The sequence below is a fragment of the Seriola aureovittata genome, chromosome 11 (genome assembly GCF_021018895.1).
Source record: "Seriola aureovittata isolate HTS-2021-v1 ecotype China chromosome 11, ASM2101889v1, whole genome shotgun sequence".
In the NCBI taxonomy this organism is placed as follows: domain Eukaryota; kingdom Metazoa; phylum Chordata; class Actinopteri; order Carangiformes; family Carangidae; genus Seriola; species Seriola aureovittata.
The window spans coordinates 21,234,913-21,348,162 of NC_079374.1; the positions used below are offsets into that span (position 1 = coordinate 21,234,913).

Consider the following 113,250-nt stretch of genomic DNA (forward strand, 5'->3'; position numbering starts at 1 on the left):
TTTCATTGCAATCAAGTTTATTTATTTAATAAAAATTATTTCTCTTTAGTTTTTTTGTTTTGTTCCAAGCAGAGCAAGTTGAAAACTTTGCCAACAATAAATCGTCAAATCTGACTTTTTATGGGTATCAAGTTGATACCCATAAAGACATATCTAAATATCTGTTTATACACAGTATAACAGGCAGACAGTATTTTATACACTGGGAAGAACTGCCTTAAATACTTAGCTCATACCCAGCTGTACTTCACATCTGTGAAAAGACACATTTAAGGAGACCTCCTTGACTTATTGTAGGCCTACACCACTTGAAAATGAGCTGTCTATAAGCACATTTGAAATGTGACATTTAAATCTTCCTGTGTGTGCTGTACCAGTGTGGTTTGAGTATTTGGTTCTTATTAGTACAGAAACTACAATAGATGCAATCTTTTTTCTGCTTTGATGCTTTAATGTGCAGTAATAGCACCCTTTGTGGCCTCTGGCTCAATAATACTGTTATAAAAAAGACGGTTAGATCCAAAGTATCTTCTATCAAATCATTATCATAAATCTTTAAGGATGGTTTGTATGCAACACCGAGGGGAAGCTGTTTATTCAGCGGTTTGTTTCCATAGAAAAACTTTTTTTCCCCCACATACCTCAGAACCTTTGATTTCCTTTTCCTTTGGGATAGCTCTCCTAGCATCAGTGTGTTTGTTTTTTTCTTTGGAGCCTGGCATTACAGAGATTTAGCACTATGGCCACCTCATGTGACTAATGGCTTCACTCTACGGTAAAATCTCACAAATCAAAAATCTAGAAATTTAAAGTGATTTCTATCGAGGTCATGAGCTTTGGTATATCTCATCTGCTCGCTGTAACATTGCCCAACCTCACTTTAAAGTGTGGAAAAGCAAGGTGATCTGAAGCCACGTCTCCATGCTTTGACAGACAAGCTTTAATTGTTCACAATCAAGCTTATAAACATGTCCAAAGCACCGTAAAACCATGATACCAGAAAGAAACAAGCAACTGAGGACAAAGGTTTTTATGACACAGGTAGGAGTTAACCAAGGGTATAATACGGTAAAACATTTCTCATTATTTTGTGTTTCATTATATATACACTCGCTGTTATAGATTACTTTTCAAATAAAACAAAAATTTTGAAATAGCAGTCTTGAAATACACACCATTTGTGTCACATTTGAATCATCCAAAGGAAGAAGAAAAAAAATCAAAAATAAAATAAAAACAAAATCTTTCTGCTCACAAATGATTTTCCCTTTTATTTTAAAGATTTTTTTTCATATACAACATTGTATTTACATGGTCTAGTATTATTTACAAAAAATTAACAAGTGGCACTGTGTAGTTAGGAGTTCTTTTCTTTTTCTTGTTCCCTACAGGTGTCTTATTTTCAAACAAAATAAAAATGATAAATAAAAAAAAAAAGACTCAACTCATCACAACTCATTTTAACAATGCTTTATGTCTCCGACTTTTTTTTTTTTCTTTCAGTAGCACTACCTGCCACTAAGCCTTCTACAAAGTGCTGTCCTTTCCCTAGCCAACTAGAACTGTTTTCATCTTTACAAAAATACAACTAACCCACGCCCTCTTTATGTCTGGTACCCTCCAAACTACCTTTGATCAGTACCCTGAACACACAGACAGTACCAATTATGTGTCAACATCAAAACACTTTGAACACAGACAGCTCATTGCTGGACATTTTGTGCAGATGGAAACTCTGGCAGCCCTGATTGATCAATTATTAACTTTTCACTGCAGCCAATGTTTTGTTTTCTCGTTAGAAATCGACAAGGTTTTTTGAACCTCAATTTAAGCGATAAACGATTTTGATTTGGTGGTATTTCGATTTGATTGGCCCTGTTGGCAAATACAAAAACTGATGGAAAAAAAGCCACTGGGGGTTTGAATAGTGTTGCTGTTCATTTGATTATAAGCTCATACATGTTGGGTCTTTGATGTATTAGTAACTGTCAATAAAAAATAAAAAGTTAAAAACCAGCTAATCAGTCAGTCATTCACTGGCTGGCCTCAGTTTGTCCTTCTGGGGAAAACAAGCTGTTTGAAACTGAGCTACTGTACCCATGGTAATCTGCTCAGATGTGTCATTCGCCTTGAGGCCATGCAGAGAGAGTGGGATCCATGTATAATGATGCAAAAGAGAGGCATCAGGGGAAAAACAATGAGAAGAATGGACTGTGGATGTTGCGTGGGCTCTACAGAAATGACTGATGTTGCCTGAGAGAAGGAGTTCTTTGGGAGAGGGACACAACACAGGAGAGGTTTTAAAAAATAGAGTGAAGAGGAAAAGCCGTTTCTAGGCTCTTCTTCCCACCTCTACATGTGGCAAAAGTATGATTCAGCTGTTTGAAAGGGATGTATGAGAACAGTTAAAATCTTTGTTTCACAGGCAAAGATTGAGCCTGACTTAAACAAACAAACAAAAAAAAGACTCTCCAAGAAGGCTCTCTTTGCATTTTTTTTTCAAAAATCTTGAGATCAGGTTAGATTAGGTTTATGGCTTTATGGCACAACCTTTCATTCCAGTTAACCAACAAGCAGGCTTTAGACCAGACAGCTAACAAACTATATTTCATAAATGACAGAGGGAGAGAGGGAGCGGTACAGAGAGAGATAAAGACAAATCTGAGTATACACACACACACACACACACACACACACGCACAGCAGTAGGTTTTTCCAGCAGAGTCCATTGTAGGAGCCAATGACAGCAGGTACTGAAGCAGCCGATAAGAAAAATATCTCAAATTATAAAGAGGCTTAAACTCCATTCCATACCGCTATGAGAAACACATCGACAGCCTGACCTGTACTTTGACAAAAAAAAAAAAGAAAAAAAAAAAGAAACTCAACGAGCAACTTGATGCTGGGTTTTGTGAATTAAAAATACAAGTCATCATTTAATCTCTTATCACTCATAACACATCATCTTGGCTTAAAAACAACATGTGCCTTAAAATGATGAAGTACCACTGGGAAAGATCAATAAAAAAGATTAAGTATTAGTTGAATTTTCTGTTTGTGCTGCCTCTTTGAACTGTCAACTGTTCCCTGGCAGACACACACACAGACTCAGATAAAATTAATCAACAATGGTTGGTTTTAAGCTACGTTCCAGTGACCTCTCGACTCCACTGGAACTTATTCCTAAACAAATAATTAGTCATACTGATCTTAGTTTTGGGTCACATGATTGCTCATATAAAGTAAAGCCACCAGTCTTCGTCACTGTGAAAGTGTAAGCAGGTACTTGGGTTTACTTCAGTTTACAGGTTACAAAAGTCTTGGCTTCTGGATGTGAAAAAAAAAAAATGTGGGGAGGCCAATGGAGGGAGCTAAAGTTCAGTTTTTACCCTTCACACAAAGGTGGAGATCAGTTCACCATCAACTCAGCAAGCAATCTTTTTGGTGAAACCTTGGGGAAAAACAAATACTGATTGCATAAAACTTCCAGCAGCTTTCAACCACTTGAGAACTAATTAACTGTTACTGGTGTCTGATCATAAGACCCCTATTTGTTTCTAGCATAATGACCAGTGCAAAGAAATATATAGGTTGCACAAAGTGGATCGACATTTACTAAAAGTCGTGCTGGTCAGGGGTAACCAATAAGAGAGAAGCCTTAGTGGGCCTTTGCTATCAGTGTCGGGCTCAAGGACACTTAAGCAAGGACTCTGCTGCCCACTCTGTCAGTCGCAAGTTTGATTTAAACGTTGAACTGACTGAATATGAATTTGAAGATAGAAATGAATTGCCCTCAGCCTTGTTTTCTCAGCTTTGTCAGCCATGACGACTGCAAAATTACTTCGATTGTAACTCAATGAGACCGTGTGTCTACCGGGGCCTTTCTCTGTGACACTGTTTCCTTGTGTTGAATTCATTTCAAATAATCAATCGATGTTCAAAGTTAACATTTTCTTTCACCATGTCTATCAGTGGGAAATGTACAGTCACAGTTCAACAGTAGCTGCTGTGACTAGTACAGAATTGAAAGGGAGGTGCCCAGTAAACACAAGCCCTGAGGATTGTAAACCAGTTATATTCCTCACCACACCAAACGACGGCCACTTCAGAGCATGTGTGTCTGTAAGCCCAAAAACACAGCACAAAGCAGGATGAAGTATCCAACTCACCACAGCATTGAACAAGAGGTGAGACACAAAGTGCTTTCAGCTGTCCATCTGTCAGTCTGTGCTGTCAGAAACTTAGACAAGAAAGCCGAGAAAGATAAAAACCAAGTACAATAAATTAAATCATTGTTCTTTTTTTTCCACAAAAAAGCAAAAAGAAATAAAGAAGTAGTTAGAAGAAGAGGAATCACACTACTTTACTACCTAAGATTTAATCAGGAAAGCATGAAGCTCTAGACTCATACAAACAAAACATACAACTTTTTTTTGTTCAGTGGACAGGGTTTGACACAAACTAAAACACAATAAATACTCTTTCTGAGGAACAAAAGATAAGGTATATCTCTTTATCAGCTAAAAGGACACTAAAAAAAAGGCAGGTCCGTCTGGCAGACTCACTCAGAAGGGGACAGGGCAACCCTTGGGGTAAAAAAAACCAAAAAAAACCCAAAAGAAATAAAACAAAGGGAGGGGGTGGGGTGGGGCGGGGCTTTCCATCCATGGGGGCAGCCCTTCCCCTTCGTACTTATGGCACTACAGCAATTCCCCATCCACATTTTATTCTCTTATACTTTAATCTTCTCATTCTTTGTATACTTTTTTTCTTTACCCTGAACATACAATATCCCCTAATGGTACCTAGTCAACACAGCTGGATTTCTTTTTTTAATTCTATCTTGTCCATGATTTTCACGTTTGTTTGTTTGTCTTTTTTTTCCGTTTTTGTCCGCGTAAAGTGCAACAGTGCTTTTGTTCTCTCCTCCGACCGCCTGGCCTCTTCCTGGTGACCCCTGATGACCCCCAGGGATCAAACGTCACAGGTTATTTGGATCAGGCTCAGGGTTCGCGCTGGTCTCGCTTGTCACGCTGGTGGCACTTGCGACGCTAGGTTCCTCCACTTCCTCCTCCTCTTCTTCTTCCTCCTCCTCCCCCTCTTCTGTCACTTCCCCCACGTCCAGCACCTCCACCTCCTCGTCATCGTCGTCCTCTTCATCCAGCCCTCCTTCCAGCAACTCCACCACGGCCGCCTCGCCTTCCTCTGTTGCTGCCGTCTCTTCCTTCTCTTCTGCTGCTTTCTGCTGCGCTTTCTTCTCTTCTTCCCTCTCATCATTCACCTTCTCTCTCTGCTGGTAGACAGCGGTATTGAGTGGTTTGACCAGACCCTCCTCATAGACTTTCAGGATGGCCTCACACACGAAGCGGTACTGGCTCTGTTAAAGAGAAGCAGAGAGATGTTTTAGTTGATGGTTTAGTGTGGCTGAGAGCAGCTGACAGACAAATGGATGTGTTTACATACAGGGGTTTGTATCATCATGGCCCTCTGATCTCTCATGGTCCTGACGATATCTAGAGGATACACTGGCTGACCACACTCCATTAGACACAATGCTGTCTCCATTGTGATCAGAACCCCTGTCCGACCAATTCCAGCACTGGAAAAAAGCAGCAGGGACAGAAATGGTTGTTCAGCTTCAAAATAAGTACAACGTCGACTGTGGTTGCTATAGGTTGACAAAATCAGTCAATCAACATCAAACAACAGGGTTCACCATTTCACACAGTTCACAGAATGACTTCACTGTACCTGCAGTGTACCACCATTGGCTGGTCCTGTCCAGCCCGTTTGGTCCGCACCAGAGCCACAAAGTCCAGGAAATCAGTGGAGTCATCAGGAACGCCGTGGTCTGGCCAAGCCAGGTACTGAATCTGAGTAAGCTCTCTCTGCTGCTCACTCTGAGTGAACACACACACACACACACACACACACAAAGACACACACAGGGAAAAGAAGAAACCCAATTACTTCATATTACATTTTCATTTACCGCTTTTCACAAAGACTATCTGAGGCCCTGGAAACAAACAGAGGGTATTCACTCTCATCTCAGTTAAGACCCAAGCTGAGTTAGGAATTAATTATTCTCAGATATCACTCACACTTGACCCAAAACAGATTATTGTATTTCATGTGGGCAACCTCCAAGCATGTTTCATTGAGCTCTGTGTCCTAGGGGGAGACTGCATGGTAACCCTTTTTATGTAATTATGGCCTTTAAACATGTTATGAACCAGGAAGTGTGAATAACAAACAGTGGTTTTATTCTTTCCACTCCACTGGACCACTTGGTGATTCACGCTGCTGTTTCCCATTTTATGAAACATACTGATGATACTGATGATATTGTCTGCGGTTTTACTACAAAATGCCCATTTTATATTTCTGGATCACACTATAAATAAACATGACACACTTCCTCTTTTGGTCATTCATAACTGGAAGAAAAATCTGACAAAGAGTAGTGTAGCGCAGAGTGATCAGAAAATAAGGGTCAGCGAGATTTCAACCCCACAGGGACACAGTGTGACAACGACTTACACAAGCACGCACACACACACGCACACAAACGCATGCACGCACGCACACGCGCACGCACACACACACACACACACACACCCTACAGCAGAAAGCAACTACTGACCACTGTTTCTTGTGTGACTCAGAGCCCCTGTGTTCCTCTCTAATATACTGCCTCGCTGCATTGCCATGGTAACACATCTATCTCCATAGCAACAATCACAGGCAGAGGAGAATGCTAATTGCCTCCTCCTACAGCCATATACTTTAAAGGTCATGATACAAGGGCAACACGCAGGGAAGTAATCAGGAAAACACAGACAGCAGGAAACGATGAGGAAACAGCAGGAAAATGTGATACTTCATTCGTCAAAAGTTCATTTCTAATTAGATGTCCTTATCAGATGACATGTTGCATACTGTATATTACAGCAACAACTCAGACACAAAGATAAATTTAACCGCACCATTTTTCACCCATTAGCAAAATAAAAGCCTTCAGTTTCGAGGGACACGAATAAAAGTTCACCATGACATGTTGAAGTCTGACTGGAAGCATCAAAGGCTCCAACATGACAATAAAACAAACTCACACTTCCCTTTTCTGTGTTTCAAACTATCATCCCACTCTCTGTTCCTCTGTTTAGTTTCTCATTCTCTCGCTCTCTTATTTCAGCAATGTGACTGACTGGGGTGGTTGGGTTGTCATGGTAACCAGATCCCAATACGTGGCCCGCATGCAGCAGCGGGAGCCAGAAAAAGAACAGCCCACACTGGTCACTATGGCAACACACCTCCTCCGGGGTCCTCACCGGCTCATCCTTCCCGAGACTCTGGTCCCTCTCTCTGATTGGACCCAGAGTCTTTCACCCTGCTCTCTAACCTGCTCTGGTTATCAGCACACGCCCTCTCACTCTCTCATCCTTCCAGCTTCACCTTTACCTCTATTATCTTCTGGTACTAGCTTTTCTCTCTGGTTTGTCCTTTTTTTCACCTTTAACATTATGTGCCTGTATGCGGGTTTGCGTGTGTGGTTACCTGTGTGTGCATGAGAGTCATCTCTCGGACCAGGAAGGCAGAGTTGCCCTCTTCGTTGTGGCACGTAACTGTGAAGTTTCCATAGGTGGTGGTGCTGTCTGGGTTGGGCCAGTACTGGTGACACTTTACCTATGAACACGAACAAAGTATTCAGTTAACAACTCAGGTCACTTCTTGTCACAGGACCCAATTTCTTTTGCATTTACAGCTAGTTTGACAATTAAGAGATCTTAGATGCATTGTTTTAACAGTGACATAACTGTTCCTCACTCTGTGTATTTAATGAATAATGAACAAATTAACAAAAGACAGTTGTCTGCAGGGTGTGTGTGTGTGTGTGTGTGTGTGTGTGTGTGTGTGTGTGTGTGTTTGTGTGTCTTAAGGAAGAAAGTGTAACAGGAGATAGATATGTATTTCATGGCACTAAACAGGCTCACTCAGTATCAGAACTTGGGATTTCTACAAATGGAAAACCTGGATTTTAAACTCAGAGACACAGTACTCTCTGTGTCACAGTGTCTCCACACAAAGTCTTTCAGCTGCGTTTTTCAGTTGTCCATCTCACGTGTGACTGACAGAACAGATATTCTCCTATTTTAATCAATCCAGCTGTCTACATAGGCTGCATAACAGCTTGCATATTACTTGCACCATAAGCCTGTAGGAGCCACCCAAAGCACATTTTTACACTCCAAGTCTATTTTCCTGCGTATTATGCACATAACTGCAGTGATTGTGTAATGGGCTCTGAGCCCTGCCAAAAACTAGGGTGACCTACAACTTCATACAGTGCCCGAACACATTGCGTGGAGCACCGGAGCTCCTGTTGCTAAAGTGCTGCTCACAGTATGCCTTCTGTGTACACACAATGTCAGACGTCACAGTGTAGCTGCGTCCAGCAATGCCATATGTACAGTAAAGGTTTTTGAAGATTTTCCAATGGATTTGTTCACATGCTGCAGTCCATGTATAGTTTCCAGTTGTGTCTTTGAAGAAAATGTCCACATACCCGCCCCCTCTCGACCTGCGTAGTCAGCATGACAACCATGGATGAGCCCTGTTCCCAGGTCATTTGCCAGAAGTCAGGGCAGGTGTTGGGCAGCGGGCCCTGGCATGCTATGTAGCGGTTTATCAGACTGGAGGCTGGAATCTCCATCTACAGACAAACAGACAAAGAGATTGAGATACAGATGTATTACATTGCAAGGCTCTCACTTTGCAGCCTCTTTTTCATATTCTTTTCAGATGATAAGATGTGCTTTGTGTGTTTTCAACAGTGCACAGAGCTAGACATTGTCACATTTTTCTAAAAGGTACAAAAAAATAAAAAAATCAAGTGCCTTTCAAACATTTAAATACTTTAACCTGCTGGTAAGTTAACAGCAGTTTGTCTCCTGTTTGAATCAACCTGAGTCACTTACAAGGTCTGACCTTGTAAGACTATCATAACACTCAAGTCTGAACTGAATGACACTATATAATGCAAACATCACAGCAAAATAAGGTTGAATAACATAGAGATTAATACGGTATTAATTTTGCATATTGTTCTAACTTTTTACGAGCGCTCATATAAATTTCCAAATATATTAAATGAAGTTAAATAATTAAATGAAATCTGCCAATTTTAGGTTGCCGAGACTCTTCTCATATCAGTCAGTTCTGACTTTTTACCTCGTGGTGGGGCACAAAAGAGGAAAACACCCCTAAGAAATCTGCTATAACCATCAGACCAATTAATATCCTGGAACTCTACATACAGCACACACACAACAAAAGGAAAATGAGAGACACTGCTGATTCATGGTTTTCTTTTTAACTATGTCTGGTCAATTTCAGATTGACAATAGATGGAAGAGTGTTTTCTATCTAATAGATGAAGACGCTCATGAGAAAATTTATTAGTGGATGTAAAGGACTCATTGAACGAGTAAGAAGCAAGGGCAAGTGTCCGTCACGCTCACCACTATCATTAATTAACCTACAGAGACAAACAATGAAGCTACTGCTAAATACATCTTCAAAATCCATCTTTGATGCAGCCTGTTAGAAAACTAACAGCAATTTACTTTCTTCATATCATTATTTTCCAGTTCACTGTTGTTTTCATTGTGTAGCTCTGCTTGTGAAGGCTCTTCTGTGTTGAGTGCAGCCATGATAGAGCAGAGACCAGACGCTGGTAATGTTAGAGACGTCTTAAATTCATAAAAAAAAATGAAAGGCGCCTTATTAACATCCACAAGTTTCCATTAGCTTAGAAAGACAAATGCCTGGCTCACTTAAAAACTTGCAAAACATTAACGCTCAATGTCACTCGCTTGAGAAAGTGGTTAATTCATTCACCATTGTGGCCACCATAGTGTTTTAACATGTGTTTGATGGTTAACAAAACAGACCACCCACCATGCCTCAAATGAGCAAAATGCAGAGATATTGATGTAAAGATGAAAGAGCAAAGTGAGGAGGACAAAACTCACATTGATGTAATTTGCATTGATGTAGTCATCTGTGCTTTTCAGAATGACCCGGGTGGCATCATCTGCCGGGAGAGAGACAGAGAAGAAGAGGGGGTAAAATTACAGATAAAGAATGATGAGAACAATTTCACAAGGGAAGAAAGAAAAAAAAGTTCAAGAGGATAACAGGTGGAGAGGAGAGAGAGAGCGTGACGGGAATAACAAAAGGTTAACGTCGGTACATATTTGAGCACACAAGCCAACAGAAATGATGAAACGGCCGTGTGCAGTCACTTACAAGGAGAGATGTCTCTGTAGCGATTTTTGGAAACGTTCTGAGGTAATTTGGCACACAGCATGGTCATCCCCGGCCTCTTCCTGTACAGTTGCTGTGATAAAAGCAGCACAAATTTATATTAAAGTACCATCAAGATCAATAAACACTAACCATTTATTTGTCCACTTTGTGTATGTAAATATGCACAGGCTTCTGAGAAGGTCTAGATCAGCTCTATTTGGAAAGTGCCTGAGATAACGTATGTTGTGAATTAGCGCTATACAAATAAAAACTGACTTGACTTGACTTCTAAGTGAGTTCAAATGTATGAAAAAAACCCTAGTTTTTTTTGTGTGCACATGAGCACTTGTATGCGTTGACCTGATGTGCATTTAGATGTGTGTGAGTGTGTGTTTCTACTTGACATTCCTCTTCACTAATAGCACAACACTCAAACAGGAAGCTGTTAAGTGATGATAAAGGACAGGAGGTTTGAATGTGGAGGAGGAAAGAAATTTGTGACAACTCCTTAAAGTAACAATTACTGACTCATCTTTGCATCTCTATGTGAGTTTATGTGACTATATTCCTGTGTCTTTCTCCTCACATCAAACTGTGCCAGTATGGCTCCACTGCTCAGGCCTTCTTTCAGTGCGACCATAGAGTCCCTCAAAGCATGCTGGTCTAGCTGGGCGGGGTCCTGAGGGGACTTCTCAGGGATGTACTGAAAATCTGGCTCCGAGTCCACCTTCTCCTCCACCACGTCATAGATGGCTGAATATGACAGGGAAGAAATAGGTCACAGGTTACATACACATGGATGTTTATGCAAGCTGAGGCCTCAGGGGGAGCTCATTTATCTTCAAGTATGCAAGGAAAAAAAAGAAAACAGCAACAATAAAGGAACACTAACAAACTGAACTACAGGAATACATAGTTCATGTATGTGCAAATATTCATTTACCTACATTTCCTATATTATATTTAAAATCGAATTTGAATTTACAGGCATTCAGTGCATTGATACAGTCCTATATATGCTTTGATGTAATACAGGATAGAATGCACAAATCCCTCTTTGACCCAGTTAAAATATCAAGAATTTCCATGTTTCATCATCTTTAAAAGCTCCCCTCCCCGCTTCGCTAATGCTGATTAAAGCAAATGCTTTGCCATCTTCCTACACAGAGGATGCATATAGATGAGATGTACAGAGAGTAAAATGTACAACTTCAGAGATCTCATTTGCCATTACAAAAGGAGACCAGAAACAGAATCCAGGTTTGTGACCACACGTGTAGCTGTTAATGTTCAGGAGCGGGTTCCACAGGCTCTGTATGATACACTTAGCCGTGTATCACTTATGTGTTTACAAAGAGGAAGTTCATGCATCACTAAATTAAAATGGGCCGAGCCACACAAAGTCTTTCTTACATAGAAACTAGTTGTTGCTAAATATTCACACACATTAACTGTTAGATGTAACTGTGATGAAGCTGGCTGAAACAACTGACAAAACTAGCAAGGTAATATATAATACTACTACTATTGACAAAGTTCCATAGTTTGGTCATGTGACGATAACCAAGAAAGTTCCCTCTGCTGAAGAAGACCATGAGATGTGGTTAAAAGCTCAGGAAGAAGCTTGTAAGTGGATCCTGAGTTTGCTTTTTTGGTCAAATATATGGCCCATTGTAGACTGAAGAGCAGAAAGGAAATAAGTGACACTAGATTGAAATGCTCTTTAATATTGGCCTAAACAATTTAAGTAAGATGTATATCCCTTGCATTTGTTAGTGTTAAAACATTTCACAGCAGATCTGACCAATGGGAACAACTCACCATTTGGTCTGACCAATAGAATGAGCTCCCCAGAATGGCTCTCACAGCTGGCCTTGATGAACATGACCACCTGGTCATGGGTGTGGTCAGAGATGTCCCGGCCGTTAATTAAGACCACCTGGTCGCCCTCGTTAAGGCGTGGCACACACAGGTCAGCCTGAAAGGGAGGAAAGAGGGAGACAACAGAGGAGGGAAGAGAAGAAAAGAGAAGGAAGAGTGGGACACAACTGGAGGTGAGATAAATGAAAGTGAGTCATTTTTGTTGAAACTTTTATAGTTTAGCAACAAGTGTTTAGCTCAATAAAATGTTTCCAGTGGGAGCAAATGTTTGCAGATATGAGAATACTAAAATTGAGGTTATTTGTGAAGCTGTGACTGAAAATAAGAGCAGGAGAGGGACTGGGTTTCCTCATTTACTGACGCACGACTCATATGAAGTAGCTGTTGACTTACTGATGTTCCTGGAGCTACTCTAGACACAATGATAGGCATCTTCTGGTCTGCTCCGCCCTGGAGACACAGAGAGACACATGTTAACGGCACAAAAGCTGGGACAAATGTCCTCCCTTTTTTAGGGGAGAGTTAACATTTCAGGCAAAGAGTGTGGATGATACAGATGATTTGTGCCAAGGAGCAAAGGTTTTGACAACTTGGCATACAAAACAGGAAAGATTCGAAAGATGGTCTGAGCAACCACAAAGATAGAAAGAGCCTAAACAGACTTTTTCAACCAAGTCCAAACTAGTATCAGCTCTCACCTTCACATTGAAGCCGAATCGTCCATGCTCATCAGGTCTCATCTTGATCAGGACCAAATTGTCATGAGGGACTACTCCGTTCAGCTGAGGAACACAGTTGGACACAGATACATCAAATTCATGTCCTACTTTCATCTATATCATCTTCCTATGGGGTGAAGCAAAACTGGTTACTGCAACTCCACCAGATATATAAGTTGTTTATAGAATTAAACATTTGCCTTATTTCACTTCTTGGTTCTGGCCAGCAGACAGATAGTAGTATACAGTGGGTTTATCAGTTTGTTTGCTGGAAAAGGCTGGCTATGGGAGGGGTGATGAAGCTACTGAGACTTAACAACACAGTCAATGTATGGGATTTAGAATCAAAACAATGAGCTCAAAGAGGTGAAGCAGCTCTTTACAGATGGAGAGTTCAGCATTATGTGAACCCCATTCACATCACACCAAGTGGTGTAATATCAAAAACACAAATTAATGTAGACATGAGAAACTTAAGCACCGTACATAAGGGACCCGCAGGAAAGGATTTCTCACATTCCAGCAGTAATACAGTAATGTTGCCATGTTTAGATTCAGATAAGTCAAATCTTTATTACATCACAAGTCTCACAGACAAAAAAGGAGACAAACTCAAACTGAGGGAGACATTAGATCTTAGATAAATTCCCCAAGAGAACTTCTTTAGTTGTGAGAAGTTTTCATATATTTTCAGCGAAGGTCTTACCTAATATGAATTTACGAAGGACAGTCTTTTTTCTTTTTTTTTTTTTTCACACAATGAAAATGGGACTCTGGAAAATTCCTTGAAAGATGAGTAAATGTTTGTGTACTGATGTAATGAGTATTTCTGTCTTCTGTTGGCACACTGACCGTGGTCTTATCAGCATTGACAGGAACATCATACATCTCGTTGATGTGGTTGTCCAGGAGGCTCTGTTGAGAGTGGGCCTGGATGATCTGGCTCAAGGTCTTCCTACTCAGCTGCTTGGGAGGCAGAGCTGGAGGCTGGCCATCTACCCCCTCGGGAGACCTGAGGGAGGCAAAGGAAGAGAGAGAGAGAGAGAGAGAGACAGTCAGGGACAGAGAAAAGGAAACAGAGATAAGAAAACGGAGGGAGAACAGTGATTCATTTAAATGATGACAGTTTAACTTTTTGCCAAACAATCTGATTAGAAAAAAACAGGTTCCAGATGTGCTGATGTTTCTTCCACATCACCATTTTACATGACTACACCTGTACCCTTTACAGAAGACAAAAATAGTACTTTACAATTATGAGTAATTACAAAATTCATCTCCAAACTTGCTGTTTAGCAGCTGCAACTGCTAATGGAAGAAGTAAAGATGATGAAACACTAAAGCCACAAACACACAGGTACAAAAAAAGACATGACTAGTGGTCTAGCTGGAGACCTTCCTGTTTGTTAAAGAGGTGGGCTTTGGAGGAGAAACAAATAGAGAAAAACAGATAAAAGAGGAGTAAGAGATTACAAGATACAGAGCGGCTTAATAGCACTGTGTTAGTCACAATGCATTAACCTCAATAAAAGGGCTGCAAAAGGAAAGAAAACAGTCCCCCCTCCATCATCCAGACAATAAAAGGCAGTCAGTGTGGATGGAGAAACACAGTCGGTCAGGTAAGGCTTTCAGTAGCATCGTGGCTCTCTCTCTGGAGGGTAAAAGCCAGTTGTTTCACTCTATGTCAGTATCCGTATCTGTCTCTGTGTGTGTGTGTGTGTGTGTGTGTGTGTGTGTGTGTGTGTGTGTGTGTGTAAAGGTACTCCTTAGGGGCGGGAGCACCAGTCAAAGAGCATTGCCTTTGTTTTGGCTGCTCTTACCGGTGCCACTTTGTGTCTTAAACACACACACGCAAACTAGCATTTATTATGGGTCAAAAGCAGGTCAGGCTTTCAGAAGGAGGGCAGTGCACAGCAGGCTTGAGCCAAGACTGCACATCCTCAATTTCCTCAACAAAACACACATGTGTGAAATGGCAATGCAAGTATATTCATAGCTTACTACAATTTAGCCAAGGCCCTGGGATAAGGAGATTTAAACCGGACATAACAAAGCCCTGCTCTTTGTTTTCCGTTTTGACTGTTACTAAATCCTAAATATCCTCTTTTGCTTTAAGAAAAATTTGAGAGCATGACAGAGGAACTACAAGTAGCAATAAAGTGCGGTGTTGCTTTCAAAACCATCAAAAGATAAATTTAAAAAGACTTCCAGTGCACACCCAAGAGTTTTTTCTTTAAAACTGAATGATTTTCTGAAGCTTTCTTTACTCTTTGAAGAAACATGTCTGATTATAGCAAACAAAGTAAATGTGTCATGACATATCATACAGCTGAATGCAATGTTACATTTCACTTTATTGTATAATTGTACCTTTTTGTTCCCTGACACTGTCAAGGAAATAAAGACACTGCGTTTCTCTGTAATGTGCCGTGGTTTGCTAAACAGATAATTTTCACTCTCACCAGCTAAAAACAGAACATTATAGAGAATGTGTCCAAGGGTTATGGCTTTGTCGTATTGTCTAAGTGTGGAACCGACACAGCGTATGACTGTGGCCCTGTGGGAGACAAAGCTGACTCTAATTTAGTTTTAATTGGAGGAAAATCTGGGGAGGAACACTGGGAAAATTCAGATTATGGGCCAGAGCAAAGTGATAGATCTGAAAATAAAAGGAGGTAGAAATTACACAATTTCTAAGGGATAAGTCCCACAAACCAAAATGTAATCTGGATTTAGACCAAATCTGGTTTTGGCAGAGAACGTAACTGCTAAGAGAGGATAAAAACATGAATTTGTTTCTTTTAACAATAACCTACTTTTAGAAATTACATCCAATAAACTATTTTCTGAACATTTGCAGGCCAGTAGTAATATCTGATCTTATCCTAGAGTTTCTCATGGCCCAGATAAAGGATAAACTAATCTTCTCTGGTGTAAAAATTAATCATGCAAGAAAATTAACAGATTATAAAATTGGGATGCTGAAAAAATTGGCAAAACCTTCATTTTCCCCAAGTTCCCTGAAACCCACTACAGAAAATTATGTAGTCAAGATAAACAGCAACTATTTGCTAACATTATGGCAAATAGTTTTTGTGCTACATGCTGAATGTAGTTCTGAGCTCAACAGGAGGAGATGATTGACTATGATAATAACATGCATATGAGGAGAATAATTGTCACAGCATATGAACAAACAAAAACTGACAGAAAAGTTGTTGAAAATGTTGACAACCAGCCAAATATACATTAGTAATTTTGCTTGAAGTTGAAAGTTCATTATTTGACATTGAAATAATGATATTGAAAATATGCATCATGGTTACCACGCTGAATTAACCAAATAAAGCCAATAAAATAACATGCCTGAATAATGTTAGTGTTCATCTTTTGGCTCAGTAACACAGTGATGATCTAACAACTTGGTGTGTTTGTAGCTTTGTAGGCAGCTGAACTACCACTGTAATGTTACTTAACCACTCTGATTTCCAACTGAGAAATGTTCCATGTCTATTCTCTCACACACACACACACACACACACACACACACACACACTCCTGCTGTGTCAACAGAGGATGCATGCCATACACAAGCACAAACCGGTCCAGGCCCATAGCACGTATGCATTTTAGATCCATGGCTTATTCTGAGCTCCTTACTTTTCCTTTACTGAACTCTAATTAAGATCCCATGATTGCAAAGAAGATTTTCTCCTTGAGATGAAGAATGCCAGATTTTTCAATGTAGAGTTAATACTCATTCAGAACTCACTTTACTTTTACACAGAGGCTTTCAGCATTTGAAACATCAGTGTGGAGCTTCACTAGTTAAAGGAATTCACCAGTTGTTTTATAGTGTGTGACACACACACATGCACTCCAAGTTCAGCCCTGCTGTACAGTACAACGTATCCACCCTGCTAATCGCTACAAACATATTTTACGAGCTGTTTTTCAAAGGGTTCATCTTTCCAGTGGGGCCAGCTAAGTGACACTGGGAGAGGGTGTAAACTGTTGGTAGAAGCCACAGACACAGACAGACATTTAAAAACCAGTCATCTCAGCAGTACACTCAGACAGAGTGGCACTAACACTGATGAGTAAAATCTAACTTCAAAATTAAAGGGCGGCTGTTTTTTGGGGGTTGTTTTATTTAATGAGGCAGTGAATTTAAAGAGAAATTGAGTCCTCTGCCACCAAGTGAGAGGCTGATTTTTTTCTCAAATTGAAACATGCATCACAAACAAGAATACAGAGGAAGAAAGGGGAAAAGGGAGAACAGATTGAAAGATGAGAATGATAGGGAACTGACTCGCCCCAGAAAACTGGAATTTCATGGAGCATCCAGCAGCTGTGAGACTTACGGTGTAGAGTCCAGACTGATGCTGTTGGCCTGCGTGGACGACGCTGACTTGTGATTGGAGGAGAAGACAGGAAGGCTGGGTGAAGCATGGATCACATGATCGACCAGGTGGCCAACGGATGACGGGCGTAGTCGCGTGCCCTCTTGTACAAACAGTGAGTTCCTGACAAACACACACATGTACAAGACACATACTGTTAGAGAGCTGGGAATACAAATTTAAATATGTAATGGAGATATGTTCGTTGCTTCGGGTATAAAACACTGAAGTACCTTAAAGGTGACGTACAATGCATGCTGCAAATACTTTGTTTGAACAGTTTTTGATTTAAATCACAATTTTACCAATTTTATATTGTATATTATTATTATTACTATTATTATTATTTATTATTTACAAAGTTTTTGTGTGGCTTAGTATTACCCTGGTATAACTGAAACGCTGACATCATTCCGGCACTAGTATCAAAAAATTTCAGATGATAACTGATTAAAGCAAAATCTACATCGTAAAGTGCAGGAATGGACCAGGAATAGACATGTATTGTTTTCTGGATTCTTTTGGGATAAATAAACACATAAAAACAAATATTTGCTAATTCAGTCCGGAATCGACTCCTTTAAAACATGGTCTGTTGTGAAGTTGTTGTGCTGCTCATTAACAGAAGAAATTAACCTTTACAGAACAGATTTCCTAATAGTAGCAAACAAACTACAGTCAATTACCCATGACATTTATTTGTTTTCTAGAAACATTACTAAAGCTATATCTGGCCTACTTTTTAACTGAAAGAATCAAACACTTAATCATTACAATTAATTTTCTGTCAAAACAGTAATTTAAGCAGACCTCAGTGTTGAATATGATAAGATTTAAATTTACACTTCCATAACAGTCTACAGTGAAGCTGAAGTGACCCTCAACCTGGTATGAACCCTGGAACTTGGACTCACTGATTGGGCGTCCCGGGCGGCGAGCGAGTGGGCAGGCTCTGGGTTTCCAGTCTCTCATCTGATAGGCTGTTCCTGCTGACGGACTCCCAGTCAGTTCCGCCCACCAACTTTCTAGCCAATGGCTTACTGGGAGACCTGCTTAGACCAAGACATTTATCCAGTTGTGGTCAGAATGAAAATGTTAGTAAATAAAAGTGATAATAAGTCTTGAGCATAAAAGTGATGTGATTACTTCTTTCAGTAATGAGTAGTGTAAGGGATTACTATTTGAAATTCATTCATTAAATTACATTTACTAAACGCTCCATGACTTGGATGGCCTGCTAATAGGCACCGGTACACATCCAGGAGTCGACTAGTTTTAGTTAGAGTTGGATGGTGTGTAACTGCGCTTCTGATGGTCAGTAAAGCCAGACTGTAGGGCTGCCTGCTTGTACAGCTCAATATCTTGTTATCTATTTCTACACATGTTAAATAGAGAAGATGTGATGTGTGGGTGTATAGGATTTGGAGTTTAAAGGCAGCTTTTGATGGAGATGACAGCTGATTAACAAAAGTAAAGTCACAAGTAATGTTATACATTACTTTAGCTGCTGAGTAATTTGAAACATACTAATTTTTCAATGAGTAATGTGTAATGAGTAATAGATTACAGTTTTAAAATGGCTTGTCCTACACTGGTAATAATACATTAATGTTCATCTACCCTTACAGTCTGTTACGGCTAGATTAAATTTAGAAAAAAAGACATTTCCATTACCTGGCAAACACTCTGTCCTTGATGCCTTTCTCCTTTCCATACTGCACAGACTGCACCTCCGTCCGCCCACTACAGACAGAAACAAAAACAGTCATTGGACTCTCCTGAAAGAAGAACCTTTAACTGAAGTGAAACAGGCTGAAAATCCAGTTTATTCTGCACTAATAAGAGCTACTTCAGTAGAATCAATCCCTCAAATATTCCTGAAAAATTCAGCCTTAAAATGAACAACCAGCACTGAAGACTTAAGCATAGAAACAGCATATTTAAAATGGATATTTTAATCACATGATACACTGTTAACAACATGTGAACAACACAAATTCACACTTCAAAAGTGTATCCTGGTTGAAAAGTCAGTCAATATTTTAAGGGTAAACACACACACACACACACACACACACACACACACACACACACACACACACACACACACACACACAGTCAGCCCAACATCATAGAAAGGCTCATTCACGTTGCATCACTGCTGCTGCTCAATAATGCATCACAAGAACACTCTCAGTTCATCTCTCACTCACATTTCATAGAAAAAGGAAATAGAAAATGCCATCAATGAGGTGAAACAAAGCTGTCACAAGGCAACAGAGCAAGGAGAAAAATGTTTATACAAATTATTTTATTTTACGTTCTCCTTCCACTGTCCAACTTGAAATCAGGGAAAACATATATCATCAATTCAAACAAGTGTTTTGTTTGAATAAGGAGTGACAGCAGTAGCAGTGTAGGTCTGTGAAGTGACTTGCACATGATGCTTGCACATGGACACAAAAGGTTCATGCAAAACTTAAAAGACTAGTCACTAGTCCAATCCCCAAACAAGTAAGCTTTTTTTCTTTCTTGAGCTAAAACCATGAATAATTAAGTTGTGCTTTTCTGAGGCATGTTAGCATGAGAGGCATCCACTAGCCTTGCAGTGTTTCAGCCTCTCAACTCTAATGAAATAAGGGCATCAGCTTTCAAACAAACATCTACTTCTGTTAGTGTTTACTTGAAATGCTGGGAGTCAGACAGAAGGAAAGACAGCCAAGTCTGGTCCATGTAAATGTGTGTGACTGGATGTCAAGGAGAGACATTTCAGCGGTTCTTTGGGTGCAGTGTCAATTATGTCCATGTTGCTCTGGGAGTGTAAATATGTGTCCTCTTGTTCTTACCAGTATCTGAACTTTGAGCCCAGGGTGAAGTAATGAGCGAAGAAGTTCTTCTGTGGTGGGATGGGCCGCTCCAGTCTGAAGAAGGTGTGGTGCTCCACGCAGGCCTTCCACAGGTTCTTACAGGCCCGATAGTTGACCATGTTGAAACCCAGCAGCGTCTCCCGAGTCTCAGTCTGTGTCCAGGGAGGAGAGGGCGACAGTTAGTGGGACATTAGTGAAAATTAAAGTAATACATAAAAATTGATTTTTGTGTTATGTATCCATTACTCTTAGCAATCTAATTCAGCTGTTTATCCACTACTTCTATATAACCGTTTCAGCAGTTTTTCATTCTATCCAATCCATTACTCTAAGCTGTTTCATCTGGTTAACTATGATTTTTAGCTATCTAGTTTTTTGACCAATTATCCATTACTTCAAGCTACTACTTTAAGTTAACGCTAACTATTTCAATTGTTTCTCCATTACTTTTAGCTATTTCTACACCTGGAGGTTAATCTAATGGTGATTACACATACCTAGCACATCTTACACATATCAGCATATCTATGGTGCCGTATATGTCAGTAAGTACAGAAAAACTAAAATATATACTCCATCTGTTCATAAACTAGATGCAATTGTGGGAGGCAGGTGGTGGTTAAAGAAGTGTGTGTTTTTCTATATTTGTGTGTGTGCGTGTGCACCTACCGACTCTCTTCTTAGCTGGACGAAGAACTGTTTGCACTTGAAGGAGATTTTCACTATTTTCAACCTGGAAGCAGGCAAAGGAAAAAAATTCCAAAGGGACATTAGTATCTGTCTCAATACAGGTAATGGGCTCACCGACTGTGAGCCCATTACCTGTATTGAGACACCGATGTTTAGTTTTTACACATCGTGCTATCAGTAATGAAGTATACACCAACACAAAACTGTGACAATTGTGAGAAAGTGAACACAGTCTAAATCTAATTTAATGTAATTTATGATGCTAAAGGGGAATAAAATTATTTATCACTTTAATTATCCGAAAGTTAGAACACAAAAAGTGACACTTTGTTCACTATAGAATAGAGGAAAAATGTGTTTTGGGTGTTTCAGGAACCATCTGAAAAAACTTGGTACAAGTTATTCACATAGCATTAATGTGAACAAAACATGCAGAAGAAAAGGAATTGTATGCTGGTGCAATGGAGTCAAGTACAAACATTGCTAATGTTCCACTGGTTTTTAATTTCATTAGATATACATAATAGTCTTGCAGATTTCTGTTCCTGCCCCTTGAAGGCTACTTATAGTCCATTAACATTGTGCAACTATGTACCACTAAATAAAGAAAAGCCTGTTTGATTCCTGTCACATGATCTGAGTAAGAAAGAAACCAAATACAAAAAAAGAAATTCAGCATTATTTTCAGCAGCCTCAGGATGCTTTTACTTTGCTTTGTCATTTGTCAACTCATCAACATGCAGTTATCACTTTCATTCACTAAGTAGCTTTCAATTTGGAAAACTATCTTATTCCTCTCTGCCTGACGTGAAAATATAAATATTCTTTATAGGCTTGTTCCAGTCCATCATCAAAGCTACGTGATGTGATGTATTTGACACTAAGTGAAATATTAAAAAATTATTTCATGCTTATGGCTGCGTCATAAAAACGTTTTTCAGAACAATCAAATAGATTTTAGAATTTAAGAGTTGCTATTTCTGGCTAACTCGCTATGCAGCTATGCAAGTAATTAGTCGACTGTTTCTCCAACATGCAGAAACAGAAGACAATGAGCACACCAACAGACTTCACTGAAAAAGGAAAATCACAGACCTGGGCAACTATTCAGAGCTTGGAATATTTTAGAAACTTTGGAATTTCTCGGATTTTGAGCAAATTATGGCTGCACAGCCTAAGTTTGTAATGACTGACCCTCTGGCACATCAGTGATATTTGAAAGGTTAAAATATAGTTGAAGTTTACCCATGCTCAGTACTGAAGTACATACATGCTCCAATCCACCATATTCTAAGCACCGTATAGTAGAGTTGATGCATTCATAACTGGCTATGTAGATAGAAGAACAAACAAAAGAAGAGCAAGAAGTGAGAATCACACTTCTTAATGAATCAACAGATCTTCAAGTAAGCTGACCCATGTGTCTCATCCCAACTGTTCACTTATCCTTTGACCTGTTCCTCTTTCCATCACTGGAGGGTATGAGTTATAACAGTGTTACAGCACTGAAGTCTCCCAGTGATTCACTGATACCTATATCTTCACATTAACCTGTGTATTATCTAGTCATGTGTCTAAAGAAGCAGAAACGGTATAAAGTAATGTTCAAATCAGGAGACTGCACACGCACGGCCACAGTAAGAGGTCTGCTGATGAGCAGCAGAGAAACATAATCCTTTCCTAGAGCTCTGTTGTTGCTGTGACTCATCGCTCCCTGCTAAATATATTTTACATACTTACTCACACACTTGCATGGACAAACACACACACACACTCACACACACATGCTTAAGCAGGGTGTGAGTCATGCTCCATCTAAGTGTGGCTCATTTGTCAGGCTACTGTGAACAGAAATAGGAAAGGGGCAAAAATCTAAATGTCTCTCTCTGTTTTTCAGACACTTTCTCACTCCATCTTTCTTGACTCATCCTTGTCTTACAGGTCAAATGCAAAATTGCAAGGAAGGAAGGAAGGAGAGAGAGAATGAGAAATGACATGCAGATATAGAAATAGAGAGGTTGAAGAAAGACACGATGAAGCAGAGAAAGAAGAAAATCAGTGAGTGCGAGGTTGAGAGGATATGATATGCCCCTCTCTTTCTCACACATGGTAGTGGACAGCTGTTGGGGACACCACTGTTGGTCTCTAAATTTAGCTCAGCTGACTGGACATGCACGCAAATACACACACACACGCACACACACCCACACACAAGCTTGCTTTAGCTGTTTTCTCCACTTAGGAAGACTTTGCATTGACGTGCGTTCATCTCATGGAGACTTATCCTAACCTAAAATGTCTCAGTGCCAAGGTTTAGGAATTTGGTCCCCACAAAGTCAGTCAGACAAAATCATTTATTCTTTAAACCCTATATGAACACACAAACACACACAAACTAATCCTACTGCAAATATCTTGCTGCTGTCAGACACACACTGATGTCCATACACATACATACACTCACGCACACCAGGTGCTTTGTGCATTTGGTCAGGCTGTGTGTGTTAAGCCTACACATGAGTGAATTTATCTTCCGGAGTTACAGGGGTTTGAGTAGTTACTCTCCCACCCCCGGCACCCATTAACATTTAGCCTCCCACAGTGCAGCAGCAAAGTATGGGAGATTTCCAAGAATCGATGTTTTGGAAAGAGAATGGGAGCAAGAGACATACAGAGTGATGAGAGAAAGTGAATTACACAGAGAGAAAAAGGAGGACAAAGACACAAGGAGAGCAAGCAGATTTGATGACCATAATATTTCCAGGAAACCTAGTTTAACACGAATCCCTCCTCTCCTCCCAGAAAAATCTGGTGGAATCAAATGCATAATTCTAGAAAAGATCAAATGAGGATTAAACATTAATATGCCATGTCAATAATCAATGTGTGAAAGGTTACCAAAACATTATGCAGCACAATTTTTTTCAACAAAAAGGGGAATCCTGGATGCCGTGGAGTGGAGCTGGCAGTAGACTGATTGACACAGAGGTGGGTTTCTGACAAGAACATCCCGAGTTTGATTCCCCACATCAGGGGGAAATCTGGTTGGGGGGGTGACAGAGAAGCGCGCTCTACTCTAGTCAACAATTACAGCTCAGTCCACAGAAAGCAAGGCAGCACAAGACTCCACTTTTCTCTGTGTAGCTGCTCAAAGTGACTGTTTTTGGTAGGAAAACATCAATGAAGAACACAGTTCTCATCCGCACAGATCATCTCATTCACACCTGATCGCTGCCAGGTTTTCTGTTGGCCACAGAGGAGCTTCAGTAAAGCAGCTGATTTTCAACAACCTTGCTTGTGGGCTCCCGGCAGGTGTACAAGAAACTGCTGAACTTTAGATCACACGTTTCTTTTGCATTTCTCACCAAGTCTCTGAAAGATTTTTGGTTTACAGGTACACATGCTTCTTCAAAAAAGCAAATATTTTAGTTCAGTTGTGATCTCTCTCTACTATTTCTACCTCCAACCCACATACACACACACACAATTTTCGAGCGAGGGAACTTTTGTCCCAAGGTGTCCCACAGGGTTTAGTACTTGGTCCTCTACTGTTCATCGTCCACATACTCTCCCTCGGTAATATAATCTGTCATCATGGTCTCCACTGCTACGGCGATAATTACACATTCATTAAATCCATCACCATCTCACTCTACCCTGACCAACTGCCTCACTGAAAGCCAACATCCTAAAACTGAATTGAGACAAATCTGATATGACCATTATCGGTCTCAGAGCTCTCATCAAAATCACCAGAACTTCTCTCTCACTGTCATCATTTCCCCACACATCTGCAACCTTGGAGTAATCTTTGACAGTAACATCTCTTAGAACAACACATAAATGGCAACACAAAAACAGCCTTTTTAAGCACTTTTTGGTTCTTACTCTATCATGGTTACCTACTAAATTGAAAATAGTGGTAGATAAATCTCTCAGACACACTCACATAGTTGACCTGGATACTAAATAACACATCCAATTATATGTTCTGGATGTGCGTGTCACTCACCATGGGAAGTAGTTGATCCGTACCCTGTTCTTGTAAACCACAATGCCAGCGGACATCACCCCGATGAGAATCTCTGTGTTACTCTGGTCCTGAAGAGAGGAGAACAGAGTGTGAAGAAGTATGTGTGTTAAGTGAGGGTGGCGACAGGGGAAAAGAGCCGAACAGGGGAGGAAGAGAGTACAACAACAAAAAAACAATCCAGGAAATTTTTGGATATGCTTCCTCACTACTAAAAAAAACATGTAGATGTTGCTAAAAGACCTGACTCAAACCAACAGCACAGGTTAAAGAGATGCTCTAAGAAACCCACACAGATGGAAATAAGAATTTGCGTAGGACAAGGATAGAGTGAGGATGGGTTTGAGCCAGGGTCCAATAAACATCTACAGTAAACTAGATGTTGTCCAGCATGTTTAGACTTCTGATTATCAAATTCAGAAATGTAATTCTAAACAGTATGCACCGGAGCTGAAACATGGTGCTCCTTTATGAAGACAATGAGAATGACTCTCTACGAGTTTTGATACATTTTGTCTAATAAATAATCATGAATAGCCTAAACTGTAAAACAGGCCTAAAGACTGTGATTTCTGCCTGATGAGAATATTTTTGGAGCAGCGTTTCTTTTCAGTGCTCACTTTCAAGTTTTGATGTTATATCAAGGTTCATGAACGTTTTACTTTTTTAGTTTTCTATTACGGTTTCAAAATAAAGCATTAAAGCAGGAGTAAAGATAACATAAAAACAAAAGCAAGCCCACTTCTCAGCAAATTGATGCAAGGAATGTATATTTTCATCCTCAAAATATTTAATATAAAAAATTTACCTCGTGACTTGCAAACATGTTATCTGTCAGTCTTTTCTCACACACTTTAAGTGTTTTTAAAGTGTATAAAGTTGAAGCCAAGTGTTAAACACTCTTTACACGTCACGCCATCATGTTTAATAAAACATTGTTCTAATTCCTCTAACAGCTGAAGAGCCAAACACTGGTGTCCACTGGTGACTGTTCAGCTTTCACCGTATCACAGTAGGCAGAGTAGTTTAGATGCAGTCATTTATCTTAATCGATCTTTTCTACACAGTGCTCCAAAATAAATATATTTTTAAAAAATGAATAAATAATTGATGATTATGCTGCTATGGTACAATCTGTTGCTGTTATGATGAGTGCTGAATGCTACACATTGGCATTTCTCGACATCAACATCAACTGTACACACTGCAGCTCCTCAAACCTGTTCCAGCACAGAGATGCTTGGCTCCTTCGTTACTGGCAGAATGAAAACAGTGTAGTATCAACCTTGTTGTTACAGTGGGGGAGGGAAAACCTTCCTCAGTTTGGGACTCTGTGATATCAATTTTGATCACAATTGTTGGAGGTGGATACGGACTAGATTATCGTCTTTTTGTGGGGGAGGGGGAGGAGAGATAAGGGCTACAGTGAAATCATAGATACACTACTTTGTCTGACAGGACACAAAAAACATAAACTGCAACACAGAAACACACATACACAAGCACAAACTATAAACACAACAGCTTTTAAGACACACACACACACACACACACACACAGACAAAAACACAAACACCAAAACAGGCAAGCAGACATGAAATAAAACCTGACTTACCCTTGCATAGTGCAGCTCTACCCCGTAGAGCTCCAGCGTACGTGCTGTGTTCAGATAATTAAACTCTGACTGGGCAGGAGATAGACCGCTGAGAGAGAGAGAGAGAGAAAGGAAGACAGGGAGAGAGAGAAAGAGAGAGGAGGGTACAAAGACAGGCAGGGATGGGAGGTTGTGTGTGGGAGCAAAGAGAGTGATGATGACAGGGTAGGTACAGACACAGTGTGTTAAAGAGACACATGAGGAAGGGAAAGAGAAGAAGAAAGAGAAAGGAAAAACAACAATAAAAAAATTGCCATCAGAAATAAAATGCAGTAAAATGTCAGATAAAATGTTTTTGTGTGTGTATGTGTAAGCTCACATTACACTATTTGAAGTTTTCTTTCATATTATGCCGTTATAAAACAAGTTTGCTGCTCGACAGTTGTAATTTAATGCAACAAATGGCGTCATTATAACTTGTCATGACAGGGGCTTTGCTGCTACATATATGGAAATTCAATAATCTTTTCGGGTCAAGTTCACTGTGTCAGTCCTTAATGTGTTTTGTACATGCATTAGAATATGTGTGAGATCACAGCAGTATGGTGTGTGTATGTCAGCGTACCTGTGCTGCTGGTGATGTTTGGCGACCTCTTTGTGGAAGTCTTGTGGAGGGTTGGGGATGAAGCAGAACTCGGACAGGTAGCCTTGACTATGCTCCGTTTCACTGTAGTCCCCTAACTCAGCTAGAGAGAGAAAGAGAGAGAGATTGATGTGATGTCAATGCATCACTTTGTCTTTTGCCTGGTAAACTGACAAATAATGAGACATCATCGGGAATGACAGAGAGGCCTACAGTCATTGTGTGCAGGTATGGTTTATAACTACCACTTTAGAAAATTTATTGTGGCTCATATTTATCTCAGATAAAGAAACCAGTCCAATCCATATGTAATAAAAAATATATACTTGTAGAACCAAAGAGTTAAAAAAAAATTCCATTAATGACCAAAACACAGTACAAGCAAATACTGGCCTTGTGAACCAATTTCCTAGAATTTAAACTGTTGATTACAACTTGCAGCTTGTTAGCAAAAGGTGCCATTTTGTCCTTGACATGAAAAAGTCTAGGACTAACTGTTTATTTGTGGCAGAAATGCCAAAATATGTTTCCAATGCCAAAATGGCCCATTGACAATGATGCTGACCGAAACCACCTTCACTGACAAACATCTTCAGGACGTGAACGATTGTGTGTTTTGGCTCATCATTAACTGAAATAGAACCAAACCACTGACATACAGAATCTTTTTTGTCATCATACTTAATTGAACTGGCACTTGATAACTGATACTTTTTCTCTCTCTAACACAGAAAGGTGCTGGAACAATGAATTTCCACACCTGAGCTGTAAATTTAGCCTCTGACATCCTTTTGTATTAAGCAAAGTGAACATCATCACAGGAAGCACCGCATGGAAAGACATCGAATGTGCACTTAGTATTGAAGCTTATAGACAACATTAGGAGATTAAAAGCAGAGTGCTCCTCATGTAATGCAGTAATACTGCATTATTCTTGAATATGATGTTGGGAAAGTGTGTCTGTATGTGTTACTAGATGTCCCTGCATATTTTCAGCAGAGCTACAAGGCAACACAAGATACTAAGATCCCTCATTTGTGTGAAAACTGGAAATATCTTAAAGAACAGGCGAAAATATAAATGGAAACTATAGATCATTTAGGATTACCATTCATGTTTTGGCCACTTTCTTATGAACAGAGTACTTCATATAGCAGATGGCCTGAGGCTTTAATATGTGACTCTAAATAGCAAAAGGGGGGATGAAGAGAAGAATGATGCGGATAAGAGGAAGAACCATAAAGAGAGAGAGAAGGAACACGGTGAATTCACAAAGCCATTAACTCACTAGCTAACAGTTGAAGCTCAAAAGCATCAATTCACTCAAATAGTCCCTGGTCTAACCTACTAGCCGGTAGCCTAAGCATATTGACCAATGAATCGATTCCAGTTCACCCACTTATTGATGTGCACACAGCTCCAGGGAGAAATATATGTACAGTCAATAGCTTATGTCTTAGAATACTAGGTTAACGCTGGCTTTATCCTATGCTGCAGTTATTACTTTAACAATGTTCAATGTTAAGGCCAATGAAGCACGTAGGCCAACTGACAACCTGATCTCTCTCTTTATATTCATCATTTGATGTGAAATCCATACTCTGCTATAGATTAGCTCAAAGTGGGAGAGGTTAGCTTGAGCTCAGGGTCATTGTAATGATGCTATTGACCAACAAAGCACAAACAAGATGTTCAACTCGCCATTTGTGATGATGGATTTACATTCACTGTGGGTAATTTAGTCCAATTGTGCATGCATTTGAGTGTGAGTGTGTGTGTGTGTGTGTGTGTGTGTGTGTGTGTGTGTTTGTGTGTGTGTGTGTGTGTGTGTGTACTTGTGCTTTTGCTTCAACACTGGACAGAAAAACCTGACTGTGTGTTTATTCCTCCAACATCCACTACTGTCAATATGAATAAATTAACAAATGCAACACTATGCAACTGTATGAAAACCAGCTTTAAAGACATACAACAGTTGGGTGATGTAACATTTTGTAGAAATGAAAAGCTGCATTAAAGTCCACATCCACTGCTTTAATGTGAACAAACAAAAAAAATGTGTTATTTCACGATTTTTTTTTTTTTTTTTGTCATTTTCCAGAATGCCTTCATTTCTGAGGACAGGGTTGCTATGGTTTCCAGACAGTATTTGGTCAATTTTAAACAAGAATTTAGGTCTACTGGGTGGGATTTGTGATGTTTTGAGAATGCAAAGCTTTAGTGTGGGATTTAGAGTGATCAGCGCTGGCACTTTGGGCCAAGCTAACTGAATTAGCAGCATAGCAGCTGCTTCAAGTTGTTTTTCCAAAAGCAAACATTTATCTTCATAATCTGGGCTGGCAGTGAGCGAAGTGACAACATGGACCTAGCTGCAGACTGTGTGTGTATGTGTGTTTGTGTGTCTGTGTGTGCGTGTGTGTGTAAAAGCAGTAGTGTCATGATGTTGGTAGTCTAGGCCAAATCTCTTCTCTGACCTATATACTGTAGCAGAGCAAATTCCACACAAAATACGCCAGAGAGGTGGAGGACAGAAAGAAAGAGGGAGGGAGGGAGAGAGAGAGAGGGAGGGCAGAGGGAAGCGGGTTAAGAGAGGGGGGTTTATGAGCGGGGATAAGCAGAAAGGGATGAGAAAGACTAAACAGAGATAAAAGAAGGAAACAGACAGAGGGCAATACACGCTGCGTGAAAACAGAGGGTAGCAGTAAAAGAGAAAGCGCGAGTGAGACACACCAGTGTGTCAGGAGTCATTATTCTGATGACAGAGGGGCCCAGTCAGCATTTAACCCAAACGCTAAATCACAACAGTAGATGAGATCAGCACTGGGGCTGAATGTCCACTGGTCTGTGGGTCTACAGAGAGGTTTTCTAACCGGTGGGTTAACATGAGACCATGGGGTGTTGGAACAGCATTGTAAGCAAGAGTACACCATTTTATTTGGTTGCCAACTGCATTAATGCAGCAATAGTTGTTTTTTTTTGTCATTAAAGTGCTGATACTGTTTATGGCAATTTCATCTACAGCTAGTAAACTCAATCAGACAGTACATCTAAAACATTCATGTGTTTGTTCTTTCAGCACTGAAGCTCAATAGACTCACTAATTCATGTAAATAATGTCAGATAATGTCAGTTAAATGTTCCTGTGACCTTAAACACCCACTGGACTGTTTGCACGCCATCACCCCAGCACCTTTCCATTTGCCTCTGCACAATATTTATTATTTTATTCATAAGGCTGATCCTGGACCAGTCCTAACTGCAAAAACACAAGCCACAACCTCATAGAATATTTATATCCCTGAAGTTAATAACAAATATCACCACACAGCTTAATTGAATCATAATGGCTTCAGAGCACCGACTGTTAATGTGCTGCAGCAACCACAGTCATTACATTTAACAGTGTGTGTAGCTAAAGAGAGGTCTAATGAATTGCGTTTCTATCGTTATGTAGAGTGGGTGTATCCTGGGAGCACTACTTACATTGAACAGCATAGGACGCCAGCAGTGCAGCTGTGTTGTGTGGACAGGGTAATCTGGAGCACACACACAAACACACACACACACACACACACACACACATAAAACAAACGCATACAGATGATTCAGCTTTGGATCAATATGAAAGACGTTATAGTTCTTTTCAAAGAGTCAAAATTAAACATCTTTGATCATAATAGTAATACAGAAATATGAAAAAAAACAGCATCAATAACATTATTACCTATTCTCTCAAGAACCAAGAGAGAAAAAGCAGCAGTACTTATTTTCACTGCAGAAACATCTAAGACACAGAGGGACAACATACTCACCTTCCAGTTAATATATCCTGCTTGATCTGAAGAAAATATTGGTACCTGAGGGAGGACCACATAGTGTATTATGATAAGAGACCAGTGAAGCATTACCTCTGTTTAAATGGAGTATAATATGATCTAAAGACAAGCAACCAATAGAGGCCTGCCGGTCTGATTATAGTGGTGACACTTCTAATGGAAGTGCCTGTTCTGTAAAATTAATGGACACCCTTTAGCAGAGCTCTTGTTGAATTAGTGGCACAATAAGCTTATTTGCCATAACAAGCATAAAGTAGATTTTCACATGACTCTATGGAGAGTCCTTTGATAACAGATGTGAGATGTGTGAGAAAGATTGTAAATAGTTTTACAGTTTTATTGAATTTAAAGATGAAAACTCCCCTTAATGCTCTTGACTGCGGTATTGTTAAACAAAGTGCTGCTGACACGAGCGATGTCAGAGACATAGTGTGACAAGGCTGTCAGGAGAGTTTTTGTTGTGACTTGGATGTACAATACACCAGATCGGTGTGTCAGATCCAAGGCTCACTATTCACTGTTACAAGCTGTATGCAAAGTGTTGATAAGGCTCGGGGAGCGAGGCCGTGGCTGAGAGGCTGTAACAAACACCAGGCAGAAAAGACGATATGGCGCTGTGACACCTCCTCTGCATGTTGTTTATGTAGAGGGTAGTGTTGCAGACCTTATGTTTGCAGAACTGTGGGTTGAACTATGGCCTTGATACAAAACATACCAGCTTCTCATTTTCTTTAATGAGCCTGTATCCAACGAGAGAATGAAGCTCTGGTCTTGGGAATCTGTTTTCAATAATTAGATCCCAAAAGTTATTTCAGAAAACCAATGTTTATGTTATTATCTGGTTTCCTGAAGATCTACAGAGAGGAAATATATTTACTCTTTATACAGTATACACACACTGTCCACTATGTCCCTTCTTACATGATGAGCTCTGGGAAATTATGTATCACATTTACACCTGCACACTCAATTAATTTCAATAAACAGGTTCAATTCAACTCAACAACTAGTGCATTTCTCTACCCTTGGTAATTGTAACTACATGGAGCAACATTTCAATACACCAATTTCTGCCTTTTTTCTTTTACCTTGTCCTACATTGAACTTTAATCACTGAGTGTTTCATTAGTAATACAGAGCTGTTCTTCTCAGATTCTCTTAATGACTGCCCTCTCACAGTAACACCCTACCAACAGATAATACTGAGCATTTATATGAGTGATAATCAGTACATAACAGGGAAATTAACACTTACCGTGTGTATTCTTCCTGAAGTTTACTGGGGTCAGTCACAAAGAATTTGACTCTGAAGCTCAAGTTATGGGGCGACCCTCCTACAACAAATAGTGATTGACAGTTAGAGGGATGGAACACAACTTAGCAGACCAGTAAATGATAGAAACTGTAACTTCAATGTAAACTAATATACTGCACAAGCCAACTGTATTTTGTCTTACGGTCCAACAGTGGCTGCTATTGAGATTACTCTGCTTTCAATGTTTTTGAACTTGCATCTAAAAATGTGTGAATTATTCATCTCTTATAATTCATACGATCGTATGAATGTAGCTGCTACACATAAATCTACATTTATACAAAACACATCAGCTTCTATTTTTGTACTGTGTGATATACGAAATCCTGTGGTTACTCCTCAATGAGTCAGTCAGTCAGCAGGAAAACAGAGTTGAAGCACAGTTCAATCATTGCTGGAGGAGCATTTGCAGATCTCACTTGGGCTACTTCTTAATTCTACATGCTACAAATTCCTTTACTCATTATCAAAAATAAGAGCAGAGTTGAGATGAAGTTTAATCATTGCTTACGGCAGATTCAGAATTTCAAATCACACTTGTTGTGGACCGGAGAGTTTTGCTCGAGGTGGGAGTGTGGATTTTTAACCATCACTGAGGCTAACCCTCAGACTACTGCTTCAACTACAGCCGGCAAATTTGAGAAATTCAAGCAATTCAGTTCGTCTTGACCGAAATTGCTTAAGATGGACTGGAACAGTTAGGTGAGGAGGTGTGTTGTGGATTTCACCTACTTTTTAACTGTTTCCTGATGGGTTTGTTGGGATCGAGCCAGCGCTGTAAAATATTGATTGAGAGACACTTAGAGACACCATAACGCTTCCACAGCATGACTACATGCGCTAAATTATTCACCAGTAGCCACACACACATACACACCTGTCAGAAATACTCAAACACTGTGCACATGGATACAAACACACACCAGTATATACTCACTGACACAGTCAATGTACAGTCTAGATAGTTATTATCACACAGATGGAATGCATCTGATTTTAGCAGAGACTGATTCAAATTCAGAGCATCTCTAGAGTCCCTCCTACAGGTTAACACATGTAGCGTCACACACGCACGCGCGCGCGCGCACACACACACACACACACACACACACACACACACACACACACACACACACACACACACACAAACACACACACACAACACACACACACACACACACACACACACACACACACACACACACACACACACACACACACACAAAAAGGCTAAAAGATGACCTTTTGTAATGTAAAGTCAAAGTCAATACACCCACACGATGGATTATAACAAAACTTTCAACTGTAACACCCTCAAACTTAACCTTGACTGAAAACATCACACTGACTGGTGCATCTGAGGAGTCGTCAGCCAAGTGCAGGCCAAAGTAGTCTCTCTCAGTCAGCTCCAGGTGCTTAAAGACAGCATCCAGCAACACCTGGCCATGATCCGACTTCTGTGGAAAAGGTAAGAAAACAGAGAATTCAGAATTAGTAACTATGCACAGCTCCCTTTCCTCTTCACTGCTTCCTGAACTCGTCAGTGAAAGGTCACAGAGGGAGCAGCGAGGGCACGTGAATGAGCGATGAACCGAATAAACCATATCGTGCGCCATGTTGCAGCGAAGGTCGGAGCATAGTGCTGGTGCTCCTCACATGCTGAAACTCCCTTTTCCCACCACAGATGCCTAAATTATTTAAACGCTCAGACTGCTCCAGAAACATTTCACCAAGTTAAGACTCATGTGTGATTCATCCATGTTGAGTCGTATTTAATATCTTTCCAAACTCACAGGGAAGAACATGTATAAGGAATTAAGATCATGCGTGCCTGTGGGCTAATGTCATATACAGTATTTATCTATTTTGCTACTTGGTTTGTTCAGTGACCGTGTAAAACCCTCTGACAAGTTTCTAATAACTGAGCAAAGTTAAACATAGGGATGGGAATCGAGAATTGGTTCCAGTTGAGAACCGGTTCAATCTGGTTCGATCCATCGACATCATTCGCCTTCATTCTTAATGATTCCCTTATCGATGTCTTCCACTTAGTTCCACATGCCTTGTAAAACAATGATGTCACGCTTTCGCAAGAGGCAGCACGAACAACAACGAAGGAAATGTGGCTTCATTTCAAAACAAAATGACGCTAAAAGTGCAACATGCAATTTCTATGGCACTAAGATTTCAAGAAAGGGTGGAAACTCCAGCAACATGCTGAAACAGAGAGCTGAGAGCCGTTTTTCTTTTTCTATTTTTGTAAATTTATACAAGGCAGATCTAAAGAGGCAGACAGCACCCCCTCATCGAGGGATTGAACTACTACAGAGCAGTAATCTATCTTGTTCAGTGTTCAAAGACTCATAATAAAATTTGTGTTGTTGACACTGAAAACCTGCAAAGGCTTACTTTTTTCCACAACAAAAATCCACAGGAATCGATAATAAATTTTTTAAGAATCAGATCGATAAGCAGAATCGATAATGGCATTGGTATCAGTAAAATCTTATCAATTCCCATCCATGGTTATACAGCCCTAAAAAAAAAAAAAAAAAAAAAACAAATTTAAACCTGTGGATCTAATATCTTCAGTCAGCATTTCTGAGAAGAATGAATGACTCCTGACTTAGAACAGATAAAGTACGTACTCTGTACAGCCACAGTGAATTTTAAAACCAATAACACATAGACGTAATTACATACCAGCTTGTGAATGTGAATCTTGGTTTGTCTTTCTGCATTCAGAAATCTAATGACTAGGCTTGTAGGCAAAGCATCTGATTGCACTATGTTACATTCATAAATGGAAATCCAAACTTTAAAAATGAGTGTAGTTCATTCATATATGGAATTTGTGGGGGAGCTGGATGAAAAACTTGCAATGAAGATTCATTCATAACATTACAACTTCTTTTACCTAAGTGGAAACTTCTCAGTAAAAACATGTGTGGGCAATTATATGATGACATAGAGAAGAGTCAGATGTTTCACACTGAGGAAAAACGACTCTGAGAAAAGCCAAAGCACTCCACTAAAAGACTGAAACCATCATCTGTCTGTGGTCAAGCTTGCATAAAGGAGAGACGTGGAAAGAGGAACACTTAGAAAAAGACACAGTCATTAATTACAAGTAAATCAATGACTGTGAACCTTAACATGATTTAACTTCTGCTTTCAGAAGTCTACTGCAAAGGTTTTGGTTGGAAAATGCGCAGCACTTCTACATGTTGTTCACTTGGTTTAGGATGGTTTATGCTATGCCAATCCTTCGCTATCATCAAACAGGCAGCAAAAAGCATATCTGCACGCTTTGAAGGAAAAACATCTTCCTTTTATTCTTCTTTACCTTAGTTGTTTTGCCCATCATCACCATCAGTGATTTTTTTCCTCACAAACACTAATGACACCTTAACAATTAAAAGCAAAACCTCATATGCAATCAGTAAACCAGTTGTAGCCTTTCAATGGAACCAGTGAATAAAATGATACAGAGTTAATAGAGAGCCACTGAGAAAGACGGGACAGAGAGGGGTTGGAGGAAAAAGGGGGATGAAAGGCTGTAAAAAAGGGGAAAAAAAGAGTGAGGAATAATTTATTAAGCAGATCATTAATATCACATTGATTCATGAGAGAGTAGTGAGGGCGAGAGGATAAACTGTTGGCCCACAAGTGGAGCAGAAATTCACACCTGATCCAGCTGCGACTTTGAGAGAGGGAGGGTGGGATAGAGTGTACAACTCCATCAGAGCTCCCATGGGAGAACAGTTAGACACACACACAGGTTAACACATGTAGCTTCACACACACACACACACACACACACACACACACACACACACACACACACACACACACACACACACACACACACACACACACACACACACACACACACACGGCTACTGCTCTCATCCAAGTCTCCCCTTTCCCTTGGTGACACACTTTTACAGTCTAGCATGTGTGAGTAAAATGTGCGTGTGTGTGTGTGTGTGTGTGTGTGTGTGTGTGTGTGTGTGTGTAGGGAACGAATGGAATGATAGTTGACAGTTTACATGTTGACATGGCAGCCCTCTAGGATCACCGGCAGTCTTTTAGTGCTGCGGTGTGTGTGTGTGTGTGTGTGTGTGTGTGTGTGTGTGTGTGTGTGTGTGTGTGTGTGTGTGAGATCTACTACTTTCAAAGCCTTATTAAGTGAGTCAACTCTGATACCCTCTGCTCCTTCCCCCCTTCTTGCTTTCTTCCCTACAGCTTCACTATCATGTCTGGATGATAACAAAAAACAAAACAAGAACCTGTTAAAATATTTATCTCCATATGAAAATCTCATACTATATTACTGTGGGAGAATTTGAAATTATGTGAACTGAAAGTGTCTTTACCCTTCGAAAACGTTGAGGTTGCATTGTGTTGAACTATGGTCAAGAAAAATAGACGTTCTCAGTTCACGAGAATCAGGCCATCTGACTGACCTGTGATCTATTGTTAAGAATTTGTACTTTGCTTTGAAAAAAGGAACTATGAGAAAATTCTCAGAAAATACCGGTGTGGACAGATAAACACTTCCAAACACACGGCCTGATTGGTTGATTTCATGACAGCGCAATAAACTAACTGATAACTGGTAACTTCATCTGAAAAGTCTGATGATTTAACCTACAGACAAAATGGAGAAGTGAAAAAACAAGTCTCTGGTATGATGCTTTGCCATGTAAGACTGTACCCACATGTCTGAGAGACTTTGTATGAGTCTGTGTGTGTGTGTGTGTGTGTGTGTGTGTGTGTGTGTGTCCACTACTTCCCCTTTGTATGAAGCCGCTTTTCAAGTTGGATGTGGGCGCCCTCTGTGCACTTTTTATACTGTGCTCCCAGGAAACCCATCGCCACTCTGTATATATGTATGTGTGTATGTGTGTGTTGGTGCTAGCCTCTTTTGGTATTCTAAAAGCATGCAAGTCAAATGTGTGATCGCTCTGCTGGAACAAACAGCTATACATTGTTAAAACTGAGCCAGGAACATACACACCGGCAAGCACACACACACAATTTCACACATTTTTTCTCTGTACTTTTACACAACAAACAACAGCAGCAACAACTCCATAGTGTGGACAGCTCATGGACTCAGTGATAGACAGAGTCATAAAGAGTGAGGACAGAAAAAGTAAAAGGGAGCGAGTGAAAACTAAAGTAAAGGGAAGACAGAGAGTCATAGAGAACATACAGAGAAGGGAAAAGGAGAAAAGGAGTGATTGACGATGCACTGAGTGTGTTGTGTGTATGTTTGTGTGTATGTGTGTGTGTGTGTGTGTGTGTTGTGTGTGTGTGTGGTGTGTGTGTGTGTGTGTGTGTGTGCGCGCACGCGAATGGGAGAGACAAACGCTCTTTGTGCAGTCCACCAGCACCATTGGCTGTAATAGTGTCTGTGTGCGTGAGAGCGAGGACAGAAGGGGAAGACTTGTTGATAGAGAGCAATCACAGCGCAAGAGACTGGCTGAGAAACTGTGAGAGGGAGATGCTCTGATAAGTTCCCCTCACCCTTAGGGTTTATCTACAGTGTAAGGGGGGAAAAAAACCCCAGACATCAATAACAGTGGGCAGACCTGAAATGCAAAGTGGCACTTGAGGGGAAAACCCCAGTATCTTTTTGTGGCAGGTTAACAATAAAATATGCAAAATGTGACACATTTATTTCCCTCCTTCCACAGGAAACACAGCTCAGTGTCTGTGTGTGTGTGTGTGTGCGTGTGTGTGTGCGTGTGTGTGTGTGTGTGTGTGTGTGTGTGTGTGTGTGTGTGTGTGTGTGTGTGTGTGTTAGTTAAAGAATGATGGAAATTCAGGGATGCATGAGGAAGCTTGTCCAGACAGGAAGAGAACTACGTGAAGGAGGAGTCATTCACATCTACCTCTGTCTCGGTGTGTTCAAAACACACATACACACACTCACTCACCAAATTCATAGAATTTGAAATGCTTTATTTGAATCCTCCACTTCAAAAGACATTCAAATAAACAGGATTCAGAAGTTGTAATAAACTGTATATCGATATTCTTTGATGATTATAGATAAAGAAACAGCTTGCGTCACAGTCAACCTGCTGTGATGGAGCCTGTTAGTCATAGTTCACTAATATCTTCAAGGCTGCTAAACATTATCAACACAAATCTATACTCACATTCTATTTAGCTAATGGATATTTTTAAAGGTCCTATATTGTATAAAGTGAGATTTCATGTGTTGTTTGATTACAAAGCAGGTCTAGGTTCCATATTAATATTGTGAAAGTATCAAAGTGTTCAGTCCACAGAGAAATGCACACAGCCTGTATTCAGAAACTGAGCCTTAAAACCAGCCGTCAGGACTTCTGTAACTTTGTGATGTCACATCAGAACAGTCACGCTCAGCCATGACCTAAGCCCCGCCTACCTGGACCCACCATCCAACCTTGCAGGATTTGGTTTCTCTGAGTGTTTACCTGCAATCTGCTATATTTTTTATTGGATCAATCAGAAAACTCAGTCAGAGGCTAAGAGCCTCTCTTCTGATTGGCTCACAACCTGTTGTTGCTAGAGTTAGATGGTTTTTGGTACTTAAAACCATATATATATATATATATATATATATATATATATATATATCTTCTAACGGATATCAAAACTTCAAATTAAACACTGTTAAAGTGTAAAATATGGGACCTTTAAGAGGGGATTGCGACTGGACCAGTTGAGCATAAAAGGCTCCATGAGAATGGCAATTCAGAAAATGAAATATAAAGTATATATACTGCACCTATACATACACTGTCAGACAAACGCTCCCACAGCTACACCCACCCCACAACACAAACACAAATATCTTGCACTTTTCTCCTTCTAACTCTAACACATAAAAAAATTAAATAATTTCACAAACACTGAGCAGCTGTAGTCAGAAAATTGGGCTCAGCCAGTAACAGAGATGACCCGTCAACTGTTGAAGCATTTGATATTAGGACTAAAAGAATAAGTGTCTGAGATGATGGGTCACTGGTCAACTATATGCAACTAGACTGTGTAGTCATTGTGCGTGAGAATATTGAACATCCATCTGTACTCTGCTTATAGTAACAACTGAAGACATTTAAACTGAAAGTTTGTTATTGCTTTTTTCTGTATTTGCCCTTTAATAGGACTGGGTATCAAACCTCAGTTCTTCCTGTACTGATGTCATATTTTTTACCTTTTGATGAAATAGCTCCTTGTTTCAAAATAAAATGTTGCTAATTTTTGTTCTTATATAACCAGTGATGCTCAGACCTTTAACATCTGAGAACTCTGGCTTCTTTAAAAACACGTTTATATTTCTCAAGTTAAGACATTTTCCTATTGGTATCCACACTCAGGCCTCATAAGAACAGCGGTATCAGCCCTTTACATTGCTTACAGGAGATTAACAAATGAGAGTTTACTCATTTTAATGAAATTAAACCTTTACCTCAGACATGTCCCCTCATACTGCTTGTGAATAACCAGCTATGTGAAGTCATCACTACCCTGTCTCTTGCCAATTTCAAGTTTAACCTGCATTGGCTATTAAATGTTAAAGGAAATGTCACACACATAAAGCATTTGGTTATGTCCGGGAAAGATTATGGTTTCAGTTAAGCGCTAATGAAATTGATGCTGACTTGAAGCATGAATCTCAGGCCTGTTTTTTGTTGTGGTAGAAGGAATTTTACATTTTTGTCTGTGACAGAATGACAGACAGACAGATACAAACATAGGCTTAAGTTACTAGAAAAACCCTATTGGTCAGAAAATATATGTAATGCTCTCATTATTATCAAATCATTTCTTCTACATAACTTGTATTTCATTCAGAGGTCTCAGTCAGCAGAGAACTAAAAGCTGTTTTTCAGGATTATTTATCCTTTGCCCCTTACTGCTCTTACTTGCTCATTATTAAGAGCTGCTTGATTACCAAATAGCTTATGCAGATAGCTGAATGTCTATGCGATGTGGAGTGGTTACTATGGTTACCGCTGCATTTGTCAATTCACTCTGAATAAGTCTTGCTTCTGACCCTGCTTTTATAGCGGTGGAGCGGTGGGTCAGTGGTGGGTTGGCCTTTTTTAATTTCTTGTCATCTATCAGGCTTTCAAGCTACATCACATTCTGATGTATACTGGTATCATTTCAAATCACTTCCCATCTATAGGATCATCAATACGAGCCCTCATGTGCACCCACCCCTCACACCATGAGCGCTGCAGTTCCCATGACAATAAGCGACTGCTTCTGGATTTTCACTCTCTGCTAAAAAAAAAAAAAAAAAATCTCAAGGCCAGTCGGCCAGGGAGAGGATCAATAGAAGTATTGTTGCTCTTAAGATGGCTTGTCTTTCCAGGAAGTTACTGCTGCTGCAGGGGTCTGATCAATGACACTGTCAGAGAGACTGACAGAGACCAAGTCATTCATTCAGCAAGAGGCGGGGGGGTGGGGGTGGGCAGTCTGGAGCAGGAAGCAGAGAGGGTGAGAGGAAGAGAGATTTGCAGGGGGGAATGTAAAGAAAGAAAATGGAGAGGAGAGATTTTATAGAAAAGACTGTGATAGAGATCCACAATTATAGCTAAAAGGATAATCATGATTATCTTGCCACTATGCTCGGAGATGTTCAAGTACAATTATTTCAGTGCTGTAGAAAATCACAAAACCAAGATGCTTTTGGCAAAACTGCTTTACTAAGCACAGACTTTTATCAAATATTTTTTATTATTTGAACAAATGTTTGAAAATCATGATCACATTTCAAGAGATGTTGTACTGTGAAGAGAGAATTATGCATATTGAAGTTTATTGGCCATTTGGGTATATCACTATGAATTTGAATATATAGTGTTAAACCAACATTCTTACAGAATCCATTCATATACACAGTACATTTCTATCTTGTGTACTTTTGGTGGGAACCACAGAAAGATCAGAACAGAGAAGAGTGGCAGGAAGTGAAAGACGTACCAGCTGCAAAACGAGCATGTGACAGAAAATTCTAAATCAAACAGGGTATTTTTCTCGTCACCTGCCTCTCTCTTACAGTTAAAGATTATTTTTTAATCGATTTAGCACCATCATAATGCGCGCATTATTGTTTGTACATTTCTGTGGATATATATAAATGTGCACACACACACATCAACAGGATGTGATCTGTCAGACGGGATGTTATTAGAGGACTTGTATTTTCTGACTCACAAAGGGAATTTCCCGCCTTGTTCTGTCACAACTCTGATCAAACACTCTTACACATAAAAACGGACACAAAAAGAGAGAGGAAAGGAAATGTGTTATCACACGAAGTGACAAAGTAATGCCGGTCACAAGCAACTTGTGACCTGCTTAGGGCAAAAAATAAAGCACACACACACTCAAGTGAAACACACACACACTTAAATCCTCTTTCTGTCCCCTCAAGGTGTGACTGTATGTGACTGAATGATTGTAAAACTAAGTGAACAACTACTGAACTTAAAACTTGGGGACCAGTGAGAGGGGATATTGTAGCCAGTCTGAGAGGAGACATTTCAATTTTATAGTATCATCAGAAAAAAAATATAGTGTGAGTTGCATTTTAAATGTCTGCAAACATGTAGAGACACACAGAGGCTTTTTCCCCACCAACTCCAAAGTTAATTTGAGGTGGGCTTGAGGGGAAATTTACAGTAATGGGAGTAGTTGGGGGAGGATGAGAGGGAGGAAGGGGCGCAATGTTGGTGCTCTAACTTCCTGTTTTTCTGTCTTGAGGTTTTGCTTGGGTTAATGTATGATTATTTACGCGCTCACTCCTCACATCATGGGTTGATGAACATCCATATGTTATTTTGTTTTATTTATTTTTATTTAAATTATCACTAAAATGTAATCGTGAAATTTATGGGTTTTCTTCAGTTGAGTTGAAAGAAATCAATGGTTTTACTGACTCACCAAATCATCTGAATATGAATAGATAGAGGAGAGTGTTTGTGTTCACATTGTCAAAAGTACAGTCTGAACTTTACATCTCAGCACCTTTAAGAGTATGCTGAAATAGCTATTAGCAATTCATGTCTGCAGTGTACCAATGGATCTACTGACAGCTATCACTCAATCACTCATTGATACTGAACAAAACTTGAAAATGTGATGATTCCTCAGGCAAATTATGGAGTTACAAGGAGTATCTTAGAAGGTTTATTTCCTATGAATATTGGAGGCAATGCTATCCTCAAGGAAGGGTAAGTCACACTGAATCATGAAATATGTGTAGCAGGACTGTGTGTTCAGATCTGACCAAGTTATAACCTCAAACCGTTTTGAGAGGCTTCGCATTAATTGGATTCTACCAATTCAACCAACTTTCCATTTTTGACTCAGTTAATCAAAATTTACAGTGAGAGACTTGAACGGAGGAGCAGTACTCACGCTGACTTTGAAGGCCTGGACAGTGTTGTCCAGCAGCAGTACGTTGCACACAACCTGTGTGTGCTGCCTGTCTCGCTCCAGCTCCGTCGCCCGGACATTGTAGGATCTGCCAGCAGGCAAGCGGAAGCGCGCGCTCATCACGCTCCTACCAGGGTCTGCAACAAACCAAAGACACAGCAGAGAAGTAGAAACAATGAGTGAGAGAAACAACAGGTGAAACTGCAAGAAGAAATGGGGCATCATTAGGTCATGGTCTGATCTGTGAAATCTGGCAAAAAATTTGCCATTGCCAGTAATGTTTACATACTACATGACCCAGGTCAGCTTCAAGCACCAAAATCCCTTTTCTGTTTACCAAGAACACAATAAGCCAATGTACAGTACGACATTATGTACTTTTCTCTCAGCTGCCTTAGTGAAGGCAGCCACACGGCGAGGCAAGTCTGTACAAGCACAGTGAAGCAGCAAAGACTGACTGCTTCATAAGAAAAGAATGTCAATGAGTAGGCAAGTAGCAGATTCTCTACCAGGGGATGTGCAGACAACATAGCAGCAAGGCACTTAATCACTCACAAGATAAAATAAAATGGGAAAAAAAAAAAATTGTAAAAAGAGCTTCAAATATTTGCAATCCTCTTTGTTATATTCTTCAATAGCAGGGAAAGTTGTACACAAGACAAGTGAAAAGTAAGTACAACCAACAATCTGGTCCTTTCACCTGCCTCGAATTCTATTTATTTAAAACGATTTTAATCTTTACTCCATTCTAATAACAACTACAATCAGCGTATGCGTCCTTCATCTTTTCAGACGAAATTTGATCAGTACTTTTAATTTTATCATTTCACCATCAATGTGCCAGGCTGGAAAGGCTCATGATTGGTTGGTAAATGATGGCAGCGCAAACAGTGGTTGATGGTGCCCTGTCTGGTCATCAGTGGAAATAAATTAACAATAATTCAATCTTAAGCTGCTCCATTTAGAGTAAACCAAAGCCCCATATTACTGAAGCCACGTCTGACTACTTTCCTTTGTCTCCCTAGATAGCAAAGCTGGTCGAATCTGACATAAATTTAAGTTTACCCAGATGAAAGAAGGTCTTATCACAGATATAATGGTATTGGCATATACTGTGTTTTAACATTTAAATGGAGTACACTCTTTTATATTATCATTTTTCTTTTGATTTAGGTTTGATAATATATGTTATGTATATATATATATATATATATATATATATATATTTATTTCTGAAAGAAGTAGTTTGGATATATGCTTATTCACATTCTTGGCGAATTGCTTAAGTCTCCACTTGTTGCTTAACAACCTCACAATGAAGACAAGTAACCAAGTAAGTTACTATGCCTGGCGACATATATACAATATACGTGTTAATCAGTGAACTTTAGAGGTGGTCATCAAAGGATTTTACATTTTGTTGGATAGAGCTGGGCTAACTGTGTCCCCGTGTTTCCAGTCTTTATGTTAAGCTAAGCTAACTGGCTGCTGGTGCTAGCTTCATATTTAGCATACAGACACAAGGCTGTTGTCAATCTTCTCATTTGTGAGCAAGAAAGCAAATATGCGCATTTCCCAAAAAGTTTGATTATTCTGTTAAAATAACATGACTAGTCAGGTGCACTATTGTTTAGACATCTGTCGGTCAATGATGAATGTAAAATAACTGTATATCACAAAGATGGCGTGTTCACTTGCTGTTAATAAATCGAGCTGAGAGACAAACTCTTTATGACAAAAAGCTCCTTCTGTTGGACCATGTATATGTTCTGACAGTTTCACAGGTCAGATAGGTCTGTTTTTGTGTAGCTGCAGCAGTGTTTTTTATATTTTCTCAGGCAACATATGCCACTGCAGTGGGTTTTGTGCATGTCCTGTCCGCCTTCTGCTTTTTTATTCTTAGGTGATCTATCATGACAGGAGACATAATAACTCCACAAGGGTCACGGCCCCGTCATCAAGAGCTGCTGTATTTGTACCGATGGCTCTGTGTGAGCGCATTTGTGTTTGTATATAGTATATATGGAGAGTTCTCTGCATGTCTGAGCTGCTTGTCACTATATATCAGCACAAACCCCATCACCATGGGCAGATGGTGTGCACACTGTGCATGTACGTACACACACACACAGGAAATATATTTGTGAGTCCACTGCTAACAGCCACAACAGCCTGTCTCGTCACCTCCAAACATTCATGCTACACACAAACATATGTGATTATACCATCTGCAGGTGGTTTCAATATGCACTGTGTATAATTTATTGTACATGCTGTCTGAGTGCATCTTAAAAATGTTATTATCAATCAACAAAATATGAAGAGGGAATCTGCTCATAAAGTACAGAGACTGTCTTAATTGTGGAAGAGCAATATTTGGTCACAGTATCACGGGGTGATACAAGGTATGTGCATCGATGTTGGGTATTTGTGTTTTAAAATATATCTTTAGGATTAATATTCATTAGCATTAGGACATATGATATATTTGGTCTGTCTCACAGTAACAAATTCTGTGTACCACCACCTCTAAAGTTCGTTTACATAAATGTTGTTTAATTCATAAAAACATCAAAGTGTAAAAACAAAAATTTGGGGTTTTACAGAGGCTTATGTGGCAGACTATTTCTTCACTGGACACACTAACTGCTTGGAGTCTTGTTGTCACTGTGAGGTAGCTGGGCAACCAGCAGAGACTCCAAAAAGTCACTGCTAAGCTTAGCTAACTGTCTCCTGGCTCTAGCGTCATATTTAACAACAGATATGAGGATGGTAGCAATCTTCTAACTCTCGACAACAAAGCAAAAATGAAGCAAATTTGCCAAAAATGTCAGACTATTCCTTTTGGTGGAAAGTATCTGCAGTGACTTGTTCAATGTGTTGTTGCTTTATGCTCCTCCCCTCAGTGCAGCTGCCAGAGAAAGACATGTCTATGACCTTCTGAAAAGGCTTTTTAATTAACATAAAGTTTCTCTTGTTACTCTGACATCTGAACAAGACCACATTTCATGTCCATGGCACTGATAATACTGTCAGAAAATAAATAAAATACACATTTTTTATTACCAACAATAACTCTCATCACTGCCAGCACATACTTAATGGGACATCATATTGGTGTATCACATGGAGAAGAATATCAGGCCAAATACCAATAACATATTTTTTAAAATAGCACTGCAGCAGTTTTACACATCAAGATAAGTTGTATAACTTTTGAGTACTTTAAGCCTGTGAAAACAGTTTTTTAATGTCTGGAGGTATTAACCCTGATGATGTCACAAGGGAAAAGACAACATTTCAATAATGGAAAACGTTTCTTTGTGTTACAGAAATGGTGCACCACTTTACGTGAAATTAAAGCTACCACCACTAACGTCAGAAATTGTTACACTGTTAAGAAATAGAGAATTAGCCTACACAGGAAAAGAGCCGAGGCGTTCCCTCACACTGCATATTTAATGACTGTGACAGTTGTTTATGTTGTCATTTAGTGACTAGATGATATCCATCAGTATCTATCTGATTCAGCAGATGACACTGCTTACCATCTCCACTCACAATTTCCTGTGTGTAGCAAACTAGTGGGGATGGAGTTTGTAAGAAGTGGGCGTTTCCCAGGCAGAGAGGTCTCTAACACGGAAACGCAACTGAGCTGCATTACAGGAAGTGTTGGATCCATTGGTTGACAGCTAGCAGGTAAAATCCAACCAGGCGTGAAGCTGGTCACACTGTAGGTCATGATGGGACGGTGAGATCAATACACTCCACCAACAGAACAACCGTGCACACACACACATCCGTATGTACAGGTACACAGGCAAACTTGCGCAGCGACACATGCACGCTGATGCCAGCCACAGCGCTGTCAGCTTAGGACACATAGATGATGAGCTATGACACACTGACGCTCTCCACAGGCTGCAACGCCTTCCCTGCTCTTTTCCTGTCCTAACATTTATCTGCCATCCACCAGAAGACCATTTAAAGACCAATGTACCACAGTACTGGATCATCTCTGTAGTATACAACCATTTATTCACAGTGCTAGCACCTCAGCATGTGGACCATCTACACTACATTTATACATTTAGATTATATTTTTCATATTGTAAGTTCTTTATTTTATGTTTTATGGATTATTATCTTTCTGGTTCTTTCTCTACTGTATTCTTCACTATCCTCTTCTATTGTACCATTTTCTATTCTACTGCTTTCTATTCTCATTGTTCTATAATTTTCTGCTCTGCTGTGTTCTTTTCAGTTTTGCTCTGCTGAGCTGGACAGGACAGCCACACTCCCCTGAGAGAACCCTCCGGAACTCCGGAAGCACGCTACCATTATTGCTTCCTGCAGTCAGCAGAGCTTACAAACAGGCAGGAGTGTGTGTGTGTGTGTGTGTGTGTGTGTGTGTGTGTGTGTGTGACTGTGTGACTATGTGTGTGTGTGTGTGTGTGTGTGTGTGTGTGTGTGTGTGTGTGTGTGTGTGTGTGTGTGTGTGTGACTGTGTGTGCATGAGGGCTCTTGACCCAAAAGCTTCCCTCACTGGTGGGCTCCTCTGGCTCTCTCAGCTTATTGCAAACACAGACGGTCCTGCAGCCTTCCTGTCTGCACACAGGAATACACGCCCTTCATATAAACACACCTACTGCAACACATAAACATGCACATGTACGCACAAGCACATACACAAATAGAGACACACAAGTTATCTGACATCAACATCAGGTGGTGTATAGCTCCACTTTATCAGGATACACACAAACACAGAAGTACAATGATAAAACTTATCCCAACTACTGAACTATGATTCTCCACACATTTCTCATTTACACTAACATATCAAAAGTCTTCAAAGGAAAAGTTATACAACAGACACCACATCTTTTCCCAGTTCAAATGCAGGCTGACTACTGAACTTCATTTGCCCCATACATTTCTATTTATACCCCTAATTTCTTCAAAAGAAACTAAAAAGACATTGTATGTATGTTTTTTCTGACCCTTTGTGTTGCTTTGGAACAATTGAAATAATAGGCTAGCAGTTAGGAATCCCAAAGGAATTGTACATCACTGCTGCACAGTGTTTCATAAAGCGTAAACTAGGCCACAGACAAACAGGTGGTCAATTACAGATGTGTGGCACCATGTGTGTGTGTGAGAGAGAGAGAGAGAGATTGCAGACAGCTTGCAATTGCTGTGAGTTTTCATAATAAATGACTGGAAAAAAAAAACTACTTAAAATCCCTCATGGATCTTTTTCTCATTCTGCGTATGATTTTTAAATAGAAACACAGGAATGAAACATGCACTATACACAGAGTGGAGGTCTGCATGATGGCACAGATTAAAACCTAGCCTGACCCAGTGTAATATCCTAGTTATTCTGTCTTCATAAAAAAAAGAGGTATGTTTGGTATTAAGCCAGCAAGTCCAAGGTCTGCTCTCAGCCTGGGAGAAAAAAAAAAAAAAAAAAGACTTCCTGTTCCAGGTCTTTCTTTCCATCGTGCCCCCAAAGCACACTCACCCATCCTCTATCTATCTTCGCCTACACCTTCCCTCACTCACCTTCACCCAGATTTTACCAAGCGCTTCCCTCCCAATATTTACTGTCACACTCCTCCCTTTTTCGTCCATCTACCCTTCACCTTCCCCTGCCCACATCCAACCACCCAATGATCTCTTTAATTCTACTTAACTTATTTAGGGCAACAACAACAGCAGCAGAGTGCTGTTTAGTGTGTGTGTGTGTGTGTGTGTGTGTGTGTGTGTGTGTAACTGACGGATTTAAACAAAGCATTTAACATGTGTCTATGTGGGGGAGGTGGGGTGCCAGAGAAGTTGTAGCTTTAGGAATGTGGGCAGCGACTGACCTTTGACCTCCTTTACGGGTAGCCATATGTGGCCTTGGCTAATGGTAAAGTCATATAGTGCTGCCTGTAATCTGATTGCTACAGTATAGTCTGTTTTAAAAGAGGAGACCCTTTCAGTCCAGTAAAGGTTTTTCTACTCTGAAGGTTGACATGGTTTCTGAAAAATATCTTCTATCTTGAAAATTCTGTCACATAATTACCTTCAAAATGAGATTTATTTCAGCTTTCTAGAGAAAACTATTTTTTGATGATGATGCATATGTCTAACCAGCAAATGCATGAAAAAAAACAAAAGAGAATTTTACAGCAAGACAACCTGCAGTTTTTTACATCACACTTCCTCCACTGTGAAACTGAACGTATAAACCAACAGATGAAGGACAACTATGAGTCAGAGCCTCACAGTATGTTTGTGAGAGTTCAGACTGTCTAAAATAGTGGGTTTCTTTAGGTTTCATTGTCATCATTCATGCATAAATCTGACTTGTGAAAACCTTTTTTAATCCTTAGGTGGACTACAATGACATTGTAAGTCTTTATCAAGAAACATGAACATTACAGTAATTATCCAAAATTAACTCTGTAATCATTAATTTGATACTTCTTGGTTAAAATTTGACCTGCAGTTGTGCGCATGCAGTTTTAAATGTAGTGGGTGATTATAATGGATGTTATGGGTCCACTTTTAATTAAGTAAAACAAGTCAATTGTACCAATCATTATGGGAGGGGAATGTGTTGTGTGTGTGTGTGGTCACACATCATAGACTGAGTTCATCACAATTCAGTTATCCAGACTTCGACAAACGTGCAGATTTATGCTTGAACTTCACTGAACCCTGTGGAATAAGCCTCTCCTAGTGCATGAATGAGAATCCTGAGTCAGCTGGCCCGAGTGCATAGATTAGAAAAAACACACAGTCCAGTCCAGTTCTCAGCTTCCTACAGCCACGTTTTTAATTTCAAATTAAGTGATAAAGATGTGATACCAAAAAATAAGTGTAAAGAGGAAAACTGCCACAAACAAGGGGCCCAGGATCCCAATAGAAGTCCTGTAATGTTGAGTTTTTACCAACTGGACTTTTATTTATATTATATTTTTATTTAGCATTGTGAAAGAAGAGATATGTTGGGCCACAGCTGTCACTACATCCTACTAATGAGCCATATTTTACAGATGGCAGCAAGTCAAATGAATATTAAAATGCATATTTTTTATGCTACAGCATACAGACCGACTTTGTCAATAGCATGTCATGTGCTCTTTTTTGAGGAAGGAAACTCCGTACCCAAAAAGAACAGCAAGTTATTCCTAATTTTTACAAGCTGGCTTCACGACCGTGTCTTGCCTGTTCATGATCCAATCAAAATGCCATTGATTCTTTTTACATAGACAGAAAACATATCTGCATATAGTTTTCTTGCACAAAGCAGTAATTTTCACCATTGTATCATTAGATGTTGATGCTAACAGCATGAGGCACAACACAAAAGCAGCTACAGGCTTTGAACAGCAACCCACATTAGGTTTGTAGTAAGCACATCTTGACACCAGAGTTGCTCCGATTCAAATACTAGTAACGGAAATCCCTCTGATACAGCTTAAAATACTGGAATGGGAATCTGCGAGAATGCAAGTCCATGCATCAATCTGAAACCAGGTAATGTATTGAGGCAGTAAAACAGTAGCCTACACATGAAGTTGCACTGTGCAGCCACTGGCAACTACTGTTATAGAGCAGCGAAGAGGAATAGATTCATGGTAAATAGCATAACGTTAGCTGTTGGCCATGGTCACCAATAGTCACTTTTAATTATTGAGAATTATTACATTTTGAGTGATTGTTTCTGTTTTAACCAGCATCGTTTTTCTAGCCTGTATGGCACTGTTCACATGGAGGGCAAGAAGGGGCTGAGCAAATCAATGTGCCGTACACTGCTCTACTATGAAAAACGATTTTACCTATTTGAAATAGTTAAAAATAAAAAAAAAGAAGAAAATTTATATGTGGTGGTAAATGTGGCTATTGTGGCAACCCACATATAATATATGTAAATATTTTCCAACCAAGCCTCTTCTCCATGACTTCAGTGTACCATAAAAAATGAACTTGTGTAACAACTTGTTGATGACTAAGAGCTTGAGATTGTCATTTTAATCAGATCTTAAGAGCTGAAAAATTATTATTTCATTATTACAACCAGGTTGACTCACCAGGTTTCCAGTAGAGAACTTTTTCTATCATTTTGAAAAAAAGAATTAAGACCCCCTTAATTCACATATAAAAAGACAAAGTTCATTTGTGTTTTCTCCTTCTAATATATTAATAGACTACTCATTTTGATCACCTTAATAACATCAGTGCACTCTTGCTTCTTTATAGTGCATGTTTGACTTGCAGAGAAAGCACTAGAGGGGCTAATATCATTAACCATGGCTCTGGCCCAGCAATTACTGAAGTGCAATGCACAAATTAATTATGTTTTTACTTACACCTGTATTTGACAAGGAAAAATGTCTGCCATGTAAAAAAGGTCAACACAACCAGATATGTAAAAGAACTGCCTCAGTATAAAGCTGACAATGTTGACCGAAGCCTACGAGTACCAACTGAGTTTCTGAACAACATGAGAGAAAACACTGCTGGAGTTTCTACTAGAGCTTTTCCTGAAACACATTTTTTCTCCCTTCTTGCTTTTTCCTCTCTCCCCCTGTCTTTAATTGTCAGTATGGCCTGTGAGTCCATTATGCAAATTATAGTCATCAGTGCCAAGGAGCAGCCATTTACTCTCTCAAACACACACAAACACACACAGAGCCATTTATAAAACCTAACACCTGTCACAGAGATTCCTACTGAATCAAAGACAGGCGTTTGCAGTCGTGTCTCTTTTCAGCTCATTCTGTACAATGTCAGTACTGAACTCATGTTCTCTAGATGCAACTCACCTACCCATCATAATATCCTCATTATAAAATCATCCAATCTACATTCTCCTTTCCAACCCTCACCCATAATAGCCTCTATGTTCTTTTACTCTCCACTACACCCTGATGTTCTGTATACTATGTCATAGCGTTTTCTCCTCTACAGCTACACTGCTCTTTCATCTTGCTCTCCCCCCTCTTGTATTCTCCCTTCATCCCCTATATATGCATCTTTCTTCCATTTCTACTTGTTTTCTCTTGAGTTCTTCCCTCTACTCACTTCCCATCTTGACCTTGCTAACATGCATTGCCTCTAGCTGCAAAGCTAAATGTATGCACAGGGACATATCTCCTGCCCTCCAACATTTTAATACCATGTATTCCTTCTATAGCGTCATTGTAAACCGTTACATCAGGCTCTTCCAGTGATTTATATGATTTACCACTGCACAGAAAATGATTACAAATGGTTTCAGGTGGACGGGGGAGATGTTGGGGAAGAGACAACTACCCCCATAACCCACCCTTCTCTATTCAACCTCTTGTAGTGAAACACCCTCTGGCTAGAAGCACATACCTCTAATCAGTGCAATTTCCACAGATATGCTGGATTTCAAACTATAACACCCAAGCAGCTACAACTGCTCAGAATATTTCTGTATATAGGTTTATCTCATCTCACTTTTATGTGACAGAATTTACATGTATTGTAGTTCTCAATCTACAAGACAACAACGTTTAGCTCATGCTACAACAATGTTGAACGCTGTAGAAAAAAAAAAAAACTCTTTAAGGTTCATCCAGTTCTCACAATAAGACTATTACACACACACACACAACAGCCAACACAACAGTTCGATATGTCCACTAATAAGACCTTAATTATAGTCCAACCGTGGAAACTTTCAGGTTGAAACTTTATATTACATCACTATGATTATAACTGCAGTCAACACACACGCATACACAAATGCCTGGGTTTTTCTGACGTGCGCTGATGGTTTGAATTTACATATAGCACAAAGGTTACAGTGGTGGCTATTGAGCAGTGGTGGAGGAAGCCCACATTTTTAGGTCTCCTGCTTTCACACTTCAACACTGCAAGTTACAACTTGCTTTTGCTGCACAAATGCATTAACATCCAACTATTCCACTTACAATTATTCATTCACAGTGGTCAAGTTGTCCTGTGCAACAAAAGTCCAAGAACCATTAAAAAGTCTAACCACTGAAACAAACATTAGATGAAAAGGCAAACGACTGGGTCAGTCATTGATTTAATTCACCACACAGACACCTGGTGCTTTTTCATTCCTCTGAAACATCTCACAAAGCTTTAATCTAGTAAACAGGTATGAAACCTGTACCCGTCTCTGCAGGTAGCACTGTGCTGCTCTGTGCAGGTGACAGCTTCTATAAATATGTGATACTTTGTAGATTTGTTTGCTACAGAGCTTTTATATTACCTCAGTTCATTTAAGTAGCAAAGGCGTCCTTGATTAAAGCAAGCAAACTAAATGTCAACCTTCTCTGAACTAATGGATTAATTGGAGAAAAATAAAATAACGTCAATGGACAGTGATTATGTACCACCACATAAATATAATTGGGGGGGGGATTTCAAATGAAACTGACCACACAGATTGAAAATATGTCGGACAACGTTACCTCATTTAAAAAACAAGAGGCCCTCTACTTTACAGTGATGTACACACACACACACACACACACACACATATATAGCAACACACAGCCCAGCACAGTGCACACACACACACACACACACACACACACACACACACACACACACACACACACACACACACACACACACACACACACAGAAAAGCAGAGAAACAGAGATGCTGGTTTGATTAAAGCAGCACATTCCCCTGATTTTTTCCCTTCCTGCTGACACTGGCACCTTTGAATGTTACCAGGGGTCGTGTTCTGAGAACGCTGCAAATTTCCACCCGCATCCACCTCAGCCCTGCACATTCCTGCCCCACCAGCAGGGAGGCCAGGTGTTTTGTACCAAGCACAGACACCCCTACCCCCCTGCTGCTACTAGGTTAGGATAAGGGGCATAGTAGCTCAACTACAAGGCTAAGGACAACAGACATATTTGCACCTGACAGAAATAAGAATGTATGTAGATACACCTATTGAGGTCTAGGAGTTCGCACTGAAATTTAATCTGGAGTTTCATGTTTTTTTTATCTGAACCTTCATTCAGAATTTAAAAAGGGACATTTTCTAGTCATTTTATTGTCTCCTTTCATGAGAAGAGTTTGATGTTAGACCAAACAACAGCCGGAATGCATCATTGTATCACAGTTTAACATTGATAACATCTGACAATTGCCATTTTCCATCAGTCAGAAGTACAGTTGTGCCTCACACAGAGCTTCTCTATGCAGCTCTATAATTATTCTCATTCAGCCTGAATAATCAATAAACAGTAAGTTAATCAGTCTCTCTTAACTAGGAGGTAAAAGCTCCCTTGATACACTGTAAAACAACAAGCAATGCACACACAAGCAAATACATACATATTCATAACTGTTAAAGCTGATAGGAACTACATGTGTATGTGTTGAATCTACAGTAACCTAAGCAGCTTTAGTTTTGCCTGAAAGCACCAAGACGCTCATACAGGTCTTTACAGTGAAAGAACCTAATTGCCATGAAGTATTAAAGTATTCCACCAAGCTATTCTACCGTGTTATTCAGTGGCATGGAGGGTGAGGCAACATCAAGTCAAGAGGACAAAATTATTTAATATTGTTAAAAAAAAAAAAGATAAATTCAGTAAATGGTGTTGCAATGGACACTACAGACCAGAATTACCTGATAGTATAATAATAGCATAATAATTGATAGAATAACATAACTAACTTCTCATCTCACTGCGCTGCATAACAGAGAGGTTCAGGAGATCCTTTGTTCCCACTGCCATCAGGCTATAAAACACTTCAGCCAAAGGAAGTGGACTAATCTAATTATTATTGTTTATTTATTATTAACTGTTTTTTTTATTATTATTATCAACAATGAGCTAATAGACACATGAATTTCCCCTAGGAGATAAATAAAGTATCTATCTATCCATCTATCTATCTAATAATCAAGGGTTACATTACACTGTGTTTTCCTCAGAGCATAAATAACTACAGGAACAATGTGCCACTGGTAACAACATAGACCAGGACAAGTTTAATATAAATATACTCAAAATAAAGGCTCGACTTTGGCAGAGCTGATGCAAAAAAATCTGTCAGTTAGAAAAATACACGGAGTGGATAGCATGTGATGAATGACATGATGACTACATGATTTACTTAATCCCTGTGCACCCTCAGGATGACCTTGTATTCCTATTCTTAAAAGCTATGGCTGTTGAGTCCATGATACTCAAACACCGGGAAACCAATCAGAGCTTATCTCATCAAAGTTCAACCCATCTCATTCATTATCTATCTCGCCCCACATGACCCAAGCCTTTTTCTACGAAGCCTTGGATATTCCATTCTTGCTCTTTGCTGAGAAATTGAAGCAAATCGGGACTGACATTTAAAATGAGAGAAACGCAGTGTGGTAGTTGAGGAAAGAGTACTAGGAAAAGGCTTTTATCATCAACCTAATCTTTTAGAGGCAATACAACAGTCCTTTTCCTGGAAACTCTGCACTTCCTCCTACTGATCAGACCTATGCCAAAATGTGTCCATATTAACAATGCCAGAAGGTCACTTGCTTGGGTACTGAAAAAAGGCTGTCTGATATGCCTGAGTATTTTTTTCATATTTAACAATGAGTTTTCAGCATAATCTGCAGGCCTGTTTGCATTACAGATATGTAATAATCTTTTTAAAAAATGAATCAGAAATAGAAACAAAAAATAAATACACACATACTCAAAGGCTGCAACCAGTAAAAGGACATGGACTCTTCACAGTGTTTCCCCTGACATTACCTTGGAAGGGTGGCCCAACCCCCCAACCGGACCCCCGCCCCTCCAAGGAACCAAAAGAAGAAGAAAAAATCTACTTCTGATAGTTACCTAACTTATGCACAATTTTTGCTCTCTAATTTCAGCTCAGTGAATGTCCACTGTGTTTTGCTGTCATTTACAGTGGTGTTTTTCTCCTCTCCTCTGCTTTCTGTTTCTCTGTGCCTTTCAGCCCCTCCCCCACACACAGAACAGGGGAGAGACGGGTTAACAAATTTTTACATTAAGCGCAATAAAAGTTTTCCAACAAGTGATATAAATACCTTTAAAACCAAAGATGGACAAACATCGAAGTCAAGTCAGGCCAAAATATCAGTTATCTGGCAACAGGATGCTACACAATGGCAGGGAAGCTAACCCTGAAGCTGACAGTCCCGCCCAAAGCAGCCAACCTAGAGGAAACACTTCTTTAATAGTCTTCCTGGATGCATTTAGTAGGTTCCTACAACTGGCTAATAATATACAGTAGGATATGTGAACACAGCACATTATTTTATATATTATTATACAACTGCCTTACCCCCTATGCTTAACAAAAATGTAAATGGAAAGTGGAACTGTAAACCCACAATACTTAACGAACGTGGGAGAACGGAGATAAATGCTTCTGCCTTTGGTAGTATAATAATCAAAAATACAGATGTATATTCACCCACTGAACACAGTCTAACATTGTCAAACACACTTTGTCTCATTCACACTTACAACCATATGCACACACAGTCACATCTAAAAATCTGCCTCTGGGAAACAGTTGAAAGTGATGAAAGAAATTCTACTTGATGCATAATTGAGGAAACTTTAAGCTCAGCATAATTGTTATACTGTGCCACACCTCTTTGTCATTATTGCCATGTTTTTGGTTGAAATTACTTTATAACTATCTCTTAGACAGAAACAATAGTCTGCTTCTGACTTATTTTAGAAAACCTGCAGTTTAATGTGTGGTTGCTGCTGCTCTGTCAATTCTCACACACACACACACACACACACACACACACACACACACACACACACACACACACACACACACACACACACACACACACACACACACTTTTAACATGCATTCAGTCTAATCTGTTACTTTTTGGACACATTTACTTGTTAGACAGCAGCCTGGTTTGACCGTACAGTGCAGCACGTCAAGCCCAGAAGTTTCTGTGGGTGTGGGGAAATCATGGGTGTAATTTTTGCAATGTTTTGGGTTGCAAAAACAGTGGCAACAGACAGGGGATGTGGCTAGCAGTACTGTGAATGCTCAAGATAGAAGAGCTATAAAATATATAAATATAAAATATATAAAACTTGGCTCATGTCATTAGGGTGGATTAAGATCAACTGCAAACTACAAGGCTGAACAGCAGTAAGTCCCTGCTGCAACACAGGCAATTCAAGCAGCAGAGGCGATTCAAAAGTGGAGTTGATGACTTAATAGCTTGTGTGAGTGTTTTATTTAGTTCATATAACAAAACGCATGTGAGTGGGAGAGGTGTTAGGGGACGGCTCTGTACCACAGGTTGTATGAAGAGGTGAGGATGAAGAGATAGAGGTGTGTGGAACACATTGTGGTCGGTAAACAGGGCCAAAACAGGAAAGCGTGGGCCCACCTGACAGTCAAATCATACTTTGTACAATGTTTCCACACTGTAGAAAATAAGGTTAGCTGCTGGTGAAATACACTGAGGCAGCGATTTCTCGCTTTTTTTTTTTTTTTGTGCATGTGCTGAGGTATGAAGGTAGAAATTTTTGACTAGATTAATCCGCTTAAAAAGGCCACAGTTTGCTTCGTACAAAAATACCAAGGTGCATACTCATGTGTTTGACTCAAACAGCTGATATGAAATCTCACAGCATCAGGCTTTTTAAGTGAGGGTTTATTTCTGTTTCCATCAGTTAGCCCAGTGCACTGTCAAAGCTTTGATGCAGATGCAGGACGATATAGCAAATATTACATTTGACTAAACATACCAAAACATTAGTGCACTGTCTTTTCTGAAGCACTGGCATATGATCAGCTGGAACAATGCAAACCAGTGCATTTGCATATTCAAATATATCAAATATACTTTAGCTATTTCAGGCTAACCACAAGTATTCTGAAGCATCAGCTTTATCAAGAATGCAGGTTAAATGTTTGCTGTAGAATTGAATTAGTAATGTAGCTTTATGAGGTTACATATGTAGGCCAATGCAGGTTATGCATTTGTGGTAGTGTTACTCGGCAGATGGCATTTCCTCTGCAGCACTGCCCTGATATACAACAACCTCAAACCAGGTTCCACAACGTGGGTAGCCTGCTTTGCATTAATCTGATTTGACAAAAGAAGATTAGTGCAACCCCAGACCTAAGTGAGGGCTTAAATGAACCAATGAGAAGATTCAAAGTAATGATGTTAATGTATAAGAGTAGAAATGTTTAAAAAAAAAAAAAAAAGAAAGAAAGAAAAAAAAAAAAGAGCCACCAAGCACAAGACACACAGATGCACAATGATTTTCTAATTTAATTTTTGATGTTGTAGTGTCTGACTGTAGGGTAACATTTTATTAATTGAATGTTTCTACATATGCAAATGTCTATCATTTGTTTTTTTATTCCTCTTCACTCCAAATGTAAACTATTTGTAACTTTAAAGATCTTTTAGGGTCCTGACGAGATGCCTTTAAGTCATATATTATTTGGACTCCAGATGTCAAGAAGTCACTGAACCAGTTTGGCCAGTTTACATATAATCATCCAGATGAACACCTGCTTTTGTCGTAATGAACGCTGAATTGAACACTGTCACCTTGCTCCTATTGAACACAAACACTACAGCATCCCATTCACTTCCAACCAGTAGCACTCAGTTTCTCTGCAAATGTTGTTCTTGGAGTTGAATGAAGGGAGCGCTTGTTTTGTTACATTGAGGTAGCCATGACAATTTATCAGCTCCTCTATAAATCAATAAACTGCAATTGTATTGAAACAACCTGGTACACAGCAAGAAATGTAATATCTAAGTAAGTTCGCAACTGTAGCATCTGAAACCAGCTGTCAAATGGCCTGAGGAACAAACCTGAACTACCAAACTATTAAGTTAAATTATTGTCACTGCTCACTGTGGTGGCTTAGCCAGTGTTAATCTGTTGCTAGGTTGAGGCTTGAGCAAGAGGTGCTAAAATGTGCACAGATTCACGGTCATGTAATTAATGTGTCTTAGATTAAAGTGTCCAAGAAATGTCATGTATTGTCCTCTTGCTAGCAGTGTCCATGCCGGCTCAGAGGCTGATAGAGACAAAGCAGGCAGAGCAGCATTGAGTCAGCCAGAGCCAGCCCCCTGCCTCATGCTGAAATCAGAGAAACCACAAGAATGTAACAGCTTCTGTTATTATCCCTCCCTGCTGCCTCCCTGCCTGATAGCCTGCCCCAGAAAATAGCAGCAAGGCTGCCTGTTTCTCTAACACACACACACACACACACACACACACACACACACAGTCCTGTTCTCATGTTCTTTCTGTCCTCTCGTTCTCATCTCTGACGCACACACACAAACACACAGATTCTCTACGGGTATGACTGTCCATTTTGCCCACTTTCTTTCTGCACACTCCAATACTCTATATAAGCTCACACACACACACACACACACACACACACACACACACACACACACACACACACACACACACACACACACACACACACACACACACACACACACACACACAACTAGACAGCTTAAAATCACATGGACTGCAATTTGTTTTCCTACTGAGAACTGCTGCAAACCCAAGGCTGTCAGACACATACAACCAACCTACCTACCTAGCTGGCAGACACACACTAAAACACATCAATAGATTGAAAGACTGAAATTGATAGCATGATGGATAAGCTTGCAAGTACTACTGTTTAATTTAAATTATGTTCAATTTAACCATCTATAGCTACAAAATCAATGTAGTTAACACAATTAATACCAAGTTAACACATAGTAAGACTGCTTGGGTCCCTGTTTAACTCAGTTACAGTTGTGTTTCTAGGTATACAGCAACATAAGAAACCACAGGAGTACCAGTTGTAATACAGCCTTGTGGACGTTTTGGCTTCTCACAGTCAAAATTAAGTATTAAGTTATTCATTTCATACCATGTTTTCTAAAAAACCTTCATTCCATTTTACATTCTGCCAGTCATATATTGTGTCATTGCTCTTAAGTCTCGACCCTCCATTGAAGCCCTGTTGTTTTCGCTGCCTACTTCACAAGGCCCAAGGTTTAAGGCCCTTTTCATAAAAGGAATCTTTAATATGACATCACTGGCTCCATCTATTTAGTCAAGTGATGGCTTTTTGGCATTCAAAATCATATTGTCATGTTCTGTAATGTTGTATTCAAACATACATTTGCCATATTGTGATACAAATCAAACCTGTAAAATATCCTTATTAATGTCATGACACCGTTTTCAACAAATCACCCAGCCATTTGCAACATGGTTGTAAAATGCAACTTAAGGGTGCAAGAATGGAGCCCTGATTTATTGTGGAAAACGTTTGCTTGGGGAAAGGATCATTCCTGTCCTCAGGCTGTGAATTAAATTTGAGAAAGGTTAAGGCAGGCCCAGATGTCAACAAAAGAGTGTGAATGCTTGTGTGTGAGAGCGCTGTTCAGAGTAATCCAAGATCACATGGGTGGACACACCCTCCTAAAAAGCATGCCCATCAGCCTTTGTAACCAGATATCTCTACGCATGTTGTCGACCCTTTCCCTCTTGCTCTCCTGCTGCATCTTCTCACATGCACAGTGATGACATGTTCACATATCTACATTCGGCACCCATCTGTTGACTAAAACAGAGAAAAAGAGACAGAATTTGGCAAAAAATGCTGCCTCGAACAACCTGGTCATGTAGAACAGGAAATCACGAGCAGTAAGGATAAAAATAAAGGAGAGACGGAAGGAGGGATGGGCAGAAAACAAGCCAGACAGTGGAGAAATTGAAAGCAGTATGAAATAAAAACAGCAGTACTAATGTCCTGTGTTTTTAGACTGCTATGTCTGTTCTTGTTTGAGTTGGATATGGATTCCCTTTGCGCTTCCTCCACAGATCTCCAAGCAAAACAAGCAGCGGATAAAACTAGGTTTAACCATGTAAACTGTTGATCTTCCAGAAATAACCCTGTCAAGTGTCACACAAAAACATATGGCATGTTTGAAAAAGAGGGCAGGAAACTAAAGGTTTGGAATCATGGAAAGAGATGCACAGGCTTCTACTTCTAGTTTTTCAATAAATGATGAAACCAAAATGTAACTCTTAGTGTCATCAATACTACTCATTTATAAAACGGCAATATGAAAAAAAAAACTGGAACCTTGGTATTTCTCATGGGGACCAAGCAGAATAAGAAACACCATCCACTTTTGGCTCTGTCCCACTGTTCTTAAGCAACTGTGTCCTTTGACCTCCTGAGGTATTCAAGGCTCTTTAAGCAGCTGTTTCAAAGGCAGACCTTAGGATCTGAGGTTGACACACTTGCGTGCTAAGCTCAGGTTGCACAAGCAACAGGTTAAAATGGGCACATGGCCATAGGTCTACAACTCTTTGCTGAGCACATCATTATACACCTTTAGGATACAGTATGTGTATGTCTAAATGTGCACAGAAGTGCATGTCACATAGTGTATAGATGTTTTTGGGGGAAAATGGGATGGGTGGTAGTGAAGGAAAGGACAAGCCAAAACAAGCACTGGAGCATAACTCTTGAGTAAAGAATTAGGAGCCAGCTGTACTCACATACCTGAGGAGTGTACAGGTGGGGGTGGGGCTGCAGTGGAAAGGAGTCCTCTTTAACATGAAAAATCTTTAGGTATAATCGTATGTGTGTGTACTCTGGTATCGAATTTGGCATTGAGAATTTGGGAACTCCATTGGTACTGGTACAAACTTTCAAATTTCTGGTATCATGACGTCCCTCCCCCCGAACACTGCCCAAATTCAACAGACAACATCATATCACTATCTCTGCTGCTTGCCAACATACTTGATGTGTCAACATTAGCAGACAGTCAAAACAAAGGCTCAAAAATTTCTATTTATTCAACTATTAAAAACATGGAGATTACAGCTTGCAACAACTGTTAGCAGTATTTTCCATACACTGATTTATTTGTGGCAGCCCACCACAATATCAACATTGACAGACATATATATATATATATATATATATTTTTTTTTTTTTTTTTGAATGGGTAAATTCTTATTTCAATGTAGAGTTGTGCATTCATTCACTCAACCTCTCCGTGCCAAGCTGTCCTGCTATCTGTCTCCCATACACACACCCATCCGTCATAGTTAGGCTGGCCATCAAGCACCAGGAGAAATCCTGCTGTATTGGTGGGCCGCGAAAAAAAATCCATACAGTTTTTTATCGAGTCTGTCTCTCTCTTTACCAGCCCTCTCTGTGTGCCTGTTATTCGAAGTGCGCAGTGCATGCTGCATGCTGGCTAATCACAATATGTAATCAGCTGACTTGGGTCAGGTCAGCAAGGGCTGTTTGTAACGTGAAGCAATAGAGCTCATATTGTTCAGTTATTTATTTGTAACAGAGCATTTGGCAGTTAAAATACTTGCAGTGGAGCAACTTATATATGGTGTTATTTAATAATTAATTAATCAGTTACCCCCAGCCCCCTTCAGTTTGCCCACCTGTCCAGTGCCCTTTTCTTCCATTCTCAGCCATTTATTCGATGGCTATCCATCTACCCGTCTCATACACAGTGATCATCAATGATCGTTTTAATCCTTTAATGTCTTTATGTTGTGCTCACTTAATCCAACCTCTGCACAGCTAGGTCTATCTCACAGCCCCTAAACCATAATCTAGCTATCTTTATCTCCTGAATCTGCTGGTATAATCTAGCCCTGCACTTTTCAGAAACTGGGTTAGAACACACAAGTGACTCATAACAGGGACGATACAGTATAACGAATTACAACAGATATATAGAGACACTGTTTATTTTGCCAAAGCCTCATAAAGTACATAAGTGGTGTGAGAAGTCAATGTCATTTTGCAGATAAAGTTCTCATTAAAATTTAACAATTAAATTTATGCTTACTATCCACTATTTGCTAGGATTAATTAAATTGAATTACAAATAGTGTTTTTTTCATTATATAATCTCCTAAATCAAAGGGATATATTTGGTAATTTTTGTCATATCGTACGTCGTACGTACGGCTTTGTCTTTACTGTATGTTCCTCTGAGAAAGACCTTTGATAACAACTGTACTCTAGCTAATTTTGTTTTACTGCTCCCAGTGCGGCGCAGTAGGACTGTCCTTTCTCAGTCGTGGTGTGATGACACAGTGTGATAACCACAGAAACCAAATCTCAAACCTTCAGAACTAGAGAGATCTCCAAGAAACCGTAGAGTATATTAGAATGGGATATACTCTACAAATTAATAGAGATTTGTTAAAGCTATTGGTGCAATATGAGATTACAAGAAGTGCTTTCTGTTACACTCTAAGTTACTGGCATGATTAATAAGGGTGTAAATATTATTTAAAGAAGAATCCGATATTGTGCATGGATGCAGAGTAGGGGTCAACTAACATGTTTTTTTCAGGGCCAATTCAGATACCGATTATTAGTAATCAAGGAGACAGATAACTTATAACCATAGCCACTGATAACTAATAACCAACAAACAGTGCAGAAAGTGTTCAGACCCACTCATCAATCCACACTCAATACTCAATTTAGCTAAGGTGCCTCCCATTTGGCTAAGGTGCCTCCCATTTTACTCAATTTAGCTAAGGTGCCTCCCATTTGGCTCGATCATCTCTGAGATGCTTTTACACCTTGACTGGAGTCCATCTGTGGTCAATTCAATTGTTTGGACATGATTTAGAAAGCCACACACTTGTCTATATAAAGGTTTACCAGCTGGCTATGCATATTAGAGCAAAAACCAAACCATTAGGGAGGAAGGAACCTTCTGGTAGTTTCTCCTATCTGCACATAGAATCTCTGGAGCTCAGCCAGAGTTACCCCCTTCCCCGATTGCTCAGTTTGGTCTGATTGGTGAGTTTCCGCATTTTTTAATTATTTATTTAATCAGCAATCAGTTAAAGAAAGCAATGTGATAACTGTAAAACTGCTGAATATTGGATCAAATAACAGGCCAGGCCGATAATTGGTCCAGCCCTAATGCAGAGTTACAGTTTCTCTGGCGTTGTCTGAATCCTGTACACCTGAATGTAACTAGTGGATTCAACACATCTATTTTGCATGTGTGTGCGTGTCCTCTCTGGCTCGATAACCCGCTGTTACAGCTAATCAAACCATTATGGCTGCCCACTAACTGAGAACACCATTACCATAATATGCAGTTTCATCTGATTAGTTATGCATGATCCAGATATGCCAACGCCAGAGTGTGTGCATGAGAGAGAGAGAGAGATAATTCAGACAGTATCTTCTGGAGGAGAGCTAAAACCACTACAAACTCAAGTTCCAATAAAATATACTACTGAGTGATTTTTGACAGAAACACACCTTAGAACTTATATTAAGCACCAAGAATCACTGTGATATATGATAAAACTACAACTGTCTAACTATGAATAGACGTTGTTCATTCTGAAAAAAAAGAGGCTTTTTCCCTGCCAGGACTGAATCTACCCCCAATCATTTACACCCAATTCACATGGCCAATGTTATTTTTGTCCCAGTGTTCACAGGCAGAAAATATTCACACGCAAGTCCTCTCCACTACTTTCTGAATGATACTGAGACTACCATGCTGCAAGCCCCAAAGATATATCCATGTTTGATATAGTTATTCTTTTCAGCCAATCAAAATGTGCCACTATTAATACAGCACTACTTGCTTTCTATTTTGGAAGCATGGATCTGTCAAGGCACCTTGGTCCTGACATTCTGTAGCTGTGGTATACAGAATAAACACAGCTGTGTTTGGGGCTTGGAGATGATTTTTGCTGAGGATTTGTGCCATATCCACCCCAACAGACCACTAACTAGCTGCCTTTCTGAGAGCTATCTGGCTGGATCTTTATGTTAATGGGTGGCTCTTAGGTGGTTCACTTCATGACTGCCAGTCAGACCGACTGAAAGAACTGTGGCCCGGGACAATGATGGTGATCTGTGAGTGCTACAGGCCTCTGCCATGTTAGGCATATTTACAAATGTATGATAACTATTTTGCCTCCAATTTTAAAATGCCTTATTGGCAATAATTACCCCTCGTGTAATTACTGATGCAAGAGGCATAACATTCAAGAAATAAATTGGCACAGTATCACAAGCAGCTTGGCACCAAGCAGGTTGGTGTGCAGCCACTGTAAAATGAAATGGCCGAACTCTGCCTATCAATGGCTAAGCTTACAAGACTTCCTTGCTGCAGACAGGACTGTGAGCTTTCCAAAGGGTTAGTATGGAATGGGCTGACAGCTGGTCCTCTTGGTTAAACATGAACAGGCTGTCAGTAACAGTCAACATAGGTCACAAGGAGCCTGGTGTCATTCAGAGAAAGGGAAGGATCTTATGAGGGATCTTAAAATGTAAAATCATTCATTTAGGTATGGGGATAAAAGCACTAGATTGACAGTGAATAAGCAACTGGATACATGGACTGAAAAAGAGTTTTGCAAGTCTCTGGTGATAGAAGTCAAAGTTCACTAATACCACTTTTTGTTCATATAACTTCTGGCAACAATTCAAGCCTAGTAATGTAGGAATATTTAAATGATAGGACCTTGATAATGTATCTTGCCTGCAGCACCTAACTACCAGTCCTCTTACCAATACTTGTCAGTTCACACCAATACTAGGCTGTCAGCACAACCACTGACAGCCTACTACTAACTTATAGGGTGTGTCTTTCCAACGTTGACACTTACCAGAAAAAAGGTGTCAGACAAAGATAGAGAGAAAAAGAAGAGTAGAAAACCCAAAGCAAAGAGCTGAGTGAGAGGCAGGCAAGACAGAGGGTCAGACAGCAGCTAAACCTCAGGATGCATGACGACGACATCCTCTTGGACTGACAAAATTATGACACAATAGAAGCACAGCATTAAGTACATGTGTACATATATATATATATATGTCTATTGCCCTGCTATACATTGATTTTGCTTTTCAATACCTTTAATCATACAATGCTCCACACATTCCCTAACATTCTGTACTCCTAGCCCATCCCACATTGTATACACATCTCTCCACCTTTCAAACGGGCGGGCAAGAACAATGGTTGACCTTTGACCACTCTGCTATATGGGTCAGTTTATGATGTTTAGAAGGCTGTCATCTTCATGCATTTTCTATACTGGCACTACCAGGACCAGTCAAACTTGTGGAGACACATCTGCAAAAATGGCATGATGATAAATTGGTAGTAATAGGTCTGAGGACGCCAAAGTGGACTTGAATTTTCTGCACCTCCAAGCTTGCCACATTAACACTAATGAAACAGTTTAATGCTTGCACCTATCGACCAAAGCATTGAACATGTGGTGCTGGCAGTAAAACAGTATTATTCAACACTGTTCCTCAGTTAATGCATGCTACACTTCAAATCAAAACATCAGGATATCATCAAGAGCAGATCCTTGCTACAAGTAATATTGACCAACAATTTCTCAAACTGCAATAATTTCAACTAAAGGGAGAACAACTGTCTGAATTTATTTGTCATTTTTGCTGTCATTAAGCAGCAACTTTTAAGGTTGAATTGTTGGAAATAACGTAAGGGTAAATTACAATTTGCCTCTGCAATATATCCACAGTTAAATTTGATCCCACGTTGTCTTGGGATCTGATGATACTACCTGACTCCAAGCTTGCTCCCATGGGATCCCCCAGAACTCTGCTAGCAGGTGAAGTTAATCCCAATTACCTCTGCCACACCTGTGCCCCCTCTGTCTTCCTCCCTCTGTCGCTCTCTATCCATATCATCTCTTCCGTTGCTCCACGCACTTTTTACTATCTGCTTTCTCTCCCTCTGTCTCACGCACACACTTCTGTTGTAAACCATGGGGATGGCTGGTTCAGGTGCACTGCTCAAGTAAAACGGGGCCATTGCCACAGGCAATTTAATCTTCACCAGCTGAGTCCATCCACTTCTACAGGTTTAGATGGAGCAAAAGCAAAGAAATTTAGAGTTCAATCCAGGATTCTGTTCAGCACATCATTTATGAATTTGTAATATGTATCAAATAAAAATGGTCCGGCTGCATTTTTATTTCATGACAACAAACTTTGCACAGCCTTATTTAGTCATGTTTAGGTACCAACAGCACCACAGCACAGCCACCAATTCTACTCTATGTCTAAGCTATCAGAGATGGGATTCCCTTTTTATTATTAAAGATTGTGGCTTTAAAGATCCTGACTCTCCTCTCTTTATTCTCTCTGAGCTCTGGTTGCAGAATTTTACTTTGGCTTTCAGACTGGTTCTGTTGTTTTCAACACCATTAGGGCACTCAGGATTGGTTTCAGCCTTTTAAAGAACAACTATCACAAAGTGTGTGGAGAAAAAAAAAAATAGATGGGTCAGATAAAAACATATAGCTAAAATCATATAGTTAAATGATGACAACAAATGACTATATTTAAAAAAAGCTCTTAAGAGTGTATGTCACAATAAATTATTGCACAATTACATATCATTTGATCATTGTGATATTTTCTAGTTTGGGAGCAAAACTAAGTACGAACTGCACAAGCTAACAAGCCCTTGACATAGTACAAAGTACTTTTCTAGTAGTCCAGTCTAGTCTAAAGCAAATGAATTCTTACTACCACAGCTTTAATGTATAATATGGTGGCAAAACAGGCCTAGAAATGTGTCGCAACATGGCAGGCCTAATTCCCAAGATAAGTAGTTCAGCTTCAGCAACCAACAGCTCCCCCAGACAGGGATTCCCAAATGTATTCAGGTCAAGAAGAGCTACAAACATTAGGTCAAAGTCATTTTGTTGGACCCCCATCTGTTAAGCATTTTGTTTATGGGGATTCCTTCAGAAATGGATACTGTAGAAAAGCTCTTGTCAAAACAAATCCCACTGTCTCATCTTACACATGAAAAGTCGGTAAAATTACACAGGATATACACAGTATGTCATCAGGTTGGGGGTGTGGGGGGCTTTTGTTGCCCCCTTCACATAATCCCTAGGGGATCCTTAGTCACACAATTTTTTGGGCTGCTGATTTTGGTGAATACTTGGAAAACTGAACCCACCTATAGGATTTCATTCACAGTTCCTTCCTTTGCCACCCCTTACTGAGATCCCCTTCAGAAGCAATTGTGACATGACTCTAGAGTCATTTTGCAATTCAGATAGATGAAAGGACAAGAGAGAGCCAGGGAGAGAGGGAGAGAGAGAGGCTAGACAAACAGGACAGAGCAGGGTCCATATGATCTCAGCAGCGGCAGCAGACTGGCAAACAGCAGGCAGCAGAGGAACCGACTGCGACCCAAAAGATGTGGCACGGATGGTGGAGGATTACGTCATCGACAAAAAGGAGGACGCCTCATCACAGCAAACCCTCACATCCATTACTTAACACCACATAGTTAACAGCTTTTTGCCCAGCAGACATGAGCACTTTTCTATCGTTTACTTTAAAAAAATAATAATAATTGATGCACCGTCAAATTGAATGCGGGGTCGCAATAAGCAGCTTATCCATATAGGCCCTTTCGTGTGACATTTCTAGAATGTGACACGTACATGAGAGCAGTTTAACAAACGGTGCTTCACCAGTCATTTAGCAATGAATGACAAAAAACCCACATCCAATTTATCTGAATGACCTGTATTCGGTATATGCACTTATCGTTTAGGCTGTATGATAAGATAATCATATTAGCTAAGTCAAACAACACTTGCGCTGACATACTGCAATTCAAATATCTCTATAATCACTAATATTTTGAATGTTTCATAAGATAAAACAATATCATATTTAAAGCCACAGTTGTAACATAACTGACGCCGCACTGGTCCCATTGAACGCCAACTGGACTCTGTCATTAAAGGGCTTATTGTACACTGTACAATGAATAAGCTATTAACGGCCTGTTTAATTAAATTATATATGTCGACTACAGGAAGGCTGAACAAAGTTTTACTGATTCAATAAACCTTTAAATGCATACCAATACGGTGCAGAGTGGATTAGCTACTGTTTCGCAGCTACGTAAAGTAAGCTGCGATATATTGAATGGGCTAAGAAACAGCTAGCTAACAAGCAAGCTACACAAGCACTGGCTATTGAGGTTATAGAGTAAAATGCATAAAAGCGTTTTTTATTTCTTTTTGCCAGACCCCACTCAAGCAGGCACACACGTAATTACGACACAGGCTCTTTGGAGTAACATTATCCCAATGTTATTTCGCAATATTAGCCAATTTAGCGGTGCGGGCAGCAACTTGGATAAAAGTGACAGCGCTAAGCTAGCTAGCTAACGTCAGTTGGCTGTAAGAACTGGTGGCCTGTGAATGAGTGTCTTTCTTACCGTCATAAACTGCTCCAGGGGCGTCCAGTTTTTAAGGAATATAATTTTTGCTGTATGAGGAAATGATTTGTGTAGGGGCGATATAGCCCGAACATCCAAGATCAGTTCAACCACTGCCGATGAAACCCGAGCATCATCACTATCACAGTCTTCATCAGTACTCGGAGTCCGGCGCTGCTTCACACACATCCATCCAGCAGAGCGGGGCCTCCTCCGGGCTCGACCATGCGACTGGCTCGGCGACGACGGATAATCCACAAGACAGGAGCCCCCGCAGTAACCATTGGCTAGACACGGCGACTAGCAGTCATTTCAGGTCGAGAGAATGTGAAATATAATCCCACGCACGCGTAAAAATAAAGAAAATGCGATCACCGAAAAGGTTATAAGTGAAAAATGTTGGACATAAAATCACCGAATAGGCAAATGTTGCGTTTCTGACTTTCCCAACATGAGCCTGTCCGTTGTTGTCAGCGTTCCCTGGTCTCTCTGCAGCTGCTTTGCCTGACTGCCTTGCACCACAGCAGTGATCAGTAAAGAGACGTAATGGCGCAAACCGAGCGCACAGGGGCGGGGCCACGGGGCGGGAGGCGCGCTGTTTGTTTTTGAGCGCACCCAGGTAGAACCAATGCAAAATCTGTATTGGTATATATGTGCATAAGCATGTACTTATGTTTGTATGTATGTACTGTACAAACTGAATAATAGGAAATTTGATGCTGTATTGATCTTGACATTTAGCATATATTGCGAAATGGATATCATATTATACTATACTATATTATATTATACACATGGCTAAGGATTGTGAAATCAACCCTCCTTTATTTTTTAAAAGGCCACCGAAGTCGAAAATAAAATCAACTTTCTCAGCTTTTGTTTTCAATAGCATTTTCAGGCAGGGCATTAGGAGTGGGAATGTATAGCCTACCATATTATTCCTTATAGGGTAACTTAACACACACTCTCTCTCTCTCTCTCTTTCTCTCTCTCTCTCTCTCACTCTCTCTCTCTCTCTCTCTCTCTCACACACACACACACACACACACACACACACACACACACTTCACTTTAATATCTGTATAATGTATTTTAAACTCAAACTTCAATTTGAAAATAGCCCTGTCTCTACAAAAGGCAAAAATTCTGAATGAATATCTTTGTGTGACTTTCAAATATGAATGTAGTTATGAAAATGACTTTTTTTTCTTCTTTCACTTCAAGTCCAAGCCTGTCCATTCAGACGGAATGATTCTGTAGTCCTGTCATTCATAGACACTGTAAAAGAAAGATAGTAGCAAATTGTAAGAATGGTAATATGGGCTGTACTGACCTCCAGTGGAAGAAAGAAAACAGCCTACAATGCAACAAACAATGGTCCATTGTACAGTTATCTCTGTAGGGCAAACAATGAAGTAAGCAGATGAAGCGGAGCGGTGAGAGCAACACAATAAGCCCAGTGTTGTTGTTATGCATATCTCAAAAGCCACTTTGTAGCCAGGGAAATGATGAAGTAGACCTAAAAATTTGGTCAAAGCTTTTTTCTCTGTGCCTTCTTCATAGGGACTTTCAACTTTTTTTCAATTGTGTTTTCAATATGGCATGACCTGATAATAAGGGGGGTGTTTTAGAACAATAAAAATATTTCTATTATGTTTGTGCATCTGGGAAAGCATTACTCACTGAAGAGTGCAGAAAGTCAAAGTCTACAATCTGCTGCATAACTATGGATCTGGAGCAAATTCAGCATCTTGCTCAAGGGCACAAGTGTAGAGAGGACACTTGCTGTCAGAGAACACTGAGACCAAGCTGTCCTGATTAAGAACAGTCCCGCTACTCTGCTCCAACAGTTCTGCCGTCTGCATGCTTTTTATGTCCAGATTTTATCAGAACATGTGCCTTCTAGTTTTGATCCCATTCGCCCGACAGAGAAAAAGCACACAATGAATTTCCACTTTCATTGCTACTTCTATGGAATGGTCTACCCTAAGGACAATAATGTAAAAAGTGTAATAATGTAAATGCATGTCTGTCTGCAACACTATTAATTACATGCTTCTATATTTAGTTCAGTCCACAGGGTACAAGATTGGAAATGTAATTAAAACACCGTATCTGAGCCTTGTTAATATGCAGACAACCTAAGGGAACTTGAGTGCTATATGATGAGTTCTGAGTCACAATAAGCTGCATATTAAGATTATTATCGCTGAGCAAATTACTTAGGGTCATGCAAATGATGTATGGGTGTGTAGAGTGTTACTCTTCTTAAAGGTTATTTTGAGATGTGAGCTGAGAAGCATAAAAGAACTTTGCTGTTCATTATAGCGATGTTAGATGATCAACTCAATTAGTTATTTAAGTAAGGACAAACAGATGACTATAGGTAAAAAGAGAGCACAGGGAAAAACAGAAAGATGGAGCTTTTATATAGGTGTACTGGGAGAACACTGCATTAACCAGTTTTATATTATCATGGTGTCTTCATTATGAACATTACACACAGCTGCTTTGTGGGAGGATTCATTCATTTAATATGGCTTAACATTTCCACCAAAACAAAAACAGTACACAGCTTTTTAAGTACCAGTCCATTCCAGAGAAATCCAGATATTTTCCTCCATAATGGTTTTTCCTGACTTTCATTGAGTGGTAACACACCTGGAGATGCTGAACCCAAGGACGCCTCACATTCTCCACCACAAATTCTTCAAAATGAAGGAAAATGTTTTTGTCTAACTAGTCTGTTGAAGTGAGCCTACGATGTGCAATAGGAAATCTCCAGTGTTGCATGATTATTATGATGACTCCCTCTCTTATTTGAAAAATTGGGGGAGAAATAAAGGGTTTCAGGTTCTGAGATATGAAAAATGGCAGTCACAGAATTTAAAATGATGCGTTTCTGAAAACAATATTACTCAGGATAAAATTATATGCATGGCTAGATAACAATAATAGGATGTAATAATTGTAATTTAGCATTTTGGCCTGTTTAACCGAGTGTTTTGCCACACAGATCATTCCTTGCATGTTGTAATTGTAATATCTAGAGACATAAAAAACACCTTAAAAAAGACACCTTATATTTTATTTTTTATTTTCTGTTTGGAACATGTGGTTGTATAAACACATGTTAATAATACAGTAAATTACTTGTGCTCTGGATCCAGAATTAATCTGTTGGATAAATAAGTCACCAGTCACACACGCCACCAAAAATCTGAGACCCCAGGGGTTTACAAGACTTCTTTGTAATTTGAATTGTTCTGCACTTCATGATTCACAAAATAACATTCAGAACATGTGGGATGACATATCTCTTTGAAAAGAATGTTAAGCTCAGAGACCTTCCTACACCACTGGAGTCTATTCAGAGACAAGCCCAAGTAGATAATTACAGTCGTTCATGTGAGGCCCAGTTACAATGATTTTAACTCTTAACATAACAGCCCTCCTCCCCTTTCTTTTCAAACTTTCTCTTCTTTCAGTAAAGCTAGGATCCCTTCCCTCCTGGATGTATACGGAGTATGTTTCAGCTGAAGGAGGTGAGCAGGAAACAAGTTCCCACTGGGAGCATACATCTCCTCTCCCTTCTGGCCCATCAGAGAGCGCAGAGTCTTGTTTCTGGACAGAATCTTATCGTAAAACTCAACCCCTCCTTTGGCATAATCGCGTGACAGTGCAGCCGCATTTTTGTCTGAGCTGTAGTCAATCCACTGGCTGACAGCATCCGAGGTGAGCAAGTAGGACACGGCACCGAGGCCCAGCGCCACAATGTTCGCAGCTCCCCGAAACAGCGCAGGCCCAGCGTGGAGTCCGAACACCTGCTTCAGCACCACGCTGTACACCCAAACCCCACCCAGGCAGAACGGGGCCACGGCAGCATTCAGAACAGGTCCTCCGGACTGCAAGCGGGCCACCTCTCGCGCTACGGCAAACTTCTGTGCTTCCATGGAAAACGTCAGTGCCTCCTTTAGTGCAGAGCCAGTATCGCTGTCCCACTCCACCGTTTTTCCATTGATGAAAATGCTGCGGTTGGTGATTCCACTCGAGTTGTCAGACGTGCTGTTAAAGTTTGCAGGGATGCCAACTTGAGCCCCTGCAGGGAGCCAGGGGACACCAGCACCAACAGGATGGAACCCAAAGGAGGCGAAGGCAGAGAAATTCTTGGTTGAGCTGATACCATAATCCTTCAACACCTACAAATTAAACAAAATAAACGACATTAAATTGTGAATTCAAGTATGAATTTAGATTTGTCAATTAAATATATGCTTTGTGTGTGTGCTGTAATTAATAAATTTAAAAGGTCTGTATCATGTTGACTACATTGTCTACTTAACCTACTGTAAAACTGTTATGCATTCATATGCCAGTGCAAATAACTGACATGCATTATTGCTCATATGTAGTTCTTTTTAATAGATAAATAGGTACCAATGAATTAATTTCTAGGTGAAATGCCCTTTGGGTCTTTTTTTAAATTTTTTTTATCTCATCTGTAAATAATTGTACAAATCTAATTAACATTACAAAAAAATACTAAAATGCCTGCACACAGACACATTTACACTACCTGCTGGAAAACCTCCTCCAGTTTTTCAGACAGCGCGACTGGCTCTCCCTTGAACCAGGCCTGATACAGCTGACGGTAGGACATGTCAGGGAAAACATGGTAGAACATGTTGGCTGCAAAGACCCCGCCACAGCTCGTGATGAGCAGCGGAGTCCTGTACTTCTGAAGAAGCACTGAGTACTTGAGGAGGCGAGACGCCATGTTACGTTTTTGTTGTTGACTGATTTTATGTCAGTTAAGTGCTGAAGACTTCAGTAGGCAGCATCTGTGAAAGAGGCAGGCAGTGCATTCATGAGTATACCCACAGGCCTGCGTGTAATAGACAGGCAAGAAATCAGTTCTCAATAGACACATGATGATTCAAGCAATTCACATCCTGTCAGAGAGAGTTTAAGAGTTGTTCTCAAGGACACTTCAGGCAGGGAGTTCAACCTTTGTTGTCCTGTTGAAGAGGCATTTTCTTTAACGTCCTGGCCTCTGTAACATCACCTTCATCACAGACCATATTCAGTCAGCTTCAGTTAAGAGGTTCACACAACAGTCATCATGTCTTCAAGGTTAACAAAAATGACAGTGACTACAAATGGGAAGATGATAGCTGACACAAGTAATGCAATACGTTACTGTTACGTTCCAGTCTACAGATGTAGCTGATGTGTAGTGAAACAACAATGTCTACTTGCTAATAAGCAACAACTGAGGGTTATATTCGTATATTTTAAGTGTTGTCTTAAGAGTTCTGATTGTAATTTCTCAACCGAATTAAAGTTAGCCTAGAAGTACATGTCAAACACTATCACTGTGTATTTAACGCTGTTAAAATAAAACAAAAAAACTCCACTAAAACACCCTTAAAATATCGTTAACTAACTTTAATGCTGCAAATAGATACAATCGGCTTGTAACGCCGGTTGTTTTTCTATTCATTCATTTTCTACTATGCATTACACACAGTAACGTTGGCCGACGACCCTAAAAGTCAAATACACTTCTGAAAACCGCTTCATCTCACTAAATGGATAAAAACAATACAGAATAAAAACAACTGCATTTACTGGCTTCACAGCCAACAGACAGCTTGAAACACTCACATGTTCTGGGCATCTTTACAAGGACAGACGTACAGCACCAAACTGTTACATGACGACAGAAAATCCTGTCCGTAAAGCGGTTTAGCTGCCGTCATGCTTTTGCACGACCGCTTTACGACAGGGTGTTTAGAAGTGGCATGTGCTGTATATTTGAGTTTTTGGGCAACATTAATGTATTTAAGCCATATATGCACTGCAATGAAGTCATTAACATGACAGAATGTTAAAATAATGAATAAGTAAGTAAATAAATACCTTGTCAAATGTATATAATAAAATAATCATGATCTAAAGTTGTAAAACTTGCAGCACTTGGTTAGCTGGTGATCTTTCGTTGAATGGAAATAGATAGGAAAACCATGTGAGTCACATATCATAACATAATTAATAATCATAGCTTGAAATAATCATTCACAATATTGTGTATTATAATTGCTCATTATTTTGCATGAGGAAAAGTATGTTTTATTTATTATTTTATTTTATTAATATTATTTGCAGCTATACATTTACATAAATGGATCAATTGAGAGTTACGCATATAGAGGTGGAAGTAGTTTTAATAAGGCAACCATGGCTCAATAAAGTAAAATAACAAATTGTCAAATCTTAACAAACCAAAAACATTTTTGATATTTGAAATGCAAAGGCACTTGAGCAGTGAAAGAAAACAAAAACAACTGTTCAATGCTACCTTACCACCAAGGTACCAACACCCTATGAAGAAACTTAATCTATGCGCAATATAAATAAAACTATAAAGGCAAAAACATTGACAAGTGTGCAAATAAGTTTAAGTGAATTGCTACCATTTGATCAGTGGGAAATGTCCCCAATGAAGCATTATTCTCACAGGTTTCTGGCTTTGACAGTGTTGATAAAGTTATAACAGGTTATTTTAACTAAGTTGTCAGCTACTGCTTAATTTCTCAATTTTAGTGTATTTTACATTAAGTATATTCAGGGATATGAGTAAATTATTACCACTATTAAATACACCCCATGCTACTGCATCATTGACCAACACTGGTTGTTGATGTACAGTATATATTTTTTGGTGTTTAAGTTGCAGTATTCAATGCAGTATTCATAACCTTAATTCTTTACATTTTTTGTTTAAGTTCTGTTTTCCTCTATTGTATCACATTACTTTTGTTATTGCAATGACAGATATAAAAAAGTTGAAACAAAAATCTGTCTTCAAAGACCAATATAAATGAGTAAAACATATCAATAATTTCAACACTTGATTGTTTTACTCATTAATTCTTAATCGATTCTCTTCTTATCTGCAATTCCTTAACAGGTTCGTCACTGTTACGGAGAGTTTCACGGGTAAAATCTTCAGTGGAAGGTCACTCCAGGTGTTGATGTATGGAAACAGCTTGCTGGTGAATGTGTGTGTGAAGGTGTGTAAGACTGTGTCAGTTTGTTGATCCAAGAAGGACAGCTTTCCTTTCTCCCAGTCCAGGTAAACTCTGACCCTCTGAGGCCTGTCCTTCAATGGGAGGACAGAGCCTGGACGTGATGGGCAGAATGCTGTGAATTTACCATGGCAGAACCTCAGCATCCATAACCGAGACAGTATGTTTCCCATCCTCTGAGCGTCCTGTGCCATCACACCCAGTGCCCATACTTGACTGTCTCCAACCTCCACGATCCAGCTGTGACTCCCTGAGCTGTAGCCCTCAAATCCGAGGACGCAGCGGTGCTGCTCCATCCTCTCTGGGGTTGAAGCTAGAGCCTGTTTGGGTCCACATGTCACACTGGTCAAACACTCAGACAGGTGGAGCTCTTCATGGGCAGTGTTTGGGTTCAAGATCACAGGGGTGTATGACACTTTCTCTATCATTTTGCACCAGACGCTGAAGCTAATATTTGCCAGGTATTTGGCAACGTTGATCAAGACTCCCGTTACATGCCGTGGATCATCCGGCAGGGGGCGCTGAGTTTCTTCTGTCAGAGTATTGACTTTTATCAGGAAAGATGTGTCATCGCCTGTAAGCCCATCCTCTATGGTTTTGATGGTACTTTCCATAGCGTTTATTTCTCTGATCAAAACTGAGATCTTGTCCTTCATCATCCCTCTTTTATGCATCTCTTCTTGTTTCAGTGCTGCAATCCTAACATTTTCCTCCTCTTGCAAAAACGTCCGAAGCACCCTGAACTCCTCTCTTACCTTCCTCTCTGTTTCCCCAGCTTGGTTCTTAATGTCTTCATCTGTTTTCTCCCATTTCTCTTTCACTTCATGGAATAGTTTCACTTTCTCTCGTAAGGGCTTCAGGCGCTTCAGCAGACCGTTTCTGTGAAACTCTGCAGCTTCGTTCACGGGTGTAAATGTGTGGTTTCTGTGCTGGCTCGAGTCTCTGCAGACAACACAAACAGGTGTCTGGTGGTCCACGCAATAGAGCTTCAGTCTCTCCGTGTGGAGGCGGCAGACAACGCCTGACTCCACTTCCAGCACGAAAGCCTCGCACAGGTTCTTCAACACGAGGTTCCGAGGCGGTATATTAGACCGAGGAGACACTGCTTTACAAACGGGACACACTCGTGTTTGTTTGGTTCTCCACCATTGTTGAACACAGACGTTACAGAAGCTGTGGCTGCAAGGAAGCAGGACGGGATCTTTAAAGATGTCCTGGCAGACCGGACAGGAGAGCTCTAAAGCTGCTGCCGACCAACTGGAAGCCATTTTGTTATGCCGCCTCCTCTTTTTCTTCTTCCCTTCCTCAGAAATTTTAATGGCAAATTGCGGATTATTATCGCCACCTACTGTTATACAGTCATTTACCTGTGCTAGGGAGGTCATGTTTTCACCTGTTTATTTGTCAGCGGGATTATGCAAAAAGTACAGTACCGATTTGAACTGAACTTGGTGGAGGGATGGATCATGGGCCAGGGAATAACCCTTTACATTTTGGTTAAAATATGGATTATTTACTAAGAATTTGAATCTTCTCGTCTGAAGTCTGGTTTATGTTGTTTGACATTGGCCTTGGCGGAGGTATGTCACGTCCAGGAAGCAGCTAAGGGCTGACTGGAGTTGGGGTAGTAACCGTGGGGGAACAGCTGATATTAAAACAGTATGACAAATAATCCAGTCACTGAGTCCTAATTAGATAACTATATCAGTAATGTTCGGTAATAAATACAAATACAAATAACGACCCCCATATTATCTAATTGAGTCGTTTTTCCATATCATAAAATAGGCCTTATTCCATAGTAAAGAAAATAGTTACATACTCTTTATTTTCTTGGGCTTTCCCGATATCCACTACTTCTCTGAGAGCTGAGATTCTTGACAGCCAATGTATTAACGCCGTCCTCTGGGCAATCAGGAAGTAACTGCACTACATATTCGAAGCTCTGGGTTCTGGGTCACCTCTCTGACAAAGGTCCTTATTGCCAGTTTAGCCAGATGGTCAACTTCTGGAAGAGTCCTGATGACTCCAGACTTCTTCCATTTCACAATTGGTCTATATGTGATCACAATTAATTATATCGTGGAGCTCTATGGAGAATTCCTTGGACTTCATGAGTTGGTTGCTGTCCTGAAATGCAGTGTGAATTGTTGGACCTTATATACCTTATGTATATATATGTGGGTCTTTCTAAATGATCTCCAACCAATTCAATTAGCCAGAGGTGGACTCAAATTAAGTTCCAGACACAAATCAAGGATAATTAAAGTGAACAGGGTCTGAATACTTTTGTAAATGAGATTTCATCATTGATTTTTGTTGATATATTATTTAAATTTGCCAAATTTTCTAAAAAAAACATTTTTATATTGTTATTATGGGTAACCTAGTTTAGACTGATGTGCAAAACCATTTAGAATTAAATCTACAACACCATAAAAGAAAGAAAGGAAGTGAAAGGGTCTGAATTTCCATGTGAAGCCACTGTATAAGTATATTATAGTTAGTGTGATCCTAATTTTTTTGTTTTAGTTCAGTTTCTATTTAGGCTCATACTTAGGTTTGTATTTTATTTCTTATCTGAGTCATTGTTTTTGTGATGCCTGCTGTTACTGCAACTTACAATGTGAATTAATACAGTACTCAGGTCCTTGTACTCTGTACCTCAGGCTTGTACAAGGACCTGGTAAAGCCTGAGGGGCCTGACTCTATATCAATGACAAGGGAATAGTGCACCTTACCAACAATGCATCAAACACCGAAGCATAAATTTCCATGAGAATCTAAATGCCCAAGAGTTTCCAATCCAGAAATAATCCATGAGTATAGAAACAGTTTTAAATAGCAGGTCTGTTTCACTTCACAATCACACTATTCAAAGCTTTGCTCAGTCATGCGTCCTATGTGCTGCTGATGTGGTGCATCTGGTGTAAATTTTGCATCAGTCTTAAAGCAGCCTCAAATATATTTCTCACAATATACAATCACATTTCCTTCAGTCCAATAAAATAAATGAAAATAATCAAATATTTAGCACATTGCTATTGAGCAATGCTGTAATCTGTTATAACACTGTACAAAACAGGGTGATTCCGCAGTGCTAGACTGACTTCATTTTCAAACATAAGATGCATCAGAACAGGCATCAGATGAACTTTTACCTGCAGGGCAGATGCAGCCAGCCAGAGCTCGCACGCTTCCCCCACTGTTGGACAAAGACATTAGGCTTAGAAAATTAAGACCGTACTATATTTTCTTGTTATTTTATGCAGTACAATTTTAATACTAAAACTGCTATCTATTATTAGCTGTATTTCTAGTGTGACGGACTACAGCTTTGGTAATTATGCTTTGACAATTATATTGCAAATACTGAATTAATCGCTTCAGGATCACACATAATGATTCACCTCCCATCTTTAATAAAACCACATTTTGTGAACAGAGAGATTAAAGATTTTAAATGTTTTTTAAAGTTAAAGCAGATTAGCTAGAACAGTAATTTTCCAGAGGATGTCACAAAGAGTCACAACATCAACCTGCTTTGAACCTTTACAGAACCTGACTGGCTGCACACAGCACTGCTAGAGGAGGAAGTGAAAGTTTTGCAGTTACTAAAGACACAAGTGAGAAAAGTCTCAGTATCTTAGACTATCATACTGCATGATGACCTCTGATAACCTCTAATGACAATAGTTGAAATCACAATGTGCAACTGCTGGAAGAGTAAAAAGCATTCAGAGGATTTTCATCAACAAGGATTGTGATTATTATTATAAACATTTGCAGTACAAGATGAGGAACATTTATATTATTCATTTGAACAAAAAGCACATTTTATCCTCCCTAACCCTCATCACCTTCTGAGCTCATTGTGCTCCCATTTGGCTTGCAGTGTTTTATCCCATCTCTTTGGTAAAATACAATATGAAAACTGATGCATTTCCAATATGCACTTATAAAAACATTCACACTTTCATCACATTAAAACCTTAATTTGCAACAATCTGGACAACAGAAACTATTGCAGAAAACAGCAAATGAGAGACTGGATGAGTAATACGTTATCTACTTAGCAGCAGTAGAATGGTGATAGTAAATAACCTCGTGCATGGAGGGATAATCCCTAAGTAGGACAGTATAACAGTTATTGTTGTACAGATTGACATGGTAAAACTAAAAAATGTACCACTTTACTGTCTGTGTGCATGCAAGTGTGCGTGTATGTGTGTGCATATGCATTGTGATCAAGTCAGACGGTCTGATCCTAGTGGAAAGAAACAGCTCACTAGTGTCTCCATGGAAACAGGCAAGAGGCAATGGAAGTGTGTGTCTTTGTGTATGTGTGTAATATGTGTGTGTCTGAAGAGAAAGACACAGGGAGAATCCCTTCTTCTATTCTATTTGATTCTATTCTATTCTGTTCTATTGTAAGCTATAAACCTCTAATAAATAAGTACACAAATCACAATGATACAAGGGAGTATTGTCAGTTTGTGTGTTCATGACATTTACATGCCATTATCATAATTATCATTATACAGAGCTGTGTCAGTCCTCTGATGGACTGGAAGCACAATGCATGCTGGAAGAAGCTGAATGCCTGTGACTGTGCAAAGAATTAGGCTGGAAGCACATGAATATTTTTTAAGAGCTGATAGTGGTCTCAATGACCTCTCTTTGCTCCTTGGCATTTTAGACCAGCCTGAAGGGACAACATCCAACTCAGGTAGGAGACAGCAGTGAGACCACAGACAGCACATTTTGCTTCATGTAATAAACCAAAAAAAAAAATTCAAAAAAAGCTGAATTCTGTCTGATCTCTATAGGATCCTTATGTGTTCATGTGTTAAGTGGCAGAGGAGTGAGAAGTTTTTGAGGGTATCCCCAAAGGTCAAGGAGGCTATTTGCTGGACAGTGATGGATTCACTGCATGTTTCTTTACACATGATGCACGTGCACATACTGTATATGCATTATGTGTCACCGCATAAATATTGACAAACACACACAGATGTCAATGGTGCTTAATGATCCATGACACTGAATTTACACAAGGTTGACATGATGAACACTGTGGTCTTTGAGAAAATTACCTTTAAGAATTGTATAAATGCTAGAATTATTTCTCTCAGGATAAAAAAAAAAAATTAAGATATCATTTGATTTAGTACAGATGTGTTCATTAGCCATTGGCTTACCTGTGACTGTATAGGCTGCCATAGAAAGGCTCCACCTGCACTCTGTCTGACCCTGCCCTGCAAACACCAGCAGCATCTGAGGAAAAATGAGGAGTATGCAGGAGACACAAAGCAATCAATTCTCAAATTAAGATCCCATCAACTTGCCGTCCGAGCCAGTGGAGTGACCTCTCAGTGAATGAATAAATCAGTAACCCAGTCAATCAATTCACCACCTCCTGATTGCTTCCTACAAGTCCTCCAAAGCCTAGATCAATAGATCCTTATGTCAAATAGGGCAAGCTCCTGACTCCTTGATGAACATTACCGGGAAAACAAAAAGAGAATTTTTGTGTCACTGCTAACCGGATTACAACATTACACAGTACATTTATCTTACCTTATGGTAAATGTCAAATAAAGGTCTGATAATACATTGTCACAATTGAAATGTACTGGATGTAGATCTGGATAGATAGAAAAAAAACACCCTAACCTAGTTTACTATAACTGTTGATTTTAGTGGGGGTGCATTTCTAATACATTGCAGCTGGGCTGGCCAACATTGTAACACACTGACACAGTAGGAAATGTAATCTGAAAATCTGAACATGGTAAACATTGCCATCTAAACATCAGCATGTTAATACTGTAATTTTGAATATGTTAGCATGCTCATATTATTACAATTATTATCATATTCTTGTTTTGCTAACAGTCTCAAGTGTAACTCCAGCACTTTTAAACTTGGTAAAGGATATTTCAAATCTTTTCCATCCTACTACCACAAACATAGAGTATTTGTGGTTTGGTTATTGTGGATATAGCTGTTGTGGATGTGGATGGTGAGAGTATTCTATACCTGGAGAAGAACGTTTCTGTTCTTTTGGTTTAGAATGAATTTGAACAAATGTCCACCTTTTCCCTTCAAAAAGTGTCCTTACCCTTTACACTATATAGGTGGATCAAAATGTAACTCTACTTACTGTACTTCACTTCATATTTTGGGCTAAATTTCAGTACCATGTGACTGTTTAAGACAATTTAGAATTTTTTGTTCTTAAACTGTAGGTGTTAAAAATGTGCTTTGTGTCAACATGAATGGGCTATAATTTGAAATATTTCCATCCATCCACTCAAGTGTAATTTTTTCCATCAATTAAGATAAGATTTATTGTATACAACATCTTCTTTCTTTCTTTCTTTCTTTCTTTCTTTCTTTAACATCACATAAAATGTATGGAAAGAATCACTTATCGTGTGCATGCTTGGTGTGTAGGTGTGTGTATAGCCTATGTGGACATGCTTTTAAATGCAGTGGATTTCCTGGAAAGATTGAGCAAACATACCAAGAGAGTGAGACCACTTCATTACCCATCAGTTAGTCACTGTAACATGAACCATAAAATGTCTAATGCCTGGATTATTTACAGAGGTAGTATGAAGATGAAGCTTCCTCTTCCTTATTTCAATTGAATTACTTACATCTTTCTCTCCCTCGCTCTCACAAAGACTTACACACACACACACACACACACACACACACACACACACACACACACACACACACACACACACACACACACACACACACACACACACACATTTTTCACATCACTGGTAAGATGTGTGTGGATATGTGTGTGTGTGTGTGTGTTTTATTTTTCTGAGCATATAGTATACATTCAATGTGTGTGCACTTATTTACTACACTATGTCATATCTCTTTTTTAAATAATCAGTATATAAAAGTCAAAGGAGTTAATATTCAGAAAATACTCATTTGTTGGCAAACAACCATATAAATATATATATACAGTATATATATAAAATAAAGGTTTCTGGGAAACAGGTCATTTAAGTAACTGCGAGCTATGTGAGAAAGTAATAAGTCATTCAGAAGGCAGGTTCTGGATGAACTAGGAAACTGCAGACCTTTCCTGTCAGTTACACTGTTTCATGACCTCCTGATGTTCGATTATTAATCAAATCATTTACCAACCTCTTACTGGATAAGTTATGAAATGAGGAATGCGATTGCTCAGAAGTGACTCATGATCAATTTTTAATTTGTAAAATGAACACAGTACAATGGTACTCTTTAGCGCCTCTGCACAATGCTGTTCTACATGCTGCACCAAAATTTTAATTGTAGCCTATAGCATCTGCTCTAATCTATTCTCAATAACACCCAAGCCTTCTCTCCCTCTCTTTACCCTTGTGCCCTCAATCATTTTGTACACACAGACACACACACACACACACACACCTCTTTCTTTTCTCTTGATTGATCAGATCCTAATCTATCTCTTTGACCTCTAGCTAAACTGAACAAAAGCAAAAGCAGCATTGCGATGTTTTTTTTTTCCTGAGCAGGTTCACTGAAAAGGTAATTGCACAGATGTGCTAATTAATATACTTTCTGTTAAATGATTAACTTTGCTCTTACCTAAAACATGTAAAACACTGCTGCCTCTGACGTGTCGTGTGATTTTTCCACATTTGAAATCTAAAGTAATGGATTCACCAAAGGGAAAAAAAAGGAGGTGTACTCTCATAATTATGACCTCGAGGTTTGGAGATTTATATCTCACCAAGTAATAGAAAAAAAGTCTTGTAATTACAATTCCACTACGTCACAATTATGAGATCTTGTCTATAAATCATGAGATACAAAGTAATAGTTATGAGATAAACATTTTGTAATTCTGAGATATGTATTAGATAATTAGATGAAATGTCTTCACTTTCTTTTCTGTAAATAAATTTCTGTCTGTAAAAAAAAAGAGAAGAAAGCATACGTGTATGTTGTATATCCACAAACTATGTGTGAAATGATGTTTCACATATGAGTTTACATATGAGGTTGTTGTTTTCGCATGCAACGTCTAACTTTTCAAATTACACAATATCTAATGAGTTTTCCCATACTGCTTTGCACATCATAAACATGTTAAATGACTGATGTGTAATAAATTCACAATGCATGGGCCTTTTCCAGAGAAGGCATTTTTACATGTTGCAGTGGGAAAAGCACAAGCATAAATGATATAAGTAATGGTGGTTAAATTCCATTTAGCTGCTTCAGTTCCAGGGTCCGGGGTTTGTGTCTCGCTGTCACTCTGTCATGACTTAGTACTGGGACACTTGAGTAGAACAGAGCCATTGTTAATGTTAGTAACACCTGTGCTTTTCTTACTATGACCAGTCAATTTGTCTGCTATGAAAAAGTCCAGTTGCCTTCTCACACACACACACACACACACACACACACACACACACACACACACACACACACACACACACACACACACACACCAGACTTCTTTGTACAGTTTTAGCCAGGAAATGACAATGGTTAGTATTTTAGTTATGAAGAGAAGAACCAAGGAACCACCTGAAGAATAAACAGAGGGGTGAATAAATCAGTGAGTAATTATTGCAAACAAGAGAATACAAAATCTGAATGTACGGAAAAGCATACATTTTGAAAAGAAAATGGAAAATGATTTAGAAATTGTGAGTCTATCAGTAATTTAGAAAGACCCCCCCCCCCAATGAATCCATTTGACTCCCCCTAAATTAGGCAGGGCTAATTTGACAGGACTATCCCTTTAAAGAAGTCCGCTATATGTGGGAAGAGTCCATTTCTCTAAAAAGGGGAACTCTTTTAACGCGTCGTGAGATTTCAGAATTTTAACACAAAAAATGCATCATGAAAGAAAATGAACACTTTACTTTCCAATTGATGGTAAATACCGAAATCATTATACGGTTTAAGACCAACATTTAATCGTTTCATGTCTTAACAGAAACGGCGGTCACCCCTTTGGGACTTTTCTATTTATAACATCAGCTGTTGCAATACAAAGATTAGCTACTCGACGTATTGTTTCGCAGATGTGGGGAGCACACTCCCATCTGCGGCGAAAGGGCGGCGGTGGTTTGAAGCCGAGAAAGAAAGAGATGAGGAGGAATATGTCGGTGTGAAGACGTTTTCTTTGTGTCCACGACAGCGGAGCTCGTGTCGGTGAGTAGCTTTCCTGCTGAGACTGAAGAGGTCGTGAATGCGTGCGTCTGTATTCACGGACAGTGCAGGCAACACCTACCGTTAATGTAAAATCCTAGACTACTCTCAATGTATCAACAACTTACTGTAGCCTAGCTAACTGTCACTATTTCGACCAATGACAACGCGGTAAACAGTCAGTGGGGTTGGCTCGTTTTAATGTAGAATATAAACGACTGTTAACCGTTTGCGGAAATTCATTTTTTGCTGCAAACTTCAAGAGATGAAGCAACCAAAATCCGTTATTCAGGGGCGGCTACTGTCGGTTTTCCATACTCTCTCTCCCTCTCTCGCTCTCTCTCTCTCACACTCTCACACACACGCGCGCGCGCACACACACACACAGACACACACACACACACACACACACACACACACACACACACACACACGGGCCTTGCCTGTGTATGTCAAAAAATTTCCCCTGGGGAAGAAACAAAAACACAGTTCTCGTCTTTTTCTCGTCTGTCAGAAATGAACACGAAACCTTCTACTGTATATAGTATATGTATTTTAACCACCATATCTTTAACAGCTGTGTACACACAGTCGTGTCCAGCTCTGAAGCAGAAATGGTGTGCAGATTTAACAGCTGGGCAGAGAGAACAGAGAGATTCTTCATGTATCAAATCATAGGATGAGATCATTCAGAAGCACCAGTCAGTCCGCAGAAAGACACACACTCATACACACACACAGTATACATATACACACTCACAAACACACACACGTTAATCACTATTAATAGCAAAGTGAAATCAACAGACAATTTGGCTGTCTGGTGACAGATCCGCCTTTATCCTTCCATCATAACTTCATGGAAATGTCAAACCCTGCTGCTGCTAGAGCTGCTGCTGCTGCTGCTGCTGCTGCTGCTGATGTTGAGGATGAGGATGATGACGTTGCTTTTGAGAGTAATGATGGCCTGACTTTTGCATGCTGTTTCACAATTTCCCAAAAGCTTAATTGTGACCTTTGACCAATCATAAATCCCCCTTTGGATGATGCATAGATGCTGTGTTTCCCAGCCAGGAGACTCTTGGTGTGATCTATTACATGTGTATTGGCCTGGTGTTTCTGCTTATTAAATACTGATTCCTGGGATCTTCTATTGGCACTTGCATGTTTGGAGTCTTGTGACACTCCTGACATTTCAAAGTGTGAAGGTTGTACCATAGTGTAGAAAAGCAGGCTTGTTGCCTGACAAAACTAAGCAAGAAAATGAATTAGAAATGATGGATGTTCTTTTTGCTCATTACATGAGGTGCCTTTGGGCATAGCAAATGCTAAAGAGTAAGAAGATAACACATTTCCACCTACATGTGTGAATGTATGTACTGTATATGAGGGGTAATTAGGGCATGGACCTGACCAAGATAAAAAACAATAATACAGTATATATGTTATTATTTCAAACCTAACTGGTCTCAATGTATTAATGGTGATATTGTCGACTTACCCATTGAGGTGGAGACAGGAGCAGTCAAACCTCAACAAAATAGTACTTTACTTTAATGTCAGTCTTAGCCTTAGTCACAGTCCTTATTGAATTTTATTTAAGATGATATTCCTTGATTAAAATTCATATCAATAATTGCATACTGCTTTGGGATTCATTCACACATCTAGGTTTTAGTCCATATTTGCTGTTGCCAGTCTTTAGAGTTTCATTGAATTCATTTTTTTTAAAGTATATTTTTTTGGGCTTTTATGCCTTTAATGGACAGCACAGTGGAGAGTGACAGGAAACAGGGAGGCAGAGAGAGGGGGAATGACATGCAGCGAAAGGCCGTCCGATGCGGGATTCGAACTGGGGCCAACTGCAGCGAGGACTGTAGCCTCTACACATGGAGCGCCTGCTTAAACCACTACGCTACACGACGCCCCGAATTCATTTTTAAGCATACTCAGGTATCAATTGTAAATCTGGATTCTAGCCATGTGATGTACAGTATGTTAAATGATTGTCATGATGAAGTAATATTCATCACAGATAGAAATCCACTTAGTGCAAGCAATTTCTTGCAACATCTGCCTTACCTCCAGGTTTTAGAGATGGGCTTTCATATATTGTCACATTCAAAGTGCAGTACATATTTACCACAGTGTGAGAGCAGACAAGTATTATTTCATGTCTATATATTTGTTATTGTCCAAATGTTATAAACTGTGTTTGTGCAATAATAATAAATGAAACACTTAATTTAAATTTAATTGTAATTTGATCAATGGTGTTGGAATTCACCAACATCCAAAATCCAAATACATGGTAACTACAATATATAGGTCATACAGATACAAAAAGTAAACTGCATTCAATGTTATCATTTCATCAGGATCTGATTTTACTGGAAGCCAATAAACAATAACATGTATTTATTTATTATTGCCTGGCCATAGTATTAAGAACATGAAGACCATTTTGCGTGTACTGATTAATAGATTTACAAAGCCTCTCTAACTGCTATTATGTTATTTGGTTCCTTTTTGATCGTGATGTGTATGAGAAATTAAGGTATCTGCCTCACAGTCAACTAGAGAGGTTCCAATTCCAACACTATTAGACCTTAGAGCGCCAGCTTTTAGAAGATATTGTGTTCTTACCTCATTGTGTTTGTTCTTTCTCCCAACTGGAAATCAGTTGTTCACATACAAAAAGTATTTAATTGTTCTTTCAGTGTCATTGATGCCTGGCAGGGGTTCAGTCTTTACATCCTATTGCCTGGTTGAAATTCAAAAAAAGTAAATTACCAGAGTAAATGAATGGAAAGGTCAGAGTATGAAATGCCCTCAGCAAGTCACAGTGCATTAGTGAGATATTTGGATTATCTGTGTGAGAATTGTGTGTGAATGGCAGCCTCATCTACAGGGAAATTCTTTGAACAATGTTGTTTTAGTAAAAAGACATCAATGCAGTTTATGGCTAAAAGGGATCTCAAACAGTGGCGTGAGACTGGAGAATGCCAAGTGAGTCATTGGTGATGACCCACAGTCATGTGACCTGTTGTAGTGACATCTCTTTAACTATATGCACTTTGTCGTCAAGCCAAATGTTGCATAGGGTGTTAAAAGATCTGGGTGTGCACTGTCACTGTAGGAGGAAATGTGATGAGGGGAACAGTCTGACATTGCTTACATCATTTGCAGAAATAAATGAACTGATATTACCACATGAAAAAGCAGATTTTCTATTTGTGTGTTCCCGTTTCACGCTCTCAAACAGTACATAACAAGTTACTTGTGCAAATGAGTTCAAAGACATCTTACGTTTAAAGGCATCTGAATACACATTATCATTAGCATAGCCTACTGCTGATCATGTAATCATCACTATCAGGAAGGAAACAAGTCTGTACAATGAGACACTGGCTCAGAGGGGCAGATTGCATCTTACTGCACACTGAATTTGTGTGAAGGTGATGCTAGAGATATTGGGTATTATTTTGTGCAAGTGTTTGATGTCATCTTGACAAGCAATATAATATAAATATGTGTATCTGATTTTTTTCTACATTACAAATTGGAGAATATTGATTCTGGTATGGAAATGTTAGGTTTCATTTGTATTTGACCCTGTTCACTGATGCCCTTTTTTAGTGAATTGCTTTTACTTAAGCTGTCTTGGTGACAAGAACCCAGTTTCCATTAACAATCAAAACTGTGTTAGGGTTTCAACATTTAGGGAAAAGTATTTTCTGTTTTTTACCAGAGCAATTCATGAAAATATACCATAGATTTCATAAATGTGTTTCATTTAATTTTTATTAAAAGGTGGAGTTGAACATTACAGCAGCTTGATGCTTGGTGAACTCTCTGAACTATGTCTTAACACCTCCTTTGAACCATCAATGAGTGTTGATATCAGTGTTACAGTACAGGCCGGGTGTGCACTGAGTCCCTCCTTATTCCTGTTCTGTGAGTTATAGTGCTGCTTTGTTCCCATGTGAAGAGGGAAGTGCCTTTATCCTTTCCCAAGGCAGCAACTAGCCACTTCTCAAGTGCCCAGAGAGACTTTACAGAGTCACTGTGAAGACTAGTATAAGGTTTTAAAGTACATCAGCTTCAGCTATGTTATATGTTAAAACACACCAGAGTCATATATCAATGTAGACAGATGTGCCGCATTGACAGAATACATCACTGGTTGATGCTCTTCATTTGTCTTGCTTCTTCGGGTGAGGAATCAAGTGAAACAACACACAAAAAAATCCATTACATGTTTTGTGGCTTGACCATTTGTGTAGTTATGGATAACGTGTCTGTCCTGTCTTAGCAGGTTGAATCTCAGTTTGTTGACTCCTCTTATTCTCTGATTTCGCTTATTAATTGTAATTGCCTCTTACATAGAGGAACTAGATCATACCAATTAGGGTTTTCAGCCATACATATCCATAGATATTATAAAGGAGGACACAAACCACTTATAGAAAAGTCAGTGATGCCAAAGATGGCAGTTGTATGACGCATATCCAGCCCCTCCCACCAAAAAGCCAAACCAGCCGAAACATATCAAGCCAATCGTGTTGTTGCATTGACGTGAGCACACACCTGAGATTCACAACAGTTTTAACTGAATTGCACTCCGTAACAGAAGTTAGTGTCATCAAATCTAGCACATGTGTAGTAAAAGTGTAATCTGTTGGGGGGAAAAAAGCATTTTAAACCTTATCATCGAAAAGATTTAGATTCATAAGCACTAGTGTGGACTCGGCCTAAGTGTTGTGCATGATGCTGTAAGTATATCTTTGCAGCCTTGGTTGGTTTGTAAGGCCATATAGCCTGCCACATTGGTTAGGTGACTAACTTTGGTTGGACACATAGTAAAATTTCCTTAAGTAAGCTTCCACTCCCAAAGGAATCTGGTTTAAACTGGTGTTTGTGGATTATTTTAGTCTCACAGAATGAGACCAGTGGTGTTTCAGAGAACTGTGTACCCCACCAAAGAGACTCACACAGGGGAAATGCTGACACACCCAACAAGGTTGTGACCTGACTTGGCTTCAGCTAGGCCACGCCATGCATGAGTGGTGTGAAAACCACTACTGGTGGTAGGTTCTGTGATTTCATGGTGCTTCTCAAGCTGTTGTGTTTCTGTTTTTCTGCACTGCATTGAAAATATGTCCAATATAGTGTCTTCTGAAATAGGATAATGGCTTAGACACCTATTTTGTGACTTTGTGACAGCCAGCCAACTAACTGACTGAAGAGTCTTTTTAACATCAATAATTTGGCTTAGGAATTCTTTGCCCAACCTGGCAGGCTGACTGCTGCAGACTGATTGATTGGCTGGCTGGCTTTGGAAAGGAAGGAAACATCTTCCTTCCCTCCATTGTGCTTGTCAGGAAAGGATGGACTTTGGCCAGCTGACAGCTGTTTCCTGGTGGATGAAGGAGGAATGGGTGTGTGGGTGGGTGGTGGGGGTGTTATGCTGTTGCTGAGAGAATGTGTGTTTTTTTTTTTGTCTGCTTTTGGCTGTTGCTACAGTTTAATGAAATCTATAAATCTTGAGGTTTCACAGTGAGGTGGAATAGATAAGTTTTACATTCAGATTTGTATTAACACTGTGGATGGCTTGACTCTAACGGTTGTGTTTGTAGTTTCTGTGGTTTTAAGTTAAGCTGTAAGCATGTTTTTTTACCACAGATCGCATATATGTAAAGGTACAGTATGATCTGGAAATCAGCATGAAATTCACCGCAGAGTAGTAGTAGAAGCAAACCACTGAGCTCCTCCCACCCCTCCCTGCTCCCTCATGCTCCACCCACACTCACCTACATTGTATTCACTGTCTCAGCTAATGGCAGGAATCAGGAGCTTGCAAGCCTGTGACTTAATCATAGCGATGTTTTCCAGCAGCTATTACTAGCTTGAAGTCTCAGTACCTCCTTCCTTATAAAATTGCAATTTCTTTTTTTCGATTATACATTATGAATTGTTTACCTCCATATTTCCTTGCTTCACTCTTCTTCTTATTTGCCCTTTTTGCTGTATAACTACGTTTCTCTCCCGCCAACTGTTGATCAGTGGAGTAGCTTAAAAACAGAAGCTGGAATGTGCGTTGTTTCACTTGCAACACACAAACTACGGTCCCACCCATAAAAACGTTGCACAATAGCATTATTAGTGGTCAAAAAATCCACGGGATACCTTGAAGTTAACTTGATTTGACTGATGATTTCACTTGAACCTCAATTTTGCTCTTCTTTACATCTTAAAACATTGGCTGTCATGAACAACAAGTGTATAAGCTCAAACCCACAGAAATTTAAGTTTATTTAAAGTTAGCCGGATCTTGATTAGGCTAAAGATGATGAAACAATATCTCACCTTTGGGCCAATAATGGTTAAAATCTGACATGACTGATTGTTGGACCAAGACTGTTCCATTCTAGGGCAGTTGTTGTTGACAGTGGTAAATAATAATCACACAGTGAGTGGTGTAAGTCATTCTAATATTTACCAACTGAACAAATCGCTGCTCATCACTCTTGATTAGATTATTTTAAGCATGTATTCATTTTAGGTTTGGAAACACGATTGTCAATATCATGCAACAGGAGAAATAAGAATGATGAAACTGGCCAAAAACAGGAAGCAGACAGTAAAATAGTGGCGTATATGGATCACTTCAACACCATATTGTAACATCTCTATCCACTTTGTCCTCATGTGACCTTGCTTCCTCTCCCTCTCTCTTCTGTTTCCGATTCCTCTCACCCTTCTCTCCAGCTCCTCTCTTCCCCTGCTCTCCTCCCATATCTCGTTCTTTCTTTCTTAGCTTTGTGGCCAGCTGTGGTGTGAGCTTTATGCCATAACAGCATAAGATTGCATACATATTAAAGCTCCTACAGTAACTCATTGCTCTTGGTGATTTGAACAATACAGTATAACTGTGTTAATGTACATACTGTACAAGCTGTCGCTGAAATGCATCTGAATTATTTGCAAATGTTTTAAGTAGATTTTTTTTATAATGAGCCACTTGCGTAGAAATAATACTCTTCTGTTAAACCTCTCATATTATAACAAGACAGATGTTTATTTTTGTTTTCAAAAAGCCATAATTACAAGCTACAGTTATCCATCTGTGTCGGAGTGGAGCCATCATATTTCTCTGCTGGTTCTGTGGTTACAGTGGGCCAGGCAGAGGAGACGTCATTAGCCTGGTTTCTGCTATTACTGTAGTCCAAAAACAGGCTTACCAAGACTTGTTTTAGATACTTCTCCATACAGTTGTGATACTCAGGCTTTAAGTGACTGTGAAAAGAGCCAGTGAAGTGGAAGTAGTTTCCTATACAACGGGACAATCATGCCTGGTGGCTAGAGGCCTTCATCCAACCAGGTTTATTGTTGCAGCTTTGACCATTCTCCCACCATTCTGTGAAACTCATCTGCTTACAAAACTTTAAAAATTCTAAAAATGTCCATATTTCATTGGGTTTTTTATTTTCTCAGTAGCATTCAGGTAGTTGACTTGATGACAGATAATTCTGCATTTCCTGTAGCTGTTTCATAATAAAAGCCTTTTATGGTTTGCTAGTCGGAAGCTTTTAATATGAAACAGAAGCTGGAGGAGACACCTTCATGCCTTCTCTCTAATCAGTTTAGTACAATGATACAGCTCAGCTGGGGTCAATTATAGTTCTGACTTGCTAGACTAAGGCAAGATGATTATATTGTTCTGTGTGGTTAACACCTGTTTTGAGGCTATAGTAGAAATACATGAGATTGCAGTGCGGCACACCGTAGTCACACTAAGGCTTGTCTCACAAGGGTCTGGTGGAAAAAGACAGCATGTCAACTGTATCTCATCTCTCAAATTGTAACCTGAGGAATTTTTTTTGTAAGTACAATTGTTGAATTTTTTTTTTTTCTTGATTGTCAGTTATGTCATTAGCACTATGATTGGAGCTAAACTTGTTATTTGTCTTGTCACAGCATTGTGTTGGGATCTGTGGTTTAATTTCTGCACATCTTGCATAAGTACTCAAGTTAACACACGAGTGTTCATAGGATGCAGCTCCAGTAATGGCTTTAGACATTGCCTCCAAGACAACTGACTATAATAAAGGAACTAGACATAATAGACACTCACTTCTCTAAAAAAACACCAACTTTGTTGAAATAAAAATGTCAATTGCTGCATTTTTCACTTTAATTGAGCTTGTTGTCTTTCTCTGGTGGGGGCAATGCAGAATCTAAATTACTGATACCCAGCTATGAAAATATGTGTTTAGGTGAACTTAAATGGTGCTGAACTCTGTCTTTTACCGCCTCTTTCTCTATTCTTAGTCTTTTTTTTTCATCTTCTTTCTGTAACTCCAAGCTGTGTGGTTATCTCCATGGTGATGAAAAAGCAGCTGCAACAATGAACCTTAACACCTCTCTCTCTTGTTCTCTCTCCTTCTCTGTCTGTTGCTTCTTCCTCTCTCTATTGTCAATCTCTTTGTCTTTCTATATCTCTCTCTCTCTCTCTATCTGTCCTCCATTTCAGCCTGGCGTGTCTCATCAGCCACCTACTAGCCTACTTCCCACCTTTACCACCACTGTAGAGGTAGCCATGGCAACCAGCGCTGTGCCAAGTGACAACCTGCCAACATACAAGCTGGTGGTGGTGGGGGATGGTGGTGTTGGGAAGAGCGCCCTCACCATCCAATTCTTCCAGAAGATCTTTGTGCCAGACTATGATCCCACGATAGAGGACTCGTATCTGAAACACACAGAGATAGATGGGCAGTGGGCAATACTGGATGGTGAGTAGAAAAACGTATGTGTATGGGAAATGAAGCAGACATCAGCTGAGAATGATCCTATTTCTGTCCATGCTCATCTACTATTTTAATTATTTTTCATTTTCCTTTTGGTTTCAGTTAAACATACCCATCATTGACCAATGAGTGAACATTTGTTGCTGTTTTCCTACACTGAACAAGCTATGAAATGGCAACTCCCTGAAAGAATTAATGACATTTGGAAAAAAAAGCACTGCTTGGTTTATGCATGTGGGAAAAATTATGTATCCTTTCCCCCCTATAAAGTACTCAATTTGCTGGAAGCATATAAAACTCTGGAAAGAATTAGAAAACCGGTTAAAAAAATCAGTTTGCAGTTTATGGGAAAGAGTCTTTGTGTAAACTTTTGACATTCTGTTATTAACTATTGGCAACTAATCACCTCTGCCAAGGCCTGAAAACTGTTAAGACACAATACTTAATACAAGTGCTGCCAAGGACTGAAGGTGGCACCCAGGGAAAGATTACCAGGTCAAAGGGTCACCAAAATCTACAAGGGGCTTTCTCTCAGGATTATGAAAGTGCGTGGGTGGAGGTGATCATACAAAAAAACTCTTGTTCTGATAATTTGCTTGTAGAAAATTGAATAAAGCCTCAATAACAAGATTACACACATCTCATTGTGCAATGATTACTGCAAACAGGGTCAATTTATACTTGTTACTGAATAAATGTAAGTTGCGTAGCAGTTGCTGTTGCGTAGCAGGGTTAAACAGTTAATTTTTGCAATAACTTTGACTCTTTATCAAACGTTGGATAGGTCTTGGTGTGATTGATAAGTAACTGATTGACTGTTAAGTTCAATCAGGTGTGCAGGTGGTGTAAAATGAAATAAAATAAAAGGTAGTGTCACCTTTTTCTACCCACTTGTACGCAGTGTGCAGCAGTGTGATGTACAGTAATACATTTGTGTCCCTCCATCTACCCAGTGCTGGACACAGCCGGCCAGGAGGAGTTCAGTGCGATGAGAGAGCAGTACATGAGGACAGGAGACGGCTTCCTCATCGTCTTCTCTGTGACAGACAAGGCCAGCTTTGAACATGTCGACCGATTCCACCAACTCATACTACGGGTCAAAGACAGGTAGGTCCAAACACAAACTCAACAAAGTAGAACTGAAGTGTGATTTGTTAATTGACTCTGAAACAGTGTTATGTAATGATTACATTTAAATGGCTCATTAACACTGTTGCCGAGACTCTCTTGAACCTCAACTCTGTGAAAAGAGCGGTCTTCCCAAGTTTTCTTGGAGGGAAGAAGCGAATCAAGAACCTCAGGATGACATACACCAGAAACCCATAGCTGGTCATTTTTATGTATGTGAGAAAGAAAGATGACAAATCAGTCCAACCTGTCCAGCCAATCGGACATTTTGATTTCTAAACACTTAAAAGTCTCTTTTGATTAGTACAAATGTGACACATGATATGACATCTGCTTAACTTCCCCTTTCCACTAAGGAAAATGCTTTTCAACAAACCGTGTCTTTTTTTTCCTTTTAGTTATATCTATTGGTTAAGATACCATTTTTTCACCAATGTAATTGCTGTGATCAATAATCAGAGTGGTTGGGACAAAATAAAGTTTGTCCCAGTTATCTTGACCAGATTATTAGGAAGTGAACACAGAAGAGAATGCTAAAATACCCAATACAGTCAACCATTACACTGAAACACTGTGGGTGCAATAATAGTAAATGAAAATTAACATACCAGGATGTCAAAGTTATTAAAAGAGGAAGCTCTCTCCGATGTAATTTACAATATGGTAAAACTGGTGGATTCGTTTACAACTGGACTGATCTTCTGACTTTTTGAGTACTTTGAAGGCCTAGTGAGCTCCACCATATCATCATCTGATGTGGTCTGATTTGACAACCCATTTAAAGCCAAATACACCACACATACAAATTCAAAATACTAATTATATTCACTTCATGCTGCTTTGTCACTACGTAACATTTATCCTCACAGAATACCAGACTTTTCCTGCCACTGTCAGGGCAGCATGAGTTTTGTTGACTCAGCAGAAATGGTTGAGTCAGCACTAACTGGTAGCGTTGTCATATCTTTCAGGTTGATTAAGGATCAGGAATTCAAGAACTGGCCCAGGATCTCTTCTTTGCTTGACCCTCCTTAAGCTGCAGGCCAGTCGGGCAGAGAATCAGATTTGTTTCCAAAACAACTCTGTTGTGTTGTGAAAGTCAGTTGTGAGAGACGAGAAGTATCTGTTCTCTGGCTATGACTGACAACAGCCAATAAAAGTGAGCTTGAAATGGAACGAAAATAGAATCTAGAACTTAGCAAGTCGCTGTCCATATTTGGTGGTTCCCTTCTGTAGCTCGCAAGAATTTAAGTGTTTCAGAAACCTGACACCTCACAGGCAAACTGTCTGGAACATGATGCTCTTTCTCTTTCCTTCAAAACCAATGCAAGTGGTACCTGAAGTTGTACGTGTCACTTATGTGTTGGTTTTCATCTCAGGGAGGCCTTTCCCATGGTGTTGGTGGCAAACAAAGTGGATCTGGTCCATCTGAGAAAGGTCACCACTGACCAGGGCCAAGAGATGGCTGCAAAACATAGTGTAAGTAGGGAACCTTTCCTGACGTGCTTGTCCTTGACTTATTGGCGGCTTTCTGCAGCAACCTGATTTCTTTTTTTGAAAGTGCATATCTTCAGCTGAGTTTCTTAACAAAGGTTTCACATGTGCCTGTGTGTGCTACAGAGACTAAGGGCAGTGAAAGGAAAAATCATTGCTCGCAGAGGTGTGTTACAGAGGAGTTTAATTTGATTTCCACAGCTAGACCATTTTTAACTATTGACTCTAAGATCCACACACAATAGCACCCAATGTTACTCCTGTAGCTAACAAAAAGCTTAAGAATACCTTGATGGCACAGACTGATGCAAGCTGTGCTCTCATTGTTATCTGCACAACACATCCCTTCCTTACAACATGCACCAATTGCACTGATCTGTGAGCAATTTTTACACAAGGCCAGCATCAGAAATCGTGCAAACTTGAACAGGGAAGAGAAAAGAGATCACTATTGTCATGATATCAAAATGTGCTCCTAGTGAAAACCTGTGAGCTCACTCTAGAGTATTAACTGTCAGCTATTATAGTTTTCTGAAAATGTCTGTAGGGTTATACTGTAGGTCGAGGATATCTTTGTCTGTTTCGATTATTATTATTTGTCAGTTGGATTCAATACTATGCTGTCATATAACCACAGCTTTCAGGCTCAAAGTTGCTGAGTTTGCTTTGTCCCTGTGGTGTTGAATGAGTTTGGTCAATGACAGCTCACTGTGTCACACACACATACTGTTTTGCCAGTTCCAGGGATATGATTTCTTGGGACTTCTTATGTCATGCAGTTTTTGTCTTTTTCATTTTGTATTCAAGGGCCCCTTTTTAATTTTGCAAATTGTAATGTTCACATGCAGCTTAGCATCATGACATCTGTCTCAGTGTTTGTCGGGGATGAGACTGAATTAATGATTGTGGGAAATTTTGAATATTTTAGATGATACAGACTCTGTCTTTGAGATTCGCTACTAGTTTCAGGTCATCAGGCAACTGTTATTTGTGACCCCTATTGTTTCTCAACTATCTAGATTTGGTTCTAAGAGTTGAATGCAAATGTACATCTCCCTATACTGTAAATTCCTAAAATTTATACAGTACTTTTATGTACTTTTGTATTTCATTGACCTGTAACTCAAGTAAAGAACTAATACCATGTGTTCTTATTCTAAATATTTCCATTTGCTTTTTCAGATAACTTATATCGAAACCAGTGCTAAGGATCCTCCAATGAATGTCGACAAAGCTTTTCATGAGCTGGTCCGTGTTATAAGGTAACTTCAGGTTCACTTCTTTCTTCTTTTTCACTTATTTCCATGAGATAAAGATCTTTGCATGAAAAATAATGAAAGACAGATTCACTTGCAGTCATCATCCTGTTCCCTTTACTCCCAGTGTGTATTTCGCTCATTAAGAGGTTAGAGGGGCTAAGAGAGTTTGACACTGTTATGTGAGGGTAGTGAAATTGTTTTAAGGAAGAGTAGAAAAGGAAAGAAAAATCCCAGAGCTATTTCCTGTCTCGATGTGTAATTTCAGAAGAATTTGGTTTGTGTTCATGTTTTCTATGTGGTCATATCCTGTTTTAAGGCCTTGACTTGTTGTAAGAGCCAATAAGCAACACGTAGTATTTTTAGACTTGTACTCAAATACATAGCAGCAGAGGACTGCTGTGTTCACCTCTGTGTTTGTAAAAAGAAAATCAACCACAGAGTAGTGGAGAGTCCTCATTGTGATTATGCCAGCTCTGTTACTGACTCATGAGGAAACTCTCCTCTTCTTTCATAACAAACCAAAACTGAAGAGTGGATTGATGAATCAACATTGCCCTCTTGTGGTCAGACAGTAGAAAGCCAGTTGTACAGGGAGTGGATAAAAACATAATGATTGTGATGCATCAGCAAAAACTGTCTCTTTGTTCTTCTGCAGTTTGCCTCAGGCTGTCTTGAACACTTAATGAAAAATCTCATAAGAGGTGACACATACTATTGGTTCTAAGCCTCATATGGCTCACTTGTATAGCTGCCACTGTGACTGCAGTCTACAATAGTTCTTGCTGGAGTTACAACCACTGCAAAAATACAATGTGGCAAGAGTACAAAAAAAATGACATTTGAAAAACAAAGGGACAAAATTTATTAACATGGAGAAATAATGGACACATGTTCACCCACATGTTCACAATCAATGACACAGTTCCTCTAGTAGAAATAGTACATTTTGGGAAACAATTATTCTCATACTTGCTGAGACTTAGACGAGAAGCTCAGTACCACTTATATCGGTATGTGTAGCTTAGCTTAGCTTGGCTTGCCTGGCAACGTCACTATGACTACAGGAATTTACTGGGTCCAACCAAGAAAACAACAGAGTGTTGTCTGTATACTTTGGTGGATTTTGTTACCAGGCTAGCTGTTCCCCCCTCTGTGTATTATATTTATATTTCATATATAATATTATATAATATTCTAATATTTTCTTAGATTTTTATTATAAATATTTTGAAATTACTAATACATATAATTACTAATATAAGTATTCATATTTAAGCTATTGGACTGCAGTACTTGGTTTGCTTTATCTTTCTTTATATTTTTTCCTCTTACTATGCACCAAGGCAAATACCTTGTATGTGAAAATCTACTTGGTAATAAACCTGACTCTGATTTCCAGTTTTTCTGCTAAGCTAACCCACCTGCTGATTATCAGTCCTATAAATAATCTTATTTTCCAAAATCTCTAACTATTCCTTTCACACCAACTTTGACAAAAAAGGCCACGGAATTGAATAAACTGCTCCAGTACAATAGTTTCATATTGAACATAATAAAATCATAACTATAGCTGGATTATTATATTGTGAAATTATTTGGTCAAAGTGTTTCTGCTTTGTTGTCCTTTTTCCACAGACAACAGGTCCCAGAGCGAAACCAGAAGAAGAAAAAGAAGATGAAGTGGAGAGCAGAACGTTCCACAGGTTCCCACAGGTTCCATTGTGCCATATTGTGACCTCCCTCGTTCCTCTTTATCATTCTTAACATACACACACCCACACGCACAGCCACATACCTTTGGATGTCAGGGAACTCCCCAGCAGTGGTTAGCAACTGGAGCACAAAAGGGAGGGGAGGGGGGGCGGGGGGCGTCGCTGAACGGCTGTATGGATCCAGAGGGACACAAGGACACGTGAATCTGTAATGTTGGACTGATGTCCCCTCAGCCCTTCACAACGCCTTGGAATGAGTGCTATGTCCTCTTCTCCTCAATTTGTGGTCCCCATTCGAAGATCTCTTGATCCCTCCCACCTGTATTCAACACAGAATTACAGTGTCACTGAACTGTTTTCTCAATCAAGTGTAATTGTGTAATGTAACTATCAAACTTGGCACAAGATGAACACTCTGAGGAAAATGAGACAGATATCAGAATCACGAATGGCGCCTCATATTTTACAGACCTCCAACAACCTGCTAGTCATCACCTTTCTGTCCTCACACTCCTACAGTTTCTTTGAGGAAAGCAACTGTGTGATCTCTAGATAGGTTTGTCTGTGTTCTCTCTTTGTAGAGTGGACATCATAAGGGCATAGTGAATGAATATGAGAGTGGTGACAGTATTTTTTTTTTTTTCCATAGTGAAAATAGATGTTGTGTGGTGTTGTGGTTGAGTGAGCTGCCGGTTCTGTGAGTATAACATGTACCTTGTGGTCATGTGATGCTCTGGCTGTGGGATGTCAGTTCAGAGAGGATGGAAGGACGTGTTGTAGCAAGTGAAAGAAATGTGACGTGATGCTGAGAAAATGTGTCATATCGATTGACAGGTGAATGCTATGGCCATATCAGCTTGTTGAATTAGTGTTTAAATATTATAATTGTAAAGGAGAGCGAGATTGGTCGGTGTATGTGGTCACACTTTAATGTAAACATAACAGGGTTTTTATCAACACTGAGGTGTCAGCAGCCATGTTTACAGACACTTAAAGAGGATTATTTTCCCATGAATACAGAAAAACAGACATGAGAGCCACTTTACAAAATAATTATGTTTGGTTTAGGTTGCCTCTTCAGTCATTTTCAATGGCATGATGTGTGCAGTCTTCATCAGTACTGTACTGAAAAATAGCCCTAATATATATATGTACTGTATATATTTTTCTTCCTTTTTAGTCTTAACAGAATCTTCAACACAAATTACTTTCCATGTTTTTTGTATCTAAAAATAGAGAAAATTACAATTATATTTGTGATATAAATAAATCTAATTATAGGTGGCAATGTAAACACATTCAATGCTGTTTCACAAAGGAAATTCTTAATGAGATAGAATAGATAAGGTATAATGAGAGCTTCATGTTTCAGAGCTGAAACAGGCTGGAGAAGCTGATTTGCACTGGCCACTAACCAAAATAATGTGATGTCACTTTATTTCAATCTAGGGGCTTTTCAGACTGCACCACTGAATTCAGGACTATGTGGTAAGATGAAGCACGCTCAGTAAAGGACGATACTCCTTCAGATTGGGGATATATATACTGTAGCCCTGGGAATACATCAGAGTGAGAAAGCCTTCCTGACCACCAGGCAGATAAAGCCATGTTAACCCAGCTACAGACTATGTTTAGTTGTAGGAAAACCACACACTCGAAGCAACAAAACATTCAGTATATTCATGTTTGTAGTCGCGAGGTGGATAGGAATGTACAATTTAAAAACCTATAAAATGGCTTGTACTGTTAACGCACTAAAGTTTCGGTGGACAACTTTTTTTGTCTGGATGAATACCGTCTCTTGAAGGAATACATTTTTGCACTTTTAATACAATTTCTGACTTTCCTATTGGCATGTTGTTTTCTGTTCAAATCTGTAAGTGAAACGAAAGGCACGGTCAGAGTGATTTGAATGTAAAATCAAACAACAAAACAAGCAAATAGGCGATTAACGTTGTAGCCCTGTGTGCCTGTGTATGCCTGTTGCCTTGGCGATGATTGTAACAGAGATTAAAGAAGTTTTAATTGAAACATGTGAAAGGTATTGAAAGAAAAGTTCCATATTACTCTGTTTTGAATTAAGAGGGTTGAGTGTGAAAAAATCTCATATAGTGAATGGCATACAACTGCACCTCAACATGAAAGTGGAAAATCAACCTCAGCAAACGATGGAATACAGTATTAATCTGCATCTACTGTTAAAGGGACTTCACCAAGAGTTTCCGAGCAGGACCGAAAACATTGAATTCTGATCATAGAGCAATGAAGCAACAGACTCTGGATTGTGGGTAGAGAAAAAACAACAACAAACAAACAAAAAAAAAACAAAACAGAATGTGTTTGATGAAAATGTTGCATCATGTATGTTTGATACCATTTTGTATTATTGATATGAATTATTGATATAATTCTTGCAAAGTGTTTTTTAAACAACTGAATAATTTATTACTGTCTGTTACCTCAGCGTGTCCCAGACCTGGACAAAAAAAAAAAAAAAAAAAAAAAAAAAAAAAAAGCTAAACTCCCCTGTATTTTCCTTTCTTTCTGTCTTTTCTTTTTTTCTTTGGGACTCTCACCTCATATGAAGAGACTTATAATGTTTTTTGGACCAAGATGAAGAAACTGAATTTGGTCCTGAGCTACAAAAAAAAAAAAAAAAAAAAAAAAAGCTCATATGGAAGGCCTCACAGTAACAGGAGGGTCAAAATAAGAAAAGTTTGTCATCCCTCTTGTAATTTTCAATATGTTTAATTCTTTAATGTGAAATTCTATAAAGTAATACTTCAGCATGTTGGGAAATACATGTAATCGCTGTCTTGCCAAGAGTTGGATGAGAATATTGATATCACCGTTTTATCTACACTAAATATGAAGCTACACCTAGCAGCCGGTTAGCTTAGCCTAGCATAAAGAGTGGAAATAGATGGAAACAGCTAGCCTTGCTCTGCGAAATGTAACAAAATCAGCCAACCAGCACCTCTAAAGCTCATCAGTTAGCATGTTAAATGTCAGTTTTATTCACACAAGTTTCGGTCTTACCTCGGTTTATGCCCTGGATAATTTCTTACCTTTGAACAGAGCCAGGCTAATTGTTTCTCCCTGTTTCCAGACTTTATGCTAAACTAAGCTAACCAGCTGTCGGTTCAATCTAAAAATTTGCTGCACAGACAGGAGATTGGTATCAATCTTTTCATCTCACTCCCAGCAAGAAAGCGAATAAGCACTTCCCAAACTATTCCTGGAAGCTGACCGTGCTCTTGTTACCTTACTCGGATTAGTTATCATGGCTGGTACAAATAAACCTGCTGATTTTCTATATTATGATGGTTTTATATATTTGACCCTGGATTATATGTGAGCTAAATTGAGCACTTCTGCTCTCAATAATTGGAGAGGTAGCATACTTTTTCAAATAGACACCAAATATTGTTGGGGTTATGCAACTGATTGGGGTTGTGTATATCCTGAAACTTTGTCAGTGTGTAAAGGGCCGTGTAAACAACAACAACAGAAAAAAAAACCTTTGAACTTTTCACACCAGTTGTGTAATGTGTGTCTTTGGACAGGTCTGTTGTGTTCTAACTGGCTGTGTCAGACTGAGGAGCTAGACGAGGCACAAACAAACTGTGGCCTTCTTATCTAGCCTCAGGGTTCGATTATATTTCAATAAAAAAAAAAAAAATTAAAGTATTGTGACTTTACATGGATTTGACTTTTTTTTGGATGGTGGATACGTGACATTAAAATGCAGAGCCACACACCAACTCACCCCTGAATAAGCCTGTGATCAGATCTGTGTTCTACAGCCACGGTGAACATGGCCACAAATGTGTTTTGAGAGTCAACTTGCTTGTTCAGCAGAAGCTCCCCTCATTAATCTTCAGAGGCGTCAAGGCCCATTGAGTTCAACGCTGTGAGAGCGCTGAAAGCTCCATTTTGCCTCATTGATTTCAACCCCTCCGGGAAGTGAGGCAAGCCGGCACACAGAACAGGTACTGCCTCTCTGCTATTGATTTACATTCCGTGTTCCTTTCAGAGTGAAACATGGAGAGGGTCTTATCATTAGCATGGACAAGAGCATTGCAAGATGGCCTTCAGGGTTATTAAGAAAAAGGGTGTAATTTCTCCCCTCTTGTAGTGAATCAAGTGAAAGCACGTGAGTCACTTCAAAGTTAAATAATTCAAACAGTAAGTCAGCTTGAAAGACCATCACTTGAACAGGAAAATTACGTACATATGTAATGTGGGGTTTGCAGTATCACTTAGGGCAGAGAGAAACCGATACTTTCTGCAGAATTTCCATCAGAACATGTAACAAGATATAGACAAAAAGTGTATACTGTATACAGTACAGTTTGTCTATATCCTTAAGTTTCTGTGCTCTTTCTAAGTGCTATTGGAGGGTTTTGCCACTGGGGGTCAGCACTTCACTGATCAGTAGTCCTCTGTCTTCACTTGGATAGTAATAGCTTTGCCAAATACGAATTCAAACCCATCAGAGATGTGACAAAGATAACCAATTCCTGAAAAACTAATAATTTTGCATGCTAAATAAAAACAAACAAACAAACAAACAAAATATTAGTAGATGTTCTGCAATAGTGTGGTCTTTATGTAATACACAGGGCTCATTTAAATGGAAGTAATCTATATGAAGTTAAACAAGACGTGTAGCATAATGAATTCTTTTTGACAGGACAATTGTTCTTGAGGGAGAAAAGAGCCAGTAATCTGACTGACTGACATTTAGGTGACACAGACAGAGCTTTAAGCAACGTTCATGTCGCCAGTAATTGGTATTGGCTCTTAGCTGTCAGTATCGTATCCATGCACGACCACCTTGCACCTCGCTGTAAAGGCATGAGAAATCAGTGGGTTTTGGCTAGAAAAAGCTCATGCCACCTCTCCCACGGTCTATTACAGCACTTCTGCTTTTCCATTACATGCTTCTCAATCTAATCACATACAGCAGATACACTTCATTAATCTCACACATGATGTACACCTCATATGTTATACTTAATTTATCCCTCCACCATGCGGACACCTCCTGTTCTCAGTTCTCATTGTACCAACCCCCAACCAGCTTTTCTCATCAATCCCACTTATTTCATACCTTACACCATATATACCATTGACATCCCTTTGATAACAATGGTGTGTATTTATTACACTCTTGTACCATCTCTCACAAGCGGTCTAGACTCATTTGGGACTGGCATTTGGGCCTCTGTAAGTACAGCTGTACTTTGCTGCAAGTTCATTATATTTCTACAGTCTGGCTTTCTTTTCCATACCATTTGAAAAGGAGCTGTGTCTCATGCAGTAGAAGAGTCATGCAGGTCAACAGTGGATGTGTGAGCATATATGATTATATGGATAAATGGTGTATTGATGCTAAAATGTACTGAAGGAGAGAGAAGTTGTTTTGAAGACCTCGCTTTTGAAAGGCAAGAACTGTTAAGTTCAAACTTATGTGAGTGGACTGGTACATAAGGACTTGATGTGCAGTAAAATGGCAGACAGAATACCTAAAAAGCTTTAGCTCAGATGTAGCAGCTATTTATTCAGATTGTGTGTGTGTGTGTGTGTGTGTGTGTGTGTGTGTGTGTGTGTGTGTGTGCAAACACAAAGTGCTGCTGTAGGTCCAAAATGCAAAATAGGACCACAGCTGCTTTAGCATTAAGAAAATTGTGAAATGTTTCATGTTCTATTGTTTTTAACTCTCTGTCACATTTAATTAGTATGATTACAAAAAGCAGTGTAACTGCAAATAGAAGATGGAGCGTGTGACTTCAAGTGATGGCCACACAGAAAGATAAGACATTGGTTGACGTAAACAGGCGGACAAAAGAGGACAGGCAGGAAGGATGATCCAAATCAGGAGAGAGGCAGAACAGGCAATTAGCAGGATGGAGGTGTGAGGGCATGGGGTTTCCTTTCATGGCCTCGTCAAATTAGAGGGGAGAAGTGGTGACAAAGAAATTAATGAGGTATGAGGAGGAGAGAAAGAGAGAAAGGTGGAAGTCAAGATCTCTTATTAGTCCATTTGTCACTGAACAGTGTGCCTGATATCAAGTACAGGCTCCTTAATCCAAGAGAAGTTAAAAAAGCATGAAATACAATGAGGACGAAAGAAGACATAGAAAAGGCGCTATCAACCTACCTATACATGCTATACTTGGCAACATTTTAGCTCAATGCAGCTGTCTGCACACCCCGCATAGTGGTTGCAATTTAACTCCTGCTATTTGTCTGTAAACATTATCCTCGGTTTTATGTGCATAACTGTGGTGATTGTGTGTTGGGCTCTGAGTGCTTCGCAAATGCGAGTGACCTACGACTTGATATGTTGCTCGGATGTTTCCTGTGACACACATGCTCATGTCATCGACTCATCTGACTCCAAGTTTCAACAGGAAAGCTCCCCTGGCTGCATGCAAATATTTTCACAGATTCTCCATCAACTTGCCGCAATCAGCCCTGAAATTGTTGTTCCTCTGATGTGTGTCATTCCCTCTGACGCTATTTTATGTCTGCCAGATGTTATTGTAGTCCCTAACCTCTGCCATTTATTAGTCATTCAAGTAGTTCAGCTATCCCTCTCCCTTGTGTTTGTGTTTTTATTTTATTTTATATTTGTAAGCGATGTAGCAGAATTTGTGGAAGTAACTGTTTGTGTCTGTGCAGCTTAAATGAACCCTTTTTGTGCTCGCAACTCATTCCTCAACAAGCCATGCAACAGGTCTGTGAGGTTGCGTGTCAGCACAGTGCTGCTTTGAGCTACAGGCTAAAATAAACATGCTATTGTGCTCTGAATGACAATAATAACATACACCATCTTAACATTACGGGGGAGGTGGGTTCCCTGGTACTTTAACTCATTATTCTGGACGGACCTTTAAACCTTTGTTAAATTACAGGATGTAGTCTGTGATAAACTGGTGTATGTGAGGTGATGATGTTAAATACTAGTGGCATAGGCTATTTTACCCTATATATTACACACTATATAAAATCAGTCACAACAGGATCAATTAACAAGGATACAGTACTCACTTGCAGATTATAACAGCCTATTTTATAGAGTTTATGGTGTGGTTTATAGTGTTTTTCCATGGCCTTATTGGTTCTCAAAGAGGCCATTACTGTATGTTGGTGTTAATGTATCGGCATCCACCAGACTGGCAGAAACATTTTCGTCTTTTACACAAATGCTGAATTTAATACTAAGCTCATAAAATGCAGGAGAAGGGCATAAGATGAAGATCCACTTAAAAAAAAAATCAGGAAGCATCCACCCACTGACCAGGGCAGGAAATACATCCTGTTGGAATTTTGTGTGAAGTTGTTAGCATGGTAACTTTTTCTAATTAGCACTAAATACAAAGCAAAACTTTGCATGTGAACAGAGTAGTGAATTACATGTATTTAAACTAGTAGTTTAACTTCAATCAGCTGTAACCTACTGGTAGTTCAACAACATTAATATGTGCATAGTGTTTCAAATATTTAGCTTCACTACTGTAATTGAACCTCACTTGACAATGCATTCATCAGGAAGCCAACATCACACAATTAATGTTTGCGTAGTACATGTGCAAAAACCAAGGTCAGGTGTTGCTAAGTGCTCACATAGTGACAGCGTCATCATGAATACACCTCCTGAGTCTCAGCCTGAGGAAGAATCACCATGGTCAGATTTAAGAAGTTATTGTGTAAAAAATCCAAAGCTGACATTGACACTTTCTCATGAATAGTGAGGTATTTTAGTTTTGTGGTTTATGTTATAACCTGTGAACAAGTAGGTAAGCATGTGACTTTTTTTTGTAGGCTGTTATATTTTGTTATAGTTTCATTTCACTAATTTTTTTACAAAGTAGTTTGAACTACATTTTCTAAGTAGCAAAACCAAACTTCTGGCCCAACATATGCCTGGTTCCTCGACCTGAGTCTGGACCATATACTTCCACATCTGGGATTACAGCTGTTATCCTCTGGTGTAGGCTGATAGCTGCAAGATTTTCGATGTGTTTGCCAGAACAGGTCCAGTTGTGGAAGTAACATCTGATAACTGGGCAGACTGGGCCACAAGAAAACATGCATGTGGCAAGTGCAGGCCATTTTGCAACCTGGGTAGCTTTGCTTTAGTTCAACTTCTTCCAGTGTAAAGTAATAGGTAGCTTGCAAAGCTAAGCTTTTGAAGTTGCTTCCCCAACACTGCAAGTAAACCAAAGTACTTGACAATTTTAATGATGCGGCTATATGTTAATGGATCACCAAAGTGATTACCGTTCATCTCGAGAGGAGCAATCCATCAAATTCATGTTGAGACATTTGACATCACTAAAGCCATCACTTGCAAGGCTAGAAAACTTGCCCATGCTCTCAAAATAACAATTATTCCAGTAATAACACTGTAAAAACACTGCATCACTGCAGCCTTCACTTGTGGTCCATACAACAACAAGCTTTCAGATGAACACACAGATTACTGATTACATATGTAGAGATGTATAACCATCATTGTAATCCTACCTCCAAGTGATGTTATCATGTCAGTCTGAATGCCCTTAAAGGAGTGTGGATTGACTGAATGTGGTAGGAATGTGAGGTGTTGAGCGACAGTGTTAGAGACGAGACAGATGAGGCAAACTCATTTTGAAGTTGTGTGACCTGGTGGGTTCAACAGACAGCCTGGATGCATCTGGGACCAACAGAAGATTGAGCTGAGGTGGTCAAATATATTTTTCAAATGCAATATGTCATACTCTGGAGAAATGATTTCATTTTCAATTACATTACATACATTTCCCCTTTTTAACACAGTCAGGGTTTTGCATCAGCTCTACTTAACATGTAGTCAGTTGTGTCAGTTTGTGTCAATGTCAGTTTTTGCATATGATGTTAGTTAGCACCCCTTATATACAGTATGATAATGATATAGTAATATTTAGGAAGCAGGCCAACAGAATGATTGGACAAAAGGGTCGCAGAAGAATAAAATATATCAGGCTTTGTCAGTACTTGTATTGTATATTGTATTTCATGTGTTGACACCACAGAATATCTATTTAAATAGAAAAAAGTGGCTACTGCTGGAGCCAGGGGAGTGTTAGCATTTCAAAAGAAACTCTCCATTTTCTGTTACTTAATCAATTTTGTTGTGAATATAAAGTGTATCCATTGTGACAATTGATCTATATGTAACAAAAATCGGTTTAAAAAATGGGTTTAATTGGGATGCAGCTGCAGGCCTGGGAAGAAGCACCTGAGGCAGCGAAATCTGGATGCTACTTTTTCCTTCCGTGGAATTTTTGAGGGTGTTATTTACAGACCCCCCCTTAGCTTCAGCTGAGAAAAAAATGAGGCATGTGTAGAGATTATATTTAGGCTTATAGATTTCTAAACCTAGATTGCAGATTTACACGTGGATCTTTTTCTTTTCTCAGCTGACCCTAAGGAGGCTCAGTACACTTGTCATTGATGATGCAAAATGATTTAAAACCCAAACAACACAGTAATGTAGTACCAATGTCTTCTAGGGATGGTAAGGCTGGAAAATATGTTGTATTTATTCAGTATTCTAGTGCATATTTTTATATACAAAGCTAGATACAGCCTACTGAAGTCTAATTCCTGGTCTTCACCAGGAATCATTGAGTCAAGCCACTGTCAGTATTATGTCCATGGAAATTCAGCTGGCTATACTAAAGTGTTCAGTTGTCTTAGTGCAGTTTTTACAGTGAGAGATGAAAGTTGATGATTCTCTCAAACTCTAATGCGAACCAAACTACCAGACCACAACTAGCTGAAAAAGAAAGGCCTCTGTCCTGTTTCAAGCGGAGTTTGCTGCACTTTGTTTGTGGTGCAAAAGCAAAGCAGGGCATCCACAGGACTGCGTATTAAGTCAATATGTGATTTTTGCATGAATTCAAAAGCTAAACTAATGATCTGCTTATAAAGAAAAAAACACAACAGGATCATACTCCTGTGAAATGCAAACATTGTGTCTATTTTAAGTTTGGAGGTCATCAGACTGCATCCAGGAGAGGGCCCTGGTTTGTGGTGGGGCCAGTGGAATATAAGATGGTATCATCAGCATAGAAGTGGACATTGCAGTGCTCATGGCAAATAAACATTATTTCTGAATAGAGTACATGGTTGGGGGCCTCAGTGTCTGACATCTGAATTTAGCGCTCACTACAGAGTCAGCTGAGTACAGAGTAGTGAATGAATGCTCAGCTATAACCCAATGTCATGGATGCATATGTGTCACGCGGTGAGGTCAAGTTGGGGTTTTGTCCTGTCTCCATGTCTTGTCATTTCCTGTTTTATTTTGAAAAGTAACTCTCCTCTCGTTTCAGGTCACTTGCCCTTCCTCATGTGTCACTTGTCGGAGTGTCTTCCATGATTCCTGATTGTGTCCACCTGTTTCCCATTGCCCTCATGTGTCTGCCAGTTATCACAGTTCTTGCCTTGCCTTGTCTCTGCCGTTTGTATTTATTCCTTACCTCCATGCAAGTGATTTTTTGTTTGTATTTTCATAGTATAGAGTAATCTGTTTTGTCAAGTTTATTGCAGTTTTTGTAGCCTCCTTTGGAGTGAATTTTTGTTGGTTTTTTCCTTTTCGTTTCTGCAGTTTTGTCCCTCCATTTGGAGTGGTTTTTGTTTATTAGATTTTTTCCCTGATTGGTTTCGTCTTGTCTAGATAGCTTAAGTTCCATAGCTGGTTTTATTTGTCACTCTCTGCCGAGGTTGGAATCTAAGCTTAATAAAGTCTGCTTAATTGGTCACTCTGCATCTGAGTCCTCTTTAAAGTCCAGGCCTGACAATATGATATCAAGTGATACTTGAATGGAGAAGTATGTAAAGAGAGGTTCATATCATATGGAACGTATATATATATATATATATATATATATATATATATATATATATATATATATATATCTCATATTGTATACCTCATAATATCCTAAAAGCAGGCAGATGAAATGTAGCTGAAAATTATAGCATAATTATAGCACAGAGGATGTAGATGTTGACAGTAATACTGTAAGTGATTTAATGGCCCTGCTTGTCAGGATGGTGATGATAGCAATAAAGAGAATAAAAAGGAAAGTTCACTGCTGTTCAATTACCATTAAATGCTTTTGTTAGGTTCATAACCTCGCCTGCCTGTTCCACATTGATTTTATGTTTGTTCAATTTTATGTGACGCAGCACAAAAAACAGTGTGTGGTTTGTTGTGTTATATTTGTTTGTTTTCATTTGTTTTAATCCCTCACTGTGCTTTACTTCAAGGAACAATGACTTCATAATTACCATAATTCTTTAAAGGATGTTTAAAACTGGTGAGAACAACCTTCTGTTTTGCATTATATTTTATGCTCTGCCATCCCTTTTCTCATGTGTAGCGTTAACGCCATATTTTAGAATTTACTCTCGTTGAAATGGGGCACCAGTCCTGTAGGAGGACAACAATGAATTACTTCATTGCCAAATTTATCAATCTCATATCGGAAGCCATGACTTCTCGATTCAATGGATCTCCAGTCTCTACGTCAAAAGAATACAACAGGACAACAACTGGGTGTAAATAAAGGAGTTTATTTAACTAAACTACTATCTACAGAGTAAATGCAAGGTGTAATAATCATAAAGATGAAAATAATAATGAAATGAGCAGTGTGATGAGTTGGCAATGGTGGGAGAGGATATGTTATGGCTATACACTATGGCTATACAGCTAATGATACTACATCTACGAATTAGGTTTGATGATTAAATATTGCTATATTTCGACATCAACCCAGTCATGAGCATATGTTAAGACCGGCCTACTGTGAGTTGCGCTGTAGCCGAAGACCCTCTGCTGGAACCCAGGTGGCTGTGGTTGCCGTGGTAACCCTGGAGACGCGGGATCGAGGTGGATTCTCCTGGAGGCCGTGTCCCGTTATCACGATGACGGATTCTGCCGGTGTCTCAGCGGTTCAGCTCTGGTGGAGTTTGCCAGGAGACTTTCTGTCTCGGGCACTCTTGATTTCTGATCGGCTTCTCTGCAGGAGGTCGTGCAGATGTTATCTGCTGGTGTCTCTTGTGGGTTGATGCGAAATAAACTTTAATGGTCTTCACTTGGGTTGGATAACTTAAGAGGAGACTGGCGTTGACCAGATGACTCTAAAGTTGTCAAAATCTTCAAAAAGGAAAACTTGATGATGATTAAAAGTTACAAAATTACTCTGAGGCACTTCTGTTGCTTTGGTTCAGTTGGTCTTGACTTGGCTTATAAAAATAAAAGATCGCGCATGTAGACAAAAATCATGTTACTTGTAGCTTGTGGCAAAGAAAATTAAAAGACGCGAAAAGTGCAAAAATGACTAAGAGCCATGAGTTTGTGGCGAGCAGCTTACAGCTAAGAGTTACCATGGCTACAGAGCCGGGCTTTGAGCCGGGACTCTGAACTTTGAGCAAAGATCTCAGCTTCTAGTTTCTGCATCGTTTCTCGCTTCTCGCATCTCGTATCTTCTTGTCATCTGGGTTTCTCTGACTTTTCTTTCTCTTCTGGTTGTCTTCTGAACTGATTTTCGGACTGTGTGAATTGATCACGACTGTTTTATCCCCTGGGGGGCGTGTGCATGTTTCAGGGGCGTCCAATCTTCTCCTGTGTTTCCACTTGGAGAAGAGAGTAATTTTCCACTGAACTTTGGAATAATTTAAATCTAGAGTTTACTTATAAACTTGCACATCCTTCTTCCACCATGACCACAAAACATTCAGTGAAATAACATAGAAAACTACTTGCACTAATAATGGCAGAGAGGAGTAATAGCAGTGTTGATTTCATATTACATCCTTCAAACCAGGAATTAATTATGATACAAGTGGTTAATTGGTCAAACAACAATATAAACATTTCCCAAAGCTAATGGTCTATACATATGGATTACACAGCAGTTCCTTGACTGTGATGATAATAATATGCACATGCTGGATGTCATGTAGTGTGTTACCTTGTGTGAAGGATGCTGACAGTATGGTCACATGAAGGACATTGTCTTAAAATCTACATGTTACGTTTCAGACCTTCTATGGGATAGACGTTTGGGATTAAACTATTGCATAGGAACATCTCATGAGTTACAGAACAGCTAGATATTTAATTTTACATTCTTCCTTTGATCTGTGTCTGTGAAGAGTGTTCTGCTTGTCACTACCCAGGACTGGAATGTGGGTTGTAGTTTATGATTCTTATCTAGAGAGGGACAGAGGAAGAGAGGTTGGTGTGTGTGTGTGTGTGTGTGTTCATGCATGGCACAGACAGAGCAGGATTCACACCTTAGTGTTAATCAGTCCTTTTGTTGTTACTTGTCCTATACAAGAAACAATCAAATATCATTAGACAAAGTCTTAATGTTACAAACTGGAGATTTTGCCTATATTCTCCAGTTGTC

General features: G+C 39.5%; 4 protein-coding genes across 10 annotated transcripts; 1 reads left to right on the top strand and 3 right to left on the bottom strand.

The window, feature by feature from the left end:
* Positions 1 to 1,015: 1,015 nt before the first annotated feature.
* ptpn4a (protein tyrosine phosphatase non-receptor type 4a) lies at positions 1,016 to 69,602 on the bottom strand. Of its 7 annotated transcripts, none has more exons than XM_056389589.1 (27): positions 69,093 to 69,602; positions 42,727 to 42,881; positions 33,642 to 33,746; positions 33,025 to 33,067; positions 32,233 to 32,311; positions 30,954 to 30,998; positions 30,625 to 30,677; positions 27,124 to 27,244; positions 26,520 to 26,607; positions 24,887 to 24,975; positions 20,854 to 20,917; positions 20,164 to 20,336; positions 18,992 to 19,060; positions 18,232 to 18,366; positions 17,279 to 17,440; positions 13,767 to 13,926; positions 12,894 to 12,977; positions 12,589 to 12,645; positions 12,136 to 12,292; positions 10,901 to 11,067; positions 10,315 to 10,405; positions 10,038 to 10,099; positions 8,570 to 8,716; positions 7,561 to 7,689; positions 5,752 to 5,900; positions 5,464 to 5,599; positions 1,016 to 5,377 (listed from the first exon to the last, which is right to left on the bottom strand). In XM_056389589.1, the coding sequence occupies exons 2-27, from the start codon at positions 42,862 to 42,864 to the stop codon at positions 4,982 to 4,984; spliced, it is 3,099 nt and encodes a 1,032-aa protein (XP_056245564.1). In that variant the 5' UTR covers positions 42,865 to 42,881; positions 69,093 to 69,602; the 3' UTR covers positions 1,016 to 4,981. The 7 variants fall into 7 exon arrangements, with proteins under 7 accessions (XP_056245564.1, XP_056245562.1, XP_056245559.1 ...); XM_056389587.1 differs by having other exon boundaries at positions 18,232 to 18,369; XM_056389584.1 differs by having other exon boundaries at positions 18,232 to 18,369; positions 33,618 to 33,746.
* A 2,570-nt stretch (positions 69,603 to 72,172) lies between these two features.
* tmem177 (transmembrane protein 177) lies at positions 72,173 to 75,089 on the bottom strand. Its single transcript, XM_056389913.1, has 3 exons — positions 74,760 to 75,089; positions 73,669 to 73,933; positions 72,173 to 73,291 (listed from the first exon to the last, which is right to left on the bottom strand). Exons 2-3 carry the CDS (start codon positions 73,867 to 73,869, stop codon positions 72,560 to 72,562), a joined length of 933 nt encoding a protein of 310 aa, XP_056245888.1. The 5' UTR covers positions 73,870 to 73,933; positions 74,760 to 75,089; the 3' UTR covers positions 72,173 to 72,559.
* A 955-nt stretch (positions 75,090 to 76,044) lies between these two features.
* On the bottom strand, positions 76,045 to 77,451 carry LOC130177672 (nuclear factor 7, ovary-like). The gene has a single exon (XM_056389580.1). It carries the CDS (start codon positions 77,449 to 77,451, stop codon positions 76,045 to 76,047), a length of 1,407 nt encoding a protein of 468 aa, XP_056245555.1.
* Positions 77,452 to 85,221: 7,770 nt separating this feature from the next.
* On the top strand, positions 85,222 to 103,494 carry mrasa (muscle RAS oncogene homolog a). Its single transcript, XM_056389370.1, has 6 exons — positions 85,222 to 85,393; positions 93,927 to 94,185; positions 95,154 to 95,307; positions 96,708 to 96,807; positions 98,005 to 98,084; positions 99,717 to 103,494. Exons 2-6 carry the CDS (start codon positions 93,993 to 93,995, stop codon positions 99,814 to 99,816), a joined length of 627 nt encoding a protein of 208 aa, XP_056245345.1. The 5' UTR covers positions 85,222 to 85,393; positions 93,927 to 93,992; the 3' UTR covers positions 99,817 to 103,494.
* The last annotated feature ends 9,756 nt before the right edge of the window (positions 103,495 to 113,250 follow it).

Excerpts from the sequence above, each read along its gene's own strand:
- ptpn4a (XM_056389582.1), bottom strand. The coding sequence starts at position 42,864 with ATGAGCGCGCGCTTCCGCTTGCCTGCTGGCAGATCCTACAATGTCCGG. Across the intron at positions 13,927-17,278 it reads ATCAGTCTGGACTCTACACC|GTCTCCCGAGGGGGTAGATG; the intron begins GTAAGTCTCACA and ends TGCCTCCCTCAG. Across the intron at positions 7,690-8,569 it reads CGCAGGTCGAGAGGGGGCGG|GTAAAGTGTCACCAGTACTG; the intron begins GTATGTGGACAT and ends TCGTGTTCATAG.
- LOC130177672 (XM_056389580.1), bottom strand. The coding sequence starts at position 77,451 with ATGGCTTCCAGTTGGTCGGCAGCAGCTTTAGAGCTCTCCTGTCCGGTC.
- mrasa (XM_056389370.1), top strand. The coding sequence starts at position 93,993 with ATGGCAACCAGCGCTGTGCCAAGTGACAACCTGCCAACATACAAGCTG. Across the intron at positions 94,186-95,153 it reads GCAGTGGGCAATACTGGATG|TGCTGGACACAGCCGGCCAG; the intron begins GTGAGTAGAAAA and ends CCATCTACCCAG. Across the intron at positions 96,808-98,004 it reads AGATGGCTGCAAAACATAGT|ATAACTTATATCGAAACCAG; the intron begins GTAAGTAGGGAA and ends TTGCTTTTTCAG.
- tmem177 (XM_056389913.1), bottom strand. The coding sequence starts at position 73,869 with ATGGCGTCTCGCCTCCTCAAGTACTCAGTGCTTCTTCAGAAGTACAGG. Across the intron at positions 73,292-73,668 it reads TGGAGGAGGTTTTCCAGCAG|GTGTTGAAGGATTATGGTAT; the intron begins GTAGTGTAAATG and ends TTTAATTTGTAG.